The sequence below is a fragment of the Melospiza georgiana genome, chromosome 14 (assembly GCF_028018845.1).
Source record: "Melospiza georgiana isolate bMelGeo1 chromosome 14, bMelGeo1.pri, whole genome shotgun sequence".
In the NCBI taxonomy this organism is placed as follows: domain Eukaryota; kingdom Metazoa; phylum Chordata; class Aves; order Passeriformes; family Passerellidae; genus Melospiza; species Melospiza georgiana.
In genome coordinates, this window is record NC_080443.1 from 2,307,588 (window position 1) to 2,429,483 (window position 121,896).

At 43.0% G+C, this 121,896-nt stretch overlaps 4 protein-coding genes across 7 annotated transcripts in view; 1 reads left to right on the plus strand and 3 right to left on the minus strand.

The window, feature by feature from the left end:
• GPI (glucose-6-phosphate isomerase) overlaps nt 1-17,696 on the minus strand; it is a 22,467-nt gene extending 4,771 nt beyond the window's left edge. The window contains exons 1-14 of the mRNA XM_058033909.1: nt 17,482-17,696; nt 13,212-13,302; nt 12,772-12,840; nt 9,953-10,072; nt 8,011-8,094; nt 7,780-7,926; nt 5,997-6,068; nt 4,951-4,995; nt 4,125-4,178; nt 3,180-3,240; nt 1,660-1,703; nt 1,291-1,443; nt 850-979; nt 427-503 (exon numbers count right to left, since the gene is read on the minus strand). Of these exons, the coding sequence (XP_057889892.1) occupies nt 427-503; nt 850-979; nt 1,291-1,443; nt 1,660-1,703; nt 3,180-3,240; nt 4,125-4,178; nt 4,951-4,995; nt 5,997-6,068; nt 7,780-7,926; nt 8,011-8,094; nt 9,953-10,072; nt 12,772-12,840; nt 13,212-13,302; nt 17,482-17,600 (1,266 nt within the window). The 5' untranslated portion in view covers nt 17,601-17,696. The remainder of the gene's footprint in view (nt 1-426; nt 504-849; nt 980-1,290; nt 1,444-1,659; nt 1,704-3,179; nt 3,241-4,124; nt 4,179-4,950; nt 4,996-5,996; nt 6,069-7,779; nt 7,927-8,010; nt 8,095-9,952; nt 10,073-12,771; nt 12,841-13,211; nt 13,303-17,481) is intronic.
• Nucleotides 17,697-39,087: 21,391 nt separating this feature from the next.
• GARRE1 (granule associated Rac and RHOG effector 1) lies at nt 39,088-100,232 on the plus strand. The gene is made up of 14 exons (XM_058033893.1): nt 39,088-39,156; nt 68,342-69,668; nt 76,611-76,817; nt 79,116-79,256; nt 79,515-79,610; nt 79,735-79,896; nt 80,891-81,049; nt 85,519-85,616; nt 87,717-87,842; nt 88,315-89,294; nt 92,537-92,702; nt 93,986-94,120; nt 96,103-96,181; nt 96,963-100,232. The coding sequence occupies exons 2-14, from the start codon at nt 69,180-69,182 to the stop codon at nt 97,278-97,280; spliced, it is 3,156 nt and encodes a 1,051-aa protein (XP_057889876.1). The 5' UTR covers nt 39,088-39,156; nt 68,342-69,179; the 3' UTR covers nt 97,281-100,232.
• Nucleotides 100,233-100,310: 78 nt separating this feature from the next.
• SS18L2 (SS18 like 2) lies at nt 100,311-101,700 on the minus strand. Its single transcript, XM_058033948.1, has 3 exons — nt 101,610-101,700; nt 101,421-101,497; nt 100,311-100,855 (listed from the first exon to the last, which is right to left on the minus strand). Exons 1-3 carry the CDS (start codon nt 101,676-101,678, stop codon nt 100,768-100,770), a joined length of 234 nt encoding a protein of 77 aa, XP_057889931.1. The 5' UTR covers nt 101,679-101,700; the 3' UTR covers nt 100,311-100,767.
• Nucleotides 101,701-101,783: 83 nt separating this feature from the next.
• LSM14A (LSM14A mRNA processing body assembly factor) lies at nt 101,784-121,265 on the minus strand. 4 transcript variants are annotated; one of them, XM_058033932.1, is made up of 10 exons: nt 120,919-121,265; nt 112,685-112,848; nt 111,401-111,533; nt 110,355-110,474; nt 108,501-108,677; nt 108,138-108,200; nt 107,368-107,547; nt 105,743-105,914; nt 104,696-104,924; nt 101,784-103,596 (listed from the first exon to the last, which is right to left on the minus strand). In XM_058033932.1, the coding sequence occupies exons 1-10, from the start codon at nt 121,037-121,039 to the stop codon at nt 103,573-103,575; spliced, it is 1,383 nt and encodes a 460-aa protein (XP_057889915.1). In that variant the 5' UTR covers nt 121,040-121,265; the 3' UTR covers nt 101,784-103,572. The 4 variants fall into 4 exon arrangements, with proteins under 4 accessions (XP_057889915.1, XP_057889914.1, XP_057889913.1 ...); XM_058033931.1 differs by having other exon boundaries at nt 110,355-110,477; XM_058033930.1 differs by lacking the exon at nt 108,138-108,200.
• Between the last annotated feature and the right edge of the window lie 631 nt (nt 121,266-121,896).

Genomic DNA, 121,896 nt, shown 5'->3' on the forward strand with positions numbered 1-121,896 from the left:
CATCACCCCAGCCATTAACCATTACATTCTCCAAATTTTGTTCTAGAATTGAATTCTTGAAAGCTTCCTCAGAGATGGTGCCACATCAGGTCTGAGAATTTGCTTCTTCCTACTCTACAAGAACTACATTTCTTAAAATTCTTCAAGGAATTTTAAACACTTAATTGCTCAACTCTTTCCAGCTTCAGTAGGCCCACAGTAAACACCACTGTCACTGCAATCACTTCAAGAATAAACATACCACTGCATTACATATTCTATGTAACTTGCAATTATAATCTAGGTAATTTTGAATCTGTTGTGACTGTTGACAGAGCTTTTGTGTATAGTTTCAAAGGGACAGTTAGAAATATCACATACTGCAATATCAAGTAAGCTTCAGTGCCTTGAGACACAAGAAATGGGGTGCCCTGACAAAGAACTCACCTTGTGATGCAAGCCATTTCTGATGGGGTGCTGGGTCTGCACTGGGATCAGGAAGTCACAGGGAATCATGCGAGTTCCTGCAAGAAAAGCCAGGTAAATAACTCTGCTTCAGGTAAGTCTTAGAAAACCTTCACTTCTCACCCCATTTCCAGAGTTGCTGGAAGACTCAGTCCTTTTTACAAGCTTTATAGAAGAGCATTATTATTTGCAGCAGGGGGAAGTAACAATACAGCTCAGGAGTTTCAGCTTTGTTTGTCCTCCTTACTGTAGTTAAAACCTGCATCTTGTAGCCTCCACAAGCTGCTAATTAAAACCCCATAGCAATGTGATGCCAGCTTAGATAGGAGTCCAACCTCTAAACAAGTGCAGACTCAGCAGCCATTCAGACTAATTCCAGAAGAAGGTATTTAACAGTTTGCTCACCTTGGTGAATGAGCTGGTAGAAAGCATGCTGCCCATTGGTGCCAGGCTCTCCCCACACAATAGGGCCAGTGCTGTAGTCCACACGAGAGCCTTTCTTGGTGATGTATTTGCCATTAGACTCCATGTCACCCTAGAGAAGGGAAGGGCAGGATGACTCAGTATCAGTTTCCATATATACTTCAACTGCAATAAATAGTGCTTGTTTATAGAAATTTTCTAAGCATGAAGGATACAGCTGACTCATTTATGGGCATCAAGATAACAGACATATGAGGAAAAGGTCTAGGTGAGGAAATAAGCTGTATTGATCTTGGCACCAGCCTTTCAAGGCAATTGAAGGCACGCACTGAGGGACTGCAGTTTTATCTGCCACACACACAGAGGATGCTGAACCAGGGCAGAATGCTCCCTGCACTGGCTGCAGGCTGAGGCCAGCCCTACCTGCTGGAAGTAGGCAGCGAAGCGGTGCATGTACTGGTCATAGGGCAGCAGGGCGTGCGTCTCGCAGCCGTAGCAGTTGATGTACCACACCCCCAGCATGGCCAGCAGAACCGGCACGTTCTTCTCCAGGGGGGCAGTGTGGAAGTGATTGTCCTGCACCACACAAAGCACAGTTACACTTCTGACAAAGCAACTGCCATCCCTCCCAACTCCTACGTTGGTTTTATTGTTGTGTTGGTCCTGTGCAAGCTCCCCATAAACTGTCCTTTTATCATCATTGAGGATGTGGGGAGCTGCACTTTAGAAATCAACATGCCTTCCATTTCCTTACTAACAGGAACAAATCTGAAATGGGCATCCCACACTCACCATCCAGTGGGCTCCTGCAAGCAGATTCTCAAAGTTGTCAAAACCTAACAATGGAAAGAAGACAGTTTGTATTTACTATTACAACTCAAACTTGATTTTTCCTATAGAGACAACAGTGAAACAGGTTTGATTCCTTGTATGCAGCCAGACTCCCAACTACTAATCAAGTTTAAAGGTGCACTCAGACTTCTCCTGATATTGCATCCCATAAGCCAGACATTCACTTATGCTTAAATCCCAGAGCAAGTCCAACTTCATGAAACATAACTCAAAAACCTTTGCCTAAAATCTCCATTCAGACAGAATGAGCAACCAGAAGGAAAACAGAGGCCTTTAATACAGAGCCTACTTTGAGGCCACAGTTTTTAGCAAGTTTGAATACTTAATCACAGCCAGTGGGAGACACATCTACCAAAAAAACAGGGCAAGGCAAGCACAGCAGGGATTTCTGCACTGGTGTGAGGAGAACAGCTCTAATAAGATATTCTCAAAGAAAAAGGCTACCCCTCCCTTCCCTGTTCTCACCAACAATTCACCTGAGCTTTCTTTGCTTTGTAGTTAGGGTATTTAAACCTCCACTCACTTTCCCAAATTAATAGTTTCACTAAGGCTAGTCTTGAAAAAACAGAAATCCTGACTCCTACACAGCAATTGGGAGGTGAAGTGTTTGGACTCAAAGTAGCAGCTCTACCTACAGTCAGAGGCCAGCTGTGGGAGTTGAGGGGTCTAAGAGGAAGAAGTGGAGATAGGCTGGCATGTCAGCAGTCAGCACCAAATCTGTCTGACAGCAGCAGTGAACAGCTTATTGCAGATGAAACACTAAGTGCCTGACTTGTTTATTTTGCTCTTATAATAGGTTTTTCTACACATGAAAACTCCTATTCATATAATTCCAAAAAATACCAAACCAAATGCTATTCTCCTAATCCCAGTCTAAGGGAATTCTAGTTTTTGCCTAGAAAAATAAATGACATTACAGTTTCAGACTTTAAACATCTGAAAACAGTGATGAGGGAACAAAAGTAATCATCAGGCTCTATAGCCTAGACAAAGCACTGGAAACAAAAGGAATTAATAGTATAAGAACATAGTTAACAATGCTAAGCAGAGCTCATATGCAGAACCAGAGACAGGATTTGGTGTTAGTGTGTGTATACTAAAAGATACTAAATATCCTGCTTCAAGTTTAGCAGTGTCACATGCAAGGTCTGATTTTCAACACTGCCACAGCTTTACACAAAAAGGCACTTTTGGCTTTGTGATTAAAGCAATGCAATTTGACTATTTGTCCCCAAGTATGGGGTAATTTCCAAAACTGTATTTGCAGTACTAAAATACCAACATTTCCATTACATTCCAGATTGTTTTTTAGCACCCACATCCAAGCACTCAGAGCAGGCAGGTAAATACTATTAGCCCCAAATCTGATTCACAATCCACTGCTGTTAATGCACTCCACAGTTACATTCCTGAAGCAAACAGAGCAATTCTTGGCACGGTGACATCCCAGGAACACCTACCAATATGCAGGGCAATGGAGAGACCAATGGCAGACCACAGGGAGTAGCGACCACCAACCCACTGCAAACAAGACATGGCTGAGTTGGAGAAGTGCAAGGATTTTACATTCAAACTATTAGAAAACAGCAGTGTGTGTTTAGAATGTTCCCAGCAAAATCAATTATCCTTCTTGTTATAGTGCACTATGGATACTTGGCATAGTCAAGGGAACCTGCACTTTACAGTGCACCCTAATGAATGCCTTTTCTGAGTCTGAAGTTATCCTACTTGTCCAATTTTTATAACATCTCTTAAGTAAATAGCTTGATTCCAGTTAACTTCCAAATCCATTATTTGTAGCTTGTATAACTGCTTTCATAATATCACTCCTCTACAGGGGAAGCCTGCTTCAGCAAAATTCTGACACTTGGGAAAGGTAACATTCCAAACAACTTCTGAACAGCAGCTTATTTGTCAGGCAATTAGTCAATGAGACATACCAACCTGTTTCTAATTAAGTATAAGAACCAAAACTAAGGGCAGTGTACTTAAAATATGCATCTGCTACAAAATCTCTGATCAGGCTCCCATTTCTGATGCCTGACCTTTACCAGGCCTAGGTTATATAGCATAGACACCAAGAGGCAAATGTCACAGCTTATAATAACTACTTGCATAGAGCAGTAAGTCAAGACTATCTCCTGTTACTCAGCAGCTGATTGAGCCAAGAACATGGAGGGCTCCTCTTCAGACCTTTGACTGGAAGATTTTAACAGACTGAGCAAGAGTTCTCTATTTTCCTTTAGTCAAGGGTTTTCAGTGCACTGCATACAACTCCTACAATTTAGGAGTTGCTGTTTTAAAACTGCATTTGCAGTTTCAAGACAGCTAGTTCAAATCATCTTACTTGCTTCAGAAAAAGCTAACAGTTAACATCTACCACATAATATCAGACATTTACTTACATCCCAAAACTCAAACATGTTCTCTGGGTCAATTCCGAAGTCTTTAACTTTAGGCTAAAATAAACATGAAAAAACACCATCAGTTAAACCAACAATCATGAAAAGCTTTACACCAAGCAAGCAAATACAAGTTTGATATCTATTAAGTAAACAATCCTACAACTACATCTATTTTAAAAAATGCATTGCATCCATCACAAAAATTACATTTTCATTCCCAGAAATAACTATCACTACTCACAATTAAAAAATCAATGCCATACATTCATTTCCTGATGAATCTAAGTGGCCATACAGTTAAAGCTGGACTGATACTCAGTTTACATTTACCAGAACCATAACATCAGTCCCTGACACCCTGCCAATGACTTCAGTGCTTTTCTAGTTACTGACAGTCTCTCTACTTTAAACTTTTGCATGAAGCACCACACAGTGTGCTCATCATAAGCACTTTTCAAATTGCCTGCACTATTTCAGCTCTTACCTAGAGTTTGAATAACATTTGCTTATATAACTGCATTCATACACAACTTAGGCAATTAGAGGTAACACTCATAAATAACAAGTCATTCCAGGCACAAGAGCTCTTGATTTCAGATTTAAAGCTTTAGCAGAAGAGCACACATCTATAATCTAAGTCCAGTCTTAGTACATCAATACTCTAGAAGTATTTCAGTTACTCTGAGTAGGAAAAAAAGCTTCCATTCAGGAGGAATGCTAAAATTTGGTACTCAAGTATCTTAAAGGATAGGCTTCCTTGCTAGATTTTAAGGTAAGGCTGCCTTAAAGGTACATAGGAAAAATTAACTAGATTGACTATACTTACAGCATTGGTAGACAAGGCAACAAAATGCTTGGCCACAGCTGAAGGCTGAAATAAAAATAAAAAAATAGTTAGATCTAGAATATTAACTATTTTAATTTCTGGTTATAAAGCTGATCTGCTACCATTTAAGCAAAATGTTGTTGACTATGATCAGTTGTTATTAATTTGAAATCATCTTATTCACATTCAGTGTGGGATTTGGGAGCACACCCAAAGAGAACCCTCTGGGATATTCCCATCAAGCCCTCCAGAGAGGGGCACAGCCTCTCCTTCAGTGTTCCCAGCCTGGACACCACCACCACAGCTCTGGAGCAGATGGAGCTCCATGGACACCCACCACCCTTCCAGCCAGGGCAAAAAACCAAGACAACTGGAATTACTGATAAATACCAAGCTCCAGAGGCTTTTAGAAGGTGTTCTGACAAAGATGAGTTGTCTGAACAGTAGTGTAAGGGGGAATTTCAAAGCCCAGCTTTCAAACTAAGTACAGCTACCCAGACTGGAACAGGTCACTGACCATCTTAATCACCTGAACAGGCACTATCTGCTTTTTTCCTTTAAGAGTTCAAAATAGGAGAGAATGAGCCAAACACAAGGTTTCTATTCATAGCACAGCCATCTGCCACAGAAATGTCAGTGTATTGTTCCAACCATAGCTTCACTTCTAGCTTTTAAAGACTTAGCAATAATTTCAATAATTTCATTACTACTAGTAATGAAAAAACACTACCCTTGTTTTTTCATTACTAGTAGTTCTACCAAATTATTGGTTAGCTCTAAGCAAACACTACACTCTATTACTTAACAGGCAAGATTTGGAGGAACAATGCATGAGAACCATTTATAATGAAAACTAGTGGGTTATCACTTTGATTGGACAAAACAGCCTGTCATTACCAAAGCCCTGAAATGATCTAAGTACATCATTTGCTAAGCTTGTTTGGGCTGTTGCTGGCTCTGCTCCAAGGCACACAGAATGAGCAGGAAGAAATTGCACAACAAAAACTGCTGCATTCTGTTACTAAGGCTGCACATCTGAGACTTACATCATTAGCAGCACGCAGGAACCACTCTTTGGCTGTTTCTGCATTGGTGATGGTTTCCTGTGTGGTGAAGGTCTGCACAGTGGAAAACAAGCAAATAAGTAAAACAGTACTCTTAACATGGAAACAACTTCAGGTTACTACAGCATCACATGTCAGATAACTAGAGCAGAGTGATTCTAGATGTTCATAACACACAGCTGCTGCCAGATTACAGAAAAAAAAAAGCTTATTAATCCAGTGAACACTAATATTGCTAGATTTACCCATCTAGTTTTAAACTAGTATGTATCTGAAGTTGGAATAATTATTCCTCATCTCCTGCCTTCCCATTCCCCAAACCGTTTTGCAAAACCTTGAGACTAAAATTCTCTACTTTAGTATTTTTAGTAAAAGACCAAAGTTTTACTGTTCAACTAAAAACAAACTAATTGAACATCTAAACAGGATAACCCAGATGGACTGTCCTATTGTTCTTCCATTCCTACTTTTTCATGGAAGAGCACTCATTTCTGCCAAGACTCTCATCATAATTTTCCTTTTGCTGATTAGAGGAAAACATTTTCCTGCTTTACAAAGTGTGCACAGAAGTTCAGTCATGCAGCTTTGCAAGTATCTACAGCCATTCTGATTTACTCAGCCATCAAAATTTAGCTTTATGGGTGAACACTAGACTCATCCTACTCTCATCCATCTCCAGAAATACTTCATTATGAAACATAAGCCTGTTATGGAAAGAAAAAAATGTCATTCATCCTCTTCCAAACATACCCAATTAGCTAACTACAGTCTGGCAAACAAACTCAAGTGTTACTCTTTCAATCTGGCAGTTTTCTAAGCCTTTGAACCGTGATCCCTGGACTCATTATTGCAAGTGACCATCAGTATTACTGTGTGCAGTTTCCTTATTGCTCCATAAGCTGTTGCTCAGCTGCAGCAGAGCCAAGATAAGCTAATGAGCACTGCAGAGCACGACCAGCACTGCACACACGTTCACCAACAGCAGAAAGGTTCTACTGTGCTTGACAAACGAAGGCAACCCAAGTAGTTATGTAACCATGGAGTTTGTCCCCACCTCCTTCCTCTGCCCTGACAAGCATTCCTCAGAGGGAGAGGGCTGCTGCAATTATTGCTTACAGAGTAAGTTCTTAGCAAGGCAAGACTTAAAGGCAGCTATTCAGTCTGCAGTCAGAAATAGGTGTCACCTTATGAAGCAGCAGCAGACTATCTTTACCTCTTTAAGTAAAGCAGCTTAGCTTTTATAGTGCTCAAGGAACTCAGCATTTAAGTTATTCTGGTGAAGGTGTTGTGACTACCCTATAAAATGGAGATTCTTAAAGAACATGCAATTCATTAATGCAAAAAAAACCCAGAACATTTAACAAGTCCACTGTACATAAAGGATCAAAAGTCCTTTAGGAATGAAATAATATCCAGAATTCCAAAGAAATAACTACATTGGATCCTACATTCCACCTACAGAGACGTGCAGGAAAATAAACTTCTGTGAATAAAGCCAAAACTTGCATTGACTGAGAAATAAACCCCAGACAACATGAAATTGTTCCTATCTCTTATTTAGGTTAAGTAATTATCAGCATTTGACTTACAGATCCCCCAGTATTTCAGCAGCAACACAACTACAAGTTCAGAAAAAAATCACAACAGGCCTGCTTAGAAATAATCCACAATGGAAGCCCCTGGTCTGGATATTCCTGTGGACAGCCCTCTCTGACTGAACTCTTCACAGCAGAGCAGGCCAAGGCAGAGCTTGTCTCAGACATACCTTTGATGCAATGATGAAGAGGGTGGTGTCTGGTTTGAGTTCAGCCAGGGTTTTGGCTATATGAGTACCATCAATGTTGGATACAAACCAGACACGAGGGCCTCCCTTGGAGTATGGTTTCAGGGCTTCAGTTACCATCAGAGGGCCCTGCACAGAAGCCACAATTAGATTTTATCCTCACTGGAAGCATGCACACAGAGATGGGCAGGGTGTAGAGAAGTCAGGGCTTACCAAGTCAGAGCCACCAATGCCAATATTGACCACATCAGTGATGGCCTTGCCAGTGTAGCCTTTCCATTCCCCACTGCGCACCCTCTGTGGCAAAAAAAAAACCATAAAACACACAATGACCATTTTATACTTGCACTGAAGCTACTGATGCTAACCCAGGAGCAGGAAACAGGCTTTGTTTTCAGGTACTGTTGTAGAAAGTTGCCAAAGACAGCTTTCAAGCCTCCAGACATTAAGGCTTACACTCAGAGCCACCTTCTTAGCTAGACATCGTGTTATGTCTGAGATAGAAGCAAAAACACTGCAACATCAAACACTTAAAGAATTTAAAGCTCTCTCCCTACTGTGTGAACTGCTGTAGCATTTACAGTGTTTGCTAAGGCAAGAGACACCTACCCAAAAATGATAAAATCTTGGGCATTAAACTATGTGCAACAAATACTTGAACCTGAAGCTGTTCTTTAAGTGTCTTTAATCAGAAAGAGCTTCACTAACTAAGCTGAAGACAGTATGAATAAAGCCACAGAGATAAGAGATGTATTGGCAAACCACTCTAAAAGCTTTTCTCTTGCAAGTATGCTTTGCATTAGGATTTATTTCTGGGCTGCACCTTAACAGCACATGGTCTAAGTTCCTGCTCTATTCCTAATCTTTAAGCATCACTGAAACAAAACAAAATTTCAATCATTAACTGAAACTCTACACTGAATTTTGTCCATCATCCACCACCTGTGCATTCAAAACTCTACATTGAATTTTGTCCACTATCTACCACCTATGCATTCAATCTGCTCCAATCACAAAAACAATCTTTCTGGTATCATGAATACTTCCAAGTACAATCTCCAATTCTAAAGCATTTTTTCTACATAGCATTTAGTTATGCTGATATTTGCTCTCCTTCACTACAAATGCTTAAACTTCTCATTTTTCCAAACAGAAAATCCATTTTTAGTAACAGCTTTCCTGTACCCATAGATGATATTGCCACAGTCCTAAAATTCCATCTGCTAAGTCAACTGAAACCAGCATTTTTGTTAATATTTTTAAAGAAACTGCTTGACATTGTTTTTATTTTGCAGAGAAGATACAGCCACATGAAAGTGATATTCACAGGTTCTGATCATTGAAACCATAGAGCAAACAAGAGGATGGCACCAGTGAAAACCCTTGTTTTGCACTACCAAAACCTTGGCACTGTAGAATTTCTAGCTGATTAGACACCACAGAATTTCCATGGCCATTCAAGTCTCAGAGCATATGAAGAAAGTACCAAATCCACACCAGCTGGTGTCAGTTATTGTGGTTTTGGCATTTATTATTAAGAACAGAATGCAAGCCCATTCTGCATGGGTTAGATGTAAGAATTTGCAGTGAAACAGGGCTCTGCCACCTGGCTAAGACTCACAACAGCAACCAAGCAGGTCAGGTCCTCACAGCCTCGTTTAAAATGCATTAAAACTACCCAGGTGGATACTCTGCAAACAGAATAGAATCAAAGTATTTTGACCTAAAACCAGGAGATCCTTAAGGAACTATTTAAGTAGAGCATAATCAAATTGCAATTGAGCTGGCAACTTCTACCTCCCTCCTGATCTTGCACAAATGTTAAGAGGCAGTTTCTACCTGGTGCAGCCAATTAGTTGAAAAATTAGCAAGAAATAAAGTAATATTTGAATGGTACTTAATGATTTACAGGACTTCCAAAGTACACACAAGATTACTGCTGAAGGAACAAAAACTAGGGAGCCCATTAAAGAAAAACCCAACTGGAAACAGTGAGAGAAATCAATAAAATCAGCTCCAACTCCATGCTTGAGCCAGAACTATTGCAAACCTTAAAGAAGGACACAATTCAAGTGAACCAGCCTACAATCCACATGTAAGAACCTGGCTGGGTATAAAACAAATACATAAAAAATAAGCTGTGGTGGTACTATACCTGACAGAAGTGTTTCATTTTGTCCAACACTTTGTTGACTTCTGGAACAACATCCTTCCCATCCACGAGGATTGGCACGTTGGAGCGATTTCTCAGGGCAATGTGAAGCACAGCTCGGTTCTGAAACAAGGGGAAAATCAAGATGAGGATCTTCCCAAGTTCCACCCCAGGGCCTCAGATCCTCATCCAGAAGGCAGTATAGTCATCAAGATTTAAAAATCCTTTAGATTAACTGGGATTAGTAGAGCAGCATTTTCAGTGTGTGTGCATACTCACAGCAGTGGCCACCTCAATCACTCTCTACTTCACCAACTCAGTGAGGGGGCTTACAACAGCACAGTATGCAAAGTAAGAGTTCACTTGGGAGAAAAGGCTCAAAACCCCTTTAAAAGTTCAGAATCCAGCAATATTCATGACCCAGCTATCTTTATTTTGGCATGCTTTAGGTATTCAAGAATGAAATTGTTTCTTATTGATGACAATACTAAAAAAATCAATTACAACAAGCAGCTGAAGTTATTTTCCCAGACATCTTCTCAATTATCCTGAGTACTCCATTTAATATAGGAAGAGAAATAATTTAAACATTTGACAACAAAGAATACAATAGCCACATCCCTCTAACCACTGCTCACAATTAAATACTGCCTGAACACTTGCACACCAAATATATGTAGTGGTTGTGCTATAAGAAAAAAATCTCTTAGCACACAGGATTTATGTTACTTCTCCACAGCTGCACATAAGTCAAAGCACCAAAATCTGCCCTGTGGTTTTAAGAGCTTAACAGTTTTAATCCAGAATGAAGGAATTAGTCAATACTAATGAACAAATTAAAAAATTAGTCTGCTCTACCTCATTGTTCCACAATGACAGGCACTGTGAGACAAAAACAACACAGACAATATGAACTGCCAAGTTATTATTTAAATACCAAATGCTAATTCAAAAATCATTGAGTTTGTGGTTACTGACTTGGAATACAAAAAGCCCTCTTTCACTTGCTAATTAAAGTATACCCACTCAAATTTGGGGTGAACAGAGAAAATTTTTTGCAGCACTCAGCCATGGAATGGTATTTGCTAAGTACTGCTCACTATCAGGCTTGAAGGATGCTTTGTCTGCTCAAGAGGAGGAATGCTTCACCTGATCCCTATGGTTAAGCAGAAGTATTCCCTAAACACCATGCAGGCCACACAGCCTGTCCCCAGGATGAATGCTCAGATGAGTTATCCTGTAATGCTCTTTGCACCATATCCAGCTCCAAGTTTTAACTCATCTGGGACAAACACCTGGCAGTGACACACATGGGTGCACTATAAGGAACTGCCACATAAGCACACACCATGCAGCCAATGCCTGCAGCAAACACAGACAAGTCTGGAATACTTCAGACAAAAATCCAAAGAATGTTCTACAGCAGATCAAGAGCAGTGGACGAGTCAGTTCTTGCCATCAAGAAGCTCCCTCCTGTCTTACTGCTTTAGGTTTATTCATGCTGTTTGACACCTGACAGCTTCACATTGGCCACATGCTCCTATGCCAGAGCCAAACCAACCTGATTTGATATTCTATACATACAAAAATTACACAAACCCCATCTAAGTCACCTTCTGAAATGGAAGGAAGTAACTGAGGAATAGCCTGATATGAAGAGGTGTTTCTAGACTTACAAGATACACAAAGTGGTATCAAGACAGCAGGAAAAGAGGAAGTTAGCAGCAGAAACCAAACACAGAGTTTGATATTGTGTTTAGGTGCTTTCTGTGCAAATTGTACCCTTCTGACACTATAACTGCTACACCTGCTCTCAATACACAATGAAGAACAACTCTATAATACAGTCAGAGATAGGCTAACTCCGTAATAATTTGTGTTCCATAAGGCTGGTGAAAGGCAGTATGAGACAAAACAACCTCCAGACAGATTTAAGACTCCTCACCCTCTTTCCCTGCTTTTTTTCAGTAGCTACATCTGTGAAATGAAGGCAATAATGCAGAAGGAACAGGAACCACTTCTCCACTGAAACTGTATTTCTTTCTGTCTGTGCCTTTTCACAAACATGAATCATTCACAAACAATACAATGTCCAACTGCTGAGTTACTTTAGGCAAATAGCTTGTGCAATAGCTAAACCAGTCAACAGCCAACTCAAAGGAAATACTGGTTTCTCTGAATTTGTCTCAAACATACTTAGTAGCCTTAATTTTTAATGCAGGCTAATTAAACCTACTGTACTGTGGAGTTCCCAGTTTTCATCCCATTTTTAACATCAGAAAAAGTACCGTTGGCTTTCTATATGTTTTAGTAAAGATTTAGTCATAACTAGAACCTTCAGATTTACAAAAGGAGGAATGTACTCATCCTCTCACTGAAATACATGGCTAATTTCCCATGTTTATATTCTCAACTGTTAACTGCACCAAAACACAAGCAGCATCACAAGAGATGAGGTCTTACACAATCCTCCCTTCACACCCTTTAGGCAGTTTACTAAGCTTTATGAACAGTAACACCAGGCAAAAATCATGTAATGCAATACTCTGCTCCCTGTCCTTTGCAAGGTCTAACTCATCTTCCTCTCCACAAAATAGGAAAGAGAAGAAAAAATACCACCAAAATCTCTAAAATAAGATGTACTGAAGGAAGGAGGTATTTTTAGTAAGAACTGTAAAATTTTCTCTTGAAGTAGTGCAGCAAAAATTACAATCACTGAGGATTTCAATGAAGAATTTAAAGTAAGTTTTTTCAGGCTTTGCATAAACATCCATAATAAGCACAACTGAAGTGGAAAGAACCACAGACAGAAATAGCCTTACCTCAGTGAAGTTGATCTTCTCTCCACTAAACATGCGCTCCCTGGCACTTTCCACACCCCTTGACTTTGCCTGAGAAAGGTAAATATAGATTCCTCTTAAAATAGTGGAAGCCAACATGCATTACAAAGATTCAGCTGCATTAAAGAGTATGAACATTTAACACAAGACAGGGAAACAAAAATTATGGTAGATTAAAAGACCCACTAGATTCTAGGTAAAAAAAATACTTTCCTTTTCGAAGCACATTTTTATGCAAATATGCATTGAAAAATGGCTTTGTAACTCGGGGCTAGATGACAATGCAAGAATTTGAATCCTGCCAAGACTTGTAAACTGATGCCTTTAACTTATATGTTAGCTAATGTTTATAAACAATGCTAGAATAGTGAGTTGCAGGTAAAAGTTATTTTGTTTATTAATGCAAGATTTTAAGTAGTTACCAGTTCCATCAGCATTTTCATCACTTCTTCTGTAACAAGGTTCTTGGAGTAGTCCAGCAAGATATCCCCATGGTCAGTATTCAGGGTCAAGCTGCCAAAAATCAACAGGTTGTTTAATTGCACATTCCTGAGGGGTGACTGTTTTAAGGGAGACAGTGGTAACTGTATAGATTACAAAAATAATGGGAATCCTAATAAGACTAAGTCAGTAAAGAAGAGTGACCAATTTGCCCAAAAAGTTTCATAAAATGACTGCTGGTTTTTTGAAAACCATGTTTTTCCACAATCTGAATTAGTGTCCACCTTCTGCTTGTGAAAACCCAAACACAATTAAGTGTATTTGATGCATAGTTGGACAATCACATATTGTTTCCACTAGCATTCTCTAGCAATAATCAGCTTTTTCCTAATGTATTATCAGTAAAGAGCTTTTCACATTGTTCTGCTGCTAGAAAATTAAACTGTCTTCCTAAAGGTCCTGTCATTCTTTCATACAGAGTCTTAAACAAGTCTAATTGAAAAATTTATACAACATCATGAACAGAAACATTGCCAACTACTATGCAGAATTAAATCCCATTTGTGCATGGTTTAGTCTCACTATCCTCATTGATTCAGTGGAGGGCTCCACATTATTTTACAAATTACCTGCAAGCTGCAGCCTAACCCATCAGAATAGAGGCACTTGTAGGTTCACATCTGAGAGGAAACACAGCAATGGGAGCCCAGCAGAAGCCAAGTGAGCCCATTTGTATTTACTATCCTTGTATCTGTGTGACAGGTTCCGTAGTTCCTCTAATCCTTTACCATATTGTTTTACCAATTTCTTCTTAGCAATAATTTCCAACCAAATCTATAAATTACTCTAACTGAAGAGCTGAATTCTGTAAGTTAGCCTTTGATAAAAGCACATCGTCCTCTCCCTGTTGCTCCACACACACCCCACAGGAAATTGCAGCCATCTAAATTCTGTGTTTCTGCCCTGTTCATTGTCTCCCCTGCTTCTTTCTCAATACCTGAGCACAGAAACATGCTCTGTTATTTTAGCCACCACATGTGCCAGAGACTTCACAGGGACACACCACAGCATAATTGCTCTTCACACGTAACATGACAGAGCAGGCAAGATTCTTCAAAGGAAGAATGGAGCTGAACTCACAATAACAGTAATAACCAGCAAGGCCTTAACATTTCAGTGGTTTCACTTACTGTTAACTTCATTAACTGCTCATTAACAGTAACATCCTTCTTATGGCCCTAAAGTATAAGCATGAATGAGGAAAGGAAGGTGTCTTCAAGCACAGTCTCAGAACCATGTTTCTTTAATAGGAAAAGCAGTATAACCACCCTTCTGCTCAGGAAGCCAACATCAATCCTGACACCCTGACCCCCAGCACCAGGATCCCTGGAATATGGCTAGCTACTGGAAGGACTGGTTGGGCTCACCTGCCACAACTGTTACTGAGATACAGCATGGAAGGAAAAGAGAACAAGTCTTTGATATTTAATGCAATTTATTTAAAGACATCTCAGACTTGAAGACATTTCACTAATGGTACAGCAAGACCATCAGCACACTAACACTTCTTCAGTTTCACTTCAGAGAAGTAGAACTCTTGGAATTCTCCTTCTACATTAAACTGCAGCTGATAGCCTCTCCCAGTGCTCTACTCCACAAAGAAAAGGATTTCATGTTTACTTGAAATGTCTCCCACCTACAATTCATTACTTTACATATATGAACGAAAATCAATCTCACTAGACCTAGAAGACAAACTCTCTCATGAAATTATGGCTGGATGGCTGGCTCTTCAAGCCACTGCCCACTTGAAGAAACTGCAGAAATGTGCTACCCAAGACTTTCCAGGCAAAGCCAAATCAAGGAATGGCCACCAGATTTAACTTGCCACACACAAGGTGGAGCACAGAGTGTCCAATGTAATCCTGTGTAAGCCCTTATAGCAAGGGATCCATCCACCCTCTGTTTGAGCAGAGGCCCCAGGCCCTGCAGCTGAGCTGTGCTCTCCCAAGCACCCACTCTGCAATGCAGCAGCTCTGGCAGTGCTGCTCAGGGGGACAAGAGCCTTGTCACGTAGGCCACAGGCACCTCCAGCTGATGCAGCCTTAGCCTGCAGCGTCCCAATGATTGCATCTCCCACCACATTACCCAGGTACACTCACATTCCATTTACTCTTATCCTTGACAGTGGACAAGCCAAGCTGCAGGAGTGTCATTCTAACACTTTCTGTCTGCATCAGGGGTACCTCTGTCACACCCGGACATCCCTTACCTGCTGAGTATGTGATGGCTGCATCATATCTCTTCTAACCCTTTCAAAACCAGCAGTTTCCACTGAACAACTCATGTTGATAAGAAGTCCTGTTCCTATCAGGCCTTACCTCACCACCTTGGGTGGCAAAGATCTCTTACAGGTGTGGCTACACTCCTTATCAGGCAAGCAGGACATACAAATTGTGAACTAGGAAAAAAACGTCAAAAGGAAGTAAGGATGTTTTGTGTATATACTTGATAGGATGCAATCAGCGAGTGTAAGGTTCTTCCAATAATATTAAATAGACACTTGTGCCCAGATATAAAATACTCAGATTAAAAGCTATTAACACCAGTCTGAAATTCCTCCAGAACCAGTATCAGGAAGCACTTTCACCTGGGTAGGTTTCTCTTTTCCTTTTAAATGAAGGAAGTCAATGATTTTACAATAACATCTACCAGAACTAAAAGATATTCATAAACCTTAATTTCACATGAGGGAGGTTGCAAATGACACAGGACCACGTGGCCAAACCTCCAGACAACAATTTCCCACAGATATTAGCTACCATCCTCCTGCTGATCTGGCTCAGAGCAGCCAGCACTGGCAAGAGCACCAGTGAAGCTATCAGCTCTGCAATTGTACTTTGCTATGAGGAAGTTCTCCTGGACTAGAACGAGATGGCTTTGCAGGAAACAGGACTGAAATAATTAAAAGAAAGGATTAAGATAGATGAAGCAAACTTAAGACTCTGCAACTGTTTACTTATGGGCAGCACAAAAGGGCATGAATTAGAGGAGCTATTTGAAATAAATAACCGCAGTAAAGACCATCTCACCAAAAAATACTGGAGATAAGGAAAACTTGCAATGGGAGCTAAGTCTATTAGTGAGGATCTAGCAGATTTAATAAGATATTACTGATCAATTTCTTAAAAATAAGAAATGGCCCCTATTAAAAGGGCCAGGTGAAGTCTGTACTCAAAAAATTCAGCATAATTTTCTCATCGATTCAAATTATATTTTATCTCACATATATATATGCAGGACTTCATATACCATCTTCAATTACAACATAAGAATTTTCTAATGAGCTCAAAGCGGGGGAAAAATCCCACTATTCAGGACAGCAATGAAAAGCTTGATGCACGCAACAAGTCTTATCACAACACTCTAGAATGTAAGGTCGGTTTATCTCTGTAACTCAGGCTCACTTTAAAACTCAAATCTGGGATGCATCACATAATATCAGACTTTTCCGACTGCTGCTATAGTACAACAACGTAACCACACACATGCCCTCTCAGCACGGCCTCCAGCAAACAGAAAATCCGCGTCCCATTTTACAAGATGAAGGCTCTGAACGCTATCACCATGCCTCCACTTGTTACTTCCTCCCCTACGCTGCAAGGCATTTTCTGTAGCAGCGATGGCGAGAGGCGAGGGAGGGCTAAACCCCCTCACGGCCCCCGCTGCCGCCTCAGGGCGGGCTCGTACGGGCACAGGGGGCTCAGGGGATGCGCGGTCCCTCGCGATTGTATCGCGGAGCTTATCGTGACTAAGCACGGCGTGCAGGAGGCTGCGAGTGCCGCCCCACAGTGCGGCTGTGCGAGCGCAGCGGGCGCTGTGCTGCCCGGCACGTACCCTGCTGCAAGGATGAGTCAAGGGCAGGCGGCGCGGCCGCCCCCCGGGCGCTGCGAGCGGCTCCCCCGCCCCCGGCCCGGCCCCCCCCGGCTCATGTGCCCGGGCCGCCATCGGCCTCGCACCGCCCGCCGTGGCGGGCACGGCACCGCGGGCCGAGCGCCATCCGCTCCCCGCCGGGGCTGCGCGGGGGGAGCGAGCGGAGCGGGGCCACGCCAGCCCTGCCCGCCAGGCCCGGCCGCGCCGCGCCCCTCCCGGCCCCGGCTCTCCGGGCCTCGTACGCGGCACCGCCCGGGCGCGGCAGCCCCAGGGCCCGCGGCCGCTGCCCCGCTCAGCCGTGGGGCCGCCCGGCCTCACCTGAACTTCTGGAAGCGATCCTTGTCGGCCTCGAAGAGCTGCCGCAGGACGAGCTTGGAGGAGTTGGCCTTGTGCCACTCCACCAGCTTCTTGAAATGGGGGTCGCCAGACAGCGCCATGTCCGCGGGATGAGCAGGCGAGGCGGGATGAACCGGGCAAGGCAGATGAGCTCTTGCCTCCGCTTCCGCTTTTATAGCAGCGACGCGGCCTCCTGCGGCCGCCCCGCCCCGGCCGAGCCCGGCCCGGCCCCGTCCCCGCCCTCCGCCGTGGGATTCCCTCCGTGCCGCGCCAGACGGGGAGGAGCGGCCTGCGGGTCCCGGCGCGGGGGCGGCGGGGACTGGAGCTGGAGCTGGAGCTGGAGCTGGAGCTGGAGCTGGAGCTGGAGCTGGAGCTGAGGCCGAGGCCGAGGCCGGAGCTGGAGCTGAGGCCGAGGCCGGAGCTGAGGCCGGGGGCCCCGGGGAACGCGTAGCGCTCTCGGTTGTAACTCCCGTGTGAGGGAATCGCGGTGTCCCCGCCACGGCTCTGCGCCTCCCGGGGCCGGTGTCCGCCCGCGGCTGTGCGGGTGCACGGTGAAAGCGCCGTGTCTGGTCGGGCTGGTTTTACCCCGGGCCCGCCCGCGGCCCGTCCTGCGGCAGCGCTCGGAGGCGGCCTCAGCCCCAGCTGGGACAGGGCTGGTGACAGGGCTGGTGACAGTGCGGACAGGGCTGCGTGACACCCGCAGCACCACAGCCGTGCACGCCGGGGCAGCTGCTGCTGGCCTGGGTGCCGGACCCCTGCCCATGTCCCTGGATCCCAAACCCCTGCCCGTGTCCCTGGATCCCAGCCCCCTGCCCGTGTCCCTGGATCCCAAACCCCTGCCCGTGTCCCTGGATCCCAGCCCCCTGCCCGTGTCCCTGGATCCCAAACCCCTGCCCATGTCCCTGGATCCCGGACCCCTGCCCATGTCCCTGTTGCCCTCATCCCTGCCCGTGTCCCTGGATCCCAGCCCCCTGCCCGTGCCCCTGGGTGCCGGACCCCTGCCCGTGTCCCTGTGTCCCACACCTTTGCCCGTGTCCCTGTTGCCCTCATCCCTGCCTGCCACCCTGTGTCCATCGCACCTGGCTGAACTCTGGGCAGGCCGGGGCAGGCAGAGCAGCAGCTGTGCCATCCTTGGGGGCAAAAGCTGTTCTGGGCATAAAGCAGGATGTTGTTGAAACATGGGTGTATAAAGGAGTTTGTCAAATTCCAGAGATTGCATTCTGCAGCTTAGGGGAGCAAATCCCAGTGAAATCATGTTTTAAGTACCTAAGCTCCTTTATGGATCTCGGCCCAAATCAGAGTCACAAAGCATGAAGTTGACTCAGAGCACTAAAATCACAGCCCAAGTCTTAAGCTGCAGAATCAGCATCTTGTCCTTGTTGCAAAACAAAAAGCATTCATAATTGATCCTTAGCAAAAGTCCTTCCATACCTCACTCTTGCTTGTTTCTAAGGTTTGCTTTTTCAGACTTAAAATAACTGTTTAATAGACCAAAACATTTTTCTTCAGCAAAATAAATCTTAATCACTTGATATATTCTCAGGGGTTTTTTACATCTTTGGAGGCTACTCTCAGCCTTGCCAGTCATAGGTTTGGACAACTTCACCAAGACAGAGCTGCTTCTTTCATGCACCCAAATCTGCCTGACCATTTTTCACTGCATGTGGTTCCCTGCATGCCTTCAAGTAAGGCAGGAAAATAAAATGGCAAAAATTAAACTTTGGAGTTGATTCTACAGAGGAGAACACAAGGGCCCAGTAAGTCTTTAACAAGACATGTCATGCACACTGCCATGTCATCTTTACATATTTTCCTTCCTGTCCAAGACCTTTATAAACAACCCTGAATAATCACAGACTCCTTATCAGTCAGAAACTGTAACCAAGTTGTAACCTGTGATGTAAAGTTCTTTGGCTTAATAAATATCTCCTATTAGTCACAGGGAGAGAACAAATACCCTTTTTAAAAATGTTAATATTACTGACAGCATTTGATATTCAGCCGTGAAACTCCTGACTCACCTGTCAGATTTCCCTCAAATCAGGGGAAGCAGAATTCATTAAAGTGTTCTTAGCACATCTCTATCAAATCCAGGGGTCTCATACACACATTTTCCCAAGCTTCTCTGCTGTTATTAGCAGTAGGCATTGTTCTCAGAGCACCTTCACCTCTTTCTTCTGATCAGCCAAAGGCCTGCCATGTTTACACACTAACAGTCACTTCTCCTGCAGCTCCTCCCAGCTACCCTGTCATTTTTTAATTGATGATAATGTCTCAATTTTGCACCAACTTTTCCACCTTTATTATTTCAAAACTGGCAATTCCCATCCTGCCTTTCACTGTGAAATTTGGATGGTGTCTGAGCTGTTACTCTCTTAATGTTCAGGATTTCACAGTCAGGTCACAAGACCTGCTAAAAGGTCTTTTGAATATTCTTAAATCCTCATTCATTACTATACTTCTGTTTTATGGCCACCTCACTTTTCCACTTTCTTTCCAAACTACAGAGCCACATTAGCTTCTTACTGCTCTGATCACAAGAATTGTTATTATTGAAATGATTATCTTGCCTTTTCACACAAAATATGAATCCCATGGCCTTGTGCAGCACAGCTGCTCAACTGTATCTCAGTCCAAGTCTGAATTTCAGTTCATTCCTGTTTGACTGAGAGACAGGTCTCAATTTTGTTTCCCTTTCCCTGTCTTATTTTATCATAGTTCTTGCACTGTTTGAATTATCTCAAAATCCTCCATCTTTTAAATCTCAAAGATCTTCAAGTTTATCTGACTCAATCCCAAAATAAGCAGGATTTTTTAAACTTTAAATTCCAAGTCTACAAGCATTCTTATGCTTAATTGTATCTGTGCAAGAACTTATAGGTTCAGGTAATCAATAAGGTAACTGATAATCTATTGATTCTAGTTAACAGTAGGGACAAACTGACTGTGACATCACAACCACAGGTTTGGTAGTCTGGCTACCAATTCTGTCTTCTAGAACACTGATTTGGTTACCCATTGCTAATGTGCCTGCTGCTCACATAATGTATATTCCATTGTCTTCCTTTTGTAACATTTTATTCTAAGATTTTGAGATATTCTTTCTCATTTCATTAACCTTAAATTATATAAATTGTCTGCCATTCATATTTTCTTTCCTTAGATTGCTTTCCACGGAATCCTTTGGTTCCAGCACCTTCCTACTTCCTCTCTTTTTTTCTCTAGAATGCAGAGAGTTCTAGAATTCAAACTATTCCTGCAGCAGACTATGCAAATTTTATGACATATGAGGAAGATAAGAAGGCCAAGGTCCTGAAGGAGCAGAGGACAAGGTTTGTCTCTCCATAAGCTGTGCACCAGCTGAGCACCACAGGGACAGCATGGCCTGTCCCCAGTGAAAGCACCAGTTGATTTTACTGTGGAAGGTTTGGACTGGGTGTTCAGCAGGTGAACCAGCTGAGAGCTGTCATACTCATTTCCCTCAGGATTCATTTTAAGGCAGCTCTAACGTAGATAGAAGTGATAATATGGAGTCAAGGTAAGCCCTTATCTCATGGCAGGCAGAGAGTGTGAACACAGTGGTGCCTCAGCTGCTGCAGGATAACCCACTGAAACACATTCCCATTCCAGAAAAGGCCAAAGGCTACCACAGTGAGGGATGACATCCTTTGGGGCTGAGAAAGGGCATTTTAGTAAAGGATATTCTGTAATTGATGGAGATCAATTTTGTGGCTGATAGGGTACAATGGTGGATTTACCATTCCACAAATGCCAGCCTCTTTAACAACAGCTGCACAATGACCTACTTTAAAAAAAGACAAGTGAAAATTCCATTTTGGAAGACAGCTGCCTAGAAATTAATATTTCCAAATTAATGTGGAGAGCCTAAATACTACTGCCTCAGGCACTTATGCCAGAAAGGTTAAGTACCACGTTTAATAGATAATCTCTATGATTAATTTATCAGAAAGAACCAAGTGGCTAATTTCCCCTAATTGAAATTTTCTGGCATGATAAAAAATTTTCATATATAATTCCACTTCCATTTAAATCCATTGTACTAACTTATTATATGAAAGCAAACAAAACTACAGTCTTGAATCCTGCTTTCTTCTACCAGTAATGGAACAAAATACTTCCACGGCCTCGTAAAAAGTAGTAGAACGGATTTTCCTGAGGACAGACAATAAAAAAGGGATTAAACACTCAAGTCCAGTTCCTGGTTTCAAAGACAAAAAAGGACCCAGATTTGCAGAGTGCTTCACAGCCATCAGCTTTTGTTTTTAGCTCTGGGACAAACCTGGGTGGGCAATTCCAGCCTGGGGAATTGGGTGGACTGGGGCTCACTGAGAGCACTTTGGAGGGGTTGGAGCAGCTGTGGGGCAAAAGCACAGCCTGAGGTCAGGGGTCTGTGTCACTGCACTAACTCAGAAATACTTGAGCTGCTGTCTATGCCTACATTTTTGAGTATTTCTGATAAAATGTCCTGCATTTTCCTAAGGGTGGGATGTTTGTCAAGGAGAGGTAATCTTTTTTTCCCACACTGATGTTCAGATACCAACTCCTCTTCAGATGTGGCACAGAGAGAGCAAACTTTATGCTAAGCACAGACAGAAGAAATTGCTCTGAATTTAACTGTGCTTGGTTAATGAGTTAGACAACATGAGGGGGGAAAGAAAAGGATACCTGGTACCTACAACAGCGGAGGAAACTCACAAGGGGAAAAGTAATGCCGGTCTTGTACAGAACAGAGAACAGCAGTTACCTGTTTCCTTTGGGCACGAGGTGATTTGTGTGTGGAAAATGCCAAGTACTGTAAGATCAATGTCTCCATTACATCCACGTTGTCATTTTTGTTCCTGGGCTTGTCTTTGCAGAATACTTTTTAAAGCTTTCTAGGTGGTCAGGAGAGCAATCACAGGTGGTGCTTACTTTGGCAAGGCTCCCATTCTAATTCTGTCTGTATTGCTTTTCTATTGAAATTAATGGTTCTAGTAACTGTGTGGTTCATATAGTCCTCATAAGGACTTTTGATTCATTAGATAACAGAATGTTTTGGTGTGTCCAGGTTTAGGAAACATGGATATTGGTGGATCTTGTGCAGAGTTCAGCACCTCCAGGACTTTGAATTCGCTGTACAGATCCTTGGCACTCCTGACACTTGCTGCAGAGCAGTTCCGTGTGGCAGTGCTGAGAAAGTGAACCTCTGCATGGTTCCTGGTAAGTCACTGGGACTGGGACTCCACACACCCAATCCCAGGTCTTGCACCACATCTTTTGTACTTAAAACTACAGCTGTCGATTAGATTCGTGATAGGTAAACATGTCTCGGCTAGAAAGTAGAGCTGTGCTTTTAATGCGCTGTTTATCTATCACAGGTTTTACAGGTTTGGAAACCGCAGAGAAGTTCTGCAGATTACACTCTCTACTTTCCCCTCGGAGGGGTGGGGGATTCTTAAATACTCCTGTTACAGCCCTGCCGGGTGCCCGCAGGCTTTGCCCTGGTGTAGAGGAGGGCGTGAGCAGTGCGAGCAGGGCGGGAGCCCCGGCAGCGCAGGGCGAGTCCTCCCGGGAGCAGCCGGCGGGAACCGCATCCAGCGGGACTGCGGGGGAGCTCGGGAGCGCCGTGAGCGGGCTGCGGGAGCGCGGAGTGCGGGAATGCCCAGCGCGGGATGCGGAGGGCGGAGCATGGGATGCAGAGTGCGGGATGTGAAGTGCGGGATGCAGAGTGAGGGATGAGGAATGCGGGATGCAGAGTGCAGGATGCGGGATGAGAAGTGCGGGATGCGGAGTGCGGGATGCGGAGTGCGGGAATGTCCAGCGCGGGATGCGGAGGGCGGGATGCGGAGTGAGGGATGAGGAATGCGGGATGCAGAGTGCAGGATGCGGGATGAGAAGTGCGGGAATGTCCAGCGCGGGATGCGGAGGGTGGGATGCGGAGGGCGGGATGCAGAGTGCGAGATGCGGAGGGCGGGATTCAAAATGCGGGATGCGGAGGGCGGGATGCAGAGTGCGGGATGCGGAGCGCGGAATGCGGCGAACAGGATGCCGAGCGCAGGATGCGGGATGAGAAGTGCGGGATGCGGAGCGCGGAATGCGATGAACAGGATGCCGAGCGCAGGATGCGGGCGCGCTGCGCTGCTGCGCGGAGCGGTGCCGAGAGATGGCGGTACCGCACCGAGAATTCGCCACCCGCGTGTGGGGCCCGCCTGGTCCTTCCCGGCCCAGGAGCTGCCAAACCATCCTGAAAAGGAATTCCGAACTGCCCCGCTGTCGCTGTTTACACACGCGATGGTGCTTCTGGGTGCCATCAGGGCGGTCCGTCTCGTTACCCACGGCAGGTAACGGGAGAGCCGTGGTTTCACTGGGGATTCTCTTAATAATAAACATTTTTGAAAGATGTCACTCTTAAAACACTAGAGATTTATCCAAAGCATGAGATTTTTTTTTTTTATATATAAAACTCAGTTTCTGAAGTGTGAAACTATATTTTTTTAGTACGACATTGTGCTGGTTTCAGCTGGGGCAGAGTTAATTTTTTTGCAGAACAGGGCTATGTATTGAATTTGTGCTGAACATAGAGTTAATATTAAAATGCTTTTGGTTTTGTTATTGCCGAGCTTACACAGAGATCTTTTCTACTTTTTGTACTGCCACACTGGCAAGGAAGTTGGGGTGCTTGGGAGGCTTAGGGGGGCAAAGCCAGGACAGAGGACCCCAACTGACCACAGGGGCATCCCACACCTTGTGGCATCGGTCAGCTGGGACCTCCCCAGATTCCCAAGACTGCTCAAAAATCTTTCTCCTTTAAAGAAATCATTATGTGGGCCAAATCCCATGTAACACAGGCAGGCTAAGAACATAAATTCTACAATTGTGGGGGGGAAAATCTGATTCTGTATAATAGAGGTATTTCCTATCAGTTTCTCTTTATTATAGATAGTCTTATCTCTGGAAAAGGGAGCCAGAGTAGAAGTGAGCTTTAAACCACCATGTTTTAATTACTTGCCATTCTAAAAAAAGGTAATGGCTACTGAAGAGTAAAACACAGGTAGAAAACAGGCTAACTTTCAGAGAGACATAAAATTGTCAAACTACAGATTTTTTTATATTGGAATTATACCAGCAATTGTACTGAATAAAATAATAGCTTTCTGTGATTCAGTCTATTTATCACTGATTTAGAAAAGAGCAACATTTGACAAGGGAGCAGCAAAATCTGTAGATGACAGGTTATTTATGTGAGGGTTAGAGAGGCCTAGAAAGAATTTCAAGAGACCCAGTTGGGCATCATCTGGGCAGGCTGATGGCATACAAAACTCAAATTTGTTAAGTACAAAGCATTGAGCTATGGAAGGCAAGAAGATGAGTTACTTGTATGATTCATTCTTATAAAGGGTCCTAACTTTGAGAGCAGACTGAAGTCATGTTTAGGTGTGATCAAAACAAGTAAACAAATATTCATGTGCATAAAAAAATTATAATTAAGAAGTTGAAGAATGTTAGATAAATCAGTATTTTTATATGGAAGGAAGTGTAATGATATGAGTGGTAATGACCTCAATAAAGGATACTTGAAGGATAGGTGAAATTAATAAAAAGATAAGAAGAATGACCTGGGCAAGGCAAAAGGCAAAGTGAAAGATGTGTGGTTTTTACCCTAAAAATGAATCAAGTATAAAAGACTTTGATTAAAAAAAAAAAAAAAAAAAAGCCATAAAAATTGCAGCATATTACAGGAAAGGTAGATCTTGAACCTCAGTCCTTGCTGTCTTATAACAGGAAACAAAGCAAAATTTGTTGTGAAATGAAAAAATAACAATAATAACATAAACATGTAATTATATTACAAAGCTCATTCTTAAGAAAAATCATTGATACCAACAGTTTCACAAGATTCAGAAGAGTTTCAGTGGCTAAATTGTTACCTGTGGGACTGGAGAGCAGTCATTTCTTTGACTAAAAACTTGTGGGAAGTATATGAAAATGCCATGGTCATGTTTTTGCCATGCAAACAGATTTAAGGCTGAGATCTAATGCATACAGCAGATTATTCTTTACATATGGGGCTTCTACATCTTCCCCCAAATTATCTGCTGGGGGCTTCCATTGGAAACAAAGCAGGAGGCTGTGTGTGCACCAGGTGAGCAAATTCTGTACTGCACGTTGTTGTGGTGAGCTGTGTTTTGCAGTGATCCTGTTCTTTCTTATACTGAAACCACAAACAGGTTGCAGCAAGCCTGAGATGCAACTCAATGGACCAAACAGTGGCTTCCTGATTTACATATTATTTACCCTCAATTATAAGAGCAGGCAGCTTCCTGGGGAAAAAAAAAATTACTTAAAGTGATGCAAACCTTTACATTTCTGCAGAACAGACAAAAGGGTCTCTGTTATTTCCCAGAGCATGCAACTTCTTCAAACCTAAGAACACTGCCTAGCTTCATAGCTATCAAATTTGGGCTCCCAAATACCCAACATGAAGCTCAAGGCTGCAGAAACATCCTTCTTTGGGTCCTGCTGAAGTTGTTCCATCTCTCTCCAAATTGTTGCTGTTCCTTTTGGGCTGACTTAATTGAAGATCCATGGAGTTCAGTACTGCATGAACAGTTAAATCTCTGTAAATACCTGATAAGGAATACACATGGAAGAGAACCCCAATCTCATCCTTTCTGAAAAATATAATAATTCCATGCTTTGGTTATCAGCCCACAAAATGAATGTAATGGTAACACTTTATGTGAATGGTAATGAGTTAATTAACATTTCTCAAAGTCCTAGAACCTCAGATTAATAGTGCTCTGGAGTATAAAGACATAATATTATTTCATTGAGCATTTGTCATTTAAAAAGCTCTATGCCTAAAGCTTTAATCAAGCTTTGTAAGATGAGGGCAATTTCCTTTTTGCCACATTTGGGTCTCATCTCTGCTAAGATGCATGTGTAGTTAAACCCTGTATTCCTTGGGGAGGAGCACAGGTGCCACTGTTTGTAGGATCATGGGAGGCAAACCCAGCAGTAGAACCCTACACTTGAGAAAGTTGGAAGGGTTATTTTAGGAGATGCTTTTCCTGAGTTTACAAATTGTGTAATAAGTTGCTTCTATTAGCACAGAATAAAATCTTTTCAGTTAATTATTGTTTTGCTAAAGTTACCAAGTAATAGAGTTTCTAAAATGTCTTTTTTTCTAACAAAGACTGCTATTTTTTGTTAGATGAAACAAATACTGGCTACCATATATGAGTCAGTTTTGGTAGCCCACGAATACATTCATTTTGGGTACAATTCCTCTTTACACAATGGATTTTAACCATTGTGTAGGAGATTAATGTATAATTTACCATTATATCAGAAAGTACTCTTTTGAACACCCACGAATTTTCAATAACACTGCTACAGAAGGCAGAGCTTTCAGTGGTGGTCAAGAACACTTATTTGAGGGCACAATGCCCTTCAGGTATGTATGTGTGACTAAAGGCTAAAATTCCACCGTCACTTGGCAGCTGTGGCACTGCCACTGCCAGAGGAGCCCAGCTGGAAGCGCTGTGATCCCGGTGGCTGGGACGGCTGAGCCAGCACCTGCAGGTGACACTCTCCACACAGGGACTGCAGAGAGCCCAGGAGCATTCCCTTTGCCATAAAAACCTGGCAAAAATAAAACCACACAGAGCTCCAGGTGTCCCCCAAGTGCCACACCAGGCTGAGTGCATGGTGTCAGGTGCCCAACTGGGTGGGAATGCCCTTTCCTGTTGTAGTGTGGTTTTATGTTTTATAATGGCTTTGTCTTTGTATCCCCTTATTTTCCCCAAATGGTTGACCCCAGAGTGTATCCCCTCCCTCTACCTGTGTAATCCCTTCCTTTGCTGAGAAATCCCCAAATCGCCGCCCTGTCAGTCTCTCAGTCACTCAGCATCCCATCCCCTCCATCTAGAACTTTCAGTCCAGGACATCGAGTGATTAGCCAGAGGCCAGGGGTCAGCCCCCCAAGTGTTACCCCACATTTCCCAGTATCCATCCCTTGAGTTTCCTTATTGGTCAGTAAATGTTATCTACGTTAGGTTTGCACCTCTCCCGGGCTCTCAGCAGGAGCCCCCTGAGGTGCAGGGGCTCCCGGGAGCTCCTTGGATTAACCCCTGCTAAGAGTCGGCCCCTTCATCTTCCACCGCTGTCCCAGCATCTCCTCTGCTGCAGGCGATCAGCCTGGCTGTCCTTCTGTACCCCGGGGATCAGCCTGGCTGTCCTTCTGTCCTTCCATACCCCAGGGATCAGCCTGGCTGCCCTCTGTACCCCCAGGGATAGGGATCAACCTGGCTGCTTTGGTACCTCTGGAGATGGGGATCAGCCTGGCTGCCTTTGGTACCCCTGGGGATCAGCCTGGCTACCCCCTGGGCACGGGAGAGTGCCCCCACCCTGCTGTCCACGGTGTTGGGGGTGGCCAGGATTCCCTCAGTGGCACTCTGAGCACCCCAGGGCTGTGCCCACTGCTGCCTGGGAGCTCTGTAAGCAGAGCGTGGCACTGTGAAACCCCTGCCAATTGCTAAAAACTGTGGTAAAATAGTTGATAGTCGTTATGCATCTACTGTTAGTTTGGTTGTTATATGTAAAAGGGGAGTTATGAGAAATACAGTACTCAAGGTACCATAACATATTGTCTTATATATCAGGAGTTCTATATCATTATAATGCAAGGATTCCATGTTGCCAGAGGTTCATACCTCCTCAATGCTTCACATAGGCAACTCCTCCAAGCACTGACACCTCTTAGTCCTTGCAGCAGCCATCTGACTCCAGTTCCCACCAATCCACTCTTTTATACCATTGTTCTTATTGGGTACAGGTGTGGCCTGTTAAGATCAGGCCTGCTCCTAATCTTTAGTAATTGCTCCAGCTGCAACTCTTTGGGGGATAAGATTACATCCTATACCACCTTCATTTACCCATACGGTGTCCCCCTACCATGACACACCTCAGTGAGTGCACCACGAGTCAGCCTGGACAGAACTGTCATGGTCAATCAAGCACATTAAACCTTCATGCAAATGAAGGATCCAAACAGAAACCAACCCAAAGGGACAAAAAACAGGATAAAAAAGGGCATGTGACCCAGGGAAGCTGTGCTGTTCCCCTGGGACATGGGGGCCATTGCTGCTGAGCAGCCCCAGCACTGGCGCTGCTCCATCCCTGATGGGAATTGCTCCTGCTTGGCCCATCCCTGATGGGAATTGCTCCTGCTCAGCCCGGGCCCCCTCTCTTCAGGCCTTTCTTTTTGTTATAATAAATACTGAAATCGCTTTAGTACTGGGAACCTGCTCCTGTTTTTATCAGCTTGGGGGCTCATGACAGGTGAGCTCCTTCTGAGGTGTTTTTAGCCACAACACAGAAACTTCTCTTGCAACCCCCAGTGTTTCTTCTCCTTTACAAGCAGTGAAGCTGAAATAAGTTTTTTACTCTTATTTCAAGTGTTTGGGAAAAAAGCAATGCTGACTCCTCTGATTTTTATATCACATTTTGTTTGCTGTTTCAATTTACTAGTTGTCAGCCTGGCCCATTTAATATTAAAAGCTATTACTGCTGACTTCAATATGAAAATGAAGATAAATTCAGGAAGTGCAAGCAATAATTCTGCTCATGATGCAACAGCCAGGGAGCTTATTTAGTCCTAAGTGCATTAGTGGTGACACAAGAACAGGACAAACCTGCAGGAGAAGGACTCGTCTAAAGAGAAAGCAAGCAGATCTTTCTTTCATGTAGAAGGATAGCAAAGTTGTTAAAATACATGTACTTTCAGCCTACATTCACAGTAAAAGCACAAGTTCAACCTTGCCCAAGCCTGGTTTGCAGGTCTGTGATCCAGCTGTCCTGGTCTCGTTCTCATAAGGTGACTCCATCAGCCAGGGAAGTGGGGTTCTGCTGAAAACAATGGGGAATTCATTCTGTTGTTAATTGAATTACCTCACTTCCTTTAACTATTACTTTTGGAAGTAATGTTTATCTTTATTATTTGTTGTACTAGCATTAATTAAATATTAATCATTATAATTATATACATATTACACAACATACTGATTTTGCACATATACTATACAATAGAGAGTAAAGGTCTTATAACATGCTATTGAGATTAAATGTTACATCTTTCCAGATTAGAGGTATTTTTCACAATGGGAATGCTTTAATACAGACATTTCAGTTACTTTGGTTTCTGGAAAAATATTTTTTTTGCTGTCATAGGGCCTGATCTCCACAGCTTAATTTAACATTTAAATTTAAATATGCACATTTAAAAGGCAGCACAACTAAACTCTTGGAATATATTCCTTATTCTACACTCACTTCTCCAAATGTCCCTCACTGCTGCAGTGAATAGAATACATATCTGAGGATGAGGAATTCTCAGCACCAAACAGGAGGTGACTTTAACTGTTCTGGTCATGTGCATATTAATTCAAAGCTCTGGCAAATTCCCCACGTGTGATATTTCAATTGCAAGTGGAGTCCCTGAAGGGAAGCAAAGACAGCTTTAAAGCACTACTCACACGCAGTTCTTGGCAGCTGACCCACTAAAGCAGAGCTCTGAGGCTTGGGCTTTGCACCACTCCCATTTCTGCAATGGTTTCCTTCCTCCTCTCTTGGTGTGGCTCCTGCTGGGAATGTGACCCACATCACTGGAGAGGCAGGGATGTGCCAGCCTGCATCTGCTACAGAGCAGACTAAAAATACCCCCAACTGGACAGTGTCATTTGGTGCACAGCAGCACAAAGGCTGGGAATGAAAACTGGGCTGTCAGCAAAGATAAATGATGGTTCAGCTGCATGCCAAACCAATCTCGGGGTCTTAGAAAACCCAGAAACAACCATCTGATATTCTGCTATAAACTTAATCTCTCAAGATTTATTATCATTGCAATTTAATGAATTTGCAGCAGTGAAAGCGTAATAAGAATGTCTCACCCAAGTTTACTATTAATATTTTAAGAAATGAGCTCATCTTGCAGCTTGTTTCAGTTCAAGGAAGTTCTCTGGAAATGTAGATTTTGTTCTAGAAGATGCTACCCTCAGGTTGACGTTTTTTCCTCTGCATATCAGATGACCTTGATTCTCTTGCCAGTCTCTCTCTTTAAAATCCCAGTTCTATAGACTGAATATTTTCAAAAAGATCTATATGTTACTGCTGCCCTTTCTACAGATTCTGTTTGAACCACCTGCCTGTTTGATTTTGCTTGTCTGTATTATGAGACACTTGAATTTAAAAGGTATGGTCATAGAGGGGGCAAAAATCACTACACTGCAAATAACTGCCAGTTCTTAAATTACAGATACAACTTCATACCTCATCATTCACTATACCATCCAATTTTTCAGGGGATAAACTCTCCAGATCTTTGCATTTTTGAGGAGTTCAAATTCCTATTGAATTGAATTTTGAGGATACTTATAAATATTATTATTAATAAATAGATTGGTGACCTTGAACCAACTTCGCACCTTCATTTTATGTAAAATGGGAGTGTGATTAGATACAGAATGAAATCATATTAAATGCAGGTCCTGGGCCTTCAATGAGATCTATGCGCAAATGGATCTCACTGGAAGAGCAGGACCATGGTTTTTAAAATTCATAAGAAAAAAACATGACTGAAGCTAACAAACTTTTGCTACTGCTACTATAGTCATGGCTGGAACTCCCCAAATTACCTGTATACCATTGTAGAGATGGAGGAAAGATCTATACAAGGATTTCTGTTCATATGTTTTCAGGAAAATGATTGCAGACCCTTAAAAACATAGGGTGTAAAACCACTACAGATTGAACTTCATTCTTATTATGTTCTGTGCTGGTTTGCCAAACCTGCATGCACAGAAACCAGGAGAGAGAGAGAGCTCCAAAGCCTTATGAGCTTGTTTTCCTCAGGAAACCACCATTCCTAGAATTATATGATGAAGAAAAACACGGAGTTGCCTGGAACTTGCAATCAGAAAGGCCTAAATTAGCAACTCTGAACACTATCAGTGGCTTTTTAATCCACATGAGGAGAAAACCACAACTTCTGCTAGGGACATGCGTGTCTAATATCCAAATTTGACTTTTCTGTAACCATCCATCCCTGGCATCACCCTCCATACACAGGCAAGAGTTCATTAGTTTAATAGAGGGGTCAAGCTCATGTTTGCGGGGAGTTATTCCAGGAAATAGAAAATTGTGTTACCCCAACAAATATACGGATTGTTTATTCTTTAGAAACAATATTGAGCAGACTGGGGGATGCATGTGCATGTTCTACATTTTAAGTTGAAAACACTATAGGAGAAGTTTTTCATGCTTTTGTGACTACTTATTGATTAGGTTTTTTATTTCCTTTATGTATTTCAATCTCTTTCCTGCTCCTTTTTCTTTTATGCTAAACCAAACCTTTGTCAACTACATCACCATGGCTGAAATATTTTCCCATTAAAAAGGAAGAAGAGCTTACCCTGTATCAAATTTTTTATTGCCTTCTCATCTCCCAGCTCCTGGAATTACAATGATCCTTGAGATGTGAGCACAGTCTGTTGACACTCAATATCACTATCTAAGGTTAACTTTGCAAGAATTATATGATCTAATTTCCTAACTCTTGGAATTCTGAAAGAAACACTAGCATATCCAAAACTCAACAACAGAAAACAACTGATGTATAGAATTTGTCTTATCCCCCTTATCTTTTAGTAACTGGTGGCTTGATGGGTGCCTAAAAGGATCTGAAATGCACATATTAGAGTATCTTGACTCATTACTGTGAAATGAAGAAAAGATGCATCTATAGGTGCTGTTTATCTTGTCTTTGAATTATTCAGCAGTGCACACACAAAGGAAGATCTTCCTCCCCTCAGCTGTCAGTTGTTACCACAGGGCTGTTGTCTCACGGTCCCCGTGCTCACAGATGTGACAACTCACACAAGAGTTGCATAATTCATATGTGCACTTCTGGTGGGACTGATGGTTTGTTTCCTGCCTCTCACACCAGGCACAACTGTGATCTGATAGTCTGATACAGACCTGGTAGCTTAATCTACCTTCTTTTACAATAATGCAATTGATTAGACATCATGCAAAAGAGCTGGGAACCACAATTATCAATTTCAGCAAAGCTACACACAATTTGTATCGACAGATGAATTGTGACCTTTGGAGCCCAACAACAACAGAGAGATTTGTAGGTGCCTCTTGGAACAAGGAGGGCACAGAAATTGAGACAGGGGATGCAGAGAGCACCATTAAGCATCATTCAGACATCAAGGGCATCTCTCTGCCTGGTGCAGCTGAAGGATCTCAGTTCTGTGGGATGTCAGAGAAATAACTTCTGGTAGCCCTTAATTTTCAACTGTGGAATTTCTGAGCTGTGAAGAAGAAGACAATAGCAGAGTGAACCATAATCCCTGTGAGATCTGCTTCTGCATCCCTGGCATGTGTCCAGCAGTGCAGGATAGCTGCACCTGATAACAGATCCTGTTGGTATTTTTGCCAAGAAAGCTTAAAGAGCAAACAAACAAACAAAAAAATTACTGGGCACTGTATCATCAACTTAAGTTTAGTGATGAGGGGAGCAAGCTGCTCAAACCTGGTACCAGATGTGGGGAGGAGAGCCTGGCCCCGCAGAGCCTGATGATACAAACAAACCAAGCACAGCCTTGGCAGCAGTTCCTGAGAAAGTATGAAGGCATTGGAAGCTGACTAAACAAATCAGGAACCTGAAACCACCAGTGAGGTCACCTGTGCTGGTGCCAGGGAGGTCACCTGTGCTGGTTTTCCTGTTGGAGCCAGAGGAAAATGGTCCTCAGCCAGTCGAGCACGGAGGGCTGCACTCTCCATGGAGGACAGACGAGGCTGCATTGCCAGGTTTTGGTAGATAAGACCCACTCTTTGTCAACATCCTGAACATCTTCTCAAGCCAAAGCTCTGTGGTGGCCAGAGAGGAGCTGATGGGCATTTCATGATGCCACCAGGAGACCTGGCCTGGTTGGACAGGACACCCCAAAGAGGCTCTGCATGGTGGGTACAGCAGGGCTGGTTGGATCCGTCTCACAATGGTTCCTGGCAGTGGATTCCTGCCTTGCTCTAAGGAGGGTGCTCACATCCCAGTCTCAGGCACAGAGGGACCTGTGATACACAGTGAAACACTGAGCATTTCAGTAATTAATGAAGAATCTACTGAAGCAACATGTGACAAACATATGTAGATCTACTACAATTTCCTCTATGCTATCAAGTAATTCAGCAAAGTTTCATCCATAAAATATTAACTTATATGTTTCCCTCTTATCCTTCTGTTCAAACTTCTTTCACAACTCCATGTTCTCAATTACAAAATTATTCCTTATCTGGCAGTCTTCCACAATAAAAATCTGTATAGGCAAAAGGTAATAACAGTACCATTAAGGCAGCTGAAATTCAGTTGCCTTTGTTACAGTGCCCTGACAAAAACTAAGTCAATGCAACAGCATTTGGGCCCCTATCCAGTCCCCCTGCAACAATCCCATGATACAGGAATTACCACATGGAAATGATTTAAAACTACCATTTAGGCTTCTTTCTAGACCACTTTAAATATTTATATGTATTTATAAACATGTATTATTTTTGTGTATTTATATTAACATAAGTTAAATAAAATTTACTATTTGTATGGTAAAATGTTTAGTATAGACTGTTAAAATAACAATTTTATATCCAATATAAGATATTTACTAAAAAAGTCAAATTTTGTTATATGAAACATATACAACCCTTTAATGGAATCAGTTGAATGAGGTCAAACAAACACAACATCATTTGGTGGTCAGACTCTAATTTCTAACATTCAGTAGTAGGACACTATTTTTCTATGCCTGTTTATAAATGTTCTAGAATTAATTCTAAATTTTGTTTCACTTCTTCCTAAATAGTATTTGGACTCTGTAATATTACAAGTCCTCAACACCTTATTAATGAGTGGGGTCAGTTACATAGATTTACATTTTACTTTTTGTCAAATCTTATTGTGCCATATATTTAAACGCCAAGTTAAATAGAAAAACAAATCAGTCTAGTTCTCATTCCCACATTTGCAGCATATCTGTTTTAAAACAATATTTGAAGTTCTAGTATGAACAGTTATTTTGTCTCACAAATATTCTCTCAGCTCCTCTGTGTTTGCAGCATACCTTGAATGGTTCTAAGGCAATTGTTATGCCTTACTGAAAATGAATTCATGTTCATTTGTTAATCATCAGAATGATTTTGTAAATATAAAGATTTCTCCAGTATTGAGATGGCCATGCAAACTATTTTACCACAGCTGGCTGAGAAGTACATTTTTGTGGTTTTGCAAGCTGATTCCTTTTTGTGAAAGTTTTCAAAAAACCAAGGAAAATTAAACAAGGATCCCAGACATCTGAATCACCAGACAGTCAAAAAGAATTATGCATATGTTTAAGTATTTGACTTCCTAAAGCAAAAATATGGCAAGCCAGTGACCCCTTTGTGTGTGCAGTTGGGAGCAACCAATTCCAGGCTGCACCAGGCAAAGGATTTACCTCAGAGCCTAGTCCTTCACTCAAGCCCAACTGCAAGTCAATTCTGTAAGCAGAACAACAATTTAAAACCAAACACAGCTCCTTCTTCTCTGGACTAGGGACACTGACCTTATAAATATCTGAAATTCTTCCACTGCCTGTAAACAAAAATGGACTGCAGGCAGTCATGATCATGTGTCACTCTGACAAAACATTCTCACTCCTTGGCTACTTTTTGGAAAGGTTGTTTGCTGTCAATCAAGTCACAAGTTCTGTTTATAATAATGGTGATGACATCAGACCTGTGGAAGAGAAGATTAGTATGGGGAATCTAAATATATAAACCAGAAGGTCATGGGACACATCCAGTGTCAGCTGAAGTCAGCGGCCTCCGTTCAGTTCGATCACAACTGGGCTGATCCATGCAGGATTCAGAGGTTTATATACTTCATTTCTTTATTTTCCCTATAACCAGTATGGCTTGCAGCCTAGAATTTTTTTTAAGGTCACCTGGATCTTTGATTTGTCTGACAAGAAAAGGTGATTGTCCCTCTTTTATTTTTAGGTGGCCATTTATAGCCAGCCACGCTCAGTGTTTCCAGATGGGACTGGCCCTGTGGAGGGAGCAGCAGGAGCAGCTCCAGAGAGCTCTGGGGGCTCTGCCCACGCCTGCTTTTGCCAGTTGCTGCTGTTTACAGAGGCCTGGGCAGGAGGCCAAGTGTGTGCTAAGCCTCAGGTTGGACACAATGGTGGGCAGAGCACCGAGGGCACAAAGCACAGGTCAGCAGCTTTGCTGGCAGGCAGAAAAGGACTCAATTTCATTTGTCTGAAATGGGATTTTCGTTGTCCAGGGCTGCAGGACAAAAGGACTGCTCTCACCCTGACAGCTGGAATGGATGATTTGTGAAATGTATTTTTAGAAGGCCGATTTGCCTACATGTATGCCTGCATTGTCAAACACGCAGGCAGCAGGAGAGGGTCAGGCTGTGGCCACGGGGGCTGTGACACACTGTACAGACTGTACACCACAGCCAGAGCTGTGTGCTCAGCTCCACCTGCACACACAGCCCAAACACCAGGGAACACTGCTCTGCTCGTCCTGCACTCCAACAGGCTCCCACTGCAGCATCCACAGGAATCACCGACCACAAAGGGAAAATCACTGCTCATACAATAGGACATTAGTGGTCAAGTCTGTTCTCCAAAATCACCCTGGTTTTCCCCACATTTCCTTTTCCTAAACACATCTCCATCTGGTTAACAGAAACAAGCTCCTGTGAATGAGGTTTTTCCTTTAACACACTCTTTGGGGATTATATTACTAACGTTCATCCTCCTAATCTTATCCCACACCTTGCTGATAGGCATATCCTTATTAACATCTGCACATGGCCATTGTGCCAGTGCTGCTCTTTTCCCAAGCTAATGATTTCTTCCTCCTACAGCCCATGACACTGAGTTGTACTCATAATACATTTCAAAGCTGCTTTCCTCCTTAAAAAAAAAAAAAAAACCATTGTTATATTTTTTTGTTTAAACTGTGCACTGATTTCCTTCCCTTCCTGCTCAAGGGAGGTCTTGGAAAGCACTCTTCTCTTATATGTAACATCAATGGGGAAAACATAACTGAATACATCTATTCTATGCTGATCTACATAGTACTTTACTAAATAGTTAATCACACTGCCATCTTTCAAAACAGAATTCAAAAAATTTAAAAAATAGACTACTCATTTTAGATATTGCATTGTAAGACCTCAGAAAAATAATTTTAATGTACAATGCCACAATAGATAGCTACACCACATATTTTCTAGCCCTTGAGAGTTTCCTCTTTATTCTTCCTTGGTTATTATACACTCTGTTGAATTGCATGTTTTCATGCCCTGTGTATATCAGGAAGTGTGAACTTCCTATAATTTCACAGTCTGTCTAAAATTCCTGCCATCTGGTAAGACATATTAACTTTGAGGCTACACTTCTTACAAGTCCTTTGTGCCTTTATGCTCTCAACCTATAAATTTAATCTGCAGTAAATTTCAAATGAAATGTCTGCTCATTAGAGATAGTTATATGCTAAAAGTTGTTATACAGCACTGTAAAAAAAAAACAAAAACAAATAATAAAAAAACCCAACCACCCTATAAGAATATGTAAATATATCCAGGGAGTAAAAATAAAAAATATTACTATTGTGTGTAACTCCACTGTTGGTGTTGACAGAACCACTTTCTGCACACTCACTGAATACAATTAAATTTGTAGGATAACAGAATAGGAACAGATTTGGATACCTGCAGATAGTGAGAAAGAACATGTTGGTGTATTGAGCTGTAAGACTTAGTCTGCAGAACAGATTTCTGCCTGTGAATACAGGAACTTTAGTCAGAATTGCTCATGTAGTATTGGTATCTCTTGGTAAAACTGCGTGTTGGTAAAATGAGGAATTATGTGGGATTTTTTTTAGATTACCTTTAGGTCTTGCCTCAATATCTGTCCTGGAAGGAAGGAAAATTCATCCCAGTACTTTATTTTCTCTTTCCCTTCCTCTTCAGCTTTTTTTGATTCCGTTTACACTCAATTTTTCTACTTCATAGCCATACCTTCTTCCAAACAAAACCTTGTTGAAACCTCATCAGTCTTTCTATCTTTTTTTTTTTCAAAATCAATGTCTCAGCAACCATTTAGTTAAAAGGAGAAAAAAAAGGTAAAAAATTTACCATCTCCAGCCCTTTATTGAACTCTTCCTATACAAAGAATACTCAACACCTCTCTTTCTCTCTCTTGAAGGAACCAACAATATGACAGCCTTCTGTTCCCTTGTGTCTTTCCAAGTATTTCCCAGGTATCTCTTAATTTGAGGACTCAATTTACTAGGAAGAGACATGCTTGGTAGACATACAAGAATCAGAAGGGTTCAGAGGAAAGGCACTGATGAGGAGCCCGCTCTGCCAGCAACCATCTGTTCTGGAGAAGGAAACAAAGCCACAGATTGCTCCCAGGCAGCTCCCCGCAGACGCTACTTGAGGACTATTTCTAGCTTGTGGCTAGAAGGTGTCCAATAAATTGACAATTTCACTTCTTCCCACAGAGTTTTCTGATTAGCAGCACTGAAATTACTGTTATTTTCACTTGATGAGTATCATAGCCAAGTGTGTGGGTTTGGGGTTTTTTGGGGGGGAATGAGAGCCAGATGATTGGATGCTAAGCCCTGTAGGCAAAAATTTTGCTTACACGTATTTTAACAGTTTTTAACTACTCTCCTACTACTACACATTGCCTTATTTTCTAACTTTACTAGACATTTCTATACATCATTAAATGCTTGTTCCATTTAGAAGGTGAGATTCTAAATAAGTCACAGAAATAAAAAGCAATCGCCTTTTACTAAGGAAGACAGGACTAACAGAGACTCTTTCTGTAGAAATAGGATTTGAAAATACATTATTTTGTACAGCAAATTTTTCTGTGTAAAACCTGCATTAAGCCTGAGAAATAATATGAAAGCAGTTTAAACTCACATCCTAGACCAGGCCTATTTCTCAACAATTCCTAAAGCTGGTAGCACCATGACAATTATGTCAAAGGGATCTGTTTGGGATGATGTTTGTGCGTTTTACATAATTCCCAAATAAATTGAACACTAGTGCTGAACCCTGCAGTTTGTTCAGCAAGTGACTTTGGACAGAAAAGGAATTCAGAACCTTGCAGGTGCCGCCGCCGATCTCCATCTCCAACAGCTCTCCTGAATCGGGACGCTGCATCTGGCCCCAAAACCACACAGTGGGAACCCTCACAATTTTAAGCTCATATAAAATATTCCCTGGTTAATTCACGCCCTTCTCCCTCTTTGTGCCGCCGGGCCGCCCCTCGGGCTGTTCCCCCGCACCCGGTGCCGGTCCCGGGCTCTCCGCGCCCCGCCCGGACCCCGCGGTGCCGGTACCGGTGCCGTCCGTGCCGCCCCCTCGGCCCCGCTGCCCGCGGCCGGCGCCGCCCGCCGCTCCCGCCGCCCCTTCCCGCTGTCACTCGCGGCTCCGCCCGCCCCTCGCCGGCCCCTCCCCGGCCCCGGCGGAGCCGCCGCCGTTTCCGGAGCGCTCGGCGCGGGCCCCGGGGCTGTCGCGGGCAGGTGAGTGAGCGCCGCGCCGACCCCTCCGAGCCCCGCGGCCCGGCCCGGCCCCGCCCGCCCGCCCGAGCCCGCAGCGCGGCCCGCGGGCCCGGCCGGGCGGGCACCGGGCTGGCAGCGCCCGCGGCACCGGGGGGACGCGGCGCGGAGGGCGGCAGCGCCCGGGGCAGCCCCTGGGCCGCTCGGGAGGCGCCGGTGGGGGCTGGGGCCGGAGGGGAGCCCCGGCCGGGGGGAGGCGAGGCGGCGGTGCCCCGGCGGGGCCGGGCCGGGCCGGCCGCGGTGTCGGGGGCAGCCCGGGGCGGTGTCGGGGGCAGCCCGGGGCGGTGTCGGGGGCTGCGGCCGCCCCCCCGTGACCCGTGTGCGGGCAGCCCGGGCAGCGCGGCGGGGCCGGGACTGCGCCTGCGGGAATTCCTGCGCACCTTCCTGCTCCACGGTGACCCAGGGCGCCCGCCCGGCCCGGCCCCGCCGGCCCCCGGCGCTGGGGCGGCCCCGCCGCGCGGCCTCTCCCGGGCGGCGCCGGCCGGAGCTCCCCGGGCACCGCGGCAGCGGCGCCGCCCAAAGCCCGGCCGGGCTCGGGGCCCCCGCGCCGCTCCGCGCCCCCCGGGCCGGGGCCTGCGGGCAGCGGCGTCCCCGGGCGCTGCAGGGGCTGCGTGCCGATCCTTCACCTGATGCTGTTGCCGAACCTTATGTTGGGTGCCTGTGGTAGCTGCCAGCAGAAGAGGATAACGCATTTTGGGCTGTAGCTTCAAAGTTTACCAATGCTCCCTTGCTTCTGCCTGCTTGAGGGGTTTTATTCGTTTGAGCGTGGAGGAAATGGCAGAGGTATGTATTTGTCGGGTGGATGTCGGCTTAGGAACTTGAAAGCAGTCGGAAGGTCTTATTTGTTTGTTTTATGTGAGGTTATAAACCCTGTCGGAGGTATAAATTGGCCGTTATTATTATCATTACTGATTTTATGGAGGCGCAGATGTCTGGGTGTTGTGACGAGGGCCGTGCCTCAGCGGTGCGTAGCTGCAGTAAACTTGGTGTTACCGGGTGGCTCCTCCGGAGGCACATGCAGCTGGCACGGGCTGGGCTTGCCTCCCAAAATGGCACTGCATCTGGAACTGCCGGCTGCCCTTGGACAGTCTCTCATCTACAGCTGCTGGATTTTCAGGATATTGTTGTGGATGTTTGTGTTTCCTCAGCTCAGTGCTGTGGGCAAATATGTAGTGGTGCTGTTGAGGAACTGTATTTGTTTTGTGTGGGCACAGGCGGCTGAAGAAGCTCCCCTTCCCTCGCCTTTCTGAGGTGTGTGCTGTGTGGCTCCTGGCCGCATGAAGGTTTTGGTGTGCCGCTCATGGGATCAGCAGTGTTGGCCCGTTTTGGTATGTGCACAGGTGCTGTTTGTGTATCATGGGTACCAACATGATTTTGCACTTGGCTCGAGTCTTCTACCGGGCAACGTTTCTACAGAAGATAAAGCTGGACCTTCTGTAAAGAATGGCAAGTTTTCCACGTTCATGACTTGCAGGAGGTTTTTCTTTCTTCCTGTATTTTCTGTTCTTTCCTTCCCAGCAGACCTTTCGAAGTATTTGATGTCTGGTTGAGATGAAGGTGTGTTTTGTGTTCCTGGTGTTGGAGGAGCCAGGCTGGAGCAGCTCACAGCCACTGCTTTCTGTGCCTCTCGTGGTGCTGCTCCCTTGGTTGGTGTAAGGCAGGAATGCTTCTGCTGGCTGCTCCTTCTGCATCAGGGGTTACTCAGGGTGGTTAGGAAACGGGAAACAATGCATATGGAGAATATTTTTCTAGTTGAAAGTCTGTTCTGAGACTCTGAAATTTGGCTAGCAGGTAAATAATCCCTCATAAAATGTAATAAGGCAAATGTCTGCTACCAACATGTAAACATGAAGTCTAGGTTTCTTCTGCTTCTTGGACATCAGCTTGGGTTTGGTCACTGGCATCGTATTTTTCTGAGGGTGTGCTGTCTCCAGCTTGAGATCTTTATTCCCCACTCCTTCCCACTATTTATTATTTTTCAACACTCCCTCTGCCTCAGCGTACAAATGGCGGCCAGCTTTTCTTTGCAGCAAAACAATTGTATTTTTCTGTCCTAAGTAAGCTTTTCTTTGTATCTGACACTGACAGTCATTTTAAGTGCTGCCACTTGCCTTACTCAAAACAGGGTTAATTCAAGAGAAATTGTGCTGCTGCTTTTGTTTTTGTGGTAGTACTGGAATAGGAAAAGACTTGTTCTTGGTACAATGAATGCTGGTACACCAGAAATCCTGCTAATGATAGTGATTAATGGGTGCTGCTCAAAATAGCTATCACTGCTGATATGACTAATTGTGCTGTATGAAAAGAGCTCCTTTATTCCCAGTAATCTCAAGGTGTTCCTAGAGTTCTAGAGAAGTGTCTGATCAGTGCAGACAGGTACCTGCACAGGGAGATGCAGAACCTGCTGGAGTGTGGCAGCTCTCAGAGCTTGCAGCACCAGTCAGGGCTGAGAATGAGCATTTTCTTGTGGTGATTGTAGGTAGATAGAATATTATTACTGGGATTGGGTGTTAGCCAGAGCAACAACCTACGTGTGGCAAACAATGCCAGGGTTTTGTTATTAGCTACAGAAGGGGTTTATGTTGAACATGAAAGATGACATTTCCAGCAGCATGGGTAACCTCATCACAGGCTGCTCTGCTGGGGCTGGCTCTGAGGGCAGCCGGCGCTGCTGCACTTGACAGAACTCTGTGTTGTAATTGCTCTGCTCTTCCTGGAGCTTGGTGATGTGTCTGGATGCCCTTCCCAGGCCTTTGCTGACAAGCTACAGGCAATCCCATGCTTCTGGGCCATGGTGCTTTACAGGTTCTGTTTGGATTTTGTACGTGCTGGAAACTTAGTGGGGACTGTGGATCTAAATCATCGGAGGTCCTGTGTCTTGATACCTGTAAAATCTGAAATTCTGGCTTGGAGGATGAAAAAATGTATTTAAAATTAAGTAGAATATGTTAAAGATGGGTTTCACACTCAAGGAGAAGAAGCTTGAAGTTGTGTTTGTTGCACCTCTGGCTTTGTGTTTCTTCTCTTCTGCTGTTCATGTACCTCAAGACAGTTGTACATTAGGAGCTGTTTAGACATTTGTCCTTTCAGCCATCAAAGAAGCCCTTAAGGTGTGTGTCGAGGAATAGGACACATTCCATTCACAAATTCTGCTTTGCAGGTTTATTGCCAATTTGGTCTGATAGGATTCCAGTCTTGTAATGTTCTGTGGATAAACTGGTTTAGTCCAGTCCTTGAATTTTGTCAAAACGGTGATTAAAACGAGGAGAGAAAAAAAGAATTTTAAAATGGAACTTCAAAATTATAATTTTAGTGGTAATGAGGTGTGTTTCACTTTGAAGAGCTCTAATGTGACTAGACAAATTGTTTTGAGAGCTGTGGTCTTGCAGTGTCAATCTGGTTTTACCCTGCTGTAATTAATGAATTAGTGTGTTGGTTATTTAAGATAAATTTTGGGGAATTGATCTGTGTGATTCTGTTAAGGTCACAAGCTTTGCACGAGGCAAACCAACTTCCAGGGATTCAGGCTGGAGTGCTTTGGAGTAAAAGAAAAAGGAGTGAGTGTGTGTGAAAAAAAGCAGAATAGAAGGTTTAGAAATGCTGTTCAGGCTTTGAAGAATGACAGAAAAGGGCTGAAAAGGGGAATGTAAAGGAGCCCAGGTACAGCTAGGGGAGTCCTGGGATGTCTGTGAGTGCATGGGTGGGTCTGAGGTGGGAGTAGCTGAGGCTCTGTGAGCTTTCAGGCATCCTTCAGAGGCTGTGCAGCACGCCAGGCATTTTCCCAGCTGTGATCCTGCATTCCATCGATGGCAAATTGGCTTCAGGCTGGTGATAACACACGGCAGCTCATCCAGCTCCAGTTGGAAGTGTGGTATTCCAGGACTTGGCTTTGAAGAACCATTTGCACTAAGGAAATAAATATTCTTCCTTCTAAGGAAAGCCCTCATAGGAGAACACGATAGCATTGGCAGATAGAATTTTTGCTGTATTAGCTGAAAAACAAACCAAAAACTTAAAAAAAAAAAAAATTTGCTGTAGGGTTTTACTGTTAGGGTCACACTGACAAAAGAATGCCTTAGGAAACATCTTTACAATGCGTCCCTAAGTTGTGTCCAATTACTGCTTATGTTTTTAGTAACATTTTCTCCCTGAAATATCTGATGAGTATTTTCTGGTTTAGGCTAGCTAGATTTTCATTGTTCCTTCTTTGTGATCTTTTGTTACTGGCTTTCCTAACAGTTTTCTGCTTTTTCAAATGGTTTGGGGTCAGTGGGACTCTGTGGTTTATCAAGCATTATTACAGTGGGGTACTTGTCAGGCATTAACATTTTCTGTTGGCATTTCTGTACAACAGCATTGCAAAAGTTAGATTCTTTGGGAAATTTCAACAGGAGAATTCTTCCACCACCCTGTCGGGCACTCCTCGTGTTGAGCTATTCTATTTTTGTTCTTTCCTGCCACTACCTCTGTGCTGGTTAGAATGCTGTGAGGGAACACGTCAACTGGCTGTTTAATAGCAGTGTTTTAGGTGTGACTCTTGTTTAGTTGTGCTCTCAAAGCTGACATTTAAATGGTACTGTCCAATTATAGAAAATTCCTCGGGCTCTGTGTCGTGTACTCTGCAATCTGGGAGCAGAATAAATCTCCTCAACCTGAACAGCTTCTGAATGTAAGAGGAAGTTTGTTTCCCTCGATAGAAATAATAATTTTGAATTTAGTTTCTTTAATGCTTTATTTTAACACATTTTGGGAACTCTAAAGCAGAGTTGTAGAGGAGAGGGTAGGAGAAGAGCAGGAACAAGGGACTTCCTTTTTTCCATTTCCACAGGCATCTCTAGTGTGATTCATTCATGTGAGGGTTGTCCACCAATGAAATTTATCTCTAATTCTGTCAGTAACTGAGTGTTTTTAGTTTCCCAAGTAGATTACCTGACTGTTGTAACTGGTATTTTTGTGAGTTTCTGGATGGTGTTGGGAATTCCTCTGGATTTACTGAGGTAAAATGAGATTCTTTGTCCACATGATTTGTCTCATACCAGGATATTCAGGGCAATGATACCAGGCATTTTTAATGAAAGTTGAACTTCCAGCTCTTCTGTACATATCACAGACGTTGGCTGTGTACCTGAGAACACTTTGAGTCCAAGCACAAGGACTTCCCTGGAGAAAGATAAAGCAATGAATGTCTGCAGCTCACATTCCAGGAAAATCTGGAGATCTTTCCTAAGAGTCTTAAGTACAAGGTAACATTTTTTGAAGTCCCTTAAAATATTTGTAGCTGGTAATCTCATCCTGAAGAAGCCAGATATTCTTTTTATATGATCATGTAACAAAACTCCTGAAAAGCAGAGAGGGCTGTAGTGCCTAGGAAGGACACACAGAAATACAGCTCTTCTTGAAAGATTCTTCTCATGGCTGCATCCTCCCAGCTGCAGTGACAGCCTGGGGAATCTCAGGGGAAGGAACACAGGGGGTGAATGTAATTCTGTGCCACACTCCAAAAGATTTGAGGAACGTAACCTCTTTCTGGTGCCTATTTCAAAATGTTTCTCAGAATGCTGTTTGCAAATCTTGCACCAGATGGTTTTGTATCATGTGGAAGGAGGAAGGATGCAAGGAGGAAGAGGGTACCTAAAAATGCTATTCTTCCTGTTCTGTGTGTTCTTCTTCAGGGCAACTTCAGTGTAGGATGAGTTTGTAATCTGCAAATACTCAGTTTGTCAAATGCAGGTAAAAATGAAGGAGGTGTTCATCATTTTGTGTTTGTAAAAAATGGAAAGATGCTGAGCAGAGAAGATTCTTGGTGAGAGGGAAGAGTAGCAATGCTGCTTGTGGTCTGCAGCTCTTGGTCCGAGCAGGAGTCAAGGCCAGGTGGTGTGGAATAGCATTAACTCAAACTGTGTGAGGACATTGTTCCAGAATCCTGCCTCATCAGTGCATGTTTCTGAGCTGCAGAATAAACTTTATTTAGCCTCTTACCAAACACATAGTTAGATATTTATCTGTGGTTTTTCGGCTGAGCAACACAACTTGCAAATATTTAAATAATAAGGCAATAAGATCAACCCTTTCTGCTATATGAGATAAGCATTTGCAAGCAAGTGATGCAATCAAAAACTTTAATATGATGATGAAAAATAGATCTCCTCCTAAATATGCATGTATTCTTTAGGAAAAACGAAAGGCTTTAATTTACTAAATAAACAGAATGAAGAAACTTGGTAATGATCAGAATTTTGTTTTACTGAGTTCAGTTGTGAGTGGTGCAGATGAAACATCCCTTTCTGCATCCCTTACATACAGAGAGCAAACTGGGCATCCTTCAGTAACTCAGAGTGCAGTACAAATAAATTGTCCTTTCACCTGTGTGAATAGGTGCACATCTTCTGATAGAAACAAGGTGGAGGCTTTGGTAGTGTTACACTTGTTCTGGCTTTTTTCAAAGAGAAGTTGCTGAAGTTTATGTATAGAAGAGCAGAGTAGGTCAACCAAAAATTAAATTTCCTAAAGTAATGCAAGTGTATTTGGACTTGTAGTTCTGTGGCTTATTTTTGTTTCATGCTGATAAAAATTGTATGGAGTCCTGGAAAGAAATGTCAGTTTTTAGAACCAAACCCTGAAAAACAAAGCATGTTATAGGAACATGCTTGGCTCTACATTAAAATGTTGGAGAAGTCCTTACTCAAAGGAGTCTTTCTGTCTGTCTTGTATTGCTTTCAGAAGGAGAATGAAAACATTTTTTTTGAGCAATCCTATTAGATCTCATAATAAACTTCTTTGTGTAAACATTGCAATAATTTCCAGGGCAACAGATTGTGGTGTTGAATTCAGCACTTTGACCTCATTCCAGGCCCAAAGAGGAGCAAACCTTGTAAAGTTTTAGGCAGGTATTACAAAATAACTTTGGTAATTAGCAAATTTTATGTAAAACTTGGCTATGAATTTAACACAGACTTGTTCATACCTCCTTCTTAGCAAAGATATTCTGCAGATCCAGATTATCAACGCTAATTTAAATGCAGTCTTTCACATGAATGGCTATTTCAGTTTGAAGACCAAATGCTGGGTTGTGTGACAGTGTAAGCTCTGGTTTGGCAGTCTCTGGTCAAGTGCACTTAGAGCTTTTTCCATGTGGCAAAGTGGTACATCTGACCTGTGCTATTTTGAAGTCAATCTGTTGCTTGCTTTAGTGGTTAGAAAAGTTCCTTGACTGGTTAAGTGAATCCGTTGCTCTGCAGATGTTTCTGGATATGAAATCTGTTGAAAACCACTAATGATACATTTTTTGTTTTTGTATAGGAATGTTACATTTTTGTGGTGATGAATTGGTATGATAGATTAAATCTGTCGTTGACACACAAGATTTAGGGAAATGTTTTTTGGGTAAAGTGCATTTTCTCCCTTTGAAGAGGCAGCAGGGAAAGAGACTGTTTGGGTTTTTTTTTTCAAATCTTAGATTCTGGAATGGTTGGGTTGTAGGAGGTTTGACTGGGGTTGTCTGATACAGACAGACAAATGAATAACAGACCACGCTTTGCTCTGTACTTGTGTTTCTGCTGAACATGGGGTAGCAGATGAGAGCTCTTGTGTGTGCCCTCCTTTTCCACATTTCAGTGATCAATCAGCAGGTGCCTGGCAGATGCCAGGAGCTCTCTCAGCTGGGTGCTGTGTGTTTGGTCACCTTTCTGAGGGCTGTTCTTGGCCAGGTGTGTTAGGTGAACACCATGGTGGGAATTGCTCAGGCTAGCAGGGGACAGGGCTGAGGAGCTCCTCTGCCTTTAAAGATGCAGGAAATAAATTTAATTTGCTTTTTTAATTTGCTCTTAAACAGCTGCACAGTTTCTTGTTTGTGCAGTGCATTGAGGGGGGCGTTGTGACAATTTGCAGTGATTTTTACACTAAGCTTCTGAGGACATGTCTGTAGGTTGGCATGTTGCTGTTCTTCAGGTTCCTCTGTCCTTAACCCTCTTGTTCACGATTCCCATGCATTTAGGGGGATTACTGATGGAAATGTCTGTCTGTCTATTGATGGAAATGTCTGCCTTCTCCTGTGTTTCAGCATCTTCTGCTGTGTTTCACCTGAAAGGCCTTCATGGCCCTTGACTTTGTGCAGTGTGAGAGATGAAGAAGACTGCTGCTGGTTTTATATGACTTGGCTTTATATGACATTTGGCTTAATGTTGTGATTTGTTCTTTTTCCTGAGACATTCACATTTTTATGGGGCTTTTTTTTAGCTTCACATTGCAGCCAGTGGGTGCTTTTCTCTGATGTCATGTGTTGTTACTGGTATTTTAAGTCACATTCTGAAACAGGAGAAAATGACATATTTCAGTCAGCTGCTTTCTGCTAAAAGGTTGTATCTGTATTTTGTTCTGAAATTGTTGTAGGACAGATGAAGCAGTTTCTTTCCAAAAATTCTTGTGCTCTCAGGGAGGCAATATATTGTGTCTTCTTTGCATATGCTGCTTGATATATTCTGGTCTGGAGCAAGAGTTCTCTCTGCTGTGTTGATTGTATTTTGCTGCACATGAAATGAAAGACCAACAAAAACAGGTCTAATATAGTTAACTAAATTTTCTACACTACATAATAATGTTCCTTTTCCTTTTGACTTAAAGCTTTGTAAGTGATCCAGTCCTCATAATCACGAGTGTTCCCAGGAAGGTGTGCTGTGTTTTGATTCAGATGTTCAGTGTGTTGAAGAATAAATTATAATATGAATGCAGGGCATCTTGCATATTGCATCTATGCTAAATATTTTTCTCTAAAATGAATTCTAATGTGAGCAAAGTTAAACTGGTATAATTTGGAGCAGTAGACTTTAGGCAAAATTGGAAGTAGCTGTGTGTGAATATTGATTATTGTGCTCGGTAGCATGTGAAAAACCTCATCGTGCCTCAAAGCACTGTTGCCTTAGTGGACTTAAAATCCTTTATTTAGCTGTTGCTAAGGATTTGTGTTGAGGATTTTTAGAATTTCTTCTTTTACATCACACCACTGGCCTAAGTGCTGTAGCTCAGTGGCTTTCCCTGGCCTTACACTGCCACAGGCAGGTAGTGCTTTGGCCAAAGGATGGTGGGTTTCTGTCTGACACAGTCCAAACCTTGTGATCTCAGAGGATCCACTTCATATATTCTGAAAAAAAGCAGGGAATGGGAATTGCAGCTGCAGAATAGCCCTCAGAGGAGGGAAACACCTGACAAATTGACTTCCATCTATCAGTGTGTGTCCTCAGGTGTGAGATGCCTTTGTCTTCACTGCTGGGTGTTCCAGCACGGCAGGTCAGCTGTTGTGCCCCTCTCTGGTAAGAACCACCATTTACAGCACAAATACTTCAAAAGTGATGCTTTGTAGGTGATGTGAAGGGAAGAACTGGTTTTTGTTTTCTCTGGTGAAATGACTTTTTTCCTAAAACTGCTGCTCCATGTTCTTCCGTATGGAAGATGCTGCCTCACCCTGGGCTGGTGGTGAGCTGAAGGTTGTGTGCCAGGTACTTGTGGCTTACTTGCACTTACACTGCAGTGCCTCTCCTTTTTTTTGTTTTCTTTTCTTTGTTCAAAATGTTGGGTTTTGTTAAATAGGAGAAAGCTGTAGTAAGAACCACAGCAAAGCAGTTACTTATAGTCATGAACTCAATAAGTAATTGAGAGAGACTATTCAATGGAATCCTTTAGAACTACAAATATTAGGTTAAAAACCCATATGAATAACAAGCTTAAATCTGTCACTTTTCCCAAAAGCATGTGATATGACAAGGGAGAATGGTCTTTGCTGAGTGGGGGGTAGATTTAGATTAAATATTAGGAGGAAATGATGCCCTGTGGGGTGCTGAGGCCCTGGCACAGGGTGCCCAGAGAAGTTGTGGCTGCCCCAGCTCTGGAAGTGTCCAAGGCCAGGTTGGATGTGCCCTTGGAATAACCAAGGATAACTGGGAGAGTGGAAGGTGTCCTAGCCATGGCAGGGGTGGGATGAGATGGGCTTTAAGGTTCTTCCAACCCAAAACATTCTGTGAATCCAGGATAAGTCAGGTATTTACAACATTGGTGTATGGTAAAAACGTCCGTGCCACAAGATGTTTTCATTGATGCTTTTTATTGAGTAGTATCTTCAAGGTGCTTACTAGTAGAGGTTGCTTAATTTAACATTGAAATAGTTTTTATTAGCAGTAAATAAGTGTTAGTTTGGACTAATAAAAATCCATTGTTGTGACCAAAGTGTGGACAAAGAAATGACCCCTAAACAGAGTGTATGCTTCAACTTCAGAGACAAAGAAATGCCAGCATAATCACCTGAAAAATATGAAAAGCAGTCCACAGAATAATTTCTGTTTCAGACAGAGAATAAAACATTAGCTCTAAGAGGAGCTAAGGTTCCATTTTACAAGTGACTCTGCTGTTTAAAGTGATTTTCTGATAGGCATGCAGCAACTCAGAAACCAGCAGGATGCCTCACTAATAGCATTTGAGAGCCCTAAAATATAGCCTCATCTGAATTTTGAATATTGTTATATTGATATGCTGTAAAAAAAACCCCATCAGTTTCATTGCCAGGCACAGAATCATCTCCATTTTTTATGCTGCTGAATCCAGTCACTGTCCTTTCCCCCCGTGCTTATTTTTGTTCTTACTTTTAGTTTTACTTCTTTTTTTCCTGCTTTAAACTTTAATTGCCATATAAAACTCTCCTGATTGTATGTGTTACATAGTGAGGATTGGAATGTTAGCTGAAAGATGGGGAGAGGAATCTGCCATGCTGAAAATGCAAAAGATTTCCTGTTATTGTTACTGAGTTTGGTGCGAGTTAGCGTCCCTGGGGCAGCTCAAGCACTGCCCAAACTCTCCTTGCTTCAGGGAAATGCACAAGTGGTAGCAGAGGATAAAACCCTTCAGTGTATATCCAACAATACTGATTGTGGTTAGTCCCAGTTCTGTCTTTAGAACACATTGTTCCTAATAAAATAAATGCACAAAGTGGTATGGCCTGCTCCAGCTGCGCAGTGTTACTGGATGCTTTGAAGGAAGGTAATTATCTGATTTATTTCTAGACTTGAAATTTTGAGAAAATGTCTCATTGAAATTCGACTCCCTCAGTGGGCAGAGCAGGAATTGTGCAGTGTGCACGTAGCAGGCATTGTTAGGTACATGCAGGAAATCCATATTTTGTATTGCTGTGGGTAAAACCAGATCTATAAATACCTCAGTGTGTAGTAAGGATGCTTGTCTGATGCTGTGGGGTTTAACTGGCTGGAGTTAATCTGAAAATAGGGAAAAGAAATTGCCAATGGACCCGTGTTGTTGAATTGGAAGTCAAAAAGCAGAATATGTTTTTAGTGTTCAGAATTTGCAGGAAACTCCAAACTTCAAGTTGTGAATAGAAATGGAGAAAATAAATGTGGCATCCCTATAGTGTTCCCTGAGAGGTTTCTACAGATACATATTGTGGGCTTATGTAGAATATAACTGTAATCGCCTAACAGAATAATTCTAAAAGCAGAGCAAATCCTTACAGAGCTGTAGAAGGAAGGAGTATTGGTGCAGTTGGAACACAGCTCCCTATATTTTCCTATCTAGCACTGTGGGGAGCAGGAGTGGATGGAAATCCTCCTGCAGGAGCATTTGCTGCTTTGTTTGGTTGTGCTGCAGCCATTGGCACTTTCTGCTGCCATCACTAATTCAGGGGCACAGGACACACAGGTTCAGGGTTTTATCAGAGCCTGCCTGATGGGGAAAATGTGGAAGAAGGGGCATTATCATTAAATAGAGAATGTAATAGAGAACTGCAGTGGAAGTTGGAGCCTTAGATATCAAGGTCCAGCAGCAGGGCTCTTCCCAACCACCTCATTGTTCCCTGGGCTCTGTTACTTTGCTGCTTATCTTAAAGCAGATGCAAGGAGAAATTTTTTCCTAAATAATCATTTCACTTCCCTTCTCCAGAGCCATTGTGAAAGTTGTTGTTTCCGTACTATTGATTATGAAGAGCATGGACATTGAGTTTTGTCCAGAGTGAGCTGTGTGAGTGCTGTGTGATGGTTCCACTGGGGCTGGAGGGATTTGGAAGCAATAATTGTGTGGGAAGGTCTTAGCTGAGGTCTGTGTTCATGTAGAAGATTCTTGGCTGAGATCTGTGTTCAGATAGAAGATTTTAGCTGAGGTCTGTGTTCAGGTGGAAGATTTTTAGCTGAGGTCTGTGTTCAGATGGAAGATTCTTAGCTGACATCTGTGTTCAGATGGAAGATTCTTAGCTGACATCTGTGTTCAGATAGAAGATTCTTAGCTGAGATCTGTGTTCAGATAGAAGATTTTAGCTGAGGTCTGTGTTCAGGTGGAAGATTCTTAGCTGAGGTCTGTGTTCAGATGGAAGATTCTTAGCTGAGGTCTATGTTCAGATAGAAGATTTTAGCTGAGGTCTGTGTTCAGGTAGAAGATTCTTAGCTGAGGTCTGTGTTCAGATAGAAGATTTTTAGCTGAGGTCTGTGTTCAGATAGAAGATTCTTAGCTGAGGTCTGTGTTCAGATAGAAGATTCTTAGCTGAGGTCTGTGTTCAGATAGAAGATTCTTAGCTGAGGTCTGTGTTCAGATAGAAGATTCTTAGCTGAGGTCTGTGTTCAGATAGAAGATTTTAGCTGAGGTCTGTGTTCAGATGGAAGGTTCCTGCTGTGGTTCCTGGGGTGGATCTGCAGTGCCCTCCCTGGCAGGGAGCTGTGTGAGCTCAGCCAGGTGTGCCAGGAGTTTGTGGCAGGTAGAGTCACAAGGCACAGTGTCCAATTAACTGTTTATTAGATCACATTGGTGTCCTTGTAGATCATACTTGCTAGTTGAAATGGAGTTGTTAAATTAATTTTTAAGCATTATTTTAATGTCTGTTGTTCAGTGTCAAAGAAAGGCATCAGGCACTGGGTGCTCCGTGTCCCTGTCACCCTGCCCCAGCATGACAGCAGTGATGGCAGCACTGCCCCCAGCACCTGCTGGTGCTCCAAGTCAAAGGCTGATTTTTCAAAAAGGAGTTCTCAGGTTTTCTTTCAGAAATTAAAAAAGAATTGCTAAATTTTCAGTGAGTTTCAAAGCTTTTCATGAGCTCATTAGTAATTTGAGTGTTTCCTCTAAAGGACTGTGTGTTGGAAGGGTTGTTTTGACTCAGTTGAATGTGCATTGCATGCTTTATTGGAAATGAAGGCACAGATCAGCATGCAGCTCCAGCCTGCAGCAGTGACTGTGCTCCAGGAGCCCTTGCCCTGTGAAGTAATGATTTGTAAATGGTGTCACGTATGGATTCACTCTGCTACAACTTAGGTTTCATTCTTTATGACTAATGAAGAATATTCTTAGCATAACTAAAACCACCTATGCTGTGTTCCCACAAGTTTGTGAAAGATGGGAGTGGAAACAGTGCTGAAAAATTAAAGACTTTACTGCTGTCCTCTGTGAAGACTTAGAATTGCTTCACTACCTTTCATAGTAAAGGCAGAGACTGTGGGAAAATTAACTTATGTTTACATTGACAAGCAATATTATATTAGTTCTTTAAATGATGCATTTTATAACTCTGGTGTCCATAAAATGCTTAATTAATTTAGTGTTTTGAAGTAGCTGGGTTTTGGACAGTGCTTGTTGTGATACTCTTTTTCCATTTGACTAACAGTATCCTTTTGAAAACATATTTTCACATATTTTCCTAGTGGCATGATAAATTTTTGTGGTTGTCATTCATTGACATGAGAATCTCAGTGAGGTTTTTTCAAGATGCTTTGAGTCCTTATTTTGAGGTGTGGTAGAGAAGTTTTCAAATGTTGACCCTGAAGACTCAATGAAGTTGCCATTCAAAATATGGGTTTATAACATCATGATTTTGCTGAGGCATGAGGCAGTCCTGACTTGTATTTCTTCATGTTGACAGTGTAATTTTATTCATCTTTTTTAAAGAAAGAAAGTATTGTTATCCCCCAGGAATTACCTAGGAATGAATCTCAGGGCTGCTCCTGTCATTGGTAACTTTTGTTTTATGGTACCCAGTGGTGGATAAATGTGTTAATGAGGTGACTCTTGACTTCACAGTTTCTCTGTTGCTTTTCAGTCCATTCCAAAACCCAGCTCTGCTACCTTAAGAAGTTCTCACACTTGATTTTTTCTAGTCTGGTATGTGTTCACTTATCTCCTTCTATTCTTAATTGCTGGAGGCAGTCCTCCCACTTACACTGTTGGATTTGTGTGGAGCTGGTAAGAAATTCAAATGATGCCCTGCTGAGAATAGGATGGAAGCTGAAGGAGTGGGAGAGAGAAGTAGAACAAACTGATGGTATTTACTAGAACTGCCTGTGCAAAATGGTGTGAAACAACCCATATTGATTGTCAAGCACATTGATAGGGTATATATGTAAAAAAATTAACATATCGTGTCATAACACTTAATGTCATGGTTCAAGGATCATTCCTCTTTCTTAATTTTGCTTCTGTGGTCAAGCTGTCCTGTAACTGTTCATGTCTGAAATACAATTTGGAAAGTCATTTTGTGAAGTACTAGTGGCAATTTCTTTGCTGTTAGCATCCTGGGCTGGCTGATTCTCTGATTAATCAAATCATATGAGTATAGTTGGCTTTGTTCTGAAAAACTTGGTGTGTTTTGGGGTGTGGGTCCATGGGAATTCCCTTTTTCCCTCAGTGTCAGTGAAGGTGATCCCTAAGGGGCAGGGAGCAGGATGGGTGAGCACAGCCCTGGCTCAGCTCCCCTCACTCCTGAGGTGATTCCTGGGCTGAAATCCTCATTTTGGGGTGGGCAGAGCCATGCTCAGCCTGGCTGGTGCTAACCCAGCTCCCCTCACTCCTGAGGTGATTCCTGGGCTGAAATCTTCATTTTGGGGTGGGCAGAGCCGTGGGCAGAGCCGTGCTCAGTGTGGCTGGTGCTAACCCAGCTCCCCTCACTCCTGAGGTGATTCCTGGGCTGAAATCTTCATTTTGGGGTGGGCAGAGCTGTGCTCAGCCTGGCTGGTGCTAACCCAGCTCCCTTCACTCCTGGGGTGATTCCTGGGGCTGAAATCTTCATTTTGGGGTGGGCAGAGCCGTGCTCATTGTGGCTGGTGCTAACCCAGCTCCCCTCACTCCTGGGGTGATTCCTGGGGCTGAAATCTTCATTTTGGGGTGGGCAGAGCCGTGCTCAGTGTGGCTGCTGCAAACCCAGCCCTGCTTGTACCTCTTGGCACTCCTGGCCATGTCAGGCTGCAACCTCCAGCCTTGGGATGTGTCCTGGAAACTTCTTGTTTTTCAGCACTTCAGAGACAGAGGAACCTTTTTCATTCCTCTGGGAGCTGTGGTGTGTCAAAGTGCTTTTGTGGGAGAATTTGTTCATGGAAAAACATTTGCCCTAGCAGCTCTACAAATGGGTATAATGGGTAAAAATAGGAAAGAGGGTTATAGATTGTGGTCATTAATTAAAAGTGGAGGTCTTGATCACTGCCGTTGTGGCCTAGATGGGTGCCTGGTCCAGTAGGGCACTTTTAATTGGCTTTGTTTAGCAGAAGGTACAGAATCAATGACAAACAAACATATTTTGTCATTGCAAAAACCCAAACCAGTTAAGGCAAAGTTCTCATAAATAGATGGTGTGAGATGAGATTTTGTAACAAACCCCTGTAATTTGTAGGACTTTAACCTAATGTCCATAGATAGTCTCTCAAGTATGAATAATTGCTGGCAGTTAATGCTCTGCATTGCAAACTGCCCTGAAGTGCAGATCTGTTGTATTTTAAGGTCTTTAGATAAACCTTCCAACAAATTAAGCTGTTTCTGTGCAGTGGAGTACTGACAGTCGTGTTTAATATCTTTACCAGAGAAAGCTTTAAACCTATATTGTATAAATACATTGTTTCTAATGCTCTTAAAAGCAATGTTAAATTGTCCTCAACAAGAAACATATGGCCATAAATTCTGACATACTCCATGCTCTGTCCTGACTGTCGGGAGCAGAGTGTGCAATGTGGAGGATATTTAATTTAAAAAATTGGGATAAGGGTCGTGAATTGTACGCTAGAAATAGAAAATAAGATTAGAGGTTATGTTTCAGGCATGGAGCTGTCTCTGGGGGGGGAACAGAACAAGGTTACTTCAAGGTTTGGAGCCTGGCTGGGGGATGGGAGAAGGGAGGAAATCCAGCAGTGGCTAAAAATGGTGCCTGGGGGAGTTTGTAGTAATGCACACAATAGGAGTTGCCAGGCTGAGAATTGCCCTGATGCTGAGCCTTGTGCATTGTAGCCTTCTCCTTGCTGGTGCCAGATTAGTCATGGGCAGTGCTTGGTACCAGAGGGGGGGTCCTGGCAGCAGCACAGACAGTCCTGGTGCTGGAAAGGTCACTTTCTCTAAACCTGATATGGGGAAATGTGTTTGGAAGGTGCCTGGCCAAATCCATGGTGGATGCATCAGCTGGTATTGAGACATTGCTTAAATGTATTTGGCATCTTTGCAGTGTCTCGTGGCTGGCAGAACTTCCCTGTGTCGCTGTTGGGGCAGCAGAAAAGCCCTTTGTCAACAAAAGCTGCTGGGAAGGAGTGTCAGCATGGCTTGAGTCACCTAAACTGCATTTAACTGAAGCTTAGTCTTTCATGTTGCTAATAAATGTTAAGTATAATTGACACATCAGAAGATGCCACTTAAAATTTTAACTGTTTCTGTCCTGTCTTAGTTTGTGAACAAATCCAGCTCTTTTAAGGAGTGTGGAGAGGTCTCCTAGCATGTATTTGATTAGAAGTGGGCTTGGGATCTCCCATTGGGTGTGTGCCACTGGTGGGACCTGGTGCTTCAGGGGCAACACACCTGAGGTTTCAGAAACATCTAACAAATAATCAAAGTTTAAGTCTCCAGGTTTGCCTCTGGATGTTGTATTTCTACTGCATAGATCAGTCCCATTGTGTTAATTTGTTTTATGGATTAAGACATTACATTTGTTTCTCTTTCAAAATGCATTATACCAGCATAAATATCCCATTGTATCCTCTGCTGCACAAAAGAGTTCTTGCACAACCCAGTGCAGAAATATTTGGCACATAACCTGGTGACAAATCATGCCCATGATTGAGGGCTTAGTTGTTTATATAAAACTCTCAGTACTTTTAATTTCAGGACGTGCTAAAGTGGTGTGACTGTGTTTTATAAGTTGTAGATTAGGATTGATAAATATTTAACTACTGATGATTTTATTGGGAAAGATTTGAGAGTTCTTTGGTGAATAATTTTCAACCTAAGAACAAGGCAGTTTTTTTTACGGCAAAAATCCCATTCCATCAGTATTTCTGTGCAATCAGTGTGACTGCTGAGTGCCTTTCCCTGCTGTATAGTTACTGCAGAGCTCAGAGCTGGCAGGGAGGAGAGTGCCAGCAGAATTCTGTGTATGCATTTGTTAGCAAAGAGCTCTTGGGGGAAGTTATTTATACTCTTTGGTAGCATCTACCCCAGATTTATTTTCCAAACGTGTAAATTTGTTTGTATTGAAAAAAATTAACTTTGTTTTTAAGAATGTTAACTCTGGTTTGAATTGTTAAAATATTAAAATACTTGCTTTTCTTAATAAAAGGAAAATAATCAAGCTAGTTTTCATTGGAAAAGCAGATAAAATGTAAACCCCAGGAAACAATTGCTTTTGAAGAGAGAAATTTCTTACAGCTTTCTCTGTGTAAGGGGTGGATGGAGGGGACCCAGGGCTGCTGCAGAGTTCCTCATGTGCAGCTTTTTGATGCTGACCCGTGGCTTATTTTGGCATTTGCGTTGTGTGGATGAAAGGCAACAAATGATGGAGAGACTGAAATAGCAGGTGGGCTTACCCATGGAGGGCACTGGAATGTGGGTCTGAGCATGGGAGCTGCTGCTGTGTGCCCAGAGTGTGCCCGAGCCGGTGCTGGCAGCACCTGCAGAGCCTTGAGCAGCTCCCAGGAGCTCCCGGCTCCTTCTCACTGTGTGCTGTGTAAAGCAGAGCAGCCAGAGAAGCACCGAGCCCTGGGTGGTCTCCGAGGGGGAGATGTTGCAGGTGGCAATTTTGGGCTCTGTCTTTTCCTTTGGATTTGTATTAGAGAGTTATAAACTGGAAGGGTGCTATATTTGATCTTATAATTAATCCTATTTTGGCCCCAGCTATGCAAGATGAGTTAGGGCTATTTTAAAAATCTCATCTATATTTAATTAAGCTTTAAAAATTCTGGCCTTAATGAGGAGGTGAATTCTGTGCCCAGGACACACAAGCAGCTTTTTTGATCAGAAAAAATGAGGAAAGGTTATGAAGTATGCATGCTACTGCTTCTACTTTGCTAATCTTTATGATCTCAAATTACTTGTCACCACTGTTCCTTCATCAGCTACAGAGATTAGCTCTACATATGATAATATATTACAAACCCTAGATTTGTTAGAAATAAAGCATTTTGACAGTTCCAAAAGTCTCCTGTTACAGAAGTCTAGTTCAAGAATGATTTTTAGAATTAAAGTGAAACTACTCAGCTACTGCTATTTATGGAATTGCTATTTACAGTGCTATTATGCTTTTCTAGTATTATGTACACACTAGTGTTTGGTTTTGTTATGGGGAGGGAGGCTGTAATTCACACTGGATTGCTCTGGTTTATTCATATCCTGTGACAGTGAATCAGATACTGCTGGCTATATACAGACTGAATTGCCAGCCAGCTTTGGGCCCAAATATGGTAAACATAATTATGTTCATTTGCTGTAAAAATACATTCTCCTTAGTTTAACATTTTCATGATTACAGTTTTCTGGTAATTCCATAATTTTCAGCATGAGAGGGATATGAAAGGCGTAATCATCATGTCTCTCTCTTCAGTGGAGAAGATAGTTTGTTTTCCTGGGCAGAACTCCAGCTGTTCAGTGATGAATTTACTGCTGCTCAAATACAGTGAGCCCATGAAGCATTTGGAAAGGCTGTTCCTGGGACAGGAGCTGTGCTCTGGAGACAGAATCTCTGTGTGCACAAACAGCAAAACCCCGTGGCTGCAACTGTCCTGTGGCACTGAGGGGATGTGCTGATGTCAGATTTCTGATATGGACTCCTGTTCATATTTTTGGAAATGAAATTAATATCATTTCAGAATACTTATCCTTCTCAAGTAGGAGACTTTCAATGAATGAGTTGGGAGAGCATTAAGATAAAGTTCCTACTCTGTACTGAAGGGAATAAATATTGGTAAATATTGGATTAGGTTTTAATTTCAGTCACAAAGGAGTGTTTATGGTAATAGTTATTAAATGAGAAAGAGGATAGTTTCCTCATGGTAGATAGTACATGCTGGTGTGCCATTTCATTTATACAAGGGGGTTAGGATGAGTACATTTAATGCAGCTAAGAAAGTGCATTTGCAGGGTTTTTTCATTGCTTTGATGTAGTCTGGTATTGAGAATGTTGTAGATGAATTCTGTGGCAAGTGTTGAGAATTCAGGAGCAGCACAGTAATTTGGGTGAGGAAAGATTGTTGGTGTTGAGTTACTCCAAATGTTTTGAAAGCTTTCATCATCCTTGCTGCAAACAGGCAGAAAAAAATCACATACAGGCTTTACAGGATTTGCTGTACATAATCTGTCTCATGTTTCTAGTGCTCAGAACTTCCTTCTTCATAGAAGAGCTTTAAATGTGTGGATGAGCTATAATTTTCTCTGCCTTGAAATACTACTTTTACCCAACACCACTAAATTGAAATGCCTACTGAAGTGACTCTGAGTTTGGCTTTTTAAAGTTGTATAGCATCACAAACTCTTAAAGCAGTTTGGCTTAGGGATGTTTGTTTCAGTGGGAAAATTCAAAGGTGTGTGTGCTGGGAAGTGCAAGTCCTGGGGCATTTCTGAAATGTGGGATCTGTGTTTGCAGGAGCAGCAGCAGGGCTGCAAGGCTGAGAGGGAGCAGCTGTGCTGGATGAGGAAATGTTTCTGTTTGCAGAGGAGTTGTAAACAGTGTGTCCTTGTGGCACTTGTGTTCATGCCTTCCGTGGGTGCTGGGGGTGGAGAGAGTGACAGAGTAAAAGTGGCTGATTCAGGCTCCGAAATGGATCCACCTCAGCCTCCTTTATTTTATCCCTTGGAAGTTATAAATGGATTTGTAGGGAAAGGCAAGAGCAGGGTGGATTTGTGGGCAACGCTGATTTAAAACTGTCCTCAACAGCTTGCTGGGTTTCCTGAGCCTGTGGTCAGGCTGTTCAGTAAAACAAGTGACCCCCTCTGGCAGGGAGGGTGATGAGGCACCAGAACTGCACACTAAATTGGAAATGTGGGTAAACCATGGATTTATGCAGCGGCATAAGTGTGTGTCTGGCTCTTCCAACAAGGCTGTTCCCTTCCAGGTCTGTTCTTCTGACTCTGCCATTCAGCATCAGGCTGATGTTCAGCAAAGCCAGTCAGCTGTAGCACTGAGATCACCTTCCTCAGTGGTAATGATCAGACCAGAGCCCATCACTTTGTGTGTGAAGTTTGGATTATTTTTCCATGGATGAATTGATAAATTTATCCCAAATTAATCTAGTGTCTTTAGTCCCTTAGTCCTGTGTGTGTATATATATATATAAATGTGTTAGAGTGTGCAGTATGTCATGCCTGAATAGTGTAATATTGACCTGGGTTCTTATTCCCACTGGTCTTTCCAAGTCTTGTTTAAGGTGTGATTTGTTCAGGACAATGAAAGCTTCCTCAGAAGAACCCAGCTGTTGAAGATGTGTTGAAGAATGATTTTTATTTATTTCTCTGTGTGCTTGGTCAAAGAGTGGGAATTATTTCCATTTTTCTGGGTGTGGAAGCTTTTTCTGCAGTGTTTGAGTCCATGGACAAATCCTTTTAAGCTGATGAGAATAAAGCTCTACGTGGAGCCTTCTGCCTGGTTTCTTGATCTGCACTGACTCAGCAGGAACTAAGCTCTTCAAAGGGATTTCCTAAACCTCTTTAACGAATTTTAGTAGAAATTTCTAGCATGGATCTTAAAATGTGTATTGAAAACATCTCTTCCCAGTTACTGAAAACAAAATATGACCTTTGCTTGTGCTGGAAAGCTGCAATTGATGGCGAAACAAGGAGTTTAACTTTTACCTGACTGTGTGGGAGACACCACTGACTGGACCTGGAACTAAACATGTGCCTAAGTTCATTACTGAAGTGAGCCCAGAGGTTTAAGATGTCTGCTGTAACCTAATGAAAATGTAGGATGGTTTAGTGTTGGACTTTCTTTTACTGTTTTTTATTGTATTGTGTTCACCCCCCCGATGTGAAACCTGGTTTTCTGCATAAACTTGGAAAATGGTGATTTTTGGAGTTTTCAGTACGCAACTGAGAAACAATTAAATTTGTTTTCTTAATGCTTGTTTTTTCAGTGAAGTTTTAAAAAGCAAGCACCATCATAGATTCTGTGTTTACATTTCAATTTTTGAATACAGTAATCAGGAGTGACAGGATGAAGAAGAATTGTGGGTGGCTTCTGCTTAGAAGGATTTCAAGTGTGGATGTGATGGGGGTGGGAGTGCAAAGACAGACTTGGGAATTGTCTCAGGTTGGCCATAACTGCACCAATGTGCATTAGCCTGACCAGGTAATATTCCTGTTCCACATATTATAATGGAATATTTCTCTAGCTCACCCTTTCCTTTCTGACTTCCCTTCAGCAGGAAGGGAATCTGTGGCCTAAAAAGATCATTTACAGGAAGATGTTAATTTAATCTCAGGATTTTCTAGACATTGTCAGCTGTCCCTGGGTTGAAATCCTTCCTGCAGTTTTGCCCCTGTTTGGATGGGCAGTTTATTTGTTTATTTCCCTGTGGATGGCTGTCCATGGGCACAGGTGTCTCCTCCTGGGCAGTCCTGTAGAATTCTGCAGGTGAGCTGTTCTGGGAGGCAGAGCTGTGCCTTTTCTGCTGAAATTTGTGCTCCTCGTGCTTGTTCTCAGTCTGGTCCCACGAGGTTTTCCAGCCCTGCTGGGGGCGTGTGGTGGTGAGTGCGCCCTGTTGGGAGATGGAGTCTCCCCTGGCTGACAGCCACGTGTGGGAATTTCTCTTGCTGTGTGCAGGGGCTTTGTTGGGCTGTATCCCAAAAGAATTGACATTATTTCCTTTCTGTTTCCAGAGGGGAGCTGGTCCTGCTTTCAGAGGAGGTAACATAAGCACCTATTGCCAAGGGAGGGTTGGAGCAGTGATCCTGATCTGACACAGGCACTATTTTTGACATTGGCTGAGGCACACAAGGCTGAAAGAAGCTCTGATTTAACACATTCCTTTCACCAGCTCTTCCTTTTGCTGTCATGTCTTATTGCTGAGACTGGAGTTAGTGCTATTTCAAGTGTTGTGTGTTTTACTTCAAACAATGTGCAGGAAGTCTCCTGGTGGACTGTAGGCTCTGCCTTGGAAAAATCCACTTCACTGGGCTGGCAGGTCTGAATCTGACTGAGGGACACCTACATTGCATGTGTGTATTTTCGGGAGTGTGGTTACACAGGTTTTTAGGGTTTTTGTCTGAAGGAAGTGAGGTGGTGTAGTGCTGAGCAGGCAGGACCCTCAGCACTTACCTAACTCCCCAAATTTGATGTTCTTCAGCCTTTTCCAGTTCTGTTTCTGAGTGGTTTTCATGACAGAATTGTTGGTTATTTGGATTTTTGGGCAGGGCATGGACATATTTTTGTCTTTGCTTGTCATTTTGGGCACCTAACAGAAATACACCCCAACAGGATTTTTCAGTACAAATGCAGAAGACAGAAATAAGCACAAATAATTTACTGTCGTTGCCTTAAGGAGCATCATTTTGAAGGGAAGAAAACTCAGAAAAAAGCATAATAAATTAGTTCAGAGACTGTCTATAAATGCTAGGTAGATATATCATCGGTGAAATTTGTATTTTTAGTTAATAGAACCAGGTTGTTGGTTTAACAGATCTCAGTGCACACCTGTGCACATCAGTGAAAGAGGGTCCTGTTCTTCATGAGCATGATCCAGTGACTTTTAGAGCAAAGGAATCATTCCATGAGCACCTTTGCAGTGACAGGAGCAGAGAACCAGCACTTTGGCCCTGGATTTTCCCCTTTCTGCAAATTCTAGCACTGGGCATTATTACCTGGGCAGTTTGAGAAAATACAACTGCTGGGGCAGGGAGGACACGGGGGCATTGCCAGGGTGGCTGTGGCACCCCTGTGCCCCCAGGGAGCTGGGACACCCTGGGAGAAGGCTGTGTCCAACAGGAGCTTCATGGATTCTCTAAGGATTCACTTGACTACTTTTTTGTTTTGGTTTGGTTTTTTTTCCTCCAACTGTTCTGGGCAAGCAGCCAAAAAGGAATCCCAATGAGCAATTCATGAGCTTACAGGAGCTAAAATGATTTTGGTATAATGGTGTGTTTCTGACTTTGCTCCATCCTTCTCTAATAAGGAGATTTTTACAACTTGGGTGACAAAAAAGCCCATCCAGGAGGTGCCTGGGTCTCCTGGAGGCTGCAGCCCACCCCATTAGAAAGCTCTGGAAAGCAGTGCTGGTTTTCCATCCTGGATCTGTGGCTCCAGCCCAGGAGCAGCTGGGGCTGGGTGAGGAGAGTCCTGTTCCTGCTGCCATGCCTGGGTTGCTCTGGTGCTGTGCCTGCATCCTGCCAGCTGTGGGAGTGAGTCTGGACAAACCCTCAGCCTCCTTTGCCCTGCTGGTGAAGATAATCAATACCTGTCAACCCCTACAAAAGCATTTGCATGCTTTAAGTATTTATGATGTGTTGGTAAGAAATCCCAGGTGGTGCAGAATAACTTGGTTGGTGTCAGAGGTGGATGCATATTTTCTGCCAGCCAGCTTTACTTGAAGGTGGCTCTTCTTGTTGGTTTTTGAAACATTTTTTTTTTCAGCTCTTGTATTATTCTGAAAAGTTTTGTGTTCACAACAGTGTTTGAAAATGAAACAAATTTTTAAAAGCCCACATTACATTTCATCTGATGTGTTTGCTCTTCATGGGGTGGATTGGATAATAATAGACAGGTGCCATTCCTGTGGCAATTTTAATAAAAATAGATGTGGTGTGTTGATGAGTAATAGTGGAGAGTGTAGTCAAAGTCAGAATTTAATTTATCAGGTTGAGATTGTGCTGCTGAAATTAGAACTGTTTTTTATATTGAATCCCTGGTCTGGAATTCAATTCCTGACCAATTCCAATTTCTAGTAATTTCAAATTCCAATTTCTAGTATTTTTTAGTAGATATGTTTTGTAGATGTAATCCATCTTCAGTTTGGGAGAGTCTAAATGAATCAGCTTCCAGTTAAAAATGTGATGTCTGTCTTAAAATACCTCCCAAAAAGTAGTTGGGGATACCTGACTGTTTCCTACCCCCCATGCCAGAGAGGAAGCTGCTGTGCCCAGCTCTGTGCCCTACCTCTGTCACACACACATTTGATGAAAAAATCCTTTCCTTAGGATTTTCTCTCCTGAGAGAGCTGGGAGGCCTCAGGGAACAAAATGTAAACAATGATTATCTTGCTGCTGTGGAATGCAACAGGTGCATCTGTGATTGGTCTCATGTGGTTGTTTCTAATTAATGGCCAATCACAGTCAGCTGGCTCGGACTCTCTGAGACACAAGCTCTCTTCTCTTCTCTTCTCTTCTCTTCTCTTCTCTTCTCTTCTCTTCTCTCTCTCTTCTCTCTCTCTTCTCTTCTCCTTTCTCTTCTCTTCTCTTCTTCTCTTCTCTTCTCTTCTCTTCTCTTCTCTTCTCTTTCCTCTTTCTTCTCTTCTCTTCTCTTCTCTTCTCTTCTCTTCTCTCTCTTCTCTTCTCTTCTCTTCTCTTCTCTTCTCTTCTCTTCTCTTCTCTTCTCTTCTCTCTCTTCTCTTCTCTTCTCTTCTCTTCTTTCTCTTTCTCTTCTCTTCTCTTCTCTTCTCTCTCTTCTCTTCTCTTCTCTTCTCCTTCTCTTCTTCTCTTCTCTTCTCTTCTCTTCTCTTCTCTTCTCTTCTCTTCTCTCCTTCTCTCTCTCTCTCCCTCCCTCCCCCTCCTCTTCTCTTCTCTCTCTCCTTTCTCTCTCTTTCTATTCTTAGCCAGCCTTCTGATGAAATCCTTTCTTCTATTCTTTTAGTATAGCTTTAATATAATATATACAATAAAAATAATAAATCAGCCTTCTGAAACACGGAGGCAAATCCTCATCTCTTCCCTCATCCTGTGAACATGGTCACTCATGTCCTTCCCAGCCATGCTTTCCTCTCCAGGCCCTTTGCAGCTGGGTGCCCACACACAAATTGTTGTTCCCCTGGTGCCCCTTCCAGCCCTGAGCCAGCTGTGCTGGGGACAGAGGGACACAGGGACACTGGGCACTCCTCAGGACGTGCTGTGCAGGTTTCCCTTGCTCTCCTGCTCCCAGTTGGCTGTGCAGGTGTTGAGGACCATGTGGAATATCTTTGGTTAGGTGTTCACATTTGGGCATGGGGTGGCCTGGCCAGTGATGGGTGGGATGTACACCTTGGTGGCAGGAACTGGGGAGGTGGAATGGCACCTTTCCTTGTGGAGTGACTTTTGGATCTGCGCCACATTTGTATCTCTAAATGTCAGGGAGACTTCTGTGTGTTTTTGACAGGAGGCCCTTGGCTCTGGCAGCTTCCTGGCCTTTTGGCCTCACCGTGGGTTTGTTTGTTCAGGCTGTTCCTGGGTAAGCAATCTGGCTGCTCTGGCTTGTCTCTTTTGGAGTTAGCTTTATTTGAACATTAATTAGATTTCGTTTGTTTAACATAAATGGTGGGTGCGGTGTGAGTTCATCCTGAGATTTGGAATCTGTATCTCAATCTAATTAAAACCAGCATGAAATAGCATGAAAAGTTATATTCAAAAAGTTGGCTCAGGTGTTTTGGACTATTTTACTCATCTGTGTTTTATCGCTTTTCTCTGGAAGGACAATAGAATCCATAAGGAACACCAACTGAAGGCAAACTTTGGCCAGTTTTTAAAGTTGAGGTCAGAACTTTTTATAAAGCATTGCTTCCTCTACTCAGTTTCTTCTGTTGGTTCAGGGGAAAAGTGGCCTTCTTTTATAGCAGGGTAATCCCAAACAGGACAGATGGGGATTGGACTCCTCATGCTGGTCCAAAACAAACTGGGAGGTACCAAATTCCACTTGTCTGAAAGTCCTCCCTGTGTATTCAAATCTCTTGTGACTGGTGAAGTTAGGAAAAAGCATTTTCCTGGGAAGTACCCAAGCAAAAATATTTGGATGCTACATTTAAAAAAATTAGTGAGTAGATTTGCATTTGCATTCATTTTCCTGCAATTTCTTTTTCCTCTATGCCAATGGGGCCTTTTTTAGAGGAGCTTGTGCAGCTGATTTTCTGGGAGTTCAAACAGTCCAAACTCGTAGCAGTTCCTTAAATTTGGAATGAAGTGAGAATGCAAACAGCATGTTGGGCTTTTCCAGTGGTGTTTTGCCAAGCAAGGTAGTGGAGCTGGGTATATATTAGGTATTATATGTTTATATTATTATATATGTTATATATATTATATATGTTATATATATTATATATGTTATGTATATATTATATATTATATATATGTTGTGTATATTATATATATTATGTATATATTTATATATTATATATTATATATTATATATTACATTATAATTATATATACTGTTTGATAGTACCTGAACAGCACTGTTTGGTTTTGGTTACATAAAGGAAGGACTAAAATACCTTTTGGCGTGGTATGGTAACTTTCTTGGTAATTCCTTCACTTGGTTTCTGTGAGTATTTCTGTTTTCCACAAAATGAAGTACAAGCTTAATGTTATATTTTGGGTGATAACTAGAAGGAAACCCTTGGTTGCTTTCCCCCCTGAGGTGGCAGAGGTAGATGGGGCTGAAGTCCCTGCAGTTGAGTGTGGAGCCCTCACATTTAGGGCACACACCCAGAGCAGTGGGGAAGGGAAGGCAGAGCGTGGGAACCCTCTGTGCTTCACTTTTTCAGGGGAAGATGCAAAAGGAGGAATGTTTGTTTTGTATGTAGCATGTCAGAGAGCTCATTACAGAGTTTCAGACGTGGTATTCAGACACATGTCTGGTGTAGAGGCGTGCAGCTTTCCTCTCTCTGAATAAATATCAGCTGAAGAGACAAGCTGTCCTCTTTAAGATTCTGTGTAGGTTTTATTACAAGGGAATTTTGAAGCTGAAGAATTGAGTAAGTACCTGCAAGTTTGACGACAAACTAGAAGTAAAACGCAATGGTTTGTCATTTTTGTTTATAGCTGTAGAAAATATGAAGCCACCATTTTTTTCCCTATTCATTGCATTTATGTTCTTATAAAAGGATGCAGCAGGTTTATGTAATGGCTAAATATCTGACCATTCCAAATGATGAGTTCAGTGTGTTTGATCCTGAAAGGCTCTGTGTGTAACCACTGAGCTGAGGTGCATCTCTGATAATCTCATCTAAATCAGTACCCTGGAGCTTGAAAACCCTTCCTTCTTAGCTTTTTCTTTCATAATCATTTCTTAAGTTCCTCTGCAATGAGAAATTTCATGTCTACTTAGGAAAAACAATCATTAATTTACTTACATGTTGCATTTAAATTAACCAACTCTCTTATTCCATCTACATTTGTGTGCAATCAAGGAAACCAATTTAATCATGCTCTCCACCATGGTAAGCCACCATAACTTGTCAAACAAGGAGAAATTTCAGCTATGCTTGTGATATCAAGACATCTTAGAAATTTATGGTTTTAATGAGTTTCTTGCATTTTGACACATTCAGTTTGAATATTGGGAGAAGTAGTTAGGGAGGTAAGTAGTCAGCTTGGAGTACTTTAAGGATACTGAAGTGAATATGGGAGTTTCTTGGAGTTTTAGGTTTTCAGAAGTGCCAATAAGAAAGAATATTTGCTCTAGATCTCTGAAATAGAACCATCTGCAGCAATGATTTCCTGAAAAACTTGTGTCCTGTTTTATTGGGAGTGAAACTGGCCAGGTCTGAATGTTTTGTCCTGCTGTGTCTTGCCTTCTTTATCTGTGGGATGCTTGTATCCTACAGATGTGCCAAAATGGGAATGAATGAATGAATGAATGAATGAATATTGTGTGTGTTCAGACAGATGGAAATAAGAAATTCTTCCCCAACCATTCTGACAATATTACTACAGATTTCATTGCTCAAATATAATAGCTAAAGGAACATTTTGTTGTTTTATGAAAGGGTTCCTGGATTATTCTTCCAAGTGCCTGGGACATTGCAGTTGCTGCAGTAAGGAGAAGGATGTCCTTGTTTGATAGAATCAGGTGGGGTGTGTGGGAGAGGGAGAGAGTGCCTGAAGTGTGACTGGAGCTGGGACTGCCCAGACTGATGGCAGAGTTGGATCCTTCTGATGTTTCCTGGCACTCTGTGAGTGTCTGGTATTGAATACCTCGTGCTCCATCTCATCCCTGTCCCACTGCCCAGGCTCTGCTCACCTTCTGCAGATGCCTGAGGAGCCCTTGGCTCTCCAGCTGCCCCAGGGTGTGCCAGCAGGAGCAGGGCAGTACAGACGTTGTGTTTCCTCCCCACTTTGGCGTGTGCTGAGTGTTCTTTAGAGCAGTCAGGTTCTTAGGCAGTTGTGCCTCGTGTAGCACCTTGTGAATGAGAGGTGCTGCCTGCCCATCACACTGGAATGGGACATGAATGTGGTATTTCTCAGCTAATCTCAGGTAGGATTAATCTGCCTGCTAATCTCAGGCAGATTGGTCTGTTGTTGTACGAAATAAAAAACTAGGAACCTGTATCTGTTGACTTAGTAAACTATTAGAATAAATGGGAAGTTCTGCAATAAATTATGGTGAATGAAAAAAAAGTTTTAATTTATTTCATTTTAAAATTATTTTTAAAGAATGAGATTAGAAAATGTGATTAGCTCCCCTTGAGCTCTGCAGTAATAACCTTTTGCTGTTCTTAACTGTGCAGGACTTGCACTGGGGATTAAGCAGACTGTTAAGTTTGACAGCCCACAATGGAAGAATTAACAAGAAAATATCCCAGTGTTGAGTTTAGCCACAGGATGACTCTGGCTTCTCACAGCCTTTTAAACTCAGTGCAGCTCTCCCCCTTTGGATCTTGGATGTTGCTGCCAGTGTGTGCCCAGAAATGTGAACTGGGACATTGCAGGAGTTAAACTTGCAAACCTCTGATGTATGACCTTTTTTTTTTTCCCTTCACAGGAAATGACCTAGAGGCCTTACAAATACATTTGTGCATTTTTGTTCTGAGTCTGCAATTGAGGGCAAACGCAGTCTGGAAGCACCACTTGTTAAAGTTACAACGGAAACAACTACCTCAACACACAGGGAAAGGGGAGGAAGGCTTGCAATAACAAACACTCTAGTTTTTAATAGCTTATACTTGCAAAGTCTTCTGTAAACTGTCCAGATTTTTCCCCCCCACCCTCCAATATTAAGAAGAGACACTACAAGTAAACTAAGTTGGCAGACTGGATCTGTCAAGACATTTGAAGATATTTGATGTGCTGACACAAGGATTTGCTTTTTCAAGGAAAGAGCCTCTGCACTGCTTTTATAATCGCTGTTGATCGGTGGTTTGCTCCACTTTTCCTGATGCTACTAATGGGAGAATTGTATTAAGGTATTGCTTCTAAAACTATTACTTGCATTGACAAAATTAACTTTTGTACATGCAGCAGCAAAGGACAATGTTGCTGTCCTGAAGAACTTGTAGGCGATCACTTCTCTGCTCCAGTTGGCTTTTCTGCCTGCAGAGGGGATACCACACAGGGGACAGAGCAGTGCTGAGACACTTGGGCTTTGCTTTTCGAGTACAGTTTCTAACTGCAGCAGGGCTGCACCCAGCGTTGAAACCACGGAGTCAGCAGATGTGCTGCCATTCCCAGTGCTGATACAGATTATACAGACGCTTGCCTTTCTGAAATGCCTTTTGTGAAACCTATGTACACAGTCCTGCGCTGTTACTGTACATAGATCCCGAGGAAGGAATCTGACAAGTGATTGTTAATTGGAGAACTCTCTGGACAAGCACTCACTTATGTATTGCTGCAGTGCACAAGAAAGCAAAATGGACTACAAGCGGCGCTTCTTGCTTGGCGGGTCCAAGCAGAAGGTGCAGCAACACCAGCAGTACCAAATGCCCGAGCTGGGCAGGACCCTGAGCGCCCCGCTGGCGTCCCCCAGCACCCCCCTGGTGTCCCCAGCTGCTGCTGGCGGCTGCTCCCACCCCGCCTCCCACACCACTCCCATCGCTGACATCCAGCAGGGAATCTCCAAGTACCTGGATGCGCTCAACGTCTTCTGCCGAACGAGCACTTTCCTCACGGACCTTTTCAGCGGCGTGTTCAGGAACTCGCACTACTCCAAGGCAGCTATGCAACTGAAAGACGTGCAGGAACATGTCATGGAAGCGGCCAGTCGACTCACAGCAGCAATAAAACCAGAAATAGCAAAAATGCTGATGGAGCTGAGCGCAGGAGCTGCAAACTTCAAAGATCAAAAAGAGTTCAGCCTACAAGACATTGAGGTAGGTTACCTGGGAGGATACTGTTTGGCATGTGAATTTGTATCGTGCCTTCTGAGGTGGATTTCTCTTCAAAATCTACACCAAAACTTCTCCACCTTGCTGTGTATTTGTGGGAAAAGAGTTTCTTTTCCCACCAGCATCACATTTGGATGATGCTGGTGGGAAAAGAAACTCTTAATTTCTTACATACTGATAAAGTACCAAGTCATTTATGAGATCTGACCTCCATCTATGTTAATTAGGTATTTAATAGGTATTTCTGTAGAAGAACCAACTAGACAAAAGTTTTAAACCATTTTCTAGTTTATGTTAGCCAGTGTTTCTAAAACCGTTATGCCATCCTATTCTGAATCAGCCTACACTTCCCTCAGGAGAAACCTGAGCACATGGGAGTAGCATGTTGTCATCAGTGTTTCAGTAAAACTGCATATTCATTGACTAAAGAGTGATTTTATCACTCTTTAGAACATTTTTATATTTTTGAACTGTTGTGAGAGGAAAATAACACACTGTGTGAGATACCAGTGCTGTAAAATTTGTCATGGCTTTGCTGCAATGTTCCTATGCTGGCAGTGAGCATCCAAGAGTCAGGATTCAGAGAGGATCCCCAGCTTCCTGCTATGCCTGCCTGGGAAAGTCTGGATATTTCTCCTCCACTAAATGTGTTGCCTAGCAGGCAGTGCCAAGTGATAGTCACAGATAAATCCCTGCAGTTTTAAGCAGCTCCTTGTGTTTTGACATATTTCTTCACTTTGCAGCAATCGGCAGAGTTATTCCTTCAGAACTGTATCCTGAATGGAGAACCTACTTTAAGTTCTCTTGGTTTTGATTCAGGTTTCAGGTGGCTTTGTCAGAGTGAATGTTTGTGCCTGTCAGGCATTATCTGCTTTCTCTAGCTGCACCACTTCAGATGGAGTCCTTAGGGAGGGTGCAGTTTGTCAGTCAGCTCTGCCTGCAGTTGTGTGCTACAGTTCTCAGTGTTGGATGCTTGGTGTAAAATGGAGTGAGATATATATGTGCTATAAATGTCTTCTGTAGGTTGGTATTTTTAAAGACAATTCCATAATATCACTCTTTAAAGCTATAGCAATGTATACAAAAAAGAGTGAGTTTATGTAATTAATGGATCTTCATAATAGATGTGCTGAAAGACTTTCTGAATTAAAAAAAGCAAAAACATATGAAGCACTAGGTGTCTTCTGGGGGCTTTTGTGGGCTTGGACACGCTGTCCTTCCCAGTGTTGGAGCCTCAGCAGAGCTGCTTTTGCCACATGGGCAGGCTGAGGTGCTGCTGGCTGTGCCCAGGGAGGGTTTGCTCAGCAGGGAGCTGAGGAGCAGAGCAGTGCTTGTGCCAGCTGGGTGCCATCCTGCCAGCCTAAAGGCAGAGAATCTTCCCTTGGTCCCAGCTTTACCTGGCCAGTTCTAAGCCCTGTTCTGGGCTCTGCCCTGCAGTGCTCCCTCCCTCCCTGCCCAGAGCTCCCTGGTGAGCAGAGCAGCTGCTCCTCTGGGGCTGCCCCAGCACTTCTCATCACACTTCTGCTGTCTTTTCTTAATTAAAACTGCATCTTGCATGTGGCTTTGAAAAAAGTCAAAATGTGAGATTTATGGGCACTTCTGTATAATGAGATCAGTGTTGTGTTCTGCTTTGACTTAAGCAGCAGCAGAGTGTAGGAGTTTGACAGAGACTCCTGTGGGTGTTCTGTGGGTCCCTCAGGGCTGTGGGTGGGTGAATTCTGCAGCACTGAATTGGGTGGCTGTGCCCAGGGAGCAGCAGCTGCTCACCTCACTGCTGGAATGGACCTTGGCAGAGGCCAGTACAGGATTTGCTTGTAGGTGATTTGAAAGCACAGGGTACAAGTGTGCTGGGAGACCTGCTGAACTAAAAATAATCTTGGCCCAGTGAGTTTTGCAGTTGGGATGGAATTCAGAGGGGAAAGATGAATGTTGCAATATTTAAATGGACATTTTGAGCCTCAGGAGTGGAGCCCAGTGGGCAGCAGGTCTGGAGAGCAGTCCCAGAGCTCGTGGGAGTCATGTGTTGGGGAAGAGTCAGTGTTGTGCACTTGGAAATGATAAATCACTGCTGCTGTTGTGCAAAGTGACATTTACCATGTATTTAACACACTGTAACCTGCAAGAGCCATGAGCTGAACTCTTCACTGGTTATTATGGCCTCAAACTGAGCAGTGCAGGTGCACAGCACTGCTGGAGAAACAGGGAGCCAGAGGAGTGGAGCAAGAATGATCAGACATGCAGGAAATAAGGACAGATTGAAAAGATGGACTCTGCAGAAGAGAGGCTGAGAAGGGAAATCAAAATTGCTCAGGTATGTGAGAAGCTGCCAGAACATGTCAGTGTCTGTTCTTCATGTCCGTGTAAGGTGGAGCAAGGAACTTAAATTTCAGAGGGAAAGATTCCCATTAGATGCTGTGGAAATCCTTTGTGATGTTAGTGGAGCACTGATGTGGATTGCTACAAAGGGTAGGGAGCAGGGCTGACAGAACAGGTTAAACCTGCCTCTGGCAAAACTGACCCAGGTGAAATTTCTCCTTGCTAGGGACAGAAGGGTGACCTGGTGAGATCCTCTCCCACTGAGCTTTTCTGGGATTTGAAAACTCAGCTGTTGATGCTGAAATTTCAATTTAAAAAGTGGTTTGCTTTTTTTCCCCCTGGTGGATAGAGAAGTTAACATTTCATAAAACTGCCAGCAGGATTAAAAAACTCACAATGTAAGCAGAAAAACATAAAGGGCTTGCCTGACTTCATCAGAGTTTACTGAGCAGGGAAGTGATGGGGGAAGAGTGGGAGGCAGTGGAATTGTTCCCTGGAAAATACCAGGAGGGGAGTACAGGTGTATCTGCAGTTGCTTTCTCAGCTTCCCCATGGGTGACTGAAAGAATTCAGAGCTCTGAGAGAGAACTGGGAGGTGGTGAAAGCCCTGAGGGGCAGCAGAGCCTCCGCAAGGCCCTGCAGGGGCTCTGGTTTGGGGAGGGTGTCACAGGAACAGGGGGGCAGAGGTGCTCCCTCTGTGATTCAGGGGGCACTGGGGCACAACCCCAAATTCGTGAGGCTTTCTGTGTGTGAGCCCAGCTAAGGAAAATGCAGTTTTCCTAAACCTGGCTTAACACAGGCTGCAGTTTTTGGGAGGAATGAGAAGTCCAAGCAGAGCAGGTTTGGCTTGAGGAATCAGGCAGAGCTGTGGCTTTCCTCAGGTGCTTCATCTGCTGTAATGGGCTCTGCCCCAGGGAGGGCAATAGCAAGAGAACTTAAGTTTGGGTGAACAAAACTGACTTGAATTTGGACTGGAAGCTGTTGTGCACCCTGGACTGTAGCACCACAGGATGAGGTATTTAATTTATTTATTTATTATTACTTAGAACAAAGCTTGCTAGCTCAGAACTGCCTGCCAGGCTGTGTGAGGAGGTGACTCCTCTTGATCAAAGTGTGGTGGCAGATGGAGTTTCCCAAGGTTTCTTCATTTCAGAAATGCAAATGCTGGTTTTTATTTTCTTCTTTTTCTCTTCACCTTTCAAACACCTTTGAGTTTTTGTGTATTCTGTGCCTTGGGTGAGGAACAGCTTGGAAATCAGGGTAAATGAGAGTGTTTTCCATATCTGTTTGTCAGCTGGGGGAATGCAGTGACTCTCTATTTCTATTAATAAACGCATTAAAGCAAATCCATAGGGAGGAGCAAAACTGGTAAAAGTAAGTGTATTTCTCCATCTCTTATGAAGTTTTGCAGAAGCCTCAGTGCTGCAAAATATAAAGAATTACTTTTAGTTACCCAGGGCTTGTGTATTGTCTTAGAAGTGGCAGTAATGAGAGGAATGTCCCCATTGCCTTCCTGTACAAAAAGGAAGCATGGATGGGCATCAGGTATATTCTTGGATGCTCTGTTTTGTATTAAATTCAGATAATTTTTGGCTTTTATGTGTAAAAAGTAGCCTAAGATTTTTTTTTCACAAGAATCTTATGAGACAAAAATATCTGAGTAAATATTAAATGTAATATTTGATATTTACTCAGATTTTTTTACAATGTTTCCTTAGCAAACATTGTAAAGCTAAATTTAACTATTTTTTAAAATTATTCTTTCCTGGGATTTTCAGGAATTGGCTCCAGACTCTTTTGTGTTGAGGAGCTGTTGGTAGCAAAAAAATACCTTGTCTTACATTTTAATTGCTGCTTTTTATTTTTAAAATGTTTCACACTTAATTGTTTTTCTGCTAAATTATAGTGACCACTTCAGTAGCTGTCAAGATCAGATTATCATGAGTGGATTTCAGGGTCACTGCTGGGAGAAATGAGTCTGTTGGGTTTCCCAAGCCTTGCAGCTTCTGCTGGAATCCTGCTCAGCCTGCAGGTGATTCCAGCCCATGGGCAGGACTGAGCCTTCCCTTGGAGGGGTTCTGTTCATGAGATCCCTCTTTGGAACTGCTGGGTAGTGGAAATGAATAATAATCTGTAAAAATGAATAATATTCTGTAAAAATGAATAATATTCTGTAGTAATAATGAGTAATATTCTGCCCACTTCTGGCAATGTACAGGAAGGTTGTTGGCTCATGAAGGGGCACACCAGTTCAGTGGCAGCCAGGCTGTGCCACCAAGGACACTCAGGGGAAACCACTGAATAATTCTGTTGTAGTGTTTGACTTTTTGAGAATTCTTGTTTAAGGAAATAGCCAAAAAAAGGGGAAAAAAGAAGAAAATTTTACTGCATAAAATGGCACTTGGAGAACTGCAAGCCAGTGTTTGTATCAAGTGTGGGGGACTGACACCTGCTATTTGCTGCTTTATTACTGGTGGTGTTCTCTTGTAAGGAATCTGTTGAACAAGATTTTCTTGCCAGGCAGTTTGCATGGCATCCCTATTTGCAATAAAAGTGGCAATTTTGTGTGCACTTTGTTCAGTGCAATATTCCAAAGTTGGCTGTGTGTCCCCATTAGGAGAATAAAGTGGGACAGAGCAACATGAACCCCTCATCTCATTGGTAGGGAACCAAAAATCCCATTGCTTCCAGCTGCAGGAGGAGAGAGATTGCTGCAGGTGAGGCTGTGCTGGACAAAAGCTGACCAAAGCTGTCCTGCCTGACTCAGGCCAGGGCAGGGAAGGTGCTGGGGCTGAGCCCTGTGGGACAAAAAGTTTGGAAGCTGAAGACTTCATGATGGAATAGAAATGAATCTAAGGAATGGAGGGAACATCACCACTCCAGGGAATCTCAGTGGGTGACACCTGAGGTGGTTCCAGTTCAGCTTGGATTCCTGCACAGTTTGGAGGGTTTGTGTTTGTTCTGCTCTGAAGGAGGACAGTCACACACTCCTGCATGGAAAGTGGGGCAAATAAACTTGGAAAAGCCCTGCTGGTGTTTGTAAGAGTGGAGAGCTGCATCCATGGCTGATGCTGGTCAGGGGGTGCAGAGGTTCCCTGTCTGCTCTCACAGGGGGCAGTGCCCAGCCCTGGGGGGCAGGGATGGGTAAGGCAAAGTTGGGTAGAAAATCTGACCCAGTGAGCTCTTTACAGCTTTAAAATGAATTTGGATCTCCTATCCATCCAAAGGGAATGTTTAACAGTGCAAAACTCCTCCACCACTTTGGTAGTGAAGCATTTTAAACCACCCTTGCCTATTTTGGAGGAAGGCTGAAATGGATTTTTTCCAAAAATCTCCTCCACCGCTTTGATAGTGAAGCATTTTAAACCACCCTTACCCATTCTGGAGGAAAGCTGGAATGGATTTTTTTCAAACAAAATAAAAGTTCAGTAAAGCAGATGTTCTTAGTTATCTCCACTGTTTAACATTGTAAGTTATAAGTAGGAATGTTGTGTGCTGCCACTTAAAACCTAAATAATTTATTTATTTTGAGCATTATTCCCAGGCTGGGGAAGCTTCAACCTTTGTACCTTAAATATTCTTTGAAATTTAATCAGCTTGAAATTCCTAATGAGTGCTAGTTTCATCTTCCCCTGAGAATTGCATTCTTCCTACACAGAAATAATTCACATCACCAGTTGCCTCTTCCTGCACTTTTCTTATAAATCTTTCTAATCTCATACCCAGGAAAGTTGGAGTTTTCTTTATTTTATCATTTGCTGACTGTTTTCTTTAATAAGGCAAGCTCCCCTTTCAGAGGTCAGTCAAAGTACCAAAAATGTTTAATTTTATGCCTTGTACAAAGAAGGGAAGTGATGGAACCAGAATGGAATGTCAAAAGGAGTCTGGATGCAGTGGAAAAAAGCATTGCCACCACTGGTTCTGCTGAAGGAGATAGTAAATGCAAATAACTGGTGCTGTGACTGCAGAGTCCTGCCAGGAACATACATTGGGTCTGAATAGTTTTATTCCAGAAGAATGTAGCTGAAAATAAGGCAGATGATTTAATGGCTCCAAGGCAGCATGGCTTTGTACATTATCTGTGTATTTTATGAATTATTCCTAAAATGGAATTCAAGTGGAGTCTTTTTTAATAAATCAAAGTCAAATGCACATTTTAAAGGCTTTGTGTGATGAAGTCCATAAAAGAAACACTTTGAAATTCTTTTTTTGTTGTTGCTGTTTTGGGTTTTTATCAGAAATTCAGCCAGGGCTTTGTGCAGGTGGGTTTTGGTGTTGGCTTGGTCCTTGTGATAATATGCTATTCCCATTTTTGTGCTGATTTTGCCAAGTAACTGAGCAAGCTTTTCATTCCTCAAGTAGTCAGAACTTGAGTACAGAACTAAAAATGACTCAGAATTATTCTGGTGTCCCCTTCATTCATAGAAACGAATGCTCACTTATTACTTTAAGTAAATGGTTAAATATCATACCATATGATCTGAAGTATTATTTTAATTTAAAAAATCAGGGTTTAGCGCAGTTCCTTACCCCAAAGACCAAACAAAAAGCAAGAAGTGAAACTTCCATGATCTCCTCCATGTGCTTGAAGTGGTTTGTTTGTCCCCACAGGTTCTGGGGCGATGTTTCTTGACAGTGATGCAGGTCCACTTCCAGTTCCTGTCGCAGGCTCTGCAGAAGGTGCAGCCCGTGGCTCACTCCTGCTTTGCTGAGGCTGTGGCTCAGGAGAGGAAGAACATCAGTGCGACTGGAGCCTCAAATATCAGCCCCACAAATGAGCTGGAAGATGCAATAAGATCCTGGAGAGGAGCAGCAGAGGTATGGAGGGCTTGCTGTAAGCACAGGGGATTCAGGGAAACCTGAAGTCAGCCTGGGTGTCCTAACAGAGGAACAAACACCTGATTTTAAAGACAGGCTGCATTTGGAGGGGGGAATGTGGCACAGTTGGTTTCAGACACTAAAACTCATTTTAGTCATTTTACTCATGTGATGACTGCACTGTCTTTGCCCCGTGTAAAGTTTTCTTTCTGATAGGGTTGTACACAAGGAGCACACACACAGTGCAAACAGATTTTTGTTATTATCAAATGGAGCAGACAGAGGGAATTAAAAATAAAACCTCAACAAGTCTTTGTGAAAACAGAGCAAAATCTTGATGAAAAATAGTCCAGATAGTGTCTGTTTCTCTCAGATTTTGAGCACAAATTCTGTTCTATATTTTAAAATCTTTGTGGTAATTTTTAACACTTCTGTCTTCATGCTAAGCTTGGTGTTGCTTGATCCATCCATTGTTGGTATGTGACCATGTTACTGAAATGTGCCACTCTCTGCACCTGTGCTTTCACAAACACCTGACACTGTGGAATCCTTGCTTTGCCAGCCCAAACCAGGACTTTATAAAGACATTCAGGTTTATGAGCTTTTCTGCTGTCCCTGGCACTGCTGAAACCTGGAGACTGATAGATAGAGTGGATTCAGACACAGAGTGTGTGTTTTCCCCAAATCCAGATCACTTGGAGCACGTGCTTGTGCAGTCTCATTTGGCCCACATGGTTTGTTACTCATCCTGAGCAGAAATCTTGTCAAGGTCTCCATTTATCACTCACATCTGCAAGGTACAGGAAAGCAAATGAATTACCTGGATGCAGAGGGATTATTTGTGATTTTTACTGCAGCATAAATTTGTTTCACTGGGTAAAATGGGGATTTGGGAGTGCTTTAGGTGTATTGCAGATAATTGTAACAGGTCTAATCCTGGTACAGCTGTACTTCTTTGGCATAAAAGTAATTAATTTTATGTGGCATGTACTTAGCTTCTTAAAACAATTACGGTTTCTAGAAATGCCCTGCAATTGCTATCAAATTTATTTAAACTGTGGTTAAAATTAAATTTGTCTTCACAGAATCAAGGGCTTAAATTTTATTTTTTACCTTTTGAGCATCCCACTTCACCTATTTCTGTTTTTCAGAAATACAAAACCTGTATTTCAAAATAGTTTTGTACAAGTATTGTACTAATTAAATCCTGTATTAAACATACATGGGGAGGAGAGAGATAAAATACAGATTCTCCATAGTTCCAAAACAACAATAGGAGAAACTTCTCAATTTTTGATTGACTGAAATGAATGATTTGGAGTATTTGTGTGGGGTATCAGGATGGCATAAGAAACATACGTGGTTTCTAAATAAATAAAATCTCTCTCTTATAATTAGATAGACTAATATAAATAATTTTGATAGGGGAATGTGAAATACTGAAATCTTTGCCAATTTTTTCCTTTGGAGTGGAAGGCAATCCACTGTTTTCCTATAAAATCACCCTCTCTGGCAGAACACTGCTGCTCCAGAGTGAAGTTTAAGGTGATGCTTTGTCAGTAGCTCAGAACTGGTTTTGCTCCTTCAGGCTGACTTTGGGAAATGCAGTAATTCTGTCTGTCAGGTGAGCCCCTGTCTGTCCATTGGCTGTGGTACCAGAAGCCCTCAGTTTGGACATCCTGCTTTAGAGCAAGACTCCTTCCTAGACTGGAAAATAACCCACATCTGTCTGCTTTATCCTGCTCAGTGATGGAGGATTTTACAGCTAAAAGTAGAAATTTGGCTTATTTTTTCTTTTTAAAATTATATTACGCAAAGTTGTTTTCTTGCTGTGCTAAGCTGATTTAGCATTGTGTGGCACTTCTCAAATTGCACCACAGTAATCACCCAAACTTTATGAAATGTGTCATCCTGTGAGCAGAGGAGTGTTTGTAGACATGATTTAACATATTTCTGTTTGTGTTGGAGTCACGAGTCTGTCCCCATGGTGTGGGCTGTGTAAGAGGATCCTGGTCCTGACAGGGAGCTGAAATAGTGACAGAAACAATGCAGAGCCCAAGTGCTTGCAGCACCCCTGTGCTGTGCAGGTTCCATCAGTTCTGCTTCCACAGTGGCAGTAGAAGAGAAGAAGTTATAATAAAGTCTCTTCCAGGTCCTTTCCCCCAGGTGCTGCTTCTCATCTCCTGTAGAAGATTTTAAAGTCTGTGTGGTTTTTCTTGTTCTTTTCTGAAATTTAATTAAGCCTGACCTGGTTTAGTGCTGACCCTCCTCACCCTGGGATTTAATTTTCCATTGCAGGCCACATCTCGACTGCGAGAAAGGGGCTGTGATGGATGCTTGGCAGGAATTGAAGTTCAGCAGCTTTTCTGCTCACAGACTGTGGCCATCCCTGAACATCAGCTCAAAGAGCTAAACATGAAAATTGACAGTGCTTTGCAGGTGGTTTTTCAAGTCTGCTGCTTTCATGTGCATGTGGTGCAGTCAGTGGGTCAAGGAGTGCAATAGGGGAGGAGTGCTCCTGCAGAATTGTGCACACGGGCAGCTCAGAGGTGTTTGGGAGCTGCAGCTTTGGAGTGTGGCATGATAATGTGTGTGTTCCATAGAGCTGAGAGGGGTAAATCCTTGTACCCAACACAGTGGCTGTGCTTCCTTCCTTGCTGACACACCTGTGCTGTCTCAATTTCTGCTCCATGGCAGGCCTACAAGGTGGCTCTGGAGAGCTTGGGTCACTGTGAATATGCAATGAAGGCTGGCTTCCACTTGAACCCAAAAGCAATTGAAGCAAGTCTGCAGGTAGGATCTGCTAAACCTGCTCTCTTTCATCCCTCCTCACCTTGGAAAATACACAAACATTTGGGCCCATGGTAGGATTTTCTAATGTCTTCATTTCTTCTGTTGGATGTGTTCTGCCCTGCAGGGCTGCTGCAGTGAGGCTGAAGCTCAGCAAACAGGAAGGAGACAAACTCCACCTCAGCCCATCCAGTGTGAGCTGCCCACTGTCCCTGTGCAGATTGGATCCCATTTTCTGAAAGGAATCTCCTTCAATGAGTCTGCAGCAGAAAACCTGAAGCTGAAAACGGTAATAACTCCTAATTAACCACACAAATAAAGAGTAGAATTCATTAAAATGTTGAGAACAACAGTAATGGAAGTTCCATGCCAAACCTGTGTTTAAAAGTGCTTTTTTTCAGCCTGGCTTCCTGTGGAAACAGGATGTTGATAACATTATAGGGCTACACCTGTTTGTGATAACATTTTGACCACCTGAGCAATTTTGGTCAAATGTGAGAGAAGCACAGGCATGACAGGAATAGAGATCTAGGGTGCAGTGAAGCTTCTGGGAACTTTTTGGAAAGAGATGTGTTAGCTATGAAGAAATACAGAGGAGAGTGAGCCCTTACAGATTCCCCAGCCAGTGGTGCATATCAGAGCCTTCATCTGCTTAGGTGCACAAGTCAGCCCAGCCTGCTACTGAGGGAGGTACTTGAAAAAAATACTTTGTAACAGAGCTCCTTTTGATGTCATCCTACAAACTGGAATCAATTTTTTAATAGAATTTTAAATTATGGAGATGTTAATTGTATTTTCAGAATAAACAAATGGAAAATAAACAAATGGAAAAATTATTCAGAAGTAATTTGGGCAATTTTAATCAGCACTTTCACTTTTTCTACATAAACCCAGTTCCTTGCTCCTGAAAGAGTTGAAATAGCAAGTTATATTAAGAAATACTATAATAAGAAATAATCTATTATTTCTTATTAGAAATAATAAGTGCTCAAAATGGTGATTTTCTGTTGTCTTTGCAGTGCTTTTTGTAGTTTTGATTAAACTGGTTTGCAGGAATATGAGCAGAAATACAGTTTATGATTTTGGAGCAGTGTTGTGTTCCAAGGAGCAGAGACAATCTTCCATATTTCTGTTCTGCAGTGGAGCTCCCCTGTTATACAGAGAGGTTGCAGACATGATAGCAGTTTGGGAAGATGTAGAACAATGAGAAATGCATCTGGCAGCCTTGCTGGTGCCTGTGTGAGTGGCGTGCTGGTAGCTCAGAGTGTTTGTTCTCTTTGCAGCACACAATGCTGCAGCTGATCAAGGAAGCTGGGTGCCACAATGGACTCACGCCCCGGGACGACTCCCCTGTCACTGAGGTGCTCAACCAGGTGTGCCCTTCCACGTGGAGAGGAGCCTGCAAAACTGCTGTGCAGCTCTTGTTTGGCCAGGCTGGACTGGTAGGTGATGCCCATGGCCTCAGGAAAACAAAGGTTGTGTAAATACCCTGAAGGGAAGCCTGGTGTTGGGGAGCTGAGGAATGAATTTGCAGTGTCTTGCTCTGTGTTGCTCTGTTTTTAGTGCTGCAGGTAATTTGATTTCTGAGCAAATGTGTCCCTGTACAGTGGGGCTCTGTTGGTGGTGTCCCTGTTGGACAGGAACAGAAGAATGCACCAGGTGCTTCCTGGTCTCCATTTCAAGAGAGAACACAAGAAATGAAACTTCTGCTTCATAAAGAAATAGAAATGCTTTCAAATCTATAGATGACCATGTTAAAAAAAAAAACAAAAAAAAAACCAACTAAACAGACCCAAAGACACATCTACCCCCTCTCAAATTGGCTTCAAAATTTGCCATTTTTTCATTTCCTCTCTGCTTTGACTGGAAGCTGAGTTTCCTGCCCAGCATAAAGTCTCTGCCCCAGGTAATGCTACCTGACATCTCCAGCAGAGGACAAGAGAGTTAAATCCTGCTGTAGACTTTGTGTTCTTGAGGGGAAGAAAACCAGTGGAATTTACAGTATCTTAGCAGCTGATAAAAAGAGATGCTTGGAACATACTCTGATAAGAAAATGCATTTGTGCTGCCATGACTAATGACTGCAATCTCTGCACTTGGTGAAGTGTTTGTGCATGACTTGTAGGATTTTTGGATTATTGTGAGTAGGGGAAGAGGCTGCACCTTCAGCATAGGAAGGCAATGCAAGGACATATCACTGTAGCCTGTGATAGTTTTGTCAGGTGTTCTTTGAATTGTCTTTAACCTACAGTGAGTTCAATGCTGCTTGCTGGTTCATTGCTGATTCCTTGTTCAAGGTGATGGGGGACCATGAGGGCTTTGGAATTAATTTGTGATTAAAGGACCCAAATAGCTGCATATTTTTAAGTCTGTTTTTCAGACAAATCACACAGCTGGTTAGGTGACCTAGACCTGCCATCCTAGCAAATTAAACCATGTGCTTTTAAAAGGTTCTCCAGTAATGTTGAATGATAAATTTGGAATGATGAATTTGCCAGATATTTCTGCTTTAGCATCCCTTTGATACTAGATATTAGATAGTCCCTTAATAGTAAATACCTGTGAGAGAAGTAGATTGAAGTTACACTGGAATTCAACTGACTGTTTATATAATGGTGGTATAGAATTCATAAAATCAGAGGTGCAGACCATGAGTGTCAGGACAGCAGTGCCTCTGCTGTCAGTCCTTCCTTCCTTCACTGAGACACAGGGGCTGAGGGCAGGGCAGGGCAGTGCTTTGGCTGAGAAGTTTTACAGGAGCCACAAGAAGGTGGTGGTGTTGTTTTTGCAGGGACAGAGAAACTGTAGAATAACAGAATTTATCAAATTTCTGCTTTGGTGTTTTGAAAGAAAATGTGTATTAAATACTAATAAATAGAAGGAGGGCTGGAAAAAGGATAGGGTTAAATGGGATTGTGCCTTCAGCTGCCACAGTTGGGGTGGGGTGCTGGGATCAGCAGTGAGGTGCAGGAAATGAGGCCAGGGAGGAAGGAGGTTCTCAGCAGCCCTTGGAGTGCTGTGTGTGAGCAGCTGTGGCTCCTGAGTGTCTGCAGGAGCAGAGCCTGGCAGGATGCTGCACCTTCCTCCATTTCCTTCCAGGGGTTTCAGTGCACACCCAGCTCCTGCCCCGGGGGGGTTTCAGGAGTGGCACTTTTGGAGTCAGGAATTTGGAAATCTGAAGTCCCCCAGTCTAGACAGAACGAGTTAGACCTGCTGCTAATGGGAGCACTGACATTCTTCAGATTTGTCATCACTTTTGGAGAGTGTCACTGTAAAACTTGCTTACACATTCTCCAAATGGCAGTGCTGAGCTATGGAGTTTCACTTGTGTTGTATCCTGAATGTCTCCAGAGATTTTTGCATGAACATCAGGTTCTGAAAGTGGCAGGCTTCTCTCTTCAAAGGCCCATCATGAGCTGTGCACATGCCAGAGGACCTGCAAGCCTGCTCCCCTTCATTCTCTCTTGGATTTGTTACAGTTCAGAAGGGAATGAGGGTTGAGGTTTTTCTTTACAAACTGTGTGCCGTCTTTTTTTTACAACATCCAGTTCTGCTTGTATGTAGCTTCATGCAGAGACAAGAAATTGTCCTTTGGGTCTTTAAAGGGTTCTTTGGGTGGAAGGCAGAGAGGAAGCACCTGTACAACAAGAACAATGCATGTCTGAGGTACAGGAAGCTGTTCTCCAAGCACCACCAGGCGGGGAGGGAGGATGTGTTCATTTGAAGTTTATTTTGTGAAGAAGGCAGATAAATGAGTCATGGCACAGTGTTATGTAGGCTTTGCTGTGCTGCTTTCAGATCCTGGGCTCTCTGCATTCATTCAAAATTGTGTGCATCTGTATCTTAAATGCCCAGCTGGAAAAAACATTCCTTGGCAGTCTCACTGCTTTTAGCCTATCCTGTGCCCTTGTGCCTTTTAAGAAGTGACTCATTAAGTGTGGAAAACACAATGAGTTGTGACTTAGTTTGCTTGGTTATTTTGGGCTGTAGTTTTTTAACATTAATAATTTGAAGTGCTGATTTTCAGTTCTTACCTTAACTTGTATGTAATAAGAATTGCATTTTGAGATTTGGGTCAGCTGATGAAATCTGCATGTCTGAATAAAAATAATGTACATTCAAATGGCTGAATTCAGAGGATGAGCAGAAATAAAACTTCCAATTGGCCTCATGCAGAGGTTAGCAGATAAAACTCTTTTTTTTGTGCAAGTAGGCATAGCAAACACCAACATGCATTGCAGGAACACTAAATCACCTAGCAAAGTTTAAATCCCAGATTCCTGACTCTGACAGATGTTGAGAAATGTGAAGCTTTTTGCAAAGGGAAGAAACAAGGGGAAGGAACACCCCAACAAAGCCTGGACCATGGGCACCAACCATGCACCACAGCCAGAACCTGACTCAGGCCTGCACAAATCAGAGTTTTACCTGACCTCAGGTCTGAGGCACAAACTCTATTTTTCTTGGGAGTTGATAACAATCACTCCTGAGTTCATTTCTCCTTAGCACAGTTATGAGGAGTGATCTGTTAACAATTATTAAGTGTTATCAGAGTCATAAATTACCCCTGCAATAGGACTGAATTGCAGATTAACAAATTAAATAAAACTGAAATATACAAACACCAAGAAAATACTGCTGGAATTGTCCTGTTACAAAATGAGAGGTATTTTCAAGGGTGGATGATGGTGTGGCCTTTTGTCACCATGCTTAGACATGTTTAAAATTAAATAAACCTGGGCAAAGGCTTAGAATCAACTGCAGGAAAAAGAAGGCCTTATGCTAAAATATTTGAAAGGTGGGAAATAATTATGTTCAAGGGTTATTTATGGTTTTGTTAAAGTGAGAGAGAAGAAACCCAGCATTTTGTTTCACATTTTTTCATACCCAGTAACAGACACCTGGTGTAGGTTGGGTGATGACAACAAAGTCAGTAATGTCCCTTGAGGCTGAGTTACACCAGGGGACTTCTGGCATTTCAGGGATAAATGGTGCAGCTGATCTGCCAGCCACTGAAGCACAACTGCTGACTGCTGCCAAAAAGCTGCTGTTTCAGCATGACCAAAATAGGAAATTATGGAAATGATCAAAAAGGCCAACCCACACAGCCTGGACAACAAGAGAAAGCACAAACCAAATATGGAACTTACTATCACTAAATTAAAGTGTCTTACTATCTTGCTTATCTTAAACTGTCTTACTGTCACTAAATTCAAGGCTAAATGAAGCTGAAGTGAATCCATTCCTTTTCCATTGCCTAAAAAGAAAGGTTCACAACACAGGGTTGGTCTTCAAGACTTTCCTCTTCATGTCTTCATGATGTCTTACAGGTGGCTCAGAATCCAACAAACTGAACAGTCACTCTTCTTCTCTTTATTTAATCAGGAATTAATAATAGTACAGTTTCATTAGGTAGAATAGAGAAATGTTGGTGTGGACTTTTATAACCTTAAAAGGAGGAGTTGTGTTATTTATTTTGAAGGGTTTCTGGCTGGATATTACTTGTCTATATCATACCATGCACTACAGTGAAATGATTTAAAACATTTTGCTGAGTAGGTGTTTGGGAGCTCCTAAAGTGTAGTAACTGTGCTAAGCTTCTCAAAAATACTGAGAACTGCCAGCAGAGAGGTGGAGCAGCTGGTAACAACATAGTGATGCATTACTACAGGGTGTAACTGAGAAGAACTGACTCCTTGAAATACAGGTTTCTGCACTAAACTGATTTTATGTTAAAATAGAAGTAAATTCACAATGATTTTGTGAGTTGGTTTGGTTTTATTTGGGTTGGTTTTTTTTTTTTTTTTGTACGTGTAGCATGACTGGGATGGGAGATTGTTAGAGTTTAACTACAGGGGTAATAAAATCATTAATCCTTAATTTTTTCCCTTTTATTTTATTTGATTTGCTAGGTGGTTGTGGACACGGCACAGATTGAAAATAAAGAAGCCTATGCTCCTCAGATAAGTTTAGAAGGATCAAGAATAGTGGTGCAAGTTCCATCAACGTGGTAAATAAAAATCTTGTACTGCAGATTGTGACTGGGGAAAATTGTTACAAATGGAGTAGAGAACATGCACAGTTATGGCACAGCTTCCTTAAGCTCCTCTGTCTGGACTGGTTGAACACCTCCACTGCTGACAGGCTCCTCTGTAGGAGACAAGGCAAGAGGGGCAGTGCTGGGGCACTGAGACTTGTAGGAAATGTAAAAGCTTGATGATAAAAGAGAAAGTTTCAAAAATAATAATCTGCCAGTACTGGTGTCATGTTCCAGCCTGGAGGTCCCAGCTGGAGCTCAGGGAGCCAAGAATTGGCTGAGTTAGTGTGAGAGCCTTTGCTGTTCCTTCACTGGGCTGATCTCTGGGTGGTCCTGTGAGCCATGGCCCTGTGGGCTCCTGGAGATGCTGCTCCTGCCAGTCCTGGTGTCTGCCTAGCAAAGGATGGTTGGCTGCAGCTTGGGAGGATTTCTGCTGCTCAGAGCAGTGGGAGCAGGAGGCAATGGCAGCTGTGGTCCCTAACTGGGAAGGAGGCAGTGTGACTGTTCACAGGGTCTTAGGGTGAGGGGAGAGATGGGAATGTTGACTCCATGTTCAGAAGGCTGATTTATTATTTTATGATATATATTATATTAAAACTATACTAAAAGAATAGAAGAAAGGATTTTATCAGAAGGCTAGCTAAGAATGAAAAAAAAAACCAGAATGATAACAAAGGCTTGTGTCTGACCAAGACAGTCTGAGCCAGCTGACTGTGACTGGCCATTAATTACAAACAACCACATGACACCAATCACAGATCCACTTCTTGCATTCCACAGCAGCAAATAACCATTGTTTACATTTTGTTCCTGAGGCCTCACAGCTTCTCAAGAGAAAAAAATCTTAAAAAAAAAAGACTTTTCATAAAATGTGTCTGTAACAAGGCACTGTTAGGAGTTTCAGTACAACACATTTGATTCACAGGACTCCTCCCAGAGACAGCCAGTGCCTAATGGTGCTGCTGGCACGGCCCGGGGTGAGGAGAGCCCCGGTGCTGTGTGCAGAAGGAAGCAAGGCAGGAAGGAGTGTCCCGGGGCAGGGGAGGAAGAGAGGAGAGGAAGGGATGTATATGTGCATGGATGGTGTGTGCCCCGGGGAAAGGAAGGAAGGAGTGTCCTCGTGGTGTGTCCTGGGGGAGGGAAAGAGGGAAGGGAAGGAAGGAATGTATGTATGCATGGTGTACGTCCTGGTGCTGTGTCCCGGGGAAAGGAAGGAAGGAAGGAAAGGAAGGAATGTATGTATGTATGGTGTACGTCCTGGTGCTGTGTCCCGGGGAAAGGAAGGAAGGAAGGAGTGTCCCTGTGCTGTGTCCCCGGGGAAGGGAGGAAAGGAAGGAAAGGAAGGAATGTATGTCTGCGTGTGTGGTGTTATGTCCTGGTGCTGTTTGCCGGGGGAAGGAAGGAAGGAGTGTCCTAGGGGGAGGGGAAGAAGGAAGGAGAGTGTCTGTGAGTGTGTCTGTGAGTGTGTGTCTGTCCGTCTGTCTGTCCGTGTCCCGGAGCTCCGGAGTGTCCGCGCTGCCGGGGGCAGCGCCGCCTGCTGGCGCTGGGCGGTACCGCGGGGGGCACGGCCCGAGCCCCGGTGCGGCTCAGGGACCCTCGGCCCGCGCTGGGGGATGTGTGAGCCACCACTGGGGTGTGGGAGCCATCACTGGGGTGTGGGAGCCATCACTGGGGTGTGGGAGCCATCACTGGGGTGTGGGAGCCATCACTGGGATGTGGGAGCCATCACCTGCCCCACACGGACCCAGGTGTGTGCGGGATTGTCTCAGGCTCCTGCCGTGTTCCAGAAAGGAGTGTTGAGTTGAGTGTTGTGTGTTCTGTGTTTGTTGCTGTTCCTGCTACAGAGCTCTTGTCAGTGATGGGTTCAGAACACTGTACTGCTGAACCTCACAGTTAGGTTAGCTCTGTTCCACAGCAGGCAGAGCTCAGGCTGCAGCCCAGGAACCACCAGGCATTCCCATGTGTTCTGCAGGAGTGCAGCAATTGGCCTTCTGTATTCTGACTGATGTGGTAGAATTGTTCAATGTAAAAAAATGAGCATTGTGATTTCTAATTTAAACTTAATGATGACAGGTGTCTGAAAGAAGATCCAGCAACGATGTCTTTGCTACAGAGGAGTCTGGATCCAGAGAAAACTTTGGGGCTGGTGGATGTGCTCTACACTGCTGTGTTTGATATACACAGGTGGAAGGAAGGAAGGTACATCTCTTTTCTAGTTCAAACTAAGCTGTTGTCATTGAATAATCTGTGCTGAGGGGTTTGATAGTGCCAGCTCATCAGAAGGGAAAACAGGAATCAGACTGAGAGTGAGGCACTGTTAATCCCCACAGATACCTTCTGGGTACATCCAGAGATGCAGGAGACTGCTTAAAACCAAACCAGCAGCATATCCAAGGGTTAGAAAGTATTTGCTTCTCTCTTACAAAAACACTTGATTTATATTAAATCGGTCTCCATTTAGGTCTTGAGGCACAACTAAAATTTAAGGAGTGGAAAGTATTGCAAATATGAGGAATAATTTGCTTTGTTACCCTAAGAAGTAGCTGGTGGACTTGACAGTCCTTGGTGTTGTTTCTATATTTGAGCTATTACTGAAATACACGTTTTCCCCCAAAGTACAAACTCAGTTATGTTTCAGGTGGTTTGACATACATGTTTTTTGTTGATGCAGGGAGCAAGCTTTGCCTTGTATCCAGATCCAGTTACAGCGTGAAATCTCAGAGTTTGGGAGCCAGGTTGACATGCCAGCGGGGAACGGAAGCAAATCTTCAGGGGGTCTGCAAAAGACATTTTCCAAACTGACTTCACGGTTTACAAAAAAAACTTCCTGCACCAGTACAAGTAACACAGGGAGTTACTCAATCCCCAACACACCTTCCAAAAACGTCTTCATAAGTTCCAGCTCAGAGGAGAAAGCTAAGATGCCCTCGGCCGTGGACGCGCGGCTGCAGAACATCCTGAGCATGGGGAGCTTCCCTCGGAGCGCCGACGCCCTGCAGGCGGCGCAGAGCTCAGCCAGCCCGCTGGCCAACGGCTTCCTCGGGGACAGGAGGGACAGCTTCTTCAAAGCAGATGATGGCAAGGATGACAAAGGTATGAATTTACCAACTGACCAAGAAATGCAGGATGTTATAGATTTCTTGTCTGGTTTTAACATGGGCAAATCCCAGCAGACTTCTCCGATGGTGAAAAGAAGGAACTCTGTTGCGTCCTCTACAGCAGCAGAGCAGAAGTCAGGAGCGGTTCAACAGCAGCCACAGTCTGTGTCTCACACCCCACTGCATCCTCCTCAGCAAGGCTTGTCCCAGCAGCAGTCCCAAAAGCAGCAAATGCAGTATTACCAACACCTGCTTCAACCTATTGGACCACAGCAACGTGTACCTGCCAAATGGCTCAGTAATTCTTCACAGCAGCAAGCTCCGGCTGTTGGAGCTGGGTTGTCTCATATAAATCAGTGGAACAATCCTGGTTTTTCAGATTTAAGCTCTGATTTGTACAGCTTGGGTCTTGTCAGCACCTATATGGACAATATGATGGCAGAGATGTTAGGACAGAAACCACAAGGACCTAGAAACAACACGTGGCCAAATCGTGACCAAACTGATGGAGTGTTTGGGATGTTGGGAGAAATCCTGCCTTTTGACCCTGCAGGTGTGTGTCTTTTCCTTTATTATGCTTTTTGTAAGGGTTCTTTGTAAAAGAATTCTGTGAATATTGCTGGTAATAACTGTCATTTCCCTGTGCTCACTGGATGTAAGGGTGCTGACCAGTGCAAGCAGGGATTTGTGTGTGTGCTAATTTGCTTTTTTAACAGAAGATGATCTGAAAACTCATTGATAACCAAGCATGGGAACCAATTTCTTGTTTCTTGTACACTTGTAGTAGTCAGACCTTTCCCATATGGAGCACACCAGAGTACTGAAAAGATACTCACAGATGATGTTCCTCCTATACTTAGTTTGTAAAATTGTTCAAAACAAACTCTTGAACTCAGGTGTGTTCCCTCTCCTCAAAATTATTCTTCCTGCTCTTTAGCAGTCTTGTAAGCTGGAGATACAGCTGGGTTGCATCTTTCCCATATCCCCACATTTTCCATCCATTGCTCCCCAGTTCCCTGGGAGTCATACTGGTTCCTGTTCTACAGCTGGTTCTGCAGTGAAAAGTTTGGATGTCAAAAGATTAGAGACTAAAGAGCAAGTGCCATGAGGTTTGCCATATGTGTTTAAACCACCAATAAATTGTAAATATAGATGAATTGAGATAAAATTTTAGAGTCATAAACAAACATCTACAGACAAGAAATTGACTGTGGAATTTAAGAGGAGATGAATCCCCATGTGGGTCATTGGCTTGAGAGCTGGACTTGATGATCCTTGTGGGTCTCTTCCAACACAGATATTCTGTGATTGTGTGATTCTGATGGTGGCATTAAGAACAACTTTCACAGCTGCTACCTTGTAAATGTAACTTCTGTTGGGCTGGAACACAGCTGCAGGAATGTTGGAGTGTGCATTTATGGCAGCTGCCTGAGGGAGGAGCAGAGAACAGGGAAACCTTTTATCAAAGCAGGGCTCAGTTTCCCGGGCTCATTGCGCTCGTCTGTGTTTGGAATGTGTGGGTGTCTCAAACCAGCTCCTTTGACTCATAATTATGATAGTTATTTTGTCAACTTACTTGATTAATTAGTGGAGTTTCTATGGCAAAAATAGCCACCATAGTTACGTTGTTGCTTAATAAGTGTAAGTCTGAATTAGCATCACCTTAGTTAAACAGACTTAGGGTATAGACTTAAGGATTATCACAGCCTCTAAGGAAGGACAGAATTATTCTCAGCAAGCACTAAGCCCATGTGTGTGTGGGAAAAGAAAGCAGGTATGCAGAGGACTGACATTCTCAGCATTGAAAATCCATTCTATTTCTGTAGTATTTTCCTTTAGCTGTACAAAAAACTCCTTGTGTTGTTCCATTTGATGAATGTCAGGGATGTAGAAAGTGGTACCTGGAAAGGTGACTTACTCAAGGTCCATAAATGGTGCTCAGTGGATTGATACACACTTCTGTGGTTCTGTTAGTGATAAGTAAAAACAGTATTTTTCACAGATCTGGCATTTAAAAAACAAAAATCAAACAAAAATCCTTCTAACTGAATACTTTTCCACTAGAAAGAACTTTTCTTCATAGAACTTGCCAGGTTGAGCTGTGGTGTAGAAATCTGCATTTTAAGCTTTAGTGTTGTACAAAAAGCTGTAAACCAGAACACTTTTTCATTTCCAGGGTTTCCTAGGACTGTACATTTCTCATTTGAAACAAAACACATTACTTTCTTGATAAGTACTTTTAGAGTCTTAAAATGATGTCTCTCCTCAGATGCAAAACTGCTGATTAAGAATTTATAAAATTGAAATTTATGGCTTTTTATGTTGAGGACCTAGCTAGTCCCAACAATGTATTTTGTAGTATTTAGTCATCACTAAGAACCTGATGAAGGAATGTTGCAATAAGAACTAATAGAAGGAATGTTGGTAACTCCAGTCTTTTGGAGTAAAAAACTATCTGATAAAAACCTGTTCACCTGATGTTTTCAGTGAGGTAAAAATTAACATAAGCTTCTATTTTGAATATTATCAGCACTTTAGAACTTAATGATGTCTACAGGTAAAAAAGCCTGGATGTCCTTCAGAATCCATCTAGACTCTATTCTTAGATCTGAGGAACTGTCTGGCTTCCAGCCTCCTCTTAAATAGACATAAAGGTATTTCAGAGGGAGAACAGGCACCACTGGGGATGTTTTGTTCCTAGATAGCTCTCAGATAGCCCTTGCTTAGTAAAGAAGGTAGAGAAACAAAGTTTTCTTCACTGTCTATTTAATTTGCATTCAGCAAAACATTGTGGAGGTCTTTTCTGGATGTGCCAAATGAGAACTAGGAAACACATCTTCCAAATGCAATAATTGAATGTAGGGAGGTGTCAGGTGAAAGATTTCTGCTTTGTGAGCTGTGCAGGATTGCTGGATGTTCTTCAGTCTTCACTCCATCTCCAGCTGAGACTGGCAGGCCAGCAGCTCAGTACTTCCCACTGCAATTACTGTGCATTTAGTCTAGACATTTTCCATAAATCCAGTCAGATTGCCAAGTTTTTTTCTCAGAGAAGAAAAAAAAAGTCAAAAGAAAGAGAAGCTGTGGAAACTCAGTTAGTGACTCATTATCAGCAGTCTTTTGAATACAGCAATTGCTTGCTCTGAGCAGTGGAGCATTTGAAACACTTTTGGATTGAGGCTTTTGCTGTGTCTGCTCAAGAGTGTGCTTATTTCTTATTGGATACTTGGGACACAAAAAGCATGTTGAGAATGGAAGAATTTTTAAATTACTGCTTTTTTTTTGTAAATATAATTCTTATTTTGAGATATTTTGTAGTCAGAATCTGAATGTTTTCAGAATTGTCTCATCCTTATAGGAAGGAGGCAGTTTTGGTGCTCTTGTGTTCCAGTATGATCCGAGCAGGCTCACAGCATAGCTGGAAACCATGTTGCACTCTGGTATCAACTACAGTAACTGTTCTGTTGTTTTTCACCTGTGTGGATAAATGTCCAGTGTCCATTTCCTCAGTGTCTGGATATTGGACCTTTCAGCATAGACACCATCATAGTACAAACACAATTTCCCTGATGGAATGCAAGGGGCAGGTGTACTTCCATGTTATAACTGTTATCCACCGTGGATGCTGTGTAACTCATCTTTGTAAAACTTTGTAAAACTTTCTTCACTGCTCCATGCAGACCCATCCACTGCTGGCTGCCATTTGTCAGCAGGGAGGAAATTACTGTGGTGTGGGGTATGATCAGACCTGAAGCATTGGAAGTGTCAGCAGTGGATTTGTTGGTTTCTTTCCCTCAGTTGGCTCTGATCCAGAGTTTGCTCGCTATGTGGCTGGGGTGAACCAGGCTATGCAACAGAAGAGGCAAGCGCAGCACGTCCGGCGCCCGAGCACGGCGCGCGCCAACTGGCCCCTTCCTGATGATCCCCACAAAACCTGGCCCTTCCCTGACTACTTCACAGAGGGGTAAGAGACTGCACAGGCTGCATGCTTTTATTGTGGGACTTGATTTTGCACCCAGACGTGGCAGAATGTGGGAATACTGGGGGCTTTTCAGTTGCTGCAGCATCTGTGAAAGCTGCACTCCACTGTTGAGAGTGAGCAACGTGACCCTGCCTGCTCTGCTGATCCAAGGCACTGACATGCTTGATGCCATCCTTAGAGTGGCATGGATACTGACTGGGACTCCCACAGAGGAAATAAGGAATCTATAGCACAGATGTATTCAGGAGAGTTTTCTTTGAGTGTTTTAAAAACAGCTTTAAGACCTAGTTTTGATGAGAAGTGATGCTGTCAAAGTTGTAGAGCGGATAATTATTAATTTCCCAATTACACTGTGGGCCCTCAAGCAGCCATCAACAAAGAGTGTGTTAAAGCTCTACACTACAAAAGTATAAGAACTTTATGACTCCCTCCCCACAACAGGCTAACCTATATTTAAATAGGAGAATTAATGCTAGAATGAGTAACCAGGGTCCTCCCTCTACGACGCAAGCTTACATCCATACATTATTAACAAATCACCAATATGCACAAATCAAACAAGCAGAATATTAAGTATCTTAATCTGACAGAGGAGCATCCATTAAGAAAGATTAAAACCTGTAAAACAAAAATAAGGAATCTATAGCACAGATGTATTCAGGAGAGTTTTCTCTGAGTACTTTGAAAACAGCTTTAAGACCTAGTTTTGATGAAAAGTGATGCTATCAAAGTTGTGGTGCCTGATTGAAATCAGTTTTCCAGATTTTAGCCACTTAATCCTGCTACTAAAAGGCAGGTACCTCACAGCAGGTACATTTGTAGTTTTTAATATCTTCCAAGTCATAACTATTTACTACACAAGAAGTGTTTCAAGATTCTGTCCATTTGTCCATAATGTAAAAGCAGTGAGTATCTGGTGTAAAACCAGTATGGATATGTGTTCTAGCTCAGTTTTGCAGTGAAAAAGTCAAGTACTTAGTGATTCCAAACCCAAGCATCACTTGTTTCTCCTTCCTGAACAGGAGAGGTGCTTCTAATTGATGTAATTATTGTAGTTATATGTATATAAAGAGGCTGTAACAGCCAGAGCAGTTAATGTGACCACTCAGAACTAGTGGAAGTACCTGTATTACTGGCACATTTTACCAGTTGCTGAAATGTTGTGCTCTGAGGTATCACCTGTGACAAAGATTCAGCACAACTGTGGCACACAGTCTGGACAGGCACAGTAAATACAAGGACTAATCCAACTTTCTGTCTTGCAGTGATGTGACAAACAGCTGGTCTGGTACTCAAGGAGACTCTGCCAGCTCAAGCGATGAGACCTCCTCAGCTAACGGAGACAGTTTGTTCTCCATGTTCTCAGGGCCAGACCTCGTTGCTGCTGTAAAGCAGAGGAGGTGAGCAAAATGAACAGCAATGGACCACTTTGTAAGATTCCTTTTGTTTATATGTAATTTCATTTGAGTAGCAAAGGAAATACCTGGAAATGAGACAAGTCTCCCCAAAGATGAGTTTGTGTGCTACACTGGTGATGTGAGCTGTATTAGCAGCTTTCTCCTTGTACAAACCAGCACTGTGCAAACAGCCAGCCCTTCACTGAGGTCACTATGGCATGAGAGGGCCCTCCTGCATGAGAGTTCTCCTTTGGATACCATTTCCTGGGGCTTTATGAGATCCTCACTGGTTCTGTGGAGTGCCTGGCTGCAGCTGGGCCGTGCCTTTGGGTGGCTTTGGGTGCCTTGGCTGCAGCCCTGGCACTGGGGAGAAGCTGCTGCTGACCTGGTGTGCACCTCTCACCTCAGTGCTGCTGTTCTGGGAGTGGGAAATCCACCCTTGCTTAGTTCTCTGTGTCTCACAGCAGGAAGAGGAGGCCAAATTGCCTTTGTAAATAATTTCAGTAATGGAAAAACCAAGCCAGGATTTTCAGCTGTGAACAGGCCACTTCTATCAGTAGTGTGAATTACAGCAATTCTGCTTTTCTAAAGGGCTGGAGGCTCGGTGTCTTTGGAACCTCAGTGATTGCACAGCAGAGGGTAGTCAGAACAATAGTAACAAAAGGAACAAGATGAAGCATGAATACCGACCCAATTCCAACCTGGAATTGTTCTCTCAAACTATTTTTCAGTCTTTTCTAAAAATTAAATAAGTGGCCAAATATTTGTTTACAGTCACAGAGTCATTTGGAGTCAATACATAGATACAAGATTGTCTGTCTGCTTTTTGGTGAATGAAAAAAGTCAGTGCCAGTTTCTCACAAATTCTACCTGGATAGCTATTTTTGTATGCATTACCAGAAAGGGATAAGAGTAGCTACTTTCTGAATCTTTACACTTAGCCAAGACTCCATAGGGAGGGAACAAAAACTGAGCTTCAATGAATGCTAAATTGAAATTAATGGGAAAGAGCCATCTATAAACAGTCACAGAAAAAGTAGTAATTACTTGTTTTTTACAAAAAAGCAGGAGGGAAGGAAAACAAACACATAAGGGTGATTTATGTCACCAGTAGATAGCTGGAGACTGATCATGGAGCAAGAAGGAAAGCCTGTGGTTTATGTAGTGCTCTGAAGGGCAGAAGAAAGTGCCCAAAGAGGGTGCTTCACTGCCCAAAACCTCAGCTGAAGTCACAGTACTGCTGTCTCCTGTTACCTGTAGGAAGAGCAGTGTTCTGTAGATCAGGCCTGACAACAGACCAGAGCTAAAGCTGGGCACTAAGAGGAGGCAGAAGGGCTGCTGACCTATGGGAGCCTGATTGGAGCATGCTGATTGTGGTTTTTACAAAAAGGATGAAATAAAAGATTCTGCTTTAATCTAAACCCACGCCCTTAATCACTCCTCCTAAAAAAACCCCAACCAATCAAACAAAAAAGACCAAAAAATCCAAGCAAAAAAATCTTCCAGAATGCACATATAGTCAAGGACTTCTATTTGATAACTAGGTATTAGGTCACAAATTTAAACTGAAGGTAGAACATTTTTCTTCAGTAAAATTAACTGTGCTTCAGCAGATGTTTCACTTCCTCAAGTGGTGTTTTGCCTTATCTGTAAGGTTATTTCAGAAAAGATACTTTAAAAAACCCAAAAGAAACCTAGCCATAAGAGCAAGTAACAGAAGTAAAAACACAGTTTCTGGCAGATTTCTTGAAAGTGGGCAAAAGCTTCCTTTCACCTCTACAGAAATTTTGAATCTGTAGCTCCAAGAACCACTGCGTTGTCATGTCCCTGACAGTTTCTGTATTGTTGCTTTTACCTGTACTGAACGAAAAGTACATGAAACCAGATGTTTCTGAAAACAGTGCTGTAGGCTGATCTGTGCCAGTGGCAGATTAATGAGGGTGACTCATTTAAACCAACAAGTCAGCGTCTGTCTCTTCCTGCAGAAAACACAGCAGTGGTGAGCAGGAGCCCAGCACGCTGCCATCGCCTCCCCTGCTCTCTGCAGCAGATGACCGCAGTCAGGTGAGCTCAGCCGGGCTTGGCTCAGTCCCTTCCTCTGCTGGCACCTGGGGTGGGTGTGCATGAGGCAGTCAGCTGGGAAAGCATCTGCATCTCCAGATTGCTTACTTCACTGAAAACCTAAACCACCTGCACTCAAGGAGCGTGAGGTGCTTTTGTCAGCCACCAAACTTAATATATTAAAATTGGAAGTCATTTACGTAAATGGTTTTTAATGGGCAGATTTTTAAGAATTGAGAGTGCTATATGTAGGCATCAGTTTGGCTTTCGTCACAGACATCTTTTATGAAAATCCTTTTTTAAGGATTTTTCCTCTTGAGAAGCTGAGAGGCCTCAGGAACAAAATGTAAACAATGATTATCTGCTGCTGTGGAATGCAACAGGTGCATCTGTGATTGGTCTCATGTGCTTGTTTCTAATTAATGGCCAATCACAGTCAGCTGGCTCGGACTGTCTGTCCGTGCCACAAGCTTTTGTCATCATTCCTTCTTTTCTATTCTTAGCCAGCCTTCTGATGAAATCCTTTCTTCTATTCTTTTAGTATAGTTTTAATATAATATATATATCATAAAATAATAAATCAGCCTTCTGAAACATGGAGTCAGATCCTCATCTCTTCCCTCATCCTCAGACCCCTGTGAACAGAACACCGTCACAGGCTTTCAAACATAAACTAATCTTGTGACAATATCTCAAGGAGGTGATAAGGTGACGTTAAATATTGTCTAAAAAAGCAGCGTCCTGTTGTTAAACCAAAGCACCCTAACTGATTTTGCTTTCTCAGGATAACAAGACCAAAACGTGGCCCCCCAAGGCGCCGTGGCAGCACACGTGCTCTGTGCCCAGCACGCTGCCCAGCCAGAGCACGTCGCTGTACCCCGTGAGCAGCCCCGTGGGCCAGTGGAGTGACACCATGCAGATGCTGCAGTCGCCCATGTGGGCCAGCGAGTGCGGCCCCGCCGGGCTCTCCTCCAGCTTCGCCTACGCCCAGCAGCAGCAGCAGCAGTCCCAGCAGGCCTCCCAGCACAAACAGATCAACAAGGGCTTTAAATCCTTCCCAGTGAAGCACGAGCGCAGACCATCTTACCTGCACCAGTACTGACTGCTGCTCCTACTGCACAGTGCAGCACAGGGCCAAATGGAAATCACGTTACTTTGATTCACAGTGCTGTGTTGGCTCTATCCTGTTTCTCTCTCCATGTGGGATTGAGGGGGTTTGGGTGAGATAGACAAACTCTCGGATTCTGAGTTACAGTGCTGAGCAAATATGGCCAATATGTTTGGTGTACATGAAACAGCCCAAAACTGTGATGTAGAAATGCTTTTAAAAATGTGTAATTGCCTTTACTTTCAAGACATTTTTTTTTTCTAAAAAGAACTGCTGAAGGACTACCATACAAGAAACACTGTATTTTATAGCTATTTTTCATATAGATTTATAGTTAAAACATCTTACTGAAACACATTGAATATGTTGAAGCAAATATATAGTGGTCACTTTGCTCAACACTGTGTTTAAATTTATAAAGGACAAGCTGTAGAACCTTTGTATTCTCCATTACAGCCTGTGGGCAGCTTTTTTACAATGAAGTGCAACAGCAGCTTTTCCTGTGCTACACAAGCGAGTTCATTTGGGAACTGCTGCAGAAACAGTCACAAAACTGAGTTTTGTGGCAGTTTCCTTCCTCTAGGTGAAGATCAGCAGAACCACTCAGGCTTGTGTTGTCAACATGACCTGAGCTGCTTGACATGGATGGCACCTCTGTGGACAGAGGGACCCTGGTTCTGACACAGCTGTGTGGGCAGAGGGACCCTGATTCTCACACCTGTGTGGACAGAGGGACCCTGGTTCTCACACCTGTGTGGACATTGGGGCCCTGGTTCTCACACAGACCCTGCCCTCTGGCTGCATTTGGCCAAAGGCACTCTCCACAAGGTGCTCCTGCAGTGTGTGAAAGCAAAGCCTAAGAGACTACTTGCATTTATTTAAAGTCTTATTTCAGATGCTACAGTTGATTAAAAATTGTGAGCTGGCTCAGAAGATAGTAAAACTGAAATGTGGGGTAGCAGTTAGTTAAAAGAACATTATTTTTTTTAAAAGGATAAAGTAATTATTTGCAGTCAATATGTGCCATTAAGTGAACCTGTGGAATTAGGAATAATCTTCCAACCAAAGTGGATGGGGGCGAGTGACCGGTGCTTACAAATTCAAGAACAATGGTAAATATGTATACCTATCCCACTGTATATGAATTGAGATTACAGAAGATTCTTTATATAGTTAGAGCTTATTTAAATTTTCATATTTCATCTTTGAAAGAGTCTAAAAACCACAATATTTTCTGGTATAAGAGTTTTGACAGTATTAATCTTATTTTTGTATTTTTCTTAAGTCATATCATTCTAATATGTTAACTACTAGTAAAATGGGTTATTAGTTCTAACTACATAATTTTTCAATGAAGATAAAGCACATTTTTTGGTTTTGGTTTTACAAACTAAGTACATCTATATCTGAAGATACCAAAAAATAAATACATTATATATATATATATATATATAAATAAAAGTATACACAACACTAAAACTATTGAACATTTGGGTATTTAAAACCCATCCACCTTTTTTGTTTGTATGGTGACGGGCTCTATTTGCAGGCCCAGATTGTTACCTTTTGTGCTGTTTGAGGATGCCAATGTTGCCTGTATTTATGATATTGTCACCATGTTTTCTGAAACTTCATACTTACCATGTTTACAAAGATTTGTTTGCTGTACATAGACTTTTTACAGTAATGTGCTTTGCACAATCAGTGTGGCTTCTGTCTGTAAATTGTTAATGGTCTGTACTACTATGATTTTGAAAACCTTCCACTGAAAATGTTAGTGGTTATTTAACTTCATGAATGGTTTCGAGTTTCCTAAATCTTGTTGTTTAGATCTAATATTAAATCCCAAATTTGGTTGTACTTACTTGGTTATTCATACTGACCAAAATGGAATTTAATGAAAACAACTTAATTTCGAACTTTTTTTCTAACAAGTGCCAAAATGATTGCTATAGTTTTTGCAGTTTATTCATAATTACAAATGCTGGCAAGTTTCTGGACCTACATAAGTGAATTGTGAACACAAAGAAAGTTTGTCTGCATTTTGACCACGTGGGTGCTACTCTGTCCTTTGCTTCCGATTGTTCTGAACACTGGTAATTTTAAGAATTGTTGCACTTGGCAAATGAGTCTTGCCCTTAAACTTCACTTACACTGCCAAGTGCAAGGGTTTGGTGCTTAGTTAACTTACCCTTATTGCAGTGCTTCTTGTGAATAGCTAACGCTTCTGAACTGGAACTGTACAGTTTGTATTTTAAAGCTTCTGTAAAAGTAAACTATTTGCTTTATTAAAGATATACATTTAATAGGTCATACCTGTTTAAAATATGCACCTTGCTGAAAATGAGCAGCACCTTAAACTGTAACTTCGGTTTGTAAAGATCTTATTACATTAACATGGGATTATTTAACAGTTTGAAAATTGTCAACTGCCTACTTACTGACTCTATCATATAAAAATGAACTTTATGCACAGTCCAATCTTTAAAGGTGCTTTCTCAGGTGATGTCACAGAAGAATGTAGTACAGACAATGCCTCAGCAGGGTCTTTGAACCAGTAGTGCAGGTAAACATTGCCAAAATCACAATATTTGAATTTTTAGAGTCAGTAACTCTGATGGTAGTAAGCCAAAAGTAAACTCTGTCCCCTCTGCTGTGACCAAGGCTGTTCAGTCACTGTGTGTTAACTGTGGCACTGGAATGCCTATGCAGGGTGTGCAAAGCTGCTTTCCTTACTGGAGAGGAGCATACATGCAGCTGGCCAGCAGTGCTGACAGCATTTAGGAAGCACATGAACCCATTCTGACTGTGCAAGAATTGTTTACAGAGCATATCAAGCACAGAGAAAAAGCCTTAATAAACTTGGGCAAAAGCTTCTAAAATAATAGCTTGGTTTCTCCCTTACACATAATGCTGAGTGGTGTGGCAATCCCACCAGGCCTAGGAAAGTTAACATTTTTGTTTGACTAAATCACGGAGCAGCTCTTTTGTTAATGTATTATATTAATTCAGAATATACTACAATTTACAAAGAACATATTTAGTTTATTTAGCACAATGGTTGTGATACAGGATACAAGAGTCTACTGCATTTATATATGGAACACATGCCCATCTTTGTCATGTTGGAGGCAGGAGTCACCTAGGGTAACATTTTCCTTGTTATTATAGAACCTTACTCATGAAATGGGCTCTGCTTCCCATAGTGCTGTCTTGACAACCAGGCTATTCCCAGAAGTACACTGAATTGAGTTTTTCAGAGGAAAAGGGAATGTGATAACTATCATTCTTAAGCTGTGTTACAGTAACAGGGGAAAAGCTGGCCTAATACTACACTGAAAACTACATTCACATTTTAAACACACAAATACAGATCACTTTTTACCTGCTTTTTTCAAACCCACACCTTGTTTTTCAAAGAGGACTCTAAACTATTTCTACAGCCTCTGAAAGCAGCACTGCTCACATCCAGGTATTGCTGTCAGTCTACAGGCTTCTGCGTCCTGGGCGGGGTGGCATCAGCAATTGTCGCTAAATAAATGAGGTTCCTGTGCAGGATATGCTGGTACCTGTGAGAGGAGGAAACACAGGGTCTGGAAGACGTTCTTTTCTAGACAACTACCCGTACTCGCACTCGTGTACTCTGATCAGTATTAGCAGTTAGGGAAAAAGAAAGCAAACTAGAATAGTAAATCAGGGGAAAATTAGTGTTCTTCTCATTCTGAAGGCCGGTATAAGGCACTGAGCTGCGCTCGGTAGCCGAGCATGTGCTACCACCCGGCTTGGATGGGAAGGAGGGCACGGAGCTGGCAGCCTGACAGCCGCAGAGCGCAGCGGAGCAGGAGCTCAGAGCTGCCCGCCGGGCTGGCCCGAGCAGCCGCAGCGCTCCCCGCAGGTGCCGGAGCGGCAGAGCCGCCGGCTGGGTGTGCACACACGGGCACGGAGGGCAGAGCGGGCCCAGGAGCACTGAGCGAACACCCTGACCAAGGCGGCAGTGTACATCTGTGCTTCATACGCGTCTGAAAACGATTCTGGGGAAATCCCTTCGGAAGGCCACAGCTTCCTGGTGGCGGCAGGAAAGCTCCAGGAGCCCCAGCCGCGTTTGGCTCCCCTGCCCGCCCGTCGGTCACTCACTGCACGCAGTCGGTGGCGCGGCCCTTGTTCTGGTACTCCACGATGCACCGGATCAGCTGGTCGTTCTCCTCCAGCAGCTGCGGCACAGACACCGTCACCGCCCGCCCCAGCTCTGCCCCAAGCGGGCCGGCAGGGTTCGGTCCCGGCCCAGCCCCGGCCCTGTCCCCGTCCCGGCCCCGTGTGGCTCACCCGCTGCAGCGTGTCCTGGTTCACCTCGGCCGCCCCGCGCAGCCGCTCGGGCACGAACGCCACGGACATGGCGGCCAAGGCTGAGGGGGGCGGCCCCGCCCCTGGGCCGCGCACGCGCCGCCGGGAGCGCCCCGCGCCGCCCCGCCCGCCCCGCGCAACAAAGGAGCGCCGCCGTGCCGCTTGTACTGAACAGTTTATTCTGGTTTAAAATAAAAAAACAGAAAGCCTGGCCGGGCGGGCCGGGCCTACGCAGGGTTTGTGTACCCCCGGCCGCGGCTCCCGGCCCGGGTATTTACAGCTGGAACACCTCAGACAGTAAAGAGTTATTGCAACAGGACAGCACTTGCCTCTACGGTCAAAAATCTCAACAGGTGTTCAGAATCATGACTTGTGGATCCCAAAAGGCAGTTGTTAAACATGCAAAAACATTACTAAACAATATTATCTAACTTCTACGGCTGTCAAATACTTGACCTTAATAAGGAAACCAATTACAAAATACTTCCTTGTAGTGCTATACAAAAGTTATAAAATTAAGATTCTATCAACCACTTTTAAATATTCCAATTTTTCAACAGTGCAGTTTTTCACGTCTTTATCACCACTGAACATTCTGAAGTAAAAAAAAATAAATCAGCAAATTAGATCAAAGTGATGTAATCTTTGGATCCCTTTATTCCTGTGGCCTTCATATACATACACAGACACAAATGACCAGGTTTCTATTTCAGCATATCAGAAAGTTGCAACTAGTTATCCAGAATTGGCAAAAAGTCCGTACTGTCATTTGTGACTTTGTGGTCTTAGAACCAGAGTCTCAATGTCTCCAAGCTACGGTCTATCAAAATGCAAACAACTTCAAACACTAAGAATTCTTTAAATTGCTCATGTCTACAGGTATTACAACAAAGTTAACATTTCAAGAATTGACAAATGGAGACAGACTTTTACCCCAGGCATTCCAGGAGAATCACCAACTCGTGTGCCTGGTCCATTATTAAAAAAAGTTAATATTTCTCACTAAGTAAAATTAATTGCAAATCTTGACATATGAAAATTCCTTTTCTCCTTTTTTTGTTTTTTGAAAATATCTCCTTAACTTGGTCAAATCCTGTGATATACCAGAAACTACAAAATCAAATTCTTGCAAGAGCAGTGAAGCGTGTATCCAGTTTTGTGTAATGGAAGAACATTTTCAAAACTTCATTATAGTCCAAATATAAAATCAAACATTTAAGCTTGAAAAGCTGCTAAAGAAAAAGAAACCCAACTAATTCAGTGTTCTTCAGCATATCAACTTTCTGCAATAACAGTATGTTTACCGACTTAAAAATGTTTATTCTTTAAAAAATTAGTTGCTTTTTATACAGCTATACAAAGTTTGTAATGTTTCTTTGGCAATGGGATATAATGGAATTTTACAACTATATAAAAACTTTCCTTTGCCTAAGAAACAGTATTTACTGTGTGTACATATCTGACTGACAAAGCAAGTTTTCTACTGTCCAGCACCCTAGTTGATACAAGAACAACTACCTCAAAAGGGATTTTACAGGATTTCCAAAAAACAACCTTCGGTGGGTCAAAACACTCACAGTATCGACGGCCTTCTGCATACCATTGTCCTTACAACGTGAAGCAATTATCAAATACAGTTTAGTAATAAGAAAAATCCTTTCAGTGATGAAAAAATACTTAAAACTCCATCGAAGTACTGCTTATAATTAACTATACATAAGAAATTACTTATCCTTCTGTCTCAAATATATTTAATGCTTACTTGTTTTCAAAGATGGCCATTTCTCAAAAGTAACTGCATTACACCCCTTTGAAATTAAATAGTTAAATCCCAGTGCTGGTGACAAGTATACAGCAAATTAACTTCATTCTTTGCAGAGATCAAAACTAATTCTCTGATTCAAGAAGATCTAGACGTTCACCTGGTTTGCAGCTTTCTTGTAGACTACGCGGCAACTTTGTTGTCTTTCTAGAGGGAACAAAAGCACAGAGTGAAAATTCATTTTGCAAAACAAACCCTACAAACTCAGCTGGGCAACAGCCCTGGGAGCAGCTGTGCTGTGCTGGCTGTTCCCCATGTGCTGCAGCAGAAAGGAGACCTCAGAGGAGATCAGGGTGGCACCTGGTGAAACCCCCTCAGCCTGGCACTGAGCAGAGCAGCTCACCACTCCAAACACAAAGCACAGCACAAATCCTCAGCCCTTGCACCACCTCCTACCCAACTGGAAAGCAGCAAAACTCTCGTTCAGAAATTCAAATTGCTGATCTTCAATCCCTCATTTCCATTCACATTCAGCTACCCAAAGTTTCTTTAAGTCATAGGACTAACTGTTGAAAATGAATCAACTAACAGGTGAGGGATGTCTCACAAAGAAATGTGCTGTGCCATAACCCTCCAGTTTTTTCATTAAAAAATTAAAATTTCTATTAAAAAATCAGATATTCTTGTTTGTAAAACTCTAACTGCTCATGCAATAAAGTAGCAGAACTTGGTGTTCTGTCCCAGTCAAAACTCTAAAAGCCCAGTTTATCTGAATCAATCTGGATAGCTGTCTGATTCTAACCAGTACACCAGCCTATAAGATTTGTGCCAACTCATTCACAAAGAATTCAAAAGTTTGTTGCACAATGGAAGCGAGTTAAATTACTCCCTCTCATCCTTTATATTTTAAAATATAAATGATGAGAGGGAATAATTTAACTTGCTTAATATAAGTACAAAACTTGGAAAAATGCTTGCAATTTACATCTCTAACACTTGCATTCAATCTGTAGAACTTTTTTTCCCCTTCATTTTCTCCTCCTCCCCGATAGCAGCTATCAAATAGCTACTCAGAGATGTGATGAAAAGCAAACTTTACTTTTGGCTATTGATAGTAAAATGATGCCATGTAACTAAAATTTCAGCATTAATGGACTTTCTAAAAGGTAGCTCAGAGCCCTGCAAAGTAGTTCCAGTTCTAGCAAGAAGTTCTAGTTCACCATCAAACCTAGAGTCAGGAGATAGCGAGTGCTCCTTTCCCAGAGCAGCGGGCCGGCTCAGAGGAACAACAAAGCACTTTATTTACCCTATATTCGAAGTCGGCGAACTCGCGGCCGCCGCGGCCCCCTCGGAATCCGCCGCGGAAGCCGCGGGGGGCGGGGAAGGTGCCCCTGCCGCCGGCCCGGCCCCGGCCCCCTCGGAAGCCGATGACGCCCCTGCCCCTGTAGCCGCCGCGGCCGCGGTTGGGGCGCAGGGGGATGCCGAAGGTCTCGGCGTTCAGCCGCCGCTCCTCGGCCCAGGTGGGTCGCCGCTCCCTGCAGCACAGAACCAACGGGGATGGCTTGAAACGCTTGGGAAGGGAGGGACAGCGCCCTCCGAGAGGGTGCAAACGATACAGGAATCACACGGTAAATCTGCACAGCATCCCTTCCTCAAGAAGCCAGGTGTCTGCCACAGTTCACTGGGCTCATCGAGAAGGAATATGGTACAGAGTCATTAATAATGCTCTAAGAGTTTGCCATACTGAAAAGCACACTCTGTATCCCTGCACCCAGTATCATTTGAAGCAAGAAACAGTTTGCAGTTACAGATGTTATTTTATCAGGCTGTGAGTACAACCAACAACTCCCCCTCCTGCAAGTCAAAAGAGGTCAGCAATCCACATCATCGTGTCTAATAAAAAGGCAGCAGCAAAAGATAAGCTTTAATTCTCCTGAAATGCTATCTGTCCATTTCAACAACACTACTGGCTGAGACAGTTATGTAATCTGCTTAGGAACCATTACCAAAGCAGGGTCGTAATTGATTTAACTAAAGTGTTAATTTAGCAGCAAAGCAAAACAAACAAACCCTCCACATCTTAGTTAATCTGGAAAGGAGATTCTGGAGCCTGTGCATTAAGTTCTTAAAGCCTGGCTCTAAAACCCCTTAAAATACCTTCCCATGACCATATTGCACTTGCCCACAAAGAAATTTTGCACATCTTATTCCCATTTTATTTTTGCCAGCTGCATGTGGAAATAAGCTCTAATCACCTTTGACTCAGAGTTGACTGTCAGTGCTACTCACTGCAATATCTTATGACATAAACATGCATTAAGCAGACTAACAAGCTTCTCCTTGCAGGCCTTACCTATTGTCATCACAGGAAATGTTATCAAAGAAGGATTTGGTTTTGTCATAGTAGCAATTGGGTCCAAGTGGATCTTCCTCATCAGCATTCCCTTCGCTATTTTGGGTATCAACACCTGAGTCACCTTTGTCTTCTCCATTTACAGGCTTCTCTGGTTTCTCAAGTTTATCTTCTGGAAAATAAAAAGTAAACAGAAGCCTAAAAAAACCAGCCTAAAATAACTGTTAAGTTACTCCCAGTCAGAGAGGAACTATATTGCATGCTATAAAAATAATTTAATGTGGAAATCAAATAACTTGACATGTAAATTAGGATGTATTGCTGTCTGGAGGTTTCTATGCTTCCTGTGGGTTTAGTTACCAAAAAACCCTGCAGCAGAACAGATTTGACACCCATCTATTTTCTCCCCTCTTCAGTTACCTCCTTAAGAGCCTCATTCAGAGACTCCTCCTAAAAGCCATCCCATGGTTTTGTTCATCCTTGTTGTCCTTCTCCTTTGCCTTCTGGTTTTGCTGCCATCTCCTCTGAGAATCAGGGCCAGCATTCTGACTTTGTGATGTATTTATTTCCTAATAATGCCTCAAGTTCAACTCACTGTTTTAACCAGTACTGAAAACAAAGCTGATGGTTCAACATCAACAGCTATTGCTATCTTCAAATCTCATTCCTAAATGTCTACAGCTTAAATCTCACAGTGCTGTGCATAAACTACAGACAACCAGCTCAACCTTTCCACATCACACACAAGAACCACCACACTCCAAACATTTCTATAGCTATTTATGGTTAGCATTCCCTTTCTCTTTATTATTCTAAAAAAAACAGTATCAACAGCAAACCATCAACTGATTGAGAAATGATCCAGAAAAACAGGTGAGCACCACAGGACAGATCTTATGGGACTCAACTGGAGTTTTCACTCTACATTGAAATCTGACCATTTATTCCCACCTCTTGTTTCCCAGCCTTTAGCCAATCATTCACTGAAACAGGGAACTCACTGTATTAACCTGCAACAATTTTGTCCAAAAATAGCAGCAGCAGTGCAACAAACAGGTGGCTGGTCACAAGAGAATGAGGTAATCAAAACAGAAGCCTGCTAGAAAATGAGTGCTGGCAGCATGGTTTTTAACTACTCCTGTGTTCCTCTGGAAAAGGATAAAAGCAAGGAAATGCTAGAAACTTTCAAACAAACTCTCCTACATACAACAATGAAGTTCTGATTTAAACTCCTTTGCTTTTGGTCTATAATTGACATTATAATTTTGGTCTAATAATTGAAACCTAAAACATGGATTTTCTTTTATTGCATCCTTTCCAGAATTTTAAAGTAATAAACATTATTGGGACTTCTGGTTAAGTAAACTGCATTTTTAACACAGACTTGTTAGAACTTCACAGATGATATCTGCTAGTTAAAATTTGTTAAAAACTCAAACAGTGACCCAAGTATTTAATTAACATATGACCTCAGTTTACTTATTAATTGGTTTTTAAATTTATTTTTAATGAATGCAAGCAAGACTTAATACTATATGCCTTTTAAAGGGTTGTTCTCCAAGGTAGGATCAAAACAGCAAGACACAGTTTTTCCATACTCAAATCTAAAGCAAAAATTGTTTTACCTTTTAATTTAAGTTTATTATGAAACTCTCTATCAATCTCCTCCTTATTGAATTGTGCATTTGCACTTTCAAAGTCAAAGTCCTTCTCAAACTTCATTGGACCATCCCTCCTGATACCAAATCTTCCTCGGCCCCCTCTGTGACCTCCGCGGCCTCTCCGTACTGCAGGCGCACCTGGAACTGAAAACAGGGAAATTCTCTTTGGTTTTGCTTTGTGGATTGGCTTTTCTCTGAGGATGGTGGAGGGTGTTTTGTGGTTTGGTTTGATTTCTAATTCCTGGGGTAACAGGCTGGGACTTCAGAAGTGCAGGAAGAGAATGCCTGTTGTTTAAAGTCCCATCAGAGCAGCTTGTCATTTGTAAATTCACTCACAGTAATGATGAAAGTGGCACAGAAAACTTAACAATACTAAATTTGTGTGTTAAAGACTCTCTAGAAGTCATTAAAAGCTTTTGGAGGACAAGTTAAAATATTAGTGGCTTTTCAGTCAAGTATATTTCTACAAAGGCCTTAACATAATGCTATTATGTTTAAAATCTGTGATGTAAACATATACTTGATTCATATTTTTATTTAAATTGATTGCTTAGTATAATACAAGAAAATATTTTTCTCTTTAATGTTGACTGCATTTGCTTGCATTCTTCTGGCACAATGCAAAGTTGTTACCCTCTCAAAGCAAAATGTGAAAGAATTTATGTATTTCACCAAATTTTAAAAAATGTATTGGTCTGAAAGCAATGATAGCTATTTCTCAAAACATGATTTACCAATTTGTCGTTTGTTTTCATTTCTGAGTTCATTTTCTGATCTTGAAACCTTGTGTGCTTCAGCTAAAGTTGGAAATAAAAACATGATTTGTTTATCCAATTAGATATTTTTGATCATACTTTTGTATATAGTTGAGATTTTTAAAAAAATCCAAACCTATAAATGTAAATCACATGTTTAAATCATAAAAGAAAAAAAAAGTAATTTAGAATATATGCTTAAATTTAAAAAGAAATATGTATCTAATGCAGGTCTCTGCTGGGCAGCCTACCAGCAGGAAAATTCCTCTGTACTACCCTTTAAAAGGGCACTTTGTATGTGGATGGAAGGAATGAAGCTGTATGAAAACCATCCAAAGCTACCTCGTCTGTGCTCTTGGCTCTCTAGGGATTTTTGGCTTGCAGACACCAAAGGTCTGGTTTGTACAGGACTCCTCCTCCCAACTGGTGCTGGAGTGGGCAGGTGGGCTGAAGCTGTTTGTACAGCTTGTTCCATGGTGGGGCTCCTTCTCAAATGGTCCATCTGAGGGCTTGAACGACCTGGGGGGGAAAAAACCAAACCAAACCCCACAGGGTTAATTCTCATCTACAGAGGTGAGTTACTGGAGTTACTGGTCTCAGCCAATCCAGACTGACAGGTTTATCTGCCTTAGCAGTTAAGGCAGCTGTGTACAAAAAAAAAAAAATATTCTGCACCATCGGATCCATTAATTCAGAATAAAGGATGTTTAGGGATACCCCTTCCCTCAGTCTGTGATGAAATAATGGGTAGGACACCCAATCCCTACCAACCCATTCATGATGTACATTTAGCTGTGGAATCAAGCTTTGGCATTGACTGGAGGTAAAAATGCTCCTCGTGCCCCCCTGGGATGCCAAGTGGGAAGGGGCTGCTCCCAGGGCAGCTGTGATGCAGCTCAGGCACTGCTGCAGGATCCCTGGCACACCAGGACAGTGCCACGGGCTGGGCTCAGGGCAGGGAGGGAGCTGCCCCACACAGCCCTGCTCACACAGGCAGGAGCACCCTCAGCATGGAGCCACTGATCCAGCCAGACAAGCTTACAACATCAAACAGCTAAATCTACTAACAAATTAGAATAAGACTCAAGTCCCAGTAAGTGAAAGAACAAGGCTCTATCTCATTACAAAACTAACAAAAGGAAAACAAAAAATAAACCAAACCCATGAACAAAACAATAAATCCAACCATACCACATTTGCAATTGACAAAGGCAAAAAATATTCCTAAAAGCAAACACTCAGAGAAAACCACAGGAAATGCTGGGGCAGAATGTATGTTCACCCAGAGCAGGCTTTAACTGCAGAAAACCAAACTTGTGTTTCAACAGAGAAATGCTCAGCATACCTTTGCCCCTTGCATTATTCCAACAAAGTAGAATCTATTCTTGGCAACCCACTCAACTAGTCCTAGAAACACTCCTAATGGGTATACAAACCTCAGCTGGAATTTAGGGAAAAAACTGCTCTAAGTGTTTTGCCTTTTAACATGACTGCATAATTTAAAAACAGCATTAGAAATACATCTTGGCACACACTTTGATAGCAAGGAAGAGTGGAAGAGCAGGAAATAATGGGGTTTGGGTTTTTAAGGAGCAATGTCTGCATGAAGGTGAAGGTGTTTAATGTTTAGTTTCTTTTTTCTTTGCCATTCAAATATCATCTGGAATCTCATTTTTTCCAATATTACATAAACTATCTATACAGCTTCTGTTAATATTAAGCTGATTTAAAAGTCATGTCCCCACCTCTACAGGAAATCAGGTCTGCTGTTAATATCATCTAGGTAACTATGCATGAACAGAACTACAGTTAGGAATAAAGATTTTAAAGTTTTAAGCTGAAGGACTTCCCATTTTACTCAGTATGAAGTATCTGCAGTTCTGCCATGTTATTTACAAAACTAAATACTGAATTTCCACATGTATCTGTTTGCTAACACCATTTCACTTAATTAAGCCCTACTTCTCAGTACAGGTGCCTTAAGGGTAACAATGAACGTGTTACTGCCTGCAGCACTCCAAGATGTAGAGAAAACACATTCAAAGAGCAAACACAAAACCTCTCAGTGTCTCCTGGGTTTAATACCAAGTGTTTTCATGAGAGAATTCACTGTTTGGTTGGTGTTTCTGGCAACCACCAAAATCACATGGACACAGCTCATCAAAGAAATACTGAAGTCACTAAAAAAGATTTTACCTTGAGACATCTGTGTTTTTAGTGATCTTGCATCTGTTGTAAACGCAGAACCAACTGCAGTGCTTTGGGACATGCTAGCACTGCCTGAAGAGTCTGTTCCAAAAGATGTTAAAGAACCTCCTGCTTTGAAAGAAATAATATACTTGTAAAATCTGGTTTAGACTTTTTTTAAACTAGCACTAAATGATTAGTGAAGCTTTATTAGTCAGTTATTCTAGAGTACATGTAAAGCTGCCCTTCCCATACATTTTTAGTTTAATCTAACAGATGTATGCACATAGGCTGGTAACACTAATATCTTGATTTTTCCATCTAAAATGAAAAACAAAAGAACACTTCTAATTTCACCATCAGAAGTATTAACAAAACACAGTCACCTTATGGAGCCATACATGTTACTGGTATATATTTCCACTTAAGATCCTTTCAACAAAAATATGACTGTCACATATTGTTAATTGATACCAAATTATGGCCAAGTCTACAGCCATTCTTTTGCATGGCTAACGTTTTCAGGAGTAGCACTGCTGCCAGAACAGTTATGAGACTTTAAGTTCCTATGAGAAAAACTAAACTGTGAAATAAACTCTCAGGGAGGAAGGAAAGTTGGTTGGTGAGTCTCAGAGAGAATGTGCAGTCTAAAGGAGCAACTAGCCCATGCAGCTCACAAATCCTTCCAGCATCTATTTCACAAACAGCTGAAGGATTGCATTGGCACGTGGTTGCTGAATAATCCAAATCCTTAGTTAAGGCACACAGCACCTGGTCAACCCAACAGCTGTGGGGCTTCTCTACCACTTGTGAAATATAAGGAATACTGGTCCCTCTGAGATAGGTGTTTAGTTCTCAATCATAATTATTTTAAGATGCAGACTACTAAGAACTCTCTACTTTCGAGCTAAACTGCAGAACTAACAGAGATGGAAGACTGGATCTGCCTTAGGATAAGGCACTGATGCAATTCTGCTGACATTCCAGGCAGTGGTTGCTGTCTGAGCACACAGAGCCTCCCTCCCAGGGAAGCAGTGGGTAACCAGTGAACGTACCGACTCCCACGGCGCCGAACTGCTGCCCCACCAGCGGGCTGGGGCTGAACTGGCTGTACGCAGGCATCCTGCCAAAGGGGCCGTAGGAACCCACAGACTGGAATGAGGATGTGCTTGAAGATCCTAGTGAAGACTGGAGACAAAGCACACAACACACTAGCAAAAAGTCATATTTACACCAAAATTAGGAAATAGCTCTGTGAGGCAAGACATGTAGAAACTCTAAAATAAACATTTTCACAAGTATGTACAGCTTACAGACCTGTGGAAACAGCAAGACAAAATTTTGCAATCTTTTCCCTATAACCTCAGACACTCTCTTGTCCAACACACACATATAAACTTTGTTGGCAAATTTAGGAAGTGTCCTGTCTTTTCCCTTGAAGTTCCAAACCCCACAGGTACAACAGGACACCCAAGCATACTGGTGGAGGCTGGGGTTATCACTGTTATTGGGGTTCACAGTAATGCAGCTTCACCACTCTTGACTACACTGACAGAGGGACTTGCGCCAAATTCAATAAAAGTCCGTGGAGAAATGCAAGGGCACATCATAAGGAAGTTTGAGAATTTTATCTACAGAACAGATAAAGTAGAAGATGTGTATTACATGGGATTATCAACCTCCATTTGAAGCAAGAGATTTCCTCTTGCTCTCAGGGATGAATTCTAAGATACTCCTTAGGCACAATCAAAAAGCCAACAAATTTCTGAGAAAACTATTTATCATAGTTTTAATTTATCATTTATGTTTACTGCAAAATGACAGACTAATCAAATCTGAAGGCTTCAAGCTGTAAGCTGCTTTCCCCTCAGAAACCAAGTATTCACTATTCAAATAACTGCCTTATAATATGAAGCCTGTTTAAAAACATAGCTAGATGAAACACTTGAAAGTCATAGTTAGCAAAAAGTGTTAAACATTAAAACAAAAATAAAACTAACAAGCAAACAAAAGCCACTAATTATCTGCAGATATTTCATCATCTACTCCATTTGATTTATACCAAGTCTGATCTTCCCAAGAACTGTGTGTCCTAAGCCAAGTTCCTTCCAAAAAAGGCATCAAAAACGTCATTAGTTGCTTTTGAAAAGACAGCAGCTTTGGTATGTAGTGCACTGTGCTAGAGTTAGATTTCAACCTTCATTTTCACAGTTAAAGACTGTGAAAGGGGAAAATCCTTCCAGAGTTCTTTACATTGGCTTGTGAATGTGATGAACACTTTAATTTTTGAACACTCAGCTGGAGAGCACCTCAGCATTTCCAGCTGTGCCAGGACTCACCTGGACGATGGCAGGGTCCTGTGGCAAGGAGCACTGAGGTTTGGGGGGCTCACACACTGTCAGGTCCTTGATGTCACTGCCACGGAATATGATGTACTCGAAGACCTCATCGCGAGGGGGGATGGGTCTGTCCGTCGGTCTGTCCTCCGTGCCAAAGGAGCGAACTGCAGGGGCGGGGAGGAGACAAACAATGAAACGTCCCACGTTCAACAAAAGGGTTTTGAATATACTGCAGAGACAAACTGCTTTAAATGAAAAGAATAAAATTTCATTGAGAAAAAAACCTTTATTGAATAGGCATCATATTCTTTATCAACTCTCCTCAGACAAACAAGTCATTTAAGCTAAAAAATCTGAGTTAAAACCCAAGCCAAAAGACTGAGACATCACTTATGACATTAATTACATGTTGAATATTTCAGATGTTTTGTGAGGGTAATTTTGGCTGCTAAGTCAATCCTATGAATCAAGAAATAAATGAGTTTACATACTTCGTATTCTGCATTTGCCAAACAGGAAAACTATGCTAATACTACTAAAATCTGGAATATTAAGAATTATCAAATGTGATTTCCTCAAGAGATTCAAAATTTAATAAAACAACAAGAATTCTGTGGTATATATGTACAATTTTTCCCTAAGCAAAATGCATTCTTCTTGCTGGTGTAAGGTTCATATGATGTCATATGATCTCTGCCAAATTAAGCAAACTCACTGAGGCAGAACTATCTTGCTAGTGTGCACCATAGCAAGACATGAAATTCCTTGTATGAATTCCAGCAGCTTTCTGACTGCACAGCAATGCAGCAATGAAGCTCTTCCTTTTGCACTATGTACAACCACTAGCACTGCACATGGGTGCCAGCACTTTGCTGTCACTGCCCTCTCAGAAAATTTTCCCCACCCTCAGACTGCCAACCCTGGGTGAGCATCAAATAAACAAACAAATAACTGAAGAAGAGAATTGTCTCCATGGCCTGGCTGTGTAAGCAAAAACTAAACAATGGATTGAAACCAGAGAGGGCAAAAAACCAAACCCCCAAAATCATGACAGTCACATTCAATCACAATCACAATAACTTGTAGCAGCTTAATAATCCCTCATGACTGTTGTTGGTCCAGCCTTTTAGAAAGTGTTTGTTTGCTTTGCAAGGTATGGGTTATGCTGAGAAAAAAATATCTGTATTTTGCTTTAATTTACCAGAATTAGATTTCCCTCCATTTTCAGATGCATCAACATTTTGGAGACATCATTAGGCACTTATTTGCAGCCAGAGAATCATTAGTCAAGAAAAGCAGAGTCTCCTGTAGAGATGTATAAAGTGATACTGAGTCATTTCTCAGGCTGCACCAGCCATCTTCCATCACTGCTGCTTCTTGTGATACTGCATAAACAGAGCTTAACATCAGGTATTAAATCTTTTTCAGAAGCATAATTCAGGGGTAAAGAGATCATGCCCACACTACAAAGAAAAATATCATTAAGTAGTTACAATTACTTTGTTCATGTATCATCTAGTGAGCTGGCTTTCATTATCTTTTCTGTTTCTGTGCATCTGAAAGTCTGCTCTGAATGGTGCTACCAAGTGTGAGCAATGTAAAAAGGCACACACTGTTCAGCTCATGTCAGTCCTTGCTAGGAAAGGAATCTGTCTTCTTTTCCTCCACAGAAAAAAATGTCTGGAGCTTAAGAATTCACAGAAATTAACTCAAAATAATGCACAGTAGCTTAATAACATTATCAGTGGGTCACGTGCATTCCTGGGTCAATTCATTCCATTGCTTTTTATTCACCAGGCTTTTCTATTTCCCTGGCTTGACCATGGCTCTACCCTCACTTTCTGGCCATCTCATACTCATAAATTATCTTGGACTTTCATTCCATCATTTGACCTGCTGCCTTGGTAAGTAAAACCAAAGTTGATTTTGTACTGCTTCACATTGAAATGTTTCTCTAGCAGCCATTTTCTCTATAAAAGTGCACAAAAATAGCCAGAGTATGATCAGTTAATTACCAAAGGATTTTACTTTCTAGCTAAAGCAAAGAAACTACTCTACAGAAACATCACAGAGAAAGGGTAGTAAGTTGGGGGTTGCATCTTGCCTTTACATGGAAATAAAAATCTGATCAACTGTGGAAAAAATAAGTTTTGAAAGTATGTTAAGTCAGAGCTACATTACACAGGTAAGTATTTCAATATTAATAACCATGTCCCATCATCACACATACAGGAACAGTTCTAACACCCAGCAATTACCTTTCTCCATTCTAAACCAATTAAAAAAGGGAACCACCAGACTTTCATCTACTGGTGTGCTGAAAGAAGTAAAGGGATTTCAGTTATGTTAAAAAACAATCTTTCTCCACACCATGAAATTACCATAACATCAAAAGGAAGCCTTTCAGTGCCAAAATTGAGAATTCATCTTTAAGAGATTCCACTGTCTATGCAGCTAACTCAAGACACTGATAGAGTTGCCAATGGTTTATCAATAAAACACGTCAAGACTTGCTACTAAAAGTTTTGACTCCTCCTTTGCTTCTCCCCTGCCCCAAATCAAACTGGTTTTATCACAGCCTTCTGCAAAATAGAAACACAATTTCATCCAATGAAGATTTGCTCTGCTGGAGAGGGGTAAGCAAACTCCCCTGATTTGCAGCTCAGACTCCTCTCTCACCACAAGCAACCAAAATAACCCCTCCAAGTCCAACTTCCTTTTCAAGCAGGAACCAGAACTGTGTGTGGTGATCTAGGAAGGGTCACCTAGTGAGTCCACCCCAGTCAGGTCCTTCAGAGTAGCATTAAGGAGTTTAAAGTTACTTTTTTTGTATGGCAAAGGCACACCTACCTTTACAGTTTGTATTTTCCTCACTCAGATTAGGATTTAACACAATCTGAGCTCACAAAAGTAAGAAGTCTAATATTAGAATGGCCAGAATAGCAGGATTTTAGAAAGAAATAGCTTTTACCACGTTTTCTCATACTCAGAGTATCAAAAGCACAAGGTATTGGGGCAGCAGCAGGCTTAGAGCTCAGTCTGAGGAAATTCCCCAAGAGTCAGAGCTGGACAATCTCCTTCCTCCAGAACAAGGTGCAGTTCATCTATAGCAAAATACTAAAGAGGGAGAGGAGATTAAAATAAGCACAAAAAGATTGTCGTGTGGAAGGCAATCTTACAACTGCAGTAAATCTAATTAATTTCACCTTGTCTATTTCAGGATTGGTTTTTTATGTTATTTTTGAAAGAGCTAAACTGGCTTAATCACTTGCAAACAAAAGGACAAGCAGTACACGTTAAAAGCAAACTTATTTTTTGTCAGTGTAAATATACACAAGTCAGTAGCTAAATAACTAACTCTCTGGAGCCGATTAATCTATAGACTTGTGCCCAAGTGAGCACATTTTTGCACAAATTTTCACTGTGATATTACTAGTATATGACATTTCAATGTATATTACCATATTATACTACTGTGGCATTCAATGGCAACACTGCAACTTCCCCAGTTAATAGATCTATTACTTGTTGATTAACCCATGGAATCCAGGCAGAATGTCAATGAGAAGTGAAGGCACTGACTCTGCTGCCCACAAGGTGAATCCTGCAGCAGCTCAGGCTGTGCACACACTGCCTCTCACAGAATCACAGAAGTTCAAGGCTGGAAGAGACCTGTAAGATCATCGAGTCCAGCCGATGTTCTAACTGTTCAACTAGATCATGGCAGCAAGTGCCACATCCAGTCTTTTTTTGAATTCTTCAAGGGATGATGACTCCACCACCTCACTGGGTAAATGATTCCAGTATCTGACCACTCTTTCTGTGAAATATTTCCTTCTTAATTCTAACTTACAGCTCCTCTCCCCAGGAGCAGACACAGACACACAGAGACACACACACAGACGCACACACACACAGAGACACAGAAACATACACAGACACACACGCATGCACAGACACACACACACAGACGCACGCACAGAAACGCGCACACACACGCACAGACATGCACGCACAGACACGCACACAGACACACACAGACACATGCACAGACACAGAAACATACACAGACACACGCACAGACACAGACAGACACGCGCAGACGCGCGCACACAGACGCGCGCACACAGACACACATCACGCACACAGACACGCGCAGACACACACGTGCAGACACACACACGCACACGCAGACACACACACGCACACGCAGACACACACACGCACACGCAGACACACACGCACACGCAGACACACACGCACACGCAGACACACACACACGCACACGCACACACAGCAGCTGTCCCTGCTCCCGAGGCACCAGGAGCAGCGCAGCACTGACAGGACACCACCACAAGTGCACGAGTCACTTCAGGTGCCACCTCTGCACCCATCGCAAGCCCTGCACTGCAGCCAAGCTGGGATGCCTGCACAGCACAGCACAGCACAGCAGAGCAGCTCCTTCCCCAGACAATGACCTCAGCCTGCATTCCCTACTCGCAGGGAGATGGAGCAGGCTTTGACAAGAGGAATTCCTCTGCTGTGACATACTGTGCCCAAGTTTGGTTTGGCACACGGGCCCTAACCTTGGAGACGTGCAAGGAGCATGTTACTTAACTGACTAAAAAATACATTCCTAAAAAACTGATAGAAATGTAACCCTTCCCTTGGCTGCTCCCACCCCTGAATGAGCCCAAGCTCAGGATTTCAACTTTCCTCTGTCTGCATTTCTGAGTCTTTCACCTGCAAATAATGCTCTGTAGAAGTCTGGAAGGGAAGTTTTCCTTTGGATGTGTCATTATACCATGGATGATTGAAAATGCCAGAAGTTTAACTACTTCTTAAAACTACCAAAAGCTGTCTCATTAGTATCTATCAATTATCATGGTCCCAGCTGCAACTCTCAATGGTCCAATAACTGCTAAGTGAGAACTGATGCATTATAGCAGAGAAAATATGTAATTGTTTATATATATAATATACATACATATAATTGTTTATATATAATATATATATATAATTGTTTATATAATTGTTTCATAGCTAAGCATTCCCTGTTGTTGAAGGAACAAAGCTTTTTCTGACAATATGGTTGTTCTTACACAACATTAAAAATAACTCTCTCTAAATCAGTGCCTTGAAATAGCAAACCATTATGTATAACTGATATGAAAAATCACATCTCCCTTTTAGTGCCACAACATTTAAGATTATTCTGTAAATGCCCCAGGTAGGGCAGCAATCATTCCAGCAAGAAAACCAACCACAACTTGCAAACTCCTCTTAAACTGCTTGGGCTTAATGATGTTTTAAAAATTAATAACAATTTTTTTTAAAGCTAAGTGTTAACTAGAACCATGAACTAGGACATTTCCAGTTATTTTAACTTGCAGCTTGCCAATAGGAGTGAGTGGGTTTTGGTTGCAGACACTGTCTCTGAAAAGCTGCTGATCCAAAGAGAACATATGCACCAATAACATTAAAGAACCTCAGATGTGTGCACAGCTTGCAGTGTTTGGGATCCACCCTGGATGGGGTTCCCCTGCTATTTAAACAACTACACACACACTCTGTGACAGGATGCACACTTCACCTTCCCAGACTCCAGCTCAGGTTCAAAATGTTCAATATTGAACAGCTCCTATCCCTCTCTGTGAGACAGAGGCCACAAGTTTAGCTCAGTGGAAAGATCACCACGGTGTGAACACAATGCTGATTGGAGAACTGGAGCAGATTGCCCCCAGTAAGGAAAGGACCAGAGCCTGTGCTGGCAACCCCAAACACTCATCTGTGTCTGAAAGCCTCGACTGTTTAAGACAAATGAGGGCATTCCATGAACACAACTTTGTGAGATTAATCTCTGACTGGTTCAGCCCACACAAATCCTACAGCTGGGCAAAGCTGTAGTTATTCAGGACCAGACTGCACCTCTACCTCTGCACTTTAGGTTTCAGTGTCCCCAGTTAGAGCATGAACAATGCTAAGGTGCCCTGCATGCAGTTCAGGGAACACTCATGTCACACACACTCTACACAGCTCAGCAACTGAAAGCATCAAATCTTTTGGGGTTTTTTTTTCTCTCTCTCTGGCAAAAAAAATGATTACATTTGTAGTCATGATTCACAGTAAAGGGTTCTAGTCTGACTTCTGGGGGTTCTAGTCTGACTTCTGGACTCAGCACAAGAAGAAGAGGTGACTATGAGCTGATCAACATAAAGTTCTGCTTCTTTCCCAAACAGAGCTGGCCAGTAATGCAGCACTGCTGCCACCCTCCACAGACACTGTCACACACATCCAGGGCCTGAGCCTGCAGAAACTGAGCACTCTGGAGTGCAGCATTCTGCCCATGAGCACACAGAATGCTCCAGTCTAACATGGGTGTCAGCAGTTCCACATTAATCTCAGGATTTTTGGTTCCAGGTGGCCTAGAAATACTGGTTTATTCTCTTCTGAATCATAACACTATTACAAAACACACATTCTTCAGCTAACTCAGCCAAGTTCTATTAAAGTAAATTCAGTGGTTTAGATTTACATTTCTGATGAGAGCAATGAGAAGAGAGTAGATCAGACTTGTAACTGTAGTTTGATTTATCAAATATGCACACTTTGGCAGATACACCACAACATGACTTAACCACTCTGGAGAAGTCATGCAAAATTGCCTTGGTCAGCACTAAATCAGTCTAATTTTGGACAAGACTATCACAAGGTCCTCAAGGATAGGATTCTTTTTCTATGTGCTTTTGCAGGAACCTTAACAATCACAGCATGCAACTGGAATTTCTGAACATTTATTTTTAATCACAATATCCAGCTTTTCCTTGTATAAACCAAAACCAGCTGTCCTTTCAAAGTAGATAATGCAACTCCAGCCAGGCAGTTTAACCTAAAGGCAACTTTAGAAACGAACAAAAATCACACAGTGAAAGCCAACTCTGCCCCAAAAGCGAAATGTGCAAGGCTGGGACCAAACTCACCGTGAGGTGTTTCAAAGCCCACGTACCAGAGTTTACAAAACAGAGGAATTTATTTCTGAAACAATCACGGGGGGAGGTGTTGCTTGCGAGGAGGGAAGGCCTTAAAGTGACCCAGCGCACAAAGCAGAGTTCCCACAAAGGGCAGCGAGAGCGATCGCACTCGCGGTGTGCAGCAGCACCAGGGAGGCTGTGCAGAACGGAGCGGACCGGCGCCAAGCCTTTCCTGCCGCCAGGAACCGAGCTCTGCAATCCGCTCTGCCCCAGAGATTTCATTCACAAGCACGAAGTTTTCCTCTTCCCTAATGGCTGCACAGACTCTCTGCTTTTACACAGGAATTTAGATTACTTAGCAAGACTTCACAGATGCAAGAAGTGTAAAGGAAAAAAAAAAGCTGAGTGTTGCAGAATCGATTATAAAGAGGTTATTAAAAGTTCTGACTTAATGTTTTACCTTGAGAATGAATTCTCATGCATGAGAAACACTGAAGTCCTTAGGACGCCCAGTTTCAAAAATTCTCTTCTTTGGCCCCAGCTCTCTTCTCAGTAAACCTAACTTTCTTATACACTCACAAAGATCTCTTCTCTTTCCCGATATATAAATGTGTATGTGTATATATATATTATCTTGTGGCCGATAACATTCTCGTACCATTTCGAACTACAGTGTGCCATACACCTCGAAAATTACCAGCTTACGTTCAGCTTTTGTCGGTAATCCAGCACTGAGGAGCCCCCTCAGACCCGAGCTGTCTGCCGTCCTAACATGCAGAGCAGCCCAGTCATACACAGCCCTATCCTCTGTAGGTCTGGAATTCTTAGCGAGGCAAAGAAAACCTCCTTCCAGCCTCCCCCTCCTACTCCCTTTCAGGCACTAGCTGCGGACCGCTTTCACCGCACGGGCTCCATACTCGCACTCCACAGGGAGCAGCTCCGAGCACCCCGGCACGGAGGCGCTGCCGGCTCCTCTCGGCGAGGGTCCCTTCCCGGAGCGGGGCCTCGCAGCGCCGCCGCTTCACGCCAGACCCTCTCTCGTTCCACCTCCCCCGCGGGACGAGGCGGGCTCTGCCCGAGCTCCGCCAGGCCCCGCAGGCCGGGGCCGCTCCCCGGGGCTCCCCAGCGCCCGGCCAGAGCCGCGGCTCCGGTTCCTGGGCCGATCCCGGTGCCGCGGCCTCGCTCCCGTCCCGCGGCCGCGCTCCCCTCCCGCCCCTCCCCGAGCGCCGCCGGGCCCGCTCCTCCGGCCGCCCGCGTCCTTACCCTTGGCCAGCGCCACCGTGGAGTTCTCGGTGTCGATGGTGTACAGGATCCCCTCATAGCGGATCTCAGCCTTGGAGATGAGGCTGATCTTGCTCCCGATGTAGGGCGTCCCCCCGCTCATGGCGCTGCTTCTCGGTCAGGGACACCCCTTCGCCGCTGCCGAGGACTCCTTAAGCTAGGCACAAGTAGCCAAGCAACCCCGCCCCTGAGTCGTAGTAGGCGCTGTCCTCCCGTCGCCCCGAGCCGCCGCTCCCCACACAGCGGAACCCTCGGCGCAGCCCTCGGCGGAGCGCTCAGCACGGCCCGCGCCCCGCGGCTCCCAACATGGCCGCCGCCTTCATCTTCCCTCACAGCGCCCCCCCGCCCGGCCCGCCAGGTGCATGCCGGGAGCGCGGCTACTCTCGCGAGAGCTGCGGGCGGGGACGCTGACTTGGGGGCGGGAACGTCGCGGAGCGGCGTCGGGATCCCGCGCGCGACGGCGGGAGCGGAGCTTCGGCACCGCTCGGTCCCGTTCGGCTCTGCCCGGCCCGGCCCGGCTCTGCCCGGCACCGTCGGGCCCTGTTCGCTTCTGCTCGGCACCGCTCGGTCCCGTTCGGCTCTGCCCGGCACCGCTCGGCACCCTCGGGCCCTGTTCGGTTCTGCTCGGCACCGCCGGGCCCAGTTTGGCTCTGCCCGGCACCGCTCGGCACCGTCGGGCCCTGTTCGGTTCTGTCCGGCCCAGCTCGGCACCATTCGGCTCCGTTCGTCTCTGCCCAGCTTGGCTGTGCTCGGCACCGCCCGGCCCAGCTCGGCCCTGCTCGGCTCTGCCCGGCCCCGTTCGGCCCTGTCCGGTCCCGCTCGGCCCGGCTGTCCGGTGTGGTCGCTGGGCAGCCCCGGCCCTGGCGCAGCCCCGAGCGGTCACCGGGCAGTGACAGCAGCTTCGGTGGTTTGGGGGTTCGGGGTGTTTGAGGGGCCCGCCCGCTGAAGGGCAAATCCCGG

Coding starts and splice junctions, on each gene's coding strand:
- GARRE1 (XM_058033893.1), top strand. CDS start 69,180: ATGTATTGCTGCAGTGCACAAGAAAGCAAAATGGACTACAAGCGGCGC. Junction 79,257..79,514: donor AAATTGACAGTGCTTTGCAG/GTGGTTTTTCAA, acceptor GCTCCATGGCAG/GCCTACAAGGTGGCTCTGGA. Junction 92,703..93,985: donor CCTGACTACTTCACAGAGGG/GTAAGAGACTGC, acceptor TCTGTCTTGCAG/TGATGTGACAAACAGCTGGT.
- LSM14A (XM_058033931.1), bottom strand. CDS start 121,039: ATGAGCGGGGGGACGCCCTACATCGGGAGCAAGATCAGCCTCATCTCC. Junction 111,534..112,684: donor AGGACCCTGCCATCGTCCAG/GTGAGTCCTGGC, acceptor CTTTGTCTCCAG/TCTTCACTAGGATCTTCAAG. Junction 108,678..110,354: donor AAAAACACAGATGTCTCAAG/GTAAAATCTTTT, acceptor TTTCCCCCCCAG/GTCGTTCAAGCCCTCAGATG.
- SS18L2 (XM_058033948.1), bottom strand. CDS start 101,678: ATGTCCGTGGCGTTCGTGCCCGAGCGGCTGCGCGGGGCGGCCGAGGTG. Junction 101,498..101,609: donor ACCAGGACACGCTGCAGCGG/GTGAGCCACACG, acceptor TCTGTGCCGCAG/CTGCTGGAGGAGAACGACCA. Junction 100,856..101,420: donor CGCGCCACCGACTGCGTGCA/GTGAGTGACCGA, acceptor CTCCTCTCACAG/GTACCAGCATATCCTGCACA.